This window comes from Pseudopodoces humilis, chromosome 17 (genome assembly GCF_049639895.1).
Source record: "Pseudopodoces humilis isolate 2021_Gansu_Grassland_sample_001 chromosome 17, ASM4963989v1, whole genome shotgun sequence".
NCBI lineage: Eukaryota > Metazoa > Chordata > Aves > Passeriformes > Paridae > Pseudopodoces > Pseudopodoces humilis.
The window spans coordinates 6,328,172-6,459,719 of record NC_142216.1 but is presented as its reverse complement, the minus strand read 5'-3'; the positions used below and the strand labels follow the sequence as shown (position 1 = coordinate 6,459,719).

At 55.7% G+C, this 131,548-nt stretch overlaps 10 protein-coding genes across 21 annotated transcripts; 5 read left to right on the top strand and 5 right to left on the bottom strand.

The window, feature by feature from the left end:
* Positions 1–15,407: 15,407 nt before the first annotated feature.
* SYNPO (synaptopodin) lies at positions 15,408–31,438 on the top strand. The gene is made up of 4 exons (XM_088063618.1): positions 15,408–15,442; positions 17,436–18,202; positions 26,708–28,629; positions 29,887–31,438. Exons 2-4 carry the CDS (start codon positions 17,728–17,730, stop codon positions 30,661–30,663), a joined length of 3,174 nt encoding a protein of 1,057 aa, XP_087919744.1. The 5' UTR covers positions 15,408–15,442; positions 17,436–17,727; the 3' UTR covers positions 30,664–31,438.
* Positions 31,439–32,237: 799 nt separating this feature from the next.
* Positions 32,238–38,831, top strand: MYOZ3 (myozenin 3). 4 transcript variants are annotated; one of them, XM_088063619.1, is made up of 7 exons: positions 32,238–32,405; positions 33,327–33,409; positions 33,694–33,857; positions 34,095–34,169; positions 34,269–34,416; positions 34,678–34,849; positions 37,352–38,831. In XM_088063619.1, exons 2-7 carry the CDS (start codon positions 33,379–33,381, stop codon positions 37,512–37,514), a joined length of 753 nt encoding a protein of 250 aa, XP_087919745.1. In that variant the 5' UTR covers positions 32,238–32,405; positions 33,327–33,378; the 3' UTR covers positions 37,515–38,831. The 4 variants fall into 4 exon arrangements, with proteins under 4 accessions (XP_087919745.1, XP_014108456.2, XP_087919746.1 ...); XM_014252981.2 differs by having other exon boundaries at positions 33,323–33,409; XM_088063620.1 differs by having other exon boundaries at positions 32,238–32,414.
* Positions 38,832–40,226: 1,395 nt separating this feature from the next.
* On the bottom strand, positions 40,227–47,921 carry RBM22 (RNA binding motif protein 22). Of its 2 annotated transcripts, none has more exons than XM_005523580.3 (11): positions 47,799–47,921; positions 47,030–47,083; positions 46,058–46,087; positions 44,444–44,576; positions 44,075–44,175; positions 43,739–43,911; positions 43,023–43,223; positions 42,383–42,547; positions 41,878–41,966; positions 41,235–41,366; positions 40,227–40,555 (listed from the first exon to the last, which is right to left on the bottom strand). In XM_005523580.3, the coding sequence occupies exons 1-11, from the start codon at positions 47,850–47,852 to the stop codon at positions 40,425–40,427; spliced, it is 1,263 nt and encodes a 420-aa protein (XP_005523637.1). In that variant the 5' UTR covers positions 47,853–47,921; the 3' UTR covers positions 40,227–40,424. The 2 variants fall into 2 exon arrangements, with proteins under 2 accessions (XP_005523637.1, XP_014108479.1); XM_014253004.2 differs by lacking the exon at positions 47,799–47,921 and adding an exon at positions 47,328–47,735 and having other exon boundaries at positions 40,228–40,555.
* A 196-nt stretch (positions 47,922–48,117) lies between these two features.
* DCTN4 (dynactin subunit 4) lies at positions 48,118–60,304 on the bottom strand. 2 transcript variants are annotated; one of them, XM_088063679.1, is made up of 14 exons: positions 60,128–60,304; positions 58,791–58,861; positions 58,224–58,402; positions 57,271–57,314; positions 56,419–56,526; positions 55,826–55,846; positions 54,845–54,918; positions 54,402–54,514; positions 52,995–53,104; positions 51,903–51,976; positions 51,498–51,552; positions 50,913–51,020; positions 50,410–50,507; positions 48,118–50,250 (listed from the first exon to the last, which is right to left on the bottom strand). In XM_088063679.1, exons 1-14 carry the CDS (start codon positions 60,260–60,262, stop codon positions 50,037–50,039), a joined length of 1,404 nt encoding a protein of 467 aa, XP_087919805.1. In that variant the 5' UTR covers positions 60,263–60,304; the 3' UTR covers positions 48,118–50,036. The 2 variants fall into 2 exon arrangements, with proteins under 2 accessions (XP_087919805.1, XP_005523639.1); XM_005523582.3 differs by lacking the exon at positions 55,826–55,846.
* A 2,309-nt stretch (positions 60,305–62,613) lies between these two features.
* On the top strand, positions 62,614–64,363 carry SMIM3 (small integral membrane protein 3). The gene is made up of 2 exons (XM_014253055.2): positions 62,614–62,762; positions 63,392–64,363. The coding sequence occupies exon 2, from the start codon at positions 63,393–63,395 to the stop codon at positions 63,570–63,572; it is 180 nt and encodes a 59-aa protein (XP_014108530.1). The 5' UTR covers positions 62,614–62,762; position 63,392; the 3' UTR covers positions 63,573–64,363.
* Positions 64,364–68,781: 4,418 nt separating this feature from the next.
* Positions 68,782–71,580, top strand: GPX3 (glutathione peroxidase 3). The gene is made up of 5 exons (XM_005523584.3): positions 68,782–68,973; positions 70,002–70,155; positions 70,377–70,494; positions 70,643–70,742; positions 70,834–71,580. Exons 1-5 carry the CDS (start codon positions 68,887–68,889, stop codon positions 71,062–71,064), a joined length of 690 nt encoding a protein of 229 aa, XP_005523641.2. The 5' UTR covers positions 68,782–68,886; the 3' UTR covers positions 71,065–71,580.
* Positions 71,581–72,241: 661 nt separating this feature from the next.
* On the bottom strand, positions 72,242–87,712 carry TNIP1 (TNFAIP3 interacting protein 1). Of its 5 annotated transcripts, none has more exons than XM_088063499.1 (17): positions 87,657–87,712; positions 80,275–80,445; positions 79,144–79,266; positions 78,745–78,827; positions 76,563–76,754; positions 76,299–76,393; positions 76,145–76,220; positions 75,817–75,909; positions 75,506–75,571; positions 75,220–75,351; positions 75,006–75,134; positions 74,552–74,668; positions 74,125–74,250; positions 73,718–73,798; positions 73,407–73,601; positions 73,089–73,179; positions 72,242–72,728 (listed from the first exon to the last, which is right to left on the bottom strand). In XM_088063499.1, the coding sequence occupies exons 2-17, from the start codon at positions 80,405–80,407 to the stop codon at positions 72,703–72,705; spliced, it is 1,758 nt and encodes a 585-aa protein (XP_087919625.1). In that variant the 5' UTR covers positions 80,408–80,445; positions 87,657–87,712; the 3' UTR covers positions 72,242–72,702. The 5 variants fall into 5 exon arrangements, with proteins under 5 accessions (XP_087919625.1, XP_014108661.1, XP_087919626.1 ...); XM_014253186.2 differs by lacking the exon at positions 87,657–87,712 and adding an exon at positions 86,154–86,283; XM_088063500.1 differs by lacking the exon at positions 87,657–87,712 and adding an exon at positions 86,154–86,283 and having other exon boundaries at positions 72,242–72,723.
* Positions 87,713–92,651: 4,939 nt separating this feature from the next.
* Positions 92,652–108,749, bottom strand: ANXA6 (annexin A6). 3 transcript variants are annotated; one of them, XM_005523586.3, is made up of 26 exons: positions 108,609–108,749; positions 106,225–106,285; positions 103,496–103,580; positions 103,251–103,345; positions 102,979–103,092; positions 102,803–102,893; positions 102,616–102,695; positions 102,483–102,539; positions 102,243–102,336; positions 102,065–102,160; positions 101,759–101,817; positions 101,362–101,484; positions 101,136–101,194; positions 100,635–100,710; positions 99,664–99,745; positions 99,351–99,445; positions 98,806–98,919; positions 98,301–98,391; positions 97,800–97,879; positions 97,550–97,603; positions 95,791–95,808; positions 94,876–94,972; positions 94,481–94,576; positions 94,145–94,203; positions 93,293–93,415; positions 92,652–93,010 (listed from the first exon to the last, which is right to left on the bottom strand). In XM_005523586.3, exons 2-26 carry the CDS (start codon positions 106,240–106,242, stop codon positions 92,951–92,953), a joined length of 2,016 nt encoding a protein of 671 aa, XP_005523643.1. In that variant the 5' UTR covers positions 106,243–106,285; positions 108,609–108,749; the 3' UTR covers positions 92,652–92,950. The 3 variants fall into 3 exon arrangements, with proteins under 3 accessions (XP_005523643.1, XP_014108713.1, XP_014108714.1); XM_014253238.2 differs by having other exon boundaries at positions 108,508–108,652; XM_014253239.2 differs by lacking the exon at positions 95,791–95,808.
* Positions 108,750–111,068: 2,319 nt separating this feature from the next.
* Positions 111,069–118,705, top strand: LOC102113313 (cationic amino acid transporter 2-like). The gene is made up of 12 exons (XM_088063548.1): positions 111,069–111,082; positions 112,222–112,594; positions 112,707–112,862; positions 113,109–113,277; positions 113,510–113,646; positions 114,033–114,255; positions 114,717–114,853; positions 115,201–115,303; positions 115,425–115,567; positions 115,910–116,076; positions 116,633–116,741; positions 116,998–118,705. Exons 1-12 carry the CDS (start codon positions 111,074–111,076, stop codon positions 117,150–117,152), a joined length of 1,881 nt encoding a protein of 626 aa, XP_087919674.1. The 5' UTR covers positions 111,069–111,073; the 3' UTR covers positions 117,153–118,705.
* Positions 118,706–119,042: 337 nt separating this feature from the next.
* Positions 119,043–127,643, bottom strand: CCDC69 (coiled-coil domain containing 69). The gene is made up of 9 exons (XM_005523757.3): positions 127,433–127,643; positions 122,429–122,498; positions 121,860–122,023; positions 121,587–121,662; positions 121,327–121,400; positions 120,994–121,095; positions 120,688–120,807; positions 120,354–120,451; positions 119,043–120,229 (listed from the first exon to the last, which is right to left on the bottom strand). Exons 1-9 carry the CDS (start codon positions 127,478–127,480, stop codon positions 120,061–120,063), a joined length of 921 nt encoding a protein of 306 aa, XP_005523814.1. The 5' UTR covers positions 127,481–127,643; the 3' UTR covers positions 119,043–120,060.
* Between the last annotated feature and the right edge of the window lie 3,905 nt (positions 127,644–131,548).

The window sequence follows — 131,548 nt, the reverse complement described above, 5'->3', positions numbered from 1 at the left end:
ACGGTGGCCATGGTGAGGGCTGGCTTTCCAGCCCACAAGCAGCTGTGGGGTTGGGTCCATCCCTGATGTCTGCTTTCTGCACCTTGATTAATCCTGCAGCGTGCCCTGACACGTCCTGTATCCTTGTCCTGACACATCCCACCTCCATGCCCCAACGTGTCCTGTATCCTCCTGGCTGTTGGGGATGTGCCAGTGAATCCCTGCTGGAAATGTCTGCAGGAGGGATATGGAGCACAGCTGTTCCTGGGCTGCTCTTCCTATGGGGTCTGGCAATGCTGGTTGTGCCCACCCAGCTGCCAGGAGGATGCAGGCAGGGAGAGATGTGGGCAGGAGGAATGCAGGGAAGGAGAGATGCTGGCAGCAGGGTGCAGGGCTCACCTGGCTGGGCACAGGGCTGGAGGGTGCTGGCCACAGGCAGCAGAGTAACTCATGGGGATGTGCCACTGAATGCAGGCACTGAATGGAGGGACCTGTGGTCCCCTAACCCTTCCCTTGTCCCCAGCACAGCTGTACAGAACAGGCCTAGATCCTACCCCTAGGTGCCTCCCTTGATTTAAGACCCCCAGCCCTGGGAAGGAGGGATTGGAGAGGGTTTTGCCAGGGAATGAGGTGGCAGTGCCAGCAGTTGGGGGTGCACGTACACCCCAGCAAGCTCCTCCTGCCCTGCTTCCAGCAGTGCCCTGACTCCATGTGATTGTTGGGATGCAAACCCCTGCAGATGGATATTGTGCCTTTCATCATCTGGTAAGCAGAGTGGGTGGGGGGACAAGAGAGAAAACTCTTGGATGACTTGGAAGCCATCTCCCGTGTTGGCTCCCCAAAGCAGATGGAGATGGGGGTGCTCAGCAGTTATGGGTGGGATGGGTTCCTCCTCCAAGCACTCTGTGCTGTCCCCAGCCTTCACAGCCTGCTGAGCCTCGACATTTAAATCAAGCTTTACAATGAGACTTAGTAGGAAAGAGAATTATTTAAATCAAAGGATGTCTACGCCATGGATTTAGGTTGAAGGAATCTCACTGTCACACCCCCCATCTCTGTAACCACCTCCCATCTCTGCTCCCCCAAAGAGGCACACAGGAGGGCCAAGCACTGACCTGTCTGAGACCTTGGCTCTGAAATCCATGGAGGAGTCAGGACACACCGTGGAAACTGCTCTCTCACAGGGAGAAGCAGGCTGTGTTTGCACCCTATAAATAACAGAGATCCCTGGCCATGGAGGAGCCCCCTCCTCCCCTGAGAAAGGTGTCCCCAGCCCAGATGAGGGTAAAAGTAGATATTGCAATTATTTCATAGTGGACCAGGACTGTGAACACAGCAATTGCTTCACCTTCTTCCACAGCCCTTGGCTCTAAGCTCCAAGCTCCAAGCATGGATAGGGAGGGGACAGAGGTGCTGCTGGTGAAGCTCTGGCTGCGGCCGTGCTCCTGCTGGGATGATGGGACCTCATGGAAAGTCAGATTTGGGGCAGTCAAAAGCCTCCAGAGGCCCCAGCTGGTGTCACACAGTGCTGGGAGGGGACTGTGGCCATGCCAGGCCCCTCTGGAGAGCTGTGTCTCTTTGTATGCCCCCCACAGCTGCTGGGATGTGACCTTGGTTCTGCAGCCCTGACACTGCTGCATCCTTGTCATGGGACCTGTGACTGGAGGGGGGAGACAGTGCAAGTCAGCAAGTCCTTGAATAAATGCCATGAAAAGTATTTCTTTTAATGCCTCTCATGATTATGAAGTGACATATTTACACTTTGTGATAATACTAAATCCCAGTGTCTGAAAAAGTCAATGTATTTCTGTTACATGTTCATCTACCCTGTGACTACAAAGCTGATACAAATGTTTCTGTAGCTCTACATTTTCCTGTAAAGATTTATATCTCTTGTTTCAAAGATACAAATGTATAGGATGTCTCCTATACATGCAAAGACATTTCTATATAAGATATTTACAACGCCTAAGACTGTAAACACAAATTCCCCATTTAAATGTCACAGCCCAAATCAGAAAATGCTGGGGATGCAAAATAGACTTGAAATGTCAAAGGACAGATGACGAAAAGATGTTTCTTCCATCTGGGAAAATTCTTATAACCAATTCCCATTAATCCCAACCTTCCAGCGCCTGCAGTTAACCCCATTCTGTGAGTGCTGTTTTTTCAGAGATGTGGAGCTGGGCCCCTCCAGCCCCGCAGAGCTCTTGGGCCGGTGCCCCCCTCAGCATGCTCCTCATCCCAGCCCTGCAGGCCCCCTCCTTCCCCACCTGCCAGCCCCTCATCCTGCATCCCGCTGCCCTCCTGCAAGGCGCCTTTGTCCCTTCCCGCGCCGGTTCTTATTGAAACCAGGTGTCGGAGCAGCTCCGAGCCCGGGGGGAGCAGGGCTGCTTCCCGGGGCTCTGCGGGCAGGGAAGGGAAGGGAAGCAGTGGGTTGTGTCCCCCAGAGGGGTAGCAGGGGATGAACGGAGGGGCAGCACCAAAGGAGTGTCCCAATGTGCTCTGGCTCCTGCTGGAAGTACCAATGGCTGCCAAAGCTAGAACCAGGCAGGTTTTGCATGAGTGGAAAAAGATAAAGGCTGATAAGGAGGATCTGGTTTAATAATGCAGGGGCCAGCTGGGAGGCAGGCTGGGGTGTCCTGTCACATCAGGAGGCTGAGCATGAGGAAAGGCTGATGTGAATCCCTAGAGAAAAGTGAAGGCAGACACTAAACAAGGCTCCAGGCTCTGAGAGGGGCAAAGGGTGACAAGATGTGTGTGATTCTGGATGTCCTGGCAACATTTCCCTGAGCAAATCCAGCTTCTGGCCATGTCAATGCAGATGAAACTTATCTGAGCCCATGGAGATACAAATCCCATGCTGGTACCAGCACATTCCCACTGCTAAGGGGCTGACACTGCTGTGGGGGTGGAACTCAGCCCACACAATCTGTAGTTTTCAATCGTTTTAATATTTCTCCTTGTCATTTTAAGCCCCGTAGGGACTCGGTGCTGTTTGTTTGCTGGTGCTTTCAGGTTGCTGCCTTCCCCAGTGATCCCGGCACTGCCCAGAGCTGCTGGAGCATCCCCCGTGGGTCCCTGCCCTTGTTCTTCCCTGGGACATCCGCAGCTCCTTTTCAGGGCACACTTGGGGAGTTAGAGAGGAGAAACACGGGAGCCAGAGCTGTTGGAGGGGTTTTCCAGCTCCAGGCACAGAGCAGGGAAATGTTAAAGGGTTCCCGCTATTGCACATCTGGGTTGAGTTTCATCTCTGGAGCCTCTCCGCTCATCGTGGGGGTCGCCGCTGCCAGAGCCCCCGGGGCTCGGAGAGCCGTGACGCGGATCCCAGCGCCGGGGCAGGCAGGGAAAGGTGCCCCGGGGTGTCCTCTCCCCTCGCCCTGGGGGTTTAGCGGGGCACAGAGCCCATCTCAGCTCCCATCTTCCCAGCCCATCCTCCGCAGCCAGGCGCGAGCAGCCCAGCCCTGCCGACCACCCAGGCGTGCTGGGATCGCCACCGGCACCCCGGGACCCTCCTCTCCTCCCCCTCGTTCCTTCCTTCCACCTCCATCCACCTGCCCTCACCGCGGCTGGCCAGGGTGCTTTCCCCCCACATCCCCTCCATGCAGGACATCACCTCCACCCTCCCCTGCCGCATGTCCCGCGGGGCTGGCCTTCCTGGGATTGCAGTAGGAGGGGGTGAGGAGCCGCACGGCGAGCTGGACCCCCAGTCCTGGCGGCCACCAGAGTCTCTTCCCTGGGCCACACACATCCATATGGATATTTATACAGGATGGGAGCGAGCATCCAGCCCTGCACGGCCGCGTGGCTCCCCATGCACACACACCCCACCCCCCCCTCAAGCCGTACGGACCCAACACGAATCAAACACCTTGGAATGAGCCAGAATAAATATTTTACGGTAAATTACCAAGGTTAATAATTATAAAAATCTGTTCATATAACCCGGAGCCAGGGAAATGTTTCCAAGCAGCTGGTGACCACATGGGTGACGGTCCCCCAGCTCCCCAGCTGGGCTGACGGACCCCCCCGCTCATGGGGAGCAGCCCAGGGGTAGGGATGGGGTGGGTCTGGGGTGGGTGTTCTCCCTGGCTCTGGTGCTGGGGTTGCTGGGGGGTCTGTGAAGCCCCATGGAAGGGCTTGAGGGAGGATTTCTTGCAACAGCGACTGCTGCTGGGGTTTGAGGAGGTGACTGCGTGGGGAGGGGAGGTTCAGCTGCCCATGGGACGGGCTTGTTTTACTCATTTGATCACTCAGAGATGACTTTTGATGTTCAGCCATCCCTCCCAGCCAGCAGGATCCAGATCTGCCCTTGGCCCCCAGCCCTTCTGGGATGGGACTGTCCCTGGGGGTTGTCTCAGGTTTGGCTGCGTGCTCGGAGCTGGACCAGGCACATGCCGGGCGAGCATCCCCATTCCCTCCCAGCGGGAGGAGGGGACCTGGCAGAGGGGGTGGAAAGCTCTTTCTGTTTTTTTTCCCTCCTTCCTCTTCCTCCAAGGATTAGTTGGGATGAGCCCAGTGAAAACACGGACACACATACGCCTGGCATCTCCCAGCCCCTTCCTTTTTTGCACACTGTCATCTCCTTGTGTCTGTCCCCATCGTGACTCTCTGCAGCCTCCCTCCATCCTTCTGGCACTGCCTCGGCCCCATCTCTCTCTGGAGCAGCTGGAAAAAGGGGAGATTTGAACAGCCAAAACCCACTCATTTGCTCTCCCCTTCCCCCAGCCTTTTTCCCTTCCTCCCTGCCCTGATTCAGAGAAAAGAATCGGCTGCATTTCAGGTCAGCACCCGGCTCTGCCTTGCTCAGCTCCTGCGGGCTGATGACTCAGTGAAGAGCGGCAGGATCTGCAGCTCCGGCTCCGTCCCAGCCTGGCTCCGCTCCCACCCGGCACGGCTTCACCAACAATGGTGCTGGCCTTGAGCGAGCGGACACGGAGCAGCAGCTCCCTCCACACCCGCAGCGGGGTCACAGGAGCAGGAAGGGAGTGAAGGTGGGGACCCAGCACTGGTCCCCAGACCGGGGGTTTCTGTGTGGTTGGGGACACTGAGGGCTGAAGGGGTCTTTGCTGGAAAGGGGTGGACATTGCCAGCCCTGGATCTCCGCGGGTGGATGTGAGCATCCCACCCGCACACCCTCGATCCTGAGTAGCCTGAGGAAGAATTCCCAAGTCGTCCATGCCCAAGGGTGCCAGAAGGGCTGGGGTTGCTCTGTCCCAGCAGAGAGCTTTGCTGAGCTCCCAGGGGATGCTCCTTACCCCTCTCCCCGGAGCTCATGAGCTGCCCTGCGCTCAGCCCCTTCCCCTGTCTCACAGAGACGTGCGCGGGCGGCGGCAGCCCTTGGCTGAGGGACCTTGGCTCCCAGCGATCAACAGGAAACGGGAGATGGATTTCTCGGCAAACTGGGCTTTCCATAAACAGTCTGAGGGGCCGACCCGCGACGGCGGGAGCAGCACAGAGCCAGGGCTGGGCTTTACAGCTGTTTATCACATTTTTCTGCACTCGTTTCCTCTCTGGCTCAGAAGCTCAGGGTTCCTCTTCTCCTGCATGCAAATCAGGGATGAGTTGAGAGCTGTTGGATGGGCTGCTGCCATTCCCAAGTGGGATGCTCCTGCTGGAGCAGGATCAGGGCAGGCATCATCCCTTGGGTCCTGTCCCCTGCTCAGCCAGGATGCAAAGTGCCAGAAACAGCCTCCAGCCATTCCCAAACCTACACCCATGTTCCTGTCAGTTTCCCTTTGTTTTGGAGTGCACCAGAACCCACTGGCACACAAGCGTCCAATTTCTCTGCAATCAGGACTTAAGAAAATACAGGCTGACCCCGAGGGCTGAGAGAAGACTGGGGGGGCAATGCCGGGCTCTCCACCTGCTTCTCATTAGCAACAGCTTGTTCAGCTCCAGCCCCGCTCCCCATCCCACTCTGGAGAGCTTGGCAGCTCCACTATTTCCCAGTGATTTCTGCCCATCTCAAAAAGAGATCAGAGGTTTGGCTGTAGAGCATCACTCCATCCCTCCATCCCTCCATCCCTCCATCCCTCCATCCCTCCATCTCTCCCTGCAGGACAGAGCTGCTCCATACCCTTGCACCCTCTGTGACCCATGCCCATGTCCCTGGGCACTGTCCCTGACCCGAGGAGGGGTGCTGGGGGCTGACCCTGTCGCTGTCCTCATGCCTGCTAACCCATGGGACAGCAGGGACTGTGTTTTTGGGTGGTGGAGGTCAGTGGGGTCAGCTGGCGCACGGGCCCCGCTTGCCGAGCCGAACAAAGGGGCTTTCTTTTGGCTGGGGCTCGGGGCGAGCACGACCCGTCTGGAAGCGAAGCCGCCTGCGTCAGAGGCAGACAGCGGAGGGATGGGGGGGTCTTCCAGAGGGCAGGAAAAGCAGCAGCAGTGGGGCTGCCCTGGACTCCAAGGGGAGCTGCCAATGGGCACTTTGGAGATGAGAGCCTGACACCCTCATGCCCACATCCCCTGGCAGGAGGATGCTGAGTGCCCGGGGCCCATGCACGGTCACTGTCCTCATCCCATGATGCCATCGTGATGCCAGTGGTGCTGCCAGGCTGCTGAGCGCCCATCAGCTTTACAAAGTACATCCAGTTTTGCCTCTGAACGGCACAGAAATGCCCCAGAGCAAGGCAAGAGTGGGCACACAGATGTCCAAGCAAAGAGTGAGACACTTGGCACCACACCAGCTTCAGCAGGTCAGTGTAGATGGCAAGTGCCAGCTCCTGGCTCCTCCCCACCATTCCAGGCACAGCCAAAACCATCCCACAAAAGCCAACTGCGATCCACCGGCACAGCAGCAGCTCTGTGCGGCCGAGCAGGCGCTGCTGGCGCAGCCGGCCGTGCGTGTTCTGGCACCAGAATGCACATCCTACTTCCACGTGATGGATGTGGAAGAAAATGTGTTTGCCTGTGGAGAGGGGATGTGGATGGCAGGATGGGGCTGGGAGTGGGGCTGGCAGGGGAGGCAGGATGCTGGGATATGGGCCTGGCCAAGGGGGAATGCTGCCTGGAAACGGGCTCCCCTGGGCCAGGGCTGTGCCTGGGAGAAAAGCTGGTATGTAGGTGTGTTGGTGCATGAGGACATTGAGCTAGGGAGTGTGTTGAAACAGAAGGGTTTGATTTTTTTAATTTTAAATGGCATTTCTGCTCTCTTGGAGTATAAAATGAAACACTACCAAAAGGAGAAAAAAATGGGGAGGAAAAGTCATCACTAACAGTTCCTTCCCACCCTGAAAAATCCCCTTTGCAGTCACATTTTTGCTGCCTGGTTTGTTTTCAAGCCCCGACATGAAGCTACAGCTCAGAGGCTCATGTGTCCCTGTGCCATGGTTCTGCTGGGTGGGATGGCCTTCAGAGATCCACACGGTGGGGATGCTCCCAGTCAGGGGTGCATCAGCATGTGATTTGCCAGCAGTCGCATCATCCAGTGTTTGGAGGAAGGAAGAAGCCTCAGGGATACAACTCAGTGCCCACATGTCATGGGAAGTGCCACCAGGCACTACTTGATCCTGCAGAGAGGGATGCTTGTGACCCCTGTGCCTCCAGCCCTGCATTGCAGTCCTCAGCAGGAGCAAGACCACAGTCAGTAAGGGCCAGGAGATTTGTTCCAAGGAGGACTCATGCAGGATTTGCTTTTGCATCTGTAAATCCAAACAGCAGCTGGTCTGTGGGCCAGCTTTCTTGAGAAGAATGCTTCCAGCCACATGGGGCTCTGGGGCTTCCCCCTGGCCTCCCCACGGGTGCAGCCACAGGCAAGGGATGCAGATCCTGGAGGTGCAAAGACACGTGGGGACAGCCTAGCACAGCCCATGCTCCTGCCTGGCCCTGGGAGGCAGTCAAGAAGGGTTTGGATCCATATCTTTTCTCTCATAGAATTTGCACCTCATGTTCCCACTTTTTATTCTCTCTGGCAGCATTTGGTTTAATTTATGTTGAAGCCTGCAGGGTGAGGTGGCTGGAGCTATCCCAGCCACAGCCACTGCTATCCTGCACTGGGCACAACGTCCCCTGTGTAGGTCTGGACCCTTTCTTAGTGCAAGGGGCACCCAGGGGTGCAGGTGCCAACTCCTCCCCAGACCTGGGAGGGTGCTGGGAGAGTCTGCTCCAAGCATTGCCCAGTCTCCACTCTGGCAGCTCCAGGAGCACTCTGAGCCCCAGACCCTGCTGATTAGAGACATTTAACATTCCTCCCAATGCCAAAGGGATCTTTTATCAGCGGGTTTTTTTTCCTGCAGACTATTTTCTTTTCATGAAAACATTAAATGGCCTGAGAGATAAGGAACAAATTTATAGCAGTTCACACCGAATCAGCCAGGACACTGGCAAGGAAAAAATGCCTTCCCTCCTGCTACCCGCCTTCCCTCGCACGCTCCCCACCCCGGCCGCTTCCTCTCATTCTCTCCAAATTCTACAGACTCCCACGACAAGCTTGGCCAGCCCATCCCAGCTCTTCCTGCCCCACGGCAGGGCATGGTGCAAGGTCACCCATCGAGCCAGGGGATTTGGCACAAGGAGGTGCTGGCACAGTCCCATACATCATCTCCCTGGGATGCTGCTGGGGCTGTCTTCATCCCAGGGTGATGGAGCCTTGTGTCCAGCAGCCCTGGATGTGAGGATAGGATCCTGGACACACACTCCTTCCTGGCATGAGGATGGATTCGGTGTGTGCAAAGACTTGCCTTAAAAACGAGCCAGTCTAAATCTGGGTGGGTGTTAACTGTGGGTCTGGGTGAGACCTGTCAGCCCCCCCTTCCCTTCCCCAATAAAGCATCCCTTGTTCCATCCCTGCTGCTGGGAGCTGCTCAGCAAACCAGTCCTGGGGCTCACAGAACTGTAATGTTTAAGTTACCAAAATCTGCAATAAATTTTCCTAGCAGCCCCCAATCATCTGGCCCCCGTCCGCCAGCGCTGCCGGTTTATGAGCTCTGAAGAGCTATAAAGGCCTTTTACTGGCTGAGTTTTTTATTTCAAATTAGAGTGTGACTGGATAAACACTGGACAAAGTAAGGATTTACAGGGCATCCTGCACAGTGCAGGGCTGGGGGCTCAGGGACAAGTGGAGCTCCATGGGATGGACAACATGTCCCTTCACCCTGGGTGAGTGGGCTCATGCCTTCCTTCCCCTGACTGCCCAAAACCATGAGGGCTGGTGAAGGGGAACCCACTTTGGGAGCCCTCATGGGTGCCAGTCAGGGGGTGGGCACCACTGAAAAGCCCAGTGATGAGGAATCCACCCAACCTGGTGAAAACAGAGTACAGATGTGGCCCCCTCCATCTCAGACCTTGCTTGGAGTTTTGCCACCAGTTGATGTCCTCTCCTGCCCAGAAGGTCAAAGCCAACATCTCTCCAAGGGAATAAGGGAAAGATGCAGTGCCAAGGCCCGCAGATGTCCCCATCCCACACTGAGGTGGCTGGTGGGGGCTGCAGGGGGCAGCCACTGTCTGTGCTCAGGGACTGGAGATGTCCCTTCCTTACTTGTGAAGCTGGTGTCACCCATTTTACCGGCACCATGGTCTGTCCCCAGGCACCACAAGGGGAGACAGAAGGGAGAAAATGGGTAAACAGCAGAAGGATATTCCATGTGGATATTTCCCAGCCCTTCCCTGTCAGCACCTTGCCTGCTTGCTGCTCCAGGGATGCTCTTGTGTCCTTGGGATTCGGGCAGAGAGGGGACGTGCCACCAGCCCTCCTCAGCCTCTCTCTGCCACTGTTAGTCACCGTTCCATGGGACTTCAAGGCTCTGCCATGTCCCAGGACAGGAGGGACGTTTGGGGTCTCAGACCCCCAGGAATGGTGGGGTTACTTTCCCCCACTTCACAGCATGTCCAAAAAACAGTGAAAGGGACACCCCTTTCTTGGACTTGAGTTTGGGGGTTTGGTTGCTCTTTTGGGGGGACAAAACCATGCAGGGTGTGATCCTGGGTGAAGCAGAGCAGTTTTACAGGCTGTAATTTAAGGTGTCCCTGCTTCCAGAGAGGGGTGCCAGGGCAAAGGGGTGTCTTGCTGCAGCCTGCAGCCCCCCAGGACAAGCACTGTGCCCCGAGCTGAGCGCAGGGCTGTGCTCCCAGCTGCCGCGAGCGCTTGAAGAATATAGGTGGTTAATGCCTTCAGCATGTATGAAATATCCCATATGCTGGGAAACAAAAGGGGCTCTGTGCTATTAAAGTTTCATTTCCCCCCTCCCCTCCTCCCTCCCCTCTCCCCCGTTCTCTCTTCCCTGCGCGCTGGAGCAGAGCAGGCGAGGAGCCCCGGGCGCTGCCGGCCGCAGCTCCGGGCTGGGACCCCGGGGTCCGGGCACAGCAGGGGCAGCGAGGACGTGACCTCCTCCGGGCTTAGCTGGAGCACATGGAAAGCAGCCAGCTTTACTTCCCCACGGCAGAGAAGGGGAAGGGAAAGAGGTGAGCGTGGCGAGTGCGAGCATCCCTGGGCTCACCAGAGGTGCCCTGCGCTCCGTGGCCATGCCAGCGGGATGCTGGCTGGGCACGGCTCTCGGTGACCGTGGGGACTGAACGGTGTCACAGGAGACGAACACGGTAACCTCCAGGGTGGAGAGGGCTCCCGGCAGAGCAGAGGGTGGAGGTGGGCTTCCCTGGAGAGCTTTCCTCACGATGGGTGTCTGCCGGCTCCTCTGTCCTGCCCAGAATGAGGTGCCCCCTGCCAGCATCCAGCCTGTGCTTGGTTGGGTGAGCTGGGCGCTGAAGGGGGAGCAGCCCTTTCCCTCAGGACCCTCCGGAGCTGTTGGGGAAAGGATGAGCTCTGGAGTGGGGAAAGGAGGCGGGGGAAGAAGAGGAACGAGAGCCAGGCGACTTGAAGGCAACAAAACCAGCCCTGCGTCCTGGAGGGACTCTGGAACCTCATTGGTGTCCCAGCCCTTCCTTGTGGTCAGACTCCCAGGGTTTCATGGGGTTTGGCTCCAGCAGCCCCTAGGGCTGCCGGCACAGGTCCCCCGGGCTCCTGAAGGGGTTAAGAGAGGAGAGGAAAAGCAGAGAAAGAAAAACAGAGTGTTGGGAGAGAGCAGCTCGGTCAGGGGCTGTTTGCACTGGCTTGGATGTGTCCTCGGCATGTTTATTCCTACTGCACAAGCGGTTCTGCCAGGAGGAGAGTCAGACTGCTGAGCACACACACACACACACAGCCCCATCCCAAAAGGCTTGGGGACCCCTCTGAGTAGTGAGGTGGTGGTTGTGCCCTGGCCTCAGAGACCCCCGGAAGCCCAGCAAGCAGCAGGGCTGCTCTTCTGCCTCGCCAGGACCGGCTGGGGTCTCAACTTGGGGAGCTACATGGGAAAGGACCTCATGTCCCAAGGCCACCAGCCTGCTGTGTCGCTGGGGCCAAGGCCTGGGAATGGGCATGTGCTGGGGTTTGGCTGCTTTCCTGGTCTGGAAAGAAAACACTCCCTTCCCCGGGATGCTCTTTGTTTCCCATGGACAGACCCGAGCGCTGCCCATGGGGCTCAGAAGGGCCAAATCCTGATCTTGTGTGCACTCCGTCACTGAGCTGTTAAAATGTCCTTTATCCTGGTCCTGGCAGTTCCCAGGCTGTGTGCATCCATCTCTACTCTCAGTTCCCATCCTGCCTCCCTGGGATCAGAGCTGGGGGCGAAGGCACTGGCCAGGGCTGCGGGTCTGAGAGGCAGCAGGGAGCTTCTCCCTGTTTCTTAGCAGCGCAGTTCTGCTCTTCAGGGAGCTTTAGGGATTCAGGGATGCCTGGAGGTGATGGGGGGCGGGAGGGGGTCACAGTGGGGAGGACAAAGCTGCTGGGCTCAGCAAACCTTGGCTGAGCTGTCAGGTCTGCTACTGACCTTGGATCTTTGTGCCGGCAGGTCCCGTGCCCTGATCCTGACAGCCCCAGGTCATGGCCCCTCATTTGTCTGTTCAGGAGGACCTGGGCAGGGCTGTGACAATGTGACAATGGCTGTGAAATCCAGCAGTGGCTGGGCCAGCCCCCAGGATTACCTGGGAAGTTTTAAGCCTGATTTGGACCCGAGGGGGTTGAGATGCTCAGACTGTCAGTTGTCCCAGCTCGGGCAGCCCTGAATGCTCAGAGGTTGTTTAAACTGGATTTTCAAGCCCCTGTGGGGTGTTCTGTTTAGTTGCTGTCTTGTGCTTTATATCTGCAGAGACTGAGCTCCCTGGGGCCAGCGAGGCTGCAGGATTAGCCGTAACTCCACTGCCAGAAAGTTCATCCCACTCATCTCATGGCTGTGGGATGAGTTCCAACCCCGCTGCAGGGTGAACCACAACACCACTGCAGATGCTGCCCTGTCCTCCCCACCCAACACAGCTTTTGGCACAACCACCAGCAGGCATCTGACATCCAGGGGTGACTCCATCCCCACAGTGCTCGCCTCCAGGAGTAGGATTTTGTTTAGTGAGAGTTCCTTCATTCCTCTCCCAGGAAATGTGCACTGGTATTGCTTGGGAAATGCGTGAAGGCGCCACTGTGCCAGCCCGCCCTCCCTTCTCCCTCTGGCAGCTGCTGCTGGAGCTCTGAGGGGAAATTTGGGTGTGGGACCTGCTGTGCCAGAGAGCCGGTGGCTGCACAGCCGGGACGTTCCTGCAGCATGGGTGATGAAGGTGAGCTGCCCTGGGCAGACAGGGATGTGTGGAGCCCAAAGCTGCCAGAACCTGCCTTGCCAATCCAGCTCACTTTGCAGCCATGGTGGTGCCAGTCCTGGGGACAGCCGTGCCACACTGACAAGAGCTTGATTTTTCAGTTCGTCTTATGTCTTAGACTTCTCTGGTTTTTATATTTCATTTGAGCCTTGAAAAGGCTGAACTGCAGTTTCATCCCTGGCTTCCTGCAGTGACCTGCTGAGGCTCCAGCTGATCACCCTCTGTCCCACAGCAGGAGGGGCCAGAGGTCCCTGAGGAAGGTCACCCCACGATGACACCTTGGGCTTGCATCAGGCTGCAAGTGGGACGTGGCAAACCTGGCACTTTGCTCCCCAAAACTGCACTGAGAAGAAGGGCTTGAGGCAGCTGTAAGAGCCAGACTGGGGTTGTCATTCCCTGGAATGCAGCAGCTGGAGCTGGGGTCAGGGTTCAGGCTGAGCAAAGGGCAGGACAGGCTGGGACCTGCCCTGCGTGAGGCTGTCATGCACTCAGGGCATGGGCAGCTGCCAGGATTGTCTGGTTGGGACCCCCAGGTCAGATGGGCCCCTTAGGGAAGGGGTAGATTCACTTCTGAGCCCAGCCAGGAGGGCAGAGCAGGAGCAGCGCTGCCTGGCTGGAGTGCACAGTCCGATGTTTGATGGACACAAATCCCTGTGGAACATCGGGGTTTCTTGGAGACTGGGGCTGGGATGTGGGCTGAGCAGTGAGAGGAGGGGAGTGGGTGTGCTGAGCACCAAAACCTGACCAAAACCCCCATGGGAATGGGGGTGGTGGAGTGGAACGGGGCTGGGTTGGAACAGCTGTGCCAGGGTACGAAATCCAGCCCAGCCTGCACTGTGCTGCCCTCCAAGGAGCCAGCATCCCTTTCCTCAGCTCCCCATCCTGCTTCCCAGCCCTCCTCAGTGCCTGGGAGCCTCAGCTCCCAAGGGAGCTGCCCAGGGAGAGCTCCTTGCTCCCTGAGCCCGGAGGGACAAGCCCAAAGCTGGCGTGAGGAGCCATGCACCAGTTCAGGGGGATACGATCAGCCCACATCCAGCCCTTCCTCCCAGCGTGGGGTGGAGAGGGAGGGGACACGGTCCAGCTGGCCGGGATGCCACTGTCATCCTCCTCCTCCCTTGTTTCGCTCACTGCTTAATCACGACCGCTCCCCTGGTGCCCCGCAGCCCCCGTGGTCATCCCCAGCATTCCTTCTGCTGCCTCTCCCCAGCGGCTGTGGGCAGGGAATGAGGGCACAGGGCACCCACCTGCCGGGACCAGCTGCCCGTGTGTCCGCAGGCGGGCTGGGCTGCTGGGGACCGCAGGGGTTGCACGGGGACAGGCATTCGGGAATGTTGTTTTTTCCATCCCGGTTTCCGTCAAGGTAGTAAATCAGCGCTGCAAAAGGCTTTTGTTTTCCCCAGCACGCTGCAGACTGCTGTGCCTGCCAGCCCTGGCCTCGCCTGCAGGAGCCAGGACATAGCCATGCCTGTCCACACTCCCAGTCTTGCTCCTCAGGGAGCCGGCATCCTTGTCATGGCAAGGGAATCAATCACATCCATCCCACGTCCCTTGTGCCCCTTCCCTGGGCACTGGTCCCTGTCAGAGAAGGCTTCCCTCCGTCCATCCTGCACATCCCAGCTGTGCCCCTCCTGCTGCCATCCCCGTGTGGCTGTCAGCAGCCCTGCTGTCCCGTGGGAGGCTATGGGGGTGGCACAGGTGACACCACGCTGGCCCCAGCCGTGCAGGCCTTTGGGGTTTAGCAGGGTCCTTGTGCAGGGGAGATCAGCCCACAGGCAGCTCCCCAGCACAGCTCAGCCTCACGGCCAGGTACCCAGGGAGCTGGGAGGGGTATTGGATTGCAGCAGACGGGAGAGTGTCTGTGCACAGGGCAGCCAAATGCTGCTGGGTGACACCCGAGGTGTCTCCGGTGTCAGCTGGGAGGGCAGCGCTCCCTTACAGAAACACAGGGAGGGAAAGCGCCACGGGAAGAAGGCTCCACGTGGGGAAGGAAGGTGCCCGGGTCCCCCGAGGGGACATTCAGCTGCTGGCACAGGGGAGGTGTAAAGCTCCCCAGATGTATACATTGCGGCTGGGCTATTTTGGAAAGGGACTGGGCCGATCTTGTGACTGGAGCTGGGGACTGCAAGTCTGGGCAGCAGGGTCCTGCCTGAGTGACAGCGACCCGCTGCCTGACCCGGGGAAACCCGAGAGCCCCGCTGTGCTGGGGACAGCTTTCGCACCCTTCCCGGCTCGTTTCATGGTGATGAAAACGCAGCGTGGGGCAAGGATGTGGCTGAGAACAACACGGGAAAGCAGGGACAGAGCCAAAGTTTGGGTGTGAATCTGCCCCCCCCCCTTCATGGCACTCCCATGACTGGGCCACTCACAGTCCCCAGGGCTGTCCTGGAGGTGCCCCCCATTTTTTACAGCCCTGTCACCTCCTGCCCCTGCGCTGTGTCTGGGACAGACCAGCCCAGGCACTGCAGACCCCCAGCCGGGAGCAGATGGAGACGAAGACTTTCTGCAGACCCTGTCTCCCCCGGGCTCAGCAGCCTGAATGCCAGCAACGCCTGCCAAAAATATTTGTGTGGGACGTGGAAAGTTAACTTTAGTTTTCCTTTTTTCAATAGCGGGAGGGGAGGGTGACAGGGTGTGAGAAAGGCAGGTGGGGGGGCTGTGCATCACTCGCCAGCGAGTGGGCAGGAAGAGAAGCTGAGCAAAAGGTCTCCTTGCTGCCAGATTTCAGCACTTTGTGAATTGAAGGATTTTTTGTTGTTGTTATTCCCTCCCCAGCACCATTCTGCTGCTTCCCGTAGGGAGTTGTTGCCATCAGGAAGCATGAGGAGCCTCTCAGATGGGCACGGTGAGCAGCTGCTTCTCAGGACTGTGAGTTGGGCACTGGTGCCCAGTTTGGGTGTCCTCCAGAGCTGCACCCCTGAAATGGTGCCTGAAACGACCCTCACCCCTCTTTACAGCCTTTGTTTGCAGGTGGGGGCTATCTCAGCCTGGTTTTGTGGCTATGGCTGGTGCTGCTGTTTGTTTTTGACAGTGAAGTGATGCACCTGAGGCATATACACACATCCTATGTGGCTGGTATTCCAACAGACAGGCTCAGCCTAACAGCTTTTGCTAGAGATCCACGGTTCTCATAAATATTCCCCTCCTGTGCTGCTGGTAGAGCCCAGGAGCTGTGTCCCGGGGGGAAGGAGGCCGCTCTCTGCCACGCCCCAAGCGAGGCAGCAGATCCTGACTCAGGATTTCGGTGCTGTGGGTGGCCCTGTCCCAGCAGTGTGTCCTTGGGGAACGCCACTGCCTGGCTCTCAGCACGGCTGGGTTTGCCTGGGGAGCACCGGGGCCGTGGGCGTCGCTCCCAGGAGATGCCCGTGTGTGGAAAGCGCTCCCGAATGGAAGGGGGCGGCTCTGGAAGAGTTTTCAGGGAGGCGCCAGCTCCCCCAGCAAATTGTCAAGGCGGCTCCGGTGTAGGATGGACATGAGTTGTGCTGTCCCAGAAACCGGCTCCCTAGGGATAGGGGGAGGGAATGGGAGTGGGGCGATGCAGACCCACCCTGGGAGCTTCTCTGCCGACCCAGGCTGGGCTGGGGCTATTTTTGGCAACTTTCTCTTTGTCCTCAGTTGAGATAAGCCCACTCTTTCCAGCTCCAACAACTTGCCATGTTTCTAAGGAAAGATGTGGGTGGCTTCCTGCAACTATTGAGCCCCCAAATTATGTAAAGAGGAGGGTGAACTTTATTTTTCAGAGAGAAACATTGACATTTTCTCCTCAGGTTCTCTTTGCAAATCTGTGCTGAATAATTGCAGCAGAGAGAGACAGGAGGAAGGATTTCAGAAAGGGCAGAAGATTTCTGTTGGGTGTTCTCCAAAAAATGCAGCCTTGTGTTTGGGAAATGCCCGAGTGCCTGCTTTCTAATCTGCCTTATTTTCCAAAAAACCTTGCTAAGGACAGGAAAAATGTTGCACAGAAGCTGTGAGCCTCGAGGAAGCTGCAGGGTGTATTCCTGCCAGAGCTTACCCTGCGATGTTGACCCGGTGCTTTTTCTCATTTGACTGAAAAACCTTGCAATAACTCAGGGAGGGGTTTGGGATGAGCAGAAACCCCTTTTCCTCAGGTTGGGAAATCCATCAGGGTCCATGTGCCGTGGGTGCTGTGGATGTCTGAGGAGGCTCTTCCCCAGGACCAGCCTTGCTGTGAGCAGGGCTGGGTGATGCTGTGCGAGCGAAGGACTCACAGGAATTTCCGTACACTATAACCCATATCCTGTCCTGGGAGCGATGACATCCCCCTCTCCCAGCTGATAACTCGTCTGTGTTGGTGCGTGGGTTTGTCATCCCAGCAGGATTTATGCTTGCAGGAGGGAAGTGGGTCTGTCTGTGCTTGTCCTGACGCCGCGTGAGTCACTCAATGGTTAAACACAGTTCAGCTGGATGCTGGAAATTTTCCTTTTTTGTTCCTGATAACCCTGAGCAACATCCTCAGGGATTTGCTTCTTCACTGAACACTCCCAGCTCCAGAGCAGTGGTGCCCCAGTGCTGAGCACTAACAGGGGTGCCCACAGCCTCATCTGGCAAAGCCAGGGGAGCCAGGGCCATGGCTGCTGTCCCCAGGGTGCTGTCCCCAGGGTGAGGACAGACGGACGAGGGTGCTGGGGTGGTGAGCACGGTGCTGGGGTTGGGGCATTTCCAAATGGGCTTTGAATCTCAGGGGGTCCTTCCTCATGGGAATTGTTGCTGGAGCTGGAGTTCAGGCTGGGGTTGCTGGGAGCTGCTCCGATGTCTGTAGCCATCGGAAATCAGTGCAAGCACAAGCATCCTCAATGTTCCTCCTTCCCCTTACACAGGTCCTTGGATGCCTGTCCTCTGCCTGGGAAAGGGATCTTCCTGCAAAATCCTCCTGGCTGGCCTGTCTGCTCTGGACACATCCCTCCATCTGGGTCTCCAGAACCTGCCTGCTCCAGGGGCATCCTGCCTGCTCTTCCTGCCTGCAAGAGTAGTAAAGCTGAGCTCGTGCCTGGCACGTGGCTGTCCTCCCTCTCGTGCTGCCCATGCTCTGAGGGAGGATCCATCACCCTGGCCATGTGGAGCTGTTTGGAAAGGCCATGGAGTGCTAGTGAAGGCAATCAGTGAAGGAAGATGCTGAGGACAAGGCTCCAGCAGTTCTGTCTCCACGCCCAGCCCAGCTGCCCCATGCCTGGCGAGGCTGAGCAGCCCCCCTGTGTCAGTGGGACAGCCAAGGGGGACAGTGAGTGGGACAGTGGCTGCTGGCAGGAGAGGAGGAGCAGAGGGGGGCAGAGCTGCCATCAGCTCTGGGATGCTCCAGCCTCCGAGCCAGATGAGCAGGAGGCACAGATGGGACTGCTGGGAGAGAGACAGAGTGGGAGCTGCCAGAAGGACCCCAGGGGGCTCAGTGGGGATGCACCACAACCCCCATTGAATGGCAGCAGCCTGGTCTTGGTGGAGCAGCCTGCAGCCCCTCCCAAGTGCCCTGGCTCTGCCCCAGAGCTGCCCCCCACAGCAGACAGCCCCACGGACAACCCCAGCCAGGAGTGGAAAGTGGTGAAGATCCAACGGGTCCTCATCAACCCTGACTTTGAGCCAAGGAAAACAGGTAAGAGAAACCCCCTTTGGCCACTGACCCCCCCACACCCAGAAAGACACCACTGTGCTCCTGGTGAGAACACCCAGCTCTTCCCAGGGCAGGACTTCCCCTGGGTTAGAGGTCCCAGGCTTCCAGCAGAGATGCTGGGATTCATTTAGCTTGAGTTGATCTCTCTGGCCTTAAAAATAAGGAGGAATCTGTGGCTTTTCTCGGGAGGGGGGTGGGAAGGCAGCAGGCGGGTTCCCACTGTTTCCAGGAACTCAACCCATCCCTAAGTTGGGCATAAACAGGATGGAGTTCCCAGCCCTTACCCTGGCCATGGGGCCTGGTGGGATCCTGCCCAATAGTGATCAGGACCAGCTCCTGTGGCACTGTCTGGGACAGGGACACCTCTCCTCCATTGATTGGGGTTGGCCAAGACTCCCTCACGTGGCTTTGGGCCATTTTTGTCAGCCCCTGGTTTAAAAACTAAGCACTTTATTTCAGTCTGGTTGCTTGCTACAATGCTCTCTGCCACTGCCTCCCTTCATGGCCCCGTGCCACAGCTATTCCTCTCCGCCCATGACTGTCCCTTCAGCCATAGTGACACAAACACAGGTCCATATTTAGGGTTACTGGGGCTGCTGCCATGCTTGGACTGCCCCACCTCCCTGTGGGAGATGCTCCCACAGAACCCATCCTCTTACTGGCATTGCACCCATTTTTAAACCCCGCTTCCACGCTCCTTTCTATTTTTCTCCTGCCCAGCTGTTATCTCAGCTGCCACACAGGGCCAAGGCAGGTGTGTCCCTGTCCCCACAGGATGGCATTATCAGATGCTGCTGCCCAGCTCAGAGCCTGGTTTTTCCAAGGCAGCCCCCAGGACTGAGTGGGATGGGGTGGGACCGACTGGGGATGCTTGACATGAACCCTGCCTTTTTGCAGTGTCAGACATCCTCAAAACCAGCGGCTCCTGGATGGGACACAGGCTGGGAAGCTCAGCCAAGCCCTTTGGCTCACAGCTGCCCCAGCAGCATCGTGTTTCAGGGCTCAGCACACAAACCAGATGGACCCAAATAGTCTTCCCATTTCTCACTGCTCCGGGATGGCAGATCTGCGGTGGGGAAAGGTCAGGCCTGACTCTGTCCGGGCTCAGCATTTTCCTAATCCCCGCCGCCATCCAGCACTTTTGCTGCCAGCCTGGAATTTTAAAGTAACTCAACAGGTTTGTTGGAAAGAGTTTGTCTGTCCCGTTTCCTCCCCCTCCAAGTGAGATCACCACCAGCCACTGCCTGCAGGACCCATCAGACTTTCCAGAGCCTCCAGGCAGGATGTCACTGAGGGTCCTGAGAGCTGGGAGCAGCTCTGGAACCTTGCAAAGAGCCTGCAGGTTTGGGAAACAGAGGATTGCTTCAGCGCAGGTGAGAGGAAAGGGCAGGTGCCCTCACAGGTGGCACTCGGGCTGTTCCTGCAGCAGGCTGCTTTAGGAGCATCCCTGGGAGATGTCAGGGATTTGCTCCTCTTGTCTTTAGCTGCTATGGGGTACAGGAACCCCCACCTCTTCCAGCTTCTTCAGGAGAACAGGGTGCATCCATCCACACCCAGAGAGGTGCAGGGCTGGCCCTGGGAGTCGGGAGCCAAACCCATGTCCCACTTTGAGCTGTGTGGACCCACCCAGGCGGGTCCCAGGTGCCCCTTTGGTCCCCATCCAGCAGCCCAAGGCCAGGCTGGCTGCTCTCGATATCTGGCACGGCGGCCCGGGCTGGTTGGCACCTCTCGGGGCAGGCTGGGGAGCGCAGGAGCCCCGGGTAGAGGCAGTGGCTGGGAGATGCAGGAGGCAGGACTGGTTTCTCTGTCTGGTGTGCAAATAAATGGAAGGTTTCGCTCCCTGGGGGCTGCAGAGCCAGCGCCAGGTTCCCTCAAAAACCAGGAAAGCACAAAAAAGCACAGAAGGGCAGGAAGAAAGGAAATTAGAAAGGCAAAAATCAAGCCAAGAGCTCATCCTGAGGTGTGGACGGGCATGGGAAGGGGGTGAGGCTGGTCTCACCTGCAGCCAGGGAGCTCTGCAGCCCCAGCCGGGTGGTGGAGATGGGAGGTGATGGTGGCTCCCCAGGGATCATCAGTTTGCCCAGGACTGCGGTTCCCTTGTGACTGGGAGCAGACCAGCCCTGGCAGAAGGGATTCAGTGCTGTTTCCAAGAGGTCTCCAGAGCAGTGACATCCGTGCTGGATTTTTGTCTCTGGGTTTTTGCCTCTGGATTTTTGCCTCCCCCCAAGTGCCTGAGAACTTTAGGCACTGGGGAACTGCGGAAAGGGGAGGCCCCACACCCCCAGCAGTGTCTGAAACGTAAGGTGCTGCGAGGGGGAGGAGCGAAACAGAGTGAAGGGCTGGGTAATGGGGTGTCCCGGGATGGGTAAGAGGATGCTCAGGACTGTTAAGGGGAACGTGCAGGGCTGGGAGACAGAGATGCCCCTGAATGGGATAAGGGGATGCCCTGGACTGGGAAAGGGGATGCGGGGAGCTGGGTAAGGGGATGCCCCGGGCTGGGTAAGGAGATGCCCCGGGCTGGGTAAGGGGATGTCCAGGCTTCTCCCGTCCCGCAGCGGGCTCAGGGCTGACCCAGCCGGGACGAGAAGCGGCGGAGCAGAAACGTCGGGGTCGGCGGGGCGGCTGCCAGAGTGGCCGGGGGGGGAGGGACCCGTTCCGTCCGCTCGGTCGGTCTGTCGGGGCGAGCAGGGGCAGTGCCGGCAGGACCCGCCACCCCCCGGCCCCGGCCCCCGCCCGCCGCCCCCCCGGGCCCGCTCCGAGGGCGGAGCCGCCGCAACTTTCCTGCCCGCCGCCTCCTCCCCGGTGCAGTCGGGCTGCGCGGGGAGGCGGCACCGGCACCCGGCACCGCGGGTACGGTCGGGCTGGAGGGGTACGGGGCGCAGGGAGCGGGGGGCTCCGGGGGGTGCCAGTGCAGAATGACGGGGGAAGGAGGCTGTGTGGGCACGCAGAGGGGAGTGCAGCCGGCTGTTGGGGTGTCCGGGGTGCCGGGGGCTGGCGGTGCGGGGGGTGCACAGGGGTCCGGGGTGCAGCGCGGCGGGGCCGGGAGTGCATGCCCAGAAGTGCCGTGGGTGCGATGGTGGGCGAGGGGTGGGCGATGGGGCGCACACAGCCGGGGCTGAGCGGGGTTTGGCTCCAGGAACGAGCGGGGCAGGTGTCGGTTCCCTCTGCCGGCACCCGGGTGTCCGATGTGGGGCGTGGGAGGCGCAGCGAGGACACACGGTGGGGACGTGGAGGGACGCCGGGGTCCTCGGGGCTCGCAGGGTCGCACCTCCCAGCCCCGCAGAACGTCCTCCCAGGCCATGTCCCCTTCGTCAGGGACATGACCTCCCCTGGCCACGCCACTCATGCTGGGGACACGAGGTCTGTCCCTCGGCTTGGCAGCCAGCAGGATGGATCCTTTACGGATTGTGCAAGGGACAGGCAAAGGCCCCGTTTCGTTCCGCTGCCCTCCCCGCTCTGCCCACCCCACAGGGACAGTCGGAGCCATTTGACCTTCTCTGGCCAGGCCAGCGCCGCTGGCTCGGGGCACCAGCCCGGCGGGGCTGTCCCTTGCATGGGTCGCCGAGAGTTCCAGCAGCTTTGGGCAGAGCGGGGCTGGGACGCGCTTTCCAGGCAGGATGGAATCCCCGTGGTACCCGGCCGTGGGACGGGCTGGTTCCGCCGCACTCGGGGTGGATGGGCGAGGTCTGCCCGGCTCCAGCCGCCTTTTCCAAACATAAAAGCTTGATTTTAGCCAGCTGGGGAAGGTGCTACCTCCACCTGTGTGGTGGCAACAGCTTGCCCACTGTGGACGCATGTGGGGCTGGGGCTGCTCACTGCATCCCCCGGGAACTGGGCAGGGACAGACAGCTCCCGTTCCAACTTAATCCCCACCGCCCCCTTCTCTCCCCGCTGTGGGAGCTGGGTGCCCCAGAACTTGCTGCCTGGAGACTGTGGGGCCATTTCAGCAGGATTTGGGTGCTGAGTGCTGAGCATGGCTGTGAGACAGGAGGAGTGTGGGGAGGCAAAACAGCTCGAAATCCAGCAAAGCCCCTGCAAACAGAGCACAGGGAAAACTTGCAAGCGCAATGAATTTTCTTGCTGTGCCACATTTTGTCACTGGCAAAGGCGCCAGTGTGGAGAGGCCCAGCACAGAGCGTCTGCCAGGCAGGCAAGGTTGATCCCGCCACAGCACCCAGCACTTGAGCTGGATCTTTTTGGGGCTGCAGGGCCAGCATGGATAAGAACTTCATGAAGGTTTTGTATCTGGGGCATAGGAGGGTTGGAAGCTGGGAATGAGGCAGAAAATTGTCATCTTTCTACCCATATGTTTGAATCATATCCGTTTCTAGATAGCTCAGCTGCCTGTCTATGCTACCCTCTGTGTTTTCCTAGCTGCAGATTATTTGGGATAACTGGGAGCTGGAGGGAAATGTGTGCACAGACTTAAATGTGTGTGACTTGGTACGGGCTGCAAAAAATCCTGCACAGCTGTAGCTGGGGCAAGGGGCCAGCTTGCTGCTCTGCCAAAAAACCTGCTTACATTTCCTCAGTGTCCAAAGTCCTCAGTGTTTGGGTGAAAACACTGGATCTCCTCTCCCCAGCATTGCCTTGCTGTGGATGTGCGCTGGGGTTCGTGTCAGGTGGCACAGAGCGTGTCCCTCTGGAAATGGGGTTTGTCTTGGTTTCACTCTTGGTTTTGCCAGTGGGATTTTGCCAGCAAGAGGCACCATCTGTGTTGACCACAGAAGTCCAAGAAATGTTTGGAAATGGGGAGAAGTGCCTGCTGGTTATGGATGGTGGATGCTCTGTCAGGGGTGGTCTGGTAGGACACCCTGAGCATGGCCAAGCTGCACTGCAGCACCGGGATGGCCGAGCATCCAGACTCGGAGCAGGCCAGGGACAGAGCCCACAGTGAAGACTGGAGTCACCTGCCAGCTCTGACTCCAAGATTTCACATGACCTGTTGCACCCTGCAGGTCCCATAAGGAGTTGGGTACCTCTCGCCCTCTGCATACAAGGACTTCTCACCAGGCACAGCTTCCAAGTCACTGTTGTCCTTCCTGTGACACCCCATCCAGATCAAGACCATCAGCTTTCAGTGAATTTGTCAGTTCAGTGAAACTGCAATTTAAGGCCAAATCTTCATCCCTTGTCAGCTCTAGGAGTCCATCTTAGGACAGGATGGGTCATAAGCTATGTCTGATACATCTTTCACCTTCATTTGGGGTCAGATGGTGATTCCAGCCTTCCCTGGCTGGACTTCAAACATCCTGCTTTAGCACTCTTCAGGGGGATCCATCCTTTGCATGGAAAGCTGAGATGGAAGGAATTTTTTTCCCCCATCTGTCCAGGAAGTGAGAGCAACAAAAATGCCTTTCATCACCTTCGTCATCCTCGCTCTGGAGGAGACAGCACTGTACATGCCGTGGGAAGGATGACTGACAGCTCGGCAAGAAGCTGTTAAGCCCTGCACTTGAGGGATGTTCAGGAAGTCACCCCTGGAGCAACGGAAAACCTACAGAGCTAGTGCCTATATAAATCTATAGATAGAGATCTATAGGCTTCTGTGGCCAGAGCTGAAATGTGTTAAACCAGAATAGCATTTGGAGCTTCTCCTGTGTGCCAGGACTCTGGCAGTTCCGTGGGCACAGGAAGCACAGGGAGCAGCTCCTTCCCCAGCAACCCTGGCTCACGGGAGGGCCCAGTGAGGGCACCTGGCAGCGAAGAGGGCTGGGGGGGTTTGGTGTCTTGGAAGAATTTGGGACATTTGGAGAGGGGAGATGTTTCCTTCCTGAGGGACAGTGTCATGGCAAGCCAGTGTATGGTGTGGGGAGGGAGGGAAGGAGGGAAGGAGGGAAGGAGGGAAGGAGGGAAGGAAGGAAGGACGGACTGACTTTACCCACTGGATTTTGGACTTGGCTCAGGGTATTGGGTGGAAACCAGTTCCCAAGGCCCTTGGACACACGTAGTTTTACTTTTGCCTCTTTCCTGCGCTGCTTTCAGCCCCACACCCCTTTTCCTCCTTCTCCTCAGCACCTGGGCATTCTCAGTGCATTCAGTTCCTCCTGCCTGCCTGGGGCTGGGGAAAAGGACCAACCAGAGCCCACCCCGGGCTGCCAGCTTGCAGGAGATGGCACAGAAGGATGATGGAATGTTCCCTGTGGCTGGGATGAGAGTGAGTGGTGAAGAAACTGCCCCAGGTGGCAGAATCCCTCCAGACACCATGGCAGACAGATAAAGGCCCTTGCACTGGGTGAATAACCTCATCCCATGGCTCAGGCTGCAGCAATTTCCTCTGGACTGCCACAGGCTTCAATGCTCTTCATCTGTGTCATAAAAATCGGATGTGAAGAGCAATTCTTACCCTTAGCATCCCAAGTAATATCCTGAGGGATTCATTTCCAGTGGACCCTGGTGGGCCAGCCCGGGAACGCTGGGTGCTGGGCAGGCAGGGGCAGAGGGGCTGCTGGAAGACTGAAGGGGATGGATATGGATGGAAGTGGATTCCAGACAGGAGATTTTAGGTGAGGGAGTCCACCCTACAGCAAACCCTGGCCTGGAGTGATGCCTGCGGCGGCAGCAAGGGGTGGAGACACCCAGGGGCAAAATCCCGGTGGGCAAATCCCAGCATTGGTGCCGGCTACGTGGGAGTGTATCTGGTGGCTTGTCCAAGCAGGAACGGGCTGGCCAAGAGCTGAGTCATCCCTCCAGCACGGAGGAGATCCCCCAGGGCCCCTCGTTTGCTGTTAAAAGGCAGTAGCAAGAGCAAGAGGCTGCGAAATGGCTCCGCCGAGAGCTCGGCTTCTTAGGCAGCCCTGGCCTCGGAGGAAGCGGGGATGCTCCGCTCGGAGCACGAAACCCGCAGACATCTGGAGCCTGTGGCTTGTTTCTCAACGGCTCCTTGGCCGCGTTTCTCCTCCGTTTCGGAGATAAAGGCAGCGAGGGTGACCCGGCGGAGCGGGAGCCGCGGTGCTGGCCGCTCTCCAGGCAGCCCGGCCGGAGGAAGCAGCGGCCCCGCTCTGTGCCGCCGCCAAAGCAAATAGGAGCGGGGCCTTAAACAATGCTGGCTGCGAACCGGGGGGGCCCGGCCGCCGGCGTCGCCGCTGCCGACGGGCTCCTGGTCTCCGGGAAAGTTTCCACTGGCATCTCTGCCCCTTGCCCAGGCAAAACCCTCCTGCCGGGCAGCCTGAAGGCTTCATCCGGGGCATCCCGCACACCTCAGCTGTGTGCAAGGACTTGCGGGGTGCTTGGGGAGGCAGGAGGGATGAAGGGCGAGGAAAAGGAGTTGCCCAGCTTCCAGCAGCCCTCCTGCTTGCCGTGGGCTTGCTGGAAGGATTTGGCTTAGTCATCCATCCCTTTCCCTCGCTGGTAGGCTGAGCCACTGCTGAAAATATCCTGGAAGACTCCCAAGCAGCACAGAAGGCAAGAAAATGAGGAACACATGAAGGAAGGGAAGACGGGAAGGGATGGGATGGGAAGGAAAGAGGAGCAGGGCTGGGAGCAGGCGGTCTTGGCCACCCACCTCCCTGCTGGGGCCAGAGCAGAGCCAGCCACCAGAGCCATCCTGGCAGTGCCTTTGGAAAGGGGCTGCGCCCTTGCTGGGTGCGGCGGTGATGCTGATGGTCGTCGCTGGTGTCTGTGCCCAAGAGTGGCCTCGGCAGGGTGGGGGACACTGCCCTTCCCACGGGTGCTTTCGGGGGGGCAAGCTCATAGGAAATTGCTCACCCTGAGAAAATGCATTCCCGGCAGCTCCACATCCTTTCGATCTCAGGGAAGGGCTGGTGCCCTGACCTTTGTCCGGCACAGGAGAAGCCCAGAGGCACCGGGCTGCTCGCCGCGGGGCCCGCGCCAGGCTTTTAGCACTTTGCTTTTAGCACTTGAGTCCCGAGGCGTGAGGGTGGCTCCTCGCTGTGTCCAGCTGGGCAGCAGCTGCACAGCTTCTGTCGGCTGCTGCCATCTCGTGTTGCTCCATACATGAGTCCCCCGCCAGGGCTGCCCACCGGCCTTGCTGTGAGGTCGGGGTGGATTGTCATCTTCCCTCTGTGCCCGGGTTTATGTCGGGGCTGAACGTGCCGGGATTCGGGGTGCGGGGCTGGGGGACACACGCTGGCCCATCCACTGCCTCTTTGAGCCGGGGACCGAAGCCATGTGAGCTGCAGCCGGAGACATGCGAGGCGAAATTCCTTTCCCATGTGGTTCTGCGCGGTGGGTGCGCAGAACCCAGCTGAAATACGGGCCGGGATGGTGGAAACGTCCTGAGTGTCACTAGGTGTCCCCTGGGCTTTCCCATGTGTCCCAAAATCTTCGTGATGCCCGTGCTGGGTCCCCGTTGCCCCCGAACCGTGTACCCCAGCCCCGGTGCATCTCTCCTGCCTTTCCCCGCCTGCCAGGGAAAGAGCTGGGTTGCCGGGGGATACCTGGAGGAAGGGCTGCCAATCCTGTGCGGGGAGGACTGACACCCCACATTCCCACTGAAGCCCCAATCCCCCTCTCTCCTCTTCCCAGGTCTCTCCCGCAGCGCCAGCCTCTCGGAGAAGGAGCTGAAGGAGGCGAAGGCGCGGAGCCAGAGGATCGCAGCTCAGCTCACCACGGCTCCTGGCCCCAGCTCCAAGGGTGTCCTGCTGTTCCACCGGCGCAGGCAGCGTGTTGAGGGGCTCTCGGGGGCCGGGCATGGCGGGGGGCTGCCGCTGAACCCCGCGGCCCAGCCTCGCCAAGGGGCCATGGAGCAGAGCCAGGGACAGGGGATGAAGCCGGAGCCTGCCCAGCCTGGCAATCCAGGAGAAGGGATGCTGGCGAACGCCTCCCCGTGCCAGGAGCTTCCTGCTGAAGCCCAGCAGGTCCCACTCAGCGTTTACCTGAAGGAGAACATGGCATCGGCCGCCACCAACGGCGTGCAGGAGCGCTCGGCCAGCGGGATGGAGAGAGGGGTGGAGGGGCTCGGAAATGCAGGAGCCCCTGCGGGGCCAAACACGGCGGCGCTTGTGGTGGCACAGAGCCCCGGGGAAGGAAAGAACGTCAGCGTGCCCAGTGAGGTGCCCGGTGAGGTGCCTAGCGAGGTGCCCAGTGCTCCAGCAGGGACAGCCACAGCCACGGCATCGCCAGCCGGGCAGCAGCAGAACGGGACGCAGGGCCGGCAGTACTACGAGGTCCATCTCACCCTGGCCAAGCCCAAGCCTGTGAAGAACCGGACGGCCAGACCCTTCGGCACCCAGGCATCCCCCACCAGTGCCCAGCCGGCCGGGGAGCCCCCTGCCCCCGAGCTGCCCCCACCTCCAACCTACGCAGAGACCCTCAGCAGCCCCCCACCCCTCACCCGTGTTCGCTCCCCCCCTGCCTACTCGGCCCTGTACCCCACCCAGGAGCAGAAGATGCTGCCAGATCCCCTCCTGGGCTGCGGGGTGAGCGGACCAAACCCCTTGCCCAAAACAGGGATCCTGGAGGAGTCGGCTGCCCGCAGAGCCAGCAGAAAGTCCATGTTCACCTTCGTGGAGAAGCCGAAGCTGGGCCCCAACCCCGACCTGCTGGACCTGGTTCAGAGTGCAGACAGCAGGAAGAAGCAGAAGGAGCAGAGGGAGCCCAGTGCTGAGGATGAGCCCTTTGCCCTGGGGGCTGAAGCTTCGAACTTTGTCCCCAACAGTGCAGCCAGGGGTGTGCAGCACCTGCCACCAGCTGAGGATGCTCCGGCATGGTCCTCCTGCCTGAAGTCTCCCACCATCCAGCCCAAGAAGAAGCCACAGCCCAGCCACATCCTCACTGAAGCGAGAGGGAAGGGAGCTGAGCTCTTTGCCCGCCGACAATCCAGGATGGAGAAGTTCATCATTGAGTCCCCCTCCCAGCCTGAGCTGCTGCGGTCCCCATCGCCCACCATGTCCCTGCCTCCCTCCTGGAAGTATGACAACAATGCTTACCTGTCACCCATGGTCTCCAGACGCCCCTCCAAGAGTCCCTGCAGGCCCTCCAAAACCCCTCCTGCATCACTGTATGGCAGCAACCTAATGGAGAACGAGGTGTCCCAGAAGGAGCTGGAGATCTCCAAGCACCAGCCTTACCAGCTCCAGTCTTCTCTCTTCATCCTCTCCCCATCCAAGAGGCCAACAAGGTCCATGCCCCAGGAGGTGCCTCCACCCAGACCCTCTCTTCCCGACTCCTACCCCTATCCCCAGCAAGCCTCCTGCCCGACCTCTCCGTTGCCTCCTTCCCCGGTTTGGCATCCCCCCGTGGTGCCCAGCGCCAGCCAGACCACTGCCAGCCCCTTCCCCAGTGCTGCCGGGGCTCTGCCCCTGACTCCCGACAGCCGTGCCAGTCCTGGAGCCCCGGCTGAGGTGCTGCTGGCCTCCCCGTGCCGCCTGCTGCCACCCCGGGCAAAGGCAGGCTTCCAGGCACCCCGGCCCTCCTACTCCACCAGGAATGCCGGCATCGAGCCGCAGGTGTGGAAACCTTCTTTTTACTACAAGTAATGGTGGCAGAGAGAAAAACACAGGGGTGCTAGGCTGAGTCCTCCCTAACTGCTCAGGGGTGTGCCAAAAGCCAAACCAACCACAAAAAAAGGAGGGGGGAAAGAAAAGAAAATAGAAAAAAGAAGTGGTTGTGAGGCTGCAGTGCTGGGACAGCGGGTGACAGGCGCTGCTGAGCCCCCGGTGCAACAGGAGCTGAGGAGTCCCGGGGAGGCAGCAGGAACTGGGCACAGAGCCTACAGGATTCCCAAAGAGTCAGTAGGAGGCTGCCAGGCCCACAAGGCTGATCTTGCTCTTCTCTCACCTGGAAACTGTATGGAGCATCGTACCTCTGGCTCCCTCCTTTCCTCACCTCCAGCTTTTCCAGCTCTCAGAGCTCTGTCTGCTCCTCCACATCCCCTCTGTCCTGTGGCGCTTCTCAGCCTCCTACCAAAGCAAACCTGGAGGGGACATGCTGCCTTTCTGCCTCACCGTGCCTGCTCCTGGCTCTTCTGTTGCTCCTTCAGGATCTGTCCTCGTTTGCTTCCTCACTGTGGAGGAAGAACTGCATCCCTTGGGGAATGGCAGAGTCCAGTGCTGCTGGGCCCGGTGACACCGCGGGGTCCCTGTCCCTGCGTGGGCTCAGTGCTAGAGCTGGGGTGGGCAGTGCTGTGTGGCACAGCTGGAAGCAAGGGATGTGCTGGGATGAGGAGGGTGCCAGGGCTGCTGGGTGATGTCCAGCCCAAGGCTTCATCCAGCTGTGCCTCTGCCCATGCCCTCTCACCACTTTCCCCATGGTGCCAAGTTGCCTTTTGACTGTGCTTTATTTCTCCTGCATTTTTATTTTCCCCCCTCTTTCTGAATACACTCTCTGCGCTGTCACACGTGGCTCTTCTCTTTCCTGTGGTCTGGGGAGCAGTGCTAGCTGAGGGGTCCTGGGGCAGTGCAACGGGGGCTCCGAGCAGCCCCCAGAGGGAGACTTTAGAAAGCTGCAGGTTGTCAGAGGTCCTGGGACATATTCTGGGCAGGGATTATTACCGGCAGGCTCAGCTTGCCCCGATCTCCTTGGTGGGCGAGGGCGTGCAGGGTCAAATGCATTTTGGGGACCCCTTGCAGGGGTGCAATGCACGAGGAGACACCCCCAGCTCCTGTGGGGCTGTGCCAGCATGAATCTTACCTTGGCACCCTCCTGCCGCTGTCCCTTCGTCCCCCCGAGTGGGGGTCACTGACCCGCTCTCTGTCCCTCTCCAGGACAGGCGCTCGTCCCTCCCTGCATCGCCCACCTGGACGCCCCGGCTGGCGCGGCGCCCGGGCAGCCTGGACGGCTGGGCCAGCCCGGCCTCGGTGCCCGAGCTGGATGAGGGACTCCCCACGTCCCCTCCTTGGAGCGAGAGGTCCCTGTCCCCGCTGCGGCAGGACGCGGACCCCCGGGCCAGCCGGCAGATGCAAGCGCGGCTCGCCAGGAACATCATCAACGCTGCCCGCAGGAAGAGCTCCTCTCCCAAAGCCGTGGGGCTGGAGAGCTCCCGGCCCTTCACCCCCATCTCTGCCGGCCCCCCCAGCCTGCCCCAGTCGCCCCGGCTGGGGCCGAGAGCGCCGGCACTGCAGGCTGCCAGCAGCGTGCTGGGGAGCCTGGGCAGCCTGGGCAGCCCCTCGCCCACCCACAAAAGCCCCCTGCGATCCCCCCGGGCAGGCAGCCCCCAGTTCTGTGCCTCCCCCGGGATGCCCCGAGCCTCCTGGGCGGAGGGTCGCCGGCTCCTGCTGTCTTCCAGCGCATCTTCCTGCCCCGTGCCCAGGCTGTCCCCCATCCCCAAGAGCCCCCTGCCATCCCCCGTGGTGGGCGGGCGCTCCCCGGCCAAGCGCTGCACCTCCCGGTCCCCGACGGACTCGGACGTCTCCCTCGACTCCGAAGACTCGGGGACCAAGAGCCCGGGAATCCACAGCTTCAACCTCTGTCCCCGGGGCTGGACCAGCAGCCTGCGGCTGAAGACGGGGGGTCTGCCCTCAGGGGCTCCCTGCACCTCCTAGACAAACCAGCCCCCGCCAAAAAACCCTCTCCCTCGACCCGCCAGCCCGGGTGATGCCACCCACTCACCCCCACCGGGAACACACCACCCCAAAAAACTGTCCCTTCGGAGCTGCCACGGCCCCTCTGTGTGCCAGAGGGGTCAGGTGCCTCCCGCCCGCCCGCCATCCCGTGGCCCCGCTCTATTTTTACCTCCCTAACCTTTCGGGGCAGGACTGCGTGCTCAGCAGGCAGAGCGGGGGAGCCGATCCCCCTCCCTCGGCAGTCCCTGCCTGCCCCATCCCGCACAGCCAGGATGGGATGGGTTTGTGGTCCCCCGTGTCCCCGGCTCCCAGGTGTTATCCCGGGGTGTCACTGCAGCTTTGCTTCCCTGGGGTGGCACATCTGCTGCGGGTGGGCTGCATCGACTGGATGCCATGACCAGGTTCCCTCTCCCAGCCTCTCCCAGCCTCTCCCAGCCTCTCCCAGCCTCTCCCAGCCTCTCCCAGCCTCTCCCAGCCTCTAGATTTGGCCAGTGTCAATTGAAACAAGATTTTGGAGAGGAAAATTTAATTTTTAATTCTAGTCTTCCAGTTCTTCACTGCCTTTTTTTTCAATTTGAAACTTTTGACTCCTTCTCAAAGAAATTCTCCCAAATCCTTCTTTCCCTGGAGACAAAAAAGAGCCAAAGTTATTTATTGCCATGTTAAGGGGACTGTTTACAGGTGCCCTCCCACACTGCCCAGACCATGAGGGACAGCCCCATCTTGTACCTTTCACTGTCTACGTACCCAAGTTCACCACATCCCCATCCCCACTCCGTTGGGATGCAGGCACACACAGGAACCGATGGGCGCTGTGACACCCAGGGCAGGTGGGGAACTGTAGGGGCTGAAGGAAATGGTAGAAGTTGCAGAGGGTTTGTAGGAGGTGTTGGCACAGAAGGTGATTCTGAGAATGTTGGTGTCCCCACACCTTGGGGCCAGTGAGACCAGCCCTGGAAAAGAGGTTGTGTTTGGGCTGCCAGGGCATATCGCCATTCACGGAGCCCGTCACCCCTTCCCTTTCCCCAGGACACGCTGTTGAAGCCAGCCCACCCCTGTTCCCTGGAGCACCTCCACACTGCAGGCTGCCCCTCCTGGAACACAGCCCCCCATTCCCAGGACACATCTCCCACCCTCGCTCCGGCAGCCACCACAGCCTGCCTTCACCTCACCGCTGTATACCCCGTTCAGAAATAAACCGCCGTTATTCCACCCAGGCCGGCTCTGATCTGTCCCCGAGGTGGCCTGGGCACACATGGCACATGGCCACCTCCTGCTGCTGCTACATGTCCCCAGGGCTCAGCCCTGCTCCATGCCAAGTGACAGCTCCTGCATCTGTGTGGGTCAGCCCTGCTCTGTGCTGGGTTGATGGTGTCCTGGTCCCCAAGGGTCAGAGCCCTGCTCCCTGCCAGGATTATGGCATCCTCATCCCTGTGAGTCAGACCTGCTCCGTGCTGGGGTGACGGCATCCCGGTCCCCAAGGGTCACAGCCCTGCTCCGCCCCCTTTCTCAGCCAGAAATAACTTCTGTCCCGTGGCTGGACCTTGGCATCTGGGCTGGAGCCCAGGGCGGGTTGGGGCGAGCAGCAGGAGCCCAAGGGTGCCGTGAAGGGCCAGCAGAGGCCACCGAGTGCTGGTGGCTGCAGCTTGGCTTCATCCTCATCCCCAGTGCAGCAGGAGAAGCATCTTCAGTTCCCAGCATCTGGGGTATCCCCTGGCCAGGTAGGGAAGGTGAGGTCCCACGTGGGGGTCAGCAGGTGGGTGGGTGGACAGGGCTTGGGGATGTCCTTGGAAAAGGGGACACCACCACTGTGGGGGTCAGGGTACAGTGTCCCTGGAGTGGGCAGAGGGAAGGATGGGGTGCAGGTCCCCAGCTTGTTGTGTGGATGGTTAATGCTGAACTCAGAGCTGGCAGGGAGCTGTGCACCAGGCACCCCAGCCCCATGGGAGCCCCAGCACTGCAGGGCCCTTAGGGGAAGCTGCCCAGCATCAGCCAGAGCTGACGGATGCCAGATGCACCTAAGAGGGTCAAACAGCCCTTGTGGAGCCGAGTGTCCCGGCAGCACAGGAGGGCTCTGCTGTAGGTGGGCAGCTCAGGGGGCTCTGCCTGGGGCTGGTTTCCAGCTGCCTCTCCACAATGGAGCAACCCAGCTGAGTGGTCCCATGACCCTTCTTGCCGCTGGCTGGGCTCACCAGGTCCCGGCAGGTTCAGGGCTGCAGCTCCTGCAACCCTTGGAGCCAGCAGCTGAAAATAGCTCTGCTAAGGCGGAGGTGCTGGGGGGCGGGAGCCAGGGCCCCCCCTTGTCCAGCAGCTGCTGCTCCGAGGGCGCTTGGGGCACAAGGCTCACTCTGGGCAAAGACAGAGGCAAGGACAGGTTTTGCCCTAAAGAAAGGCAGAGAGGAAGAATGACAGGCAGGGGCTGAGGGGCAGCGTGATTTGAGCATTCCCTATGTCTGTTGAAGGGGACAGAGAGCGGTGCAAGGAGATGCTTAGGGATGATGCTGAACAGGGCTGATGCTTGGGGGGTGATGCTGACCAGGAGAGATGCTCAGCTGAATCCTAGCATCTCTCTGGGGCATGCCTGGGGCTGACATGTTCCCATGTTTGGTGTCACTCCTGGAGTGCCTCTCTCTTCCAGCCAGCCAGGATCCATCCCCCTCCCACAGAGAAGCCCCAAGAGCATAGCAGGAAGTGATGGCCATCATGAGACCGGGCCCTGGAGATGGTAAGGGGGTGCAGGTGTGTCACCAGACTGCTGCCTGGGGGCAGACCCAGCTCTGGTTAAGACCACTTGCCCTACTTTTGCTGGAACAGTCCATGCACAAGGGTGGGAGAGGCTTCTTGAACCTCTGGAGCTCCCTGACAATTCCTCACATTGAGGAAACTCCAGCCCCTGGCGTGTGCAAATGGCCCAGCCACAAAACAGAGATCCCAATGAGGGGATAATGGTCTGTGCTGGTTGGGGTCCCCAACACTGCAGCATCCTCAGCTGTGGCTGTGCTCTCCCAGCCTCCTCAGAGCCCCAGCTGGACCTGGGGAAGAAGATGAGCACAGCACAGGACCTGATGATCGAGGAGCTCTCCCTGCAGAACAACCGCGGCTCCCGGCTCTTCCAGCAGCGCCAGAAGCGAGTGCAGCGCTTTGTCTTTGAGCATCCCCGCGGCTCCAGGCAGGTGGGTCTGAGGACAGCCCTTCCCTGGCTCTTGCAGCCTTGCCAGAGAAGGAATTCCTGCCGGGGTCAGTGGTTTCTCTGCAGGGCAGCCATGGTTGGCTGACTGCTATGCAGAGGTGAAGGGAGAGATGTCTTGGTGGGCTGGGCATGGAGATGGGCAAACCTGGGGTTCAATATCCACCAAAGAGGAGGGAGATGGTGCTGATCCCCCTCTGCACCCACCCATTGTCTCCTGCAGCTCCCAGGGCAAGGGGCAGGTGGCTCACACCACACTGGGAAAGGTGATCCAGAAGGAACAGTGAATGAACAGATGGTGAGTAAATGGAGGAAGCTCTGAGGTGCTTTCAACCACCCCAAGTCCCAAATGGGCAGGGGGAGCTCCCCCTGTTCCTGCTAACTCTCCCCTCCACAGGCAGTGGAGAATGCTGAGGGCCAGGAGAATTACCACTCCGAGCTCCACGTAGCAGCATCCCCCCAAGGTGGCCCTCCAGAAGTACCCAAGAAGTCAGAGAAGGTTTTGCACATGAGCAAAGTCCTGAACCCCAGTGCCCTGGCCCCAGGTAAGTGAATGCTTCCTGCACCTGAACCCAGCACTGCTGTGATCTCAGCAACACGGGGCTGGAGGCAGTGAGCTGCTGAGGGGTCTGCCCAACCCTCCCCCAGAGATTTTATATGTACAAATATGTATCTATATCTATTTGTTATAATACACATTCCCAGTAACATGTCTTCCATGGCCACACAGAGGCTGAGCTGTTCCCAGCCCCCTGCCTCAGCCTGGCTGTGGCCCCAGCAGCCCACACTGTCTCTCCCTTGTGCAGGGTACTCGAGCCCCCTTAAAGAAATCCCTCATGAGAAGTTCAATGTCACTGCCATCCCCAAGGGCTACCGGTCCCCATGGCAGGAGCTCTTTGGTGACAGTGACAGTGCCACGTACGGCAAGAACCCGCCGCCCATGAGACCCCCTGCGTGGGACTTCAGGAGCTTCAACAGGTAACAGGGCAGACACCGCCAGCCACACCAGCCCTTGGCCAAACCCTTCAGCCTCCAGGAGCACCCACCATCCTGCCAGGGAAATTCCACCATTCATGCCCACTTTATACCCCACAGGGGCACAGCGTGGGCTCAGAATGCTCTTTTCCTACTCAGGAGCGCCTCTGTGGTTCCCTGCAAAGGCTCTTGCCTCCAGCAGCTCTCCCCCAGATCTCCTCTCAGCTCCACTACTGGGCTTGTACAGCCTTAAGCAGCTTGATCTCACTGGGTAACCTCAGGGATGAAATTTGGGAGGACCAGTTCTTACACAGATGGTCCTGGAGAAGGAATCGCTCCTGTTCCCAGCTGGGCTCAGCTCTGGGCTGGGTGGAGGAATGACAGAGTGCCAAGTCTCTTTCCTAATTTCAATAAGGTATTCAAGCAGCTGCTGGAAGCAGTGGGGGTATAAGGTTAATCTTCCCACAGAGTACTAAGAGGTCACCAGATTCCATCCAAACACCTGCTTGAGCCCAAAGCCTCCGTGCCAGGGGGTTTCTGGTGGCTCAGCCTGGCAAACTCCGTGCCCTGTGGGTGCTTCTGATGGAGCACAGCTGGTGCCTCCTCAGACCTCCAAATTACACTGGGGTCAAAGGTGGGACCCTGCAGCAAAGACTGCCAAGACAGATCTCCTTTATGGAAAGGTGCTTGGTGGGGATCCAGGAGATGGAGATCTGGTGGTAGCAAATCACCAACAGCACACGGCAGAATAATGAGAACTGAACTTTTAAGCTGAACTTCATCCCAGGGTATCAGCAAAAGGAGTCCTGTCTGTCCTCCTTCCTGAAATCCTCTGTCATGAGGATGGAATTATATTGGCTTTGGTGGCCTGGCCAAAGTCACCTTCCAGTAGGCAAGTTCCCACTGGAGTTTCCCCCCGGGACACAGCACTGCTCCCCATCAGACTGTGCCAACAGCAGCTCCCTGCGCCCACCCCAGGGCTGGGTTTGTGGTGTGGGGGACACAACTGCTGTGCCAGCACTTGGCAGAAGGGGCTGTGGGGGGCCACAACCCCTCCTTGTGGGAAAAGCCATCCTAAAGGGCAGAGATGAGCCTGGCCACCACAGTCCCTTTGCTGCTCTCCTCCCCCTCAGCCCTGGGGCTTTGCCATGCGGCTCTCCTTGAGTTAGAGCCAAGGAGGTGCTGCAGGGGGAGAACAAGAAGCTGCTGCAGACACTTGGCTCTTTTCTTTCAACATTTAACCATGTTCCTGCCTCAGGATTTATTTATGGACAGGGACTGAAGCAAGGACATGTTTCTGAATAATACTCTACCCTGTACCATTTCTCCCCTCTCACACGCTGCCTTTCTATTTAAAGTCTTCAACTGTAATTTAATACAGATGGATGTTAATTTAACTCCAAGCCTCTTGCCACCTCCTCTAATTCTTCAGTGAAGCAGGAAGATTCAGAAAGCCAATCTGCTTTTAACTGGGCTTGTCATGATCTTCCAAGCTGCTGGCTTTTGAATCACTTCTCAGTTCAAATACCAAACCACAGAAAAACAAACGTTTGGGAACAAACTGGCTATCGAAAAGCCAGTGGTCTTGCCTAAGGCTAGCTAGCTGAATCCCAGCACAGCTCCCATGGTCACAGGGCAAGGGCAAGTCCACCATCTCCATGGCAACTGCGTTAAAGCAGGCTGATTTATCCCCAATTTTAAACACTCAGATTGTGATGCAAAAACCTGGGCCACCTTGCTAAGGTGTGCTGCCTTAAGAGAGTGAAAACCAAGCTTTGACAAAGACTCTCTTTCCCCCAAAAAAAGTTCCTAGAACAAACCTCTCATTTGCCTTTCCCCCTCTTATTTCTCTTCTGCTGCAAAACAGTGCCACGTTATTCATGTTCTAACAGTGCTTCCCAAAGCAAACATTCCCACTTTTGCCTCACTGATAGCTCAGCCCCCATGTGCTGCTCCAAAACCAACATTCTTGGCTTTTTGGGGGCTGGCACACTCTACCCCAGTGTCCCTTTCCACATTTCTCCAGAAAGAGATGACAGCTCTTGCCCCCACACTGCTCCTCCTGTTAGTCATTGTTCACGAGGAGCCGTCCCAAAAGACAGGATGGAGCCAGGGCCAATAGAGCTGTACGTGCCAGAGTGATCCGGAGCAGCGCTGTCAGCCTCAGCCCTCTGCAGGACACAGGAGCTCAAGACCAGGGGATTGTCACTGTTACTGGTCTCTGAATCTAAGCCCTTCCATGTGCAGAACACTTCCACCAACACCCAGGCACCAAACCCCATTCTCCAGGCTTGCCAAAGTTTGAGTTGAGGTGTACCAGAGAACCACCTTGCTGGGCTGGCAGGGCTCTAGCAGTGTCCTGAGGGGGGAAGAGGAGGGTTGTAATTTCTAACAGGCATTGCTACATTGTGCTGGACTCAGTAAATCCAGGCTTATTTTTTCTAATACCTTCACAATGTGCCCAGCCTCTCCTTGTGACTAAGTGTGCTTCTCCTTGTGCTGCAGGACTCCAGCCCCGTTTGACAGGGCGTTGGTTGGTGAGCCGTTCTCTTTGCCCACCATAGAGCTGGATAACCTGAGTGTGCTGGAGCTGATTTCCCACAGGCCCAACTTCAACAGGGTGGCCCAAGGCTGGGTGCGGATCCTGCCAGAGAGTGAAGAGCTGTAGGACGTGCGCTCCCTTCCCCACGGCCACGGATGGTTCCCTCACTGGACTCGGACACACTCGCAGGGGAGGGGGGGCAGGAAAGCTCAGCTGGTGGGCTTGGGTTGTCATCTTTGAATGGAGTTTGACTGAGCTCGAGTGTGGGACCATTCTGAATTCCCCCTGCAGTCAGTACCAAGCCAACCAGCCAAGTCCTTGCTGTTAATCCAGCAGATCCCCGCAAGCTCCCGTACAAAACATCCCGTACAGCCTGTCCTCTTCCCTGCCTCATGGAAAACAGCAGCACTGCCAGCTGCAACACACCAAGCTGCCTCACTGCATCCTCACTGACACACGAGACCTGCTCGGACAGCTGGTGCTTTTGCAGAGAAATTCCATCTTCAGGACAACCCTGCACCTGTCATTCCAGGCAGGACACAGAGAGGAGGTGATAATGGAAGAGCACTAGCAAAACAAGTTACTTGAGGCATTGGCATGTTTAAAGCAGCTACCTTGAGCTTGGCTGGACAACAAAAACAAACAAAGGAATGGGAATCTACCTGTTTACCAACACAGCACAGCCACAATAGAGGGGAGAGGAACACTGGGAGTTGGAAACTTGTACCATTTTCCGCGAGCTACAGGCTAGCACTTGGCAGCTATCTTCCCCTTCCTACCGCTCTTTGTGTGTCTCGCTTGAAATGTAATCTAGGCTCTTGGAGTGACTTAGACCAGACTTGCTTCATGCAGTTGGTCAAGGATCAGGCCCTGCCTGGACCCAGTGCCCTGCAGAACCACACCATGTGAGGATGCTGCCAGCACATTCTGGTAAGTTCAGTGGGAAGGAAAAGCAGCACAGCTGTGCCTCCAGAGCAAGCATGGGCTTCCCTGGGAACATGAAAATCAGCAGTGAGGATCCAACCACACCAACGTTTTCAGCAGTGACACACAGTGGGACATGCAGCTAACAACAGCCTACAGTCACCAGAACATCTGGGGAAGCCCACTCACAAAATCTGACTCAGCACAGGCCTCCTTCAATTGCTTTTGTCAGGTTCTTAATGTTACCCTTTCTTATAATCCCAAAAGCACCAGGATAAAAGTTCCTTTTTCCACCACTGTGGTTAAATGGGGCAAGTAAATGTGGTAAAAATGCAGTTAGCAGCTGCCTCATATGTGAGGTTTGTATCGCTGTGCAGAGCAAACCCCACGCAGGGACTCTGCTGCCACAACATACTATTCAGGTGGGAAGATCTCATTACTCTGCTTCCCACAGAAGCAGGAGGGGGCAAGTAAATGGAAAGAAAAATGGTTTGTTCCTTAGAAACAATAAATCTGATGCTTAACTGCTGCCCTGTTCCAATTTCGTTTCCCTGCTCTTTGTCCATCATCTGCAGAACCTAGGCACCCTGGGTAACTGGCTGGAAATAATAGATAAATTGGGATGATGTGAAGCCTCCTGCATTTCAGATCTGTCACAGCACTCACAGGTCCTGGCTTTGGACACTCTGGGCCAGAGCAGGGGCAAATGCCACAGCCCTCTCCTGTCCAGCAGCAGCCTCTGCTGTCCACCACCCTGGGACAGCTCTCCCCTGACAAAAGCTGAACTAATTACCCACACCAAAGCCCAGCTCTTTCTCCAGAGAAAGCCAGCCTTGTGGTGCCACAAGTGCTACACCTCCTCTGACAGCTTGGCAGGGCTGGCACCAGGATGGGACCCAGTGGCACTGTACAGGACAGCACATGAAACTAAAAGTCGACATGCCTGTCCTTGCCCATGTAGGGTGTTGGCAGTGGCAGCAGTCACATAAAAACCAGACCAAGTCCTCAGATGCTGCACTCCAGGAAGCTGGGTCAAAGGATGGTGTTGAAAAATTCAAATATTCTTATGTACTTTAAAAAAACCAAGCAAATGAAGCTTCAGAACAGGCCCCATGCTGTTATGAAGACATCCACAAATCCACTGCATGAAAGCAGCTAATATGGAGATAAACCTAAAATCCTTCAGCTACAGACCTTGCTCAGCTGCAGGCTCCAGGCAGGATGCTGTTGCTCCGAGGCAACCACTACACTTGGAGCACAGAAAGCAAAGTTTCACGTCTTATCAAAGCAAGATAAAGTGGGACCCATGTCAGCTTGAGGGGATGCTGTTTCACAGGCCTTGAGAGCCTCAAATCTCCCCAAGAGCAGTTGCAATTGCATCCTGCCCTGCTGCTGCAGGCAGCACAAGTCTGGGCTCTGGGGCCAAGGGGGCTGTCCCCTGGCTAAATCAACAACCGCTGAACTGTCCCTCCATGTCATGCCCACACTGCCTGGCGGCTGCTCGCTTCACACAGAACTTGTCCTGCTCAGGATGTGCAGGATTAGAAGTGATGCACTTACAGATGTGTCTTTTTTTAATCAAGAAGTCAGGAAAAAGGAGGGAGGAAAATTCTGTGCGGTGGTAAGGCCAAGCCATGGGTTTGGCAGGTCTGATGAACTCGTTTTTCAACTCTTATTTAGTCCTGTTTAATACCTCATTAGGACAATCCCTCATTAGCTACCTGACAGAGAAGACTCTATGGTTACATTTTAACAGTCCATAGCGTTCCAACTAAGGATATCAAAAGAGCTTGAAAAGGGTTTGGTTTTGTTTTTCCAGAAGTTTATTTCAAAAGTGTGCCAATGGGATACACAGATAGCACTTTAATTCTGGTACCCCAGACCCACAGACCCCTGCCAGCCCTTCTCTGTCCCCCACCCACCCCCCACACTAATAGAAAGACCTGGGACGTATCAAGAACCCGATTATAAGTGGAGACACGGAGCTCAGCTTGCCCTGTGGCTGCAAGCAGGGAAATAAGGCGTCTCTAGCTCACCCACAGCTCAACATATGGTGCTACCATGGTAACTAGAAAATAACATTTACTTCGAGGATGAGGGTGGCAGGACGTGCTAGGGGGTGCTGTGCTTTCCTGCGTGGGCACCCATCCTCTGGGGATCCTGGGACGGGTAGTGGATGGGGCCTGGGGCTCTCATGAAGGGAGGTGGGGGCCCCATGGTGTGGAACATGTGTGGTCCAAAACCTGCAGAAACAAAAATTGGCAGCTTTAAGCAAAGCAACAGAAAACCTGATGTGTGTGTACTGCTGCTTCAAAGTATTGACACCACAGCTGGCTGACAGCTGTGCCTCACAGATGTGCACATCTCCCATCTCCCCGAACTCCTGCCCCTCTTTTCAGTACAACTAGGGCCAATTCCTACCCAACACATCCTTACAAATAAAAGCTGGTGGGGGGACCAGACAGGTGTTGTAACACCCATCTAAATGTTTTCTATTCAACCACAGAGCAAATACATCTACAAGAGTCCAAAATTCCATTAAAAAAACAAAATCCATCTCTGGATAGATATTTAGAGAGCCAAGGACATGCTGGCATTCAACCAGCTGCAAAATTACCCTTTGAAGTTCGGGTTAATGTGGCATTTACACAGCCAGCAAAAGCACTGAGTAGGTCTCAGTACCAGTAACAGGGATCTCCAAAATGCCTGGGAATTTGCAAGCAAATACCAACCACAACAGGCAGCTCAGTTTAATCAAACTGTGCTGACAGCTGAGTTTAGATCATCCGTTTACACTGTGTGATCAGGGATGAGGAAAATCAGCTCAGGGCATGCATCAGTGCTGCAGCAGTGCCTGGCAAGGAGGAAGAGACTGTCTACCACTGAACTTCACACCCCCACTTGAGGGGGAAACACAGGTACCTGGAGGCGGCGGTGGAGCGATGCCAGGAGGAGGTGGCAGGGCAATGTTCACCACGGCTGAAGGGCCACTTGGAGGTAGATTGAAGTAATTTGCAGAAGCCTCCTCTTCTGCAGCTGGAGGAGGGGGGAGGGCTGTAGAAAAAGTACATATGGTTATGGAAAATCTCTCAGGCAAGACAAGCAGAGGTGTCTGCCCTCAGAGCTGGAGTACAACCAATGTTTTCACAAGGGCAAACTGTTTCTACTGTTGCATGTATGAATTGGACTGAGAAGCAGAACTGCCCTGAAACCTCAGTCACCAATTTCCTTCATCTGAAACCAGCTTTGCTTTGTCCACCATACAACACTCAGTGGACTAAGAAAACATTAAAAGTGTGGGTTGCCAGTATCCCTGACCTAAGTAAGTTGAATTCAGCTTTAACTTTTCACTCATCACATAAAGAACTCTCTTTTCATCAAGGACTTGCTCCTAGACAAAGCTCATCTCCCATCCAGCTGGATCAGCTGCAAACCTACTGTAACTGCTCTGGGCTCACCACTGCCTCTACCATCCTCAACAGTCACTGCTTCCAGAAGTTTAACAACAGCCTCACTCATGCTCACTCAGCATTAAGTGTTTCAGAGATGAATACAACTCCCTCACCCCCAGGAAGTCCTGGAACTGGCTCCAGCTTTATCCCCGATTCTGTAGTGCCTTCCTTGTCCTTTTCTTTCCCTCTTGCCGCCTGGGACCTGAAAAACAGACAAAAGTTTGAGAACAAGGATGAGAAAAGCAGGATAAGGAGATATTTACATTGCAGTGCCTTCACATTATCTATTTCAGATCCATTTCTTCAGGCCAAAGATGAAAAATTCACAGAACATCAGACAGATGGTACCAAGTTTGCAAACAGTGTTTACAGGAGATGGACCAGGAGCAAAGCACCAAAACTCAACCGTAATCCTCAGCCAAAAAATCCCTTATGCTACTCGTGTCATCTCCAAGCCAGATCCCACAGTAAAAAGAAAACTAAAATGCAAGAGGACTCCAACTATTTACCAAACAAGTATCTACTTCAGCATAATGCATAATCCATTGCTGCTGGTCAGGACTGTAAAGTGAGAGAAGAACCTTGCAGATCCTCCAGGCTTCCTCCCCCCACACTTACCTTCCCCATTTGACGTTGAGCCTGCGGCCATTGACAATGAGTTTGTTGAAGGATTTCTCAGCAGCCACCTCTGCAGCCTGTCTGGTGGCAAACTGGATGAAAGCACATTGCTGCCTCTGCACCACCGTTATCGTCCGGATCTCCCCAAACTGGTAGAAGTGATTTCTGAATGGGACAAAAAAATTATTATGATAGCCCACTCCTCCTAGTCACAGGGTATAGGGCAGGTGAAATAGGTATGCTCAGAAACTTTCTCTTCTCCATCCCTTAATCATTAGAAATTAATCATCTATCAGTTAATCATAATTAGCCCTCTGTGCAATTATGGAGCAACGAAAGCTCTGCAGCAGCTTATTGGAGTAGCTAGCTAAAGGATACAGGACTTCCTTGTAAAAAGGGTTACACAGTATCCCAAACAGCTCAAAGGGATGACTTATCTTTAAAGAGATAAATTTTAATCAAAGCATTTGAAATGTGCCTGTTTGTTCTCCAAGAAGCTGGCACTCCTCTGCGCTTTCCCACCAACCAGTTCCCTATTAAAAAAAACCTGAAAGCCAGATTTATTTTTGTTCCTCACTTGAAGAGCTGTTATCAAAGTGTCAAACAAAAAGGCAAGGGCAATACAAATTCACCAACACACCTGAGATCTGATTCAGTGATGGTATCTCCTAGCCCTCCAACATACAGTGTAGTAATAGTCTTGTCTTCAGGAGGATCTAGACGAGGCATGGTTGATGCTCGTTTCAGAAGTTTGTCAGCCACGGGATCATTAATTCCATAGTAACGATCTTTGATGTTCTGGTCAGCCAGAGGATCATCTGGATCTGTAGGTTTCTCATGTCTAAGGTTCAGCAAACAAAGTGTTTCATAACATCAGGAATGACTGATTGGATTAAAATGACTGCCAGTTTCCCTTCTCAAGCCCTCATGTCAATTATATCCTTAACTCTAGCCACATAAACACGCCAAGATGGAACAAAGCCCTGCAAATTTCAACTGCAGCCAGGACTGCGTCAAGTTCTGAATGAATGGCACTTCTGACAGCTCAACACAGCACTACAAAACACAAGATCTGGGTTTGAAACAGCCTCTTGTTCAAATACAAAGATCTCTGCTTGAGGGGACTGACACCACGAAGGGGAAAAATTGACTAGACAAGAGGAGAGCTGCAGTCACTGCTTTGGCAAATGGCATAGCCAACTTCTCACAAACCAACTTGCCACCACAGAGATTCATTTTCTGGCACTGGATGCAAGTTCTGCCCTCACCCAAACCACTGTAGTGTCTCCTGCCCACTGCAGCATCTCCAAGGGAAGCTTCATTTGACCATGGTGAACAGATTGACTGTGTCTGTACCTGTAGGGACACTCCTCTCCTCTCTTGCACTCTCCTTTTACCCAGAAGGAACAGATGTGAGGACGGTTGCGTTTGTAGTATGGAGTGGTTCGGGCCAGCTTCAGCAGCATGTCACTGGTAGATGTAGCTTTTCCTAGTGCACCAACTGGTCTAGTGCCATCAGAATTGGCTATCTGAAAGCAGGCAGAACACAAATAATTATGTGCATATCAACACTGAACACTAATGCACAGAATCAGAGCAAGGAAGTGGCTTTAAGAGAAGCTAGGTCATTGCTGCCCTTTCCTCCCCACACACAGCCCCCCAAAAAGCATGATCATGGCTGGCTACACTTACCTCTCGCTCCATGTTCTGGGTATAGTACTCTTTGTTGACGTCAGATTTAGGCATTTCATCCTTAAGAGAGAGTCCTGCATCCCGGACTTGGATAGGCAAACCTAAAATGAAACAAAAACCCCCAACCAATCCATATGAAGAACAAGCTGAAAGAGCAGAAATAGTGATTTCTGAAACCTGCAGTGACCAGAGGTAAATCATCTGCTACTCAGAGAAACCATTCTGCCCTTGCAACTCTGAAGGGACATGACCACCAAGACCTCTTAAAGACTGTCCAGTGCCAATTACATGCACACATTTAAAGTGATTTCACCAACTCCATTTCAGAGGGCAGCTCTTTGTCTTGGATCAGGTATTTTGGGTACACACCATATTCCAGGTCGAGCAGGCAGGTCTGACAGACGTTCTTCAGCTTGCTGCAGGTCTGGCACACTTCTGTCTTCTTGAAGCGCATCCGCACCCCAGGGCACCAGCGGAACACTGTGAATGGCCTGGCACAAATCTGGGACAGAAAGGTGGCACTTGGTTCACTCTGCACAGAGCTACCACACTGCTTCTTGCATGGAAACAAACCCCAAACTCATCTAGCTTCTTCAAACCATAAATATAACTTCTTTGTCCTAAAGCTGACTCAGAGCTCAGGAAATATTTGTTTCTATTTGGGGCTTTACTTTGACAGGATGAAGTTTTGGGCAAGATTTTTCCCCCCTTGTAGTTTTTCTTTTTATTTATGACAATAATCAGAGTGCAGATCTACTCAAAGATATAGAAATTCTCTTTGATTCCAGATGATGTCAGTGTGGAGCTTCTAGAGATGAATTACAATGATGGGTACATCAGGCACCAGCACAGCAGCAACCCAGGAGAGGTTATGAGTAATGCTTTAAGTTTCAGCTTTCGTATTTTTCAGATTCTGTGCTGCCCAGGTGTGTAGCTCTGAGTTTCATACTAAGTGTTAGTAAGCTCTCTTCACAGAGTAGGTAGACAAAACAATTCCTTTTCCAGCCTGAGACTAAGGAAAACTGTTACAAGTTTCAGACCCAAAAAGAGAAACAATGGTGGACTGAAGAGAGAAAACAAGCATGATGGGACTTCATAATCCAAAGCTGTAACTGGACAATTAACCTTGATATGCAGATGTACCAAAACTTATAAAAGTGTGGAAACTCATGACCAGTCATCCATTTTTGTGACCATTTTGGGTTCATCTTGGGTGTGGCCCTGGCCAGGCTCCTGTACTGCCCAAGGTGTATCCTTAAGGCCTTTCAATAAATACCTACTTTATCCTTTAACTGTCTAGTCTCTGTTCTAGGTCAAGCCTCTCATGAAAGCTTTGGTGCAGAAGAGTGAAGATCCCTCTTATCTCATGGATTGATGCATTTGCTTCCTCTGCATGTACAGCTCGAGTACATAATAAAATCTCAATCTGTACAGACCCCAAATTTTACCTTCTTCTGTACCTCAGATGAAAACTGACAAAAGGGCTAAGACCTCCTTTAATTCTCCTCTGTCCAGGCAACATTGATTATTTCTTCCTCTTGGAAATAATTGTGCCTTTTTTCTTGGACAGCCAACACAAATCACCAAATAGCCATGAATAACATACACAGTAAAACCCAAACTCCAGGTATTTTGCACTTCTCAGTAAAAACAACAAACTCACACAAGAAAACATGGATCATTTAAACTGCTGTAATAACTTCAAATATTGTACAACAGTATTTGCAAAACCTCATTCTGATAAACATGAAGATTTGTTTAGACAGACTCAGGATTTGCTCAGTAATTTTACTATTTTAGGACCAACTGACTTTGTCTAACAAGCACAGCAGACTGACCTAAAAATTTATGTAGTTACATAAACATTTTAAGTTAACCTACATAAGCACTCTTCTGAAGCTGACAGGTATTTAATCATTAAAATGTATTATTCCTAGACCTGCACCTATTTCGACAATCTTTCTTCAAAATACACAAACATACCTTGCATTCTTTTCCATATTTTTCTTTGGTCTGAAATATCAAAAAAAAAAAAAAAAAAAGAAATCATGAAATATCATAAATTCAATATAAAACATGAAACATATCACTGATGTTATAACACAGTAGGTTTTTTCATAATTATACTCCGTTTAGACTCACTCACCCCTGTGTATTTGGCTTATACTTTGAAAAGTCAACAAGAAAAAAAAATATAAATCCTGAATACTCTCAATACACTTTTGGTTTAGAAACTTTCCTAAAAACAGTACTTTAAGTCCCACCTCCTGTACTGATGAAAGGTGAGAATGAAAAGGAGCATTAACAGCTCTTCTTAAGGAAAGATGATGTTACATGAAATAAGCCATGGAAACAAACAGGTTTTGAAATAGACTCCATGCTATCATTAGGGTTATGTTTCATGAGAACGACCAAATCTCTCTCAGCAAACTCTGTGGAACACAAATGTGAAGGAGATAATGTCAATGTTGGTCACAGGCAACCAGGCCAGGCAGAGAAAAGCAACATAACATGGACTGACTCACCCTGCACAGAGAAAACCAAGGAAAACAAACAGGAACTTAAAACTACCTTCATAAATCACCTTTAACTTAGTTTTAGAGATGCATGTTTGTCACATTTTAGAAATTGTGCTAATTAGAATTTAAGCAGCTCACAGCTCTCCATACTGAAGTTTTCCAGTACTAAAACTTCATTTTCTACTATTTGCTGTACTCCAGACACTGGACTGTGTCATCTTCCTCTCCTTTTTGATTGATTTGTTCTTAAATCACACCCCTAACTGTGACACCAACAACAGCTGGAACCAGATCCTGTTGTGCAGAACCAGCTGTTCAGGAGTGTGTGTTCACTTCAGCATTTCTGCTGTACCCAGTCCTATTTCAGTCCCCAAACCCACAGTTTTAGGGCCACCAGAGAGACAGGGAAGGACAGTGGGGTCCAACAGGAACATACCATCCGAATATAGGGATTTTCTCCAAGACATGTCTGGCAGAGGATAGGGAAGTCCTGAATTAAGAAAAAAGTCGGGAATTTGTAACAAGCTCTGCCATCACAACATTATTCAAGTCACACTCTGAAAAATTATCTAGTTTAACTCATAAAACAGATTAAAATATGCAAATGGCATCGGGAGAGCCACAAGCCACAACCCAAACCCAATTTATTACAGAATGATAATCTGCTGGTTATTGTAGTTTCGAGTAAAACTTAAAGAGTAACCAAATAAAAAGCGTATCCTTGAGATCTGAACCTGTCAGCGTCTGGACTGCCGGAGGTGACACCGCCCCCGTTATCCCTCAGCAGCGATTGCCTGCACCAGGCTCACTCGGGAGAGGCCTCAGCTCGAAGGGACGCGGCCACGGGCACGCGAGGGGCGCAGCTCAGCCCCCACAGCGCCGGGAGGAGCTCCCAGCCGCTACAGCCGCTGAACCGCGCCGCTGGGGAAGGAGCAGCGGAGCAGCTCGTTCCCTCTGCGCCGTAAGGAGGGCCGGGAAACCGCGGCAGAGCCCTCCCGGGCGGCTCAACCGCAGCTGGCGGGTCCCCAGGGCAGGTGACGGGTCCCCGGGGCAGGCCCAACCCTGGGGCCGCCTTCCCGCACTCCCCTCGCCTCGCGGCCTTGCCGCCCCACATGCTCCCGTGGCGGAGCAGGGCTCCGCCGGCCCAGGCCCGCTCTTCCCGGCTCTCCCGGTTGTCCCGGTCCTTGGCGGCCGCTCCCGCTCACCGCATCCTCCCAGTTCTGCCGGTTGTAGGTGTTGGAGCCCAGCGATGTGGACATGGCGGCTCCGCTCCGCTGCCGGCAGGCGGCGGCCGGAAGTGACGCCACTTCCACCGGCGCAGTGACGGAAAGGCGGGCTGCGGAACGGTGACGTCACAGCGCCGCGGCCGCCGGGGGCGCTCCGGGCACAGCTCAACGGGCGAGACCACGGGCAACGAGAGAGGGGGGGAACTCGGGGACGAGACCATTGGGAAAAGACGGGGGAGCTCCGCTTTTTGTTTTGTTTAAATAACGATTGTTTTGGAATAAGAGCCAGCGCAAAGAATCCGAGAGCCACGTGTGTTTTATTGAAGGTCACTACACGACGTCAAGCATAAGGCAACAGGCGCCTGTCGGGGAGCGGGGACAGAGGCAGGGACATGCCAATACCTTTCCTATCGCCTACAGCACCTACAGGGAGGGGAGAAAAGAGCTCTCCGAGCTCATCAGAGCGCTCAGAACGCCACAGCCCAATGCACCTTTTGTTTTCAGTGAGAAGTGCACAGGTCACGTTCCCTGCAGCAAACCCCAGCCCCAGGCACAGCTCAAAGCCTGGATCCTGGAAGGTTTCTGTGGTCGTGTTACAAATCAGCAGCTGTTTTGGCTACTGAACAGAAGTTGTGGCCAGAGGTGAAGTGCTTTGTTATCTGGACAGGGAAAGCCGCAGCAGGCATTAGCACTACACATTAACTACAAGTCTCAAACTCATGCTGTATATCTGTGTGTCACCTACACAGAGTTGTAAACGTGATGCCTCGCCGCTTTGAAACCCGCTGCAGGACCAGGGCTGTGAGGTGTGCGCCCCTCCAGCACACCATGGCAGGTTCCTTGCGCTAAGGGAGATGTTCTGGGATGTTCTGGGGTGCTGCACCACACTCCCAGAGAACAGGCAGCCTCATCCTACCCCTCCATGCAGAGGATTCGCAGATCCAGGCTGCCAGAGCCGTGGCACAAGCATCATGACGGCCACGGCTGGCTGGTATTCAAGCCTTTCCCAGCACAGCAGCATGTCAAAGCCCCTCAGAAATGTTTAACAAAGGTCAACATCTGAAGAGGGAATGCTCTGCAGGAAGAGCCATCTCACCTGCCTGCACTAGCCATGCACTTATTGGTAATTCAGTCTCCTGGATACACAGCTCTTAATCAGCCATTTTAGCTTGGACTGCAGCCAAATTACACCCAGCGTAAATGACCTTCTGGTAGTGTGTGTAGTTAACATATAATGAGTTTCCACCTTTACACCTCCCACCCACCCTAACTGGAAAAACAAAGATTATGAACCCAAATCACCGCTGTAGCTTTATAATTACCAGAACTAATCTCAACTCTCCAGGTTTCATACCCTCATTGCTACAACCCCTAGCAACACAACACTTACTGAGCTGAAGTCTGCCAGGGAGCCTCTCTGGAGCATTCCTACCTCACTCAAGAGCTGCAGCAGAACCTGAATTCCCAGCTTACAGCACATCCTGCTGCCACATCCAGCTGAGATGCAGCGGGCTGATGGCGGGCTTGGTTGCCAGTCAGATCCATAAACACTACAGTACACTATGTTTAAAATTTAAAGGCAAACTGATCAACTCCTTTGTGAAAACACATCTGCCACCTTGGCTAAGCAAGCTACATATGCCAGAGGGGTAGGGCTCTACTGCCCAGCCCCCACAGTTGAGGTATCCTATGAGGAAGCAGAAGACCAAAAGAAAAGATCGTGCCACTGGCAGTAACTTGCCAGAATTCAGAAGGCAGGGACACTCCTTAAAATGTTTGTCTGGGAAGGGCATTGCTCTGTGTGAAAGAGAAGTTGTTTATTATTGGGTATGGAACATCAGGTTTGTGGGCTGACATGGAGAAAAAAACAGTATGGGTGCTTTTCTACTTATAAACCCAAATTCAGCCCTAATTATCTCTTGATAAAGCCGAATTCAGTGCAAACCTGGAGGGAGATCTTTTCCTGTGCTCTAACACGTGCTACAAGTTACTCTAGCCTGTGGCAGTCAGGGGAAGAGGAGTGGTGGTTAGTGGGCACTACGACAAGGGGAGAGAGAACAAACCAGCCCAAACCACGGCAGCCTCAGCCCCCTCCTGGCGGCGGGCCTGGCCCGTGGCACACCCACACATCACAAAGGAGCTCTGGCAGAACCTTTCACCAAGTGCTTTCTTAGGGTGCCAGTCCATCCAGCCATCGGGAGCAAGCGCTGGGAGCCGCTACGGGAGCACGGGGCCGAGGCTGAGCTCCACGTGGTGGGTGAGCCAGATCACCTCAGAGGTGTGGTCGCCATCCTCGTTGGGCCGGATGGGAGCAGTGAGGTTTTTGAACTCATGCTTCATCTTGAAACTCACGATCACTTCACCCTCTTCCTTCTGTGGGGTGACCTTGATGAAAACTCCCACCTTATTGGCTTTTCTAAAAGCAATGACACTGCAAGGCAGAACACAAAGGAACATTGGGTCAGCCAAGTTCTCAAAGCATTGTTCCAAGTGGAACAATGCTCCAGAGGAACTCACGCCACACTGAAGACAGACAGGAGAGTGAGTTATTCAAAAAGCCAGGTTTTCAAGGGAGAGAATCCCCACTCACTCAGGGTCATCCTGGAAGTCTTGAGGCTCTGCCAGCTCATCGTATTCTGCTGCAGCATCTTTGCCAGCCAGAATAAGCTCCTTGGGAGGAACTGCCACCTGAAACAAAGCATGGAGAGAAAGAAGCCTTTCAGCACTGATCACCAGCTACACTGCAAGCAGGAGAGGGCTCTCCTCTTCTGAAGTCTGCTTCACTGCAGTTTAACAGAAAACAAATTCATCCTCAGCTCTTCTCTGCTCCAGGAGAGTCTGATTAGCACCCTGCCAGTGAAATGATAAATCTCTTCCTTAGGTTTTGGGTATCAGTGAACAGATACAATTTCAAAATACTTTGTGGGCTGCTGTTTACATTGGTGACAGTCATTTAAGCTCCAAGGAGGGAAAAGCAGCACAGTTGGCAGGGGTTGAAGGACATATGAAAAGTGTGGCCTGGGGAAGGACAAATGGGAGTGGTAAACTCTGGAAGAGGCTTGGGCTTACACAGCAGGAGAGTACAATCAATACCTTGGCAGTGCTGTTGATGTTATCAGGGTCTCCCTCCTCACACTCCAGCAATGTGACATGTGTGACGTTCTCCACAGGATTAGTCAGAGTCAGAAGGACTTGGCTCTCCTGGGGAGATTCAGAAATCACAGTTCAAGAAGCAACTGTGCCAAAATTAATTGTTACTGTAACTATCTCCATCTTCTCAGACTGATCAACACATTCAAAAATTGCATCACATCCTCTCAAGGGATGGACAGTGACCACCCCTCATCCATAAGAAAGGCACCAACGCTATGCAAAACTCTTAATATAAGAAATATGTATTTTGGGAGTCTAGCTGAGATCTCAATTCCGCACCTTTTATTCTTCAGACATTGGCAAGTGCTTGTGATGTCAGATGTCACATTGCATAGCAACCTACTGCTGCAGTGACAAGTACATGCAGTGTTATTCTGGCCACTCCCTTAACCCCTGCACCCTCTGCATGGAATGAATGGAGCCCTCAGGGAACAACCATCACACCGCATCATCTTCCAAAAAGATCTCACATTCACAGCTCCTGGCTATGTCTCAGCCTGAGACATTTCTGGAAAAGCTACTGACCTTCATGTAGCGCAGGTTTGGAATAGACATGATTCTCACTTCAGGGATGTAGTTACTACAAAATAACAGAGCAAATGACTGTGAGGGACTGTGTCGCTGTCTGTAAAGCTATTAGAGCTTTCCTAAAAGGAAAAATAAAGTGTCCTTTTGCTGCATAACCCAAATCCTACAAATCCTGCTACAGTCTGGGGCTGGCACAGCATGCAGTGTTTTTGTCAAACTGCTGAAATCTTTAGTAGATCAGCAAGCAAACCTATTACAGATAAGCTAAATATATTTAAAAAGGTGATTTCACCATCCTAAGGGATGACACAATCCCACAAGACGTCAAAGGAAATTAAAATAGAAGGCATTAACTAAGCATGGACAGGGAGCTGCTGTCCCCAGTCCCTGTTTCATACTTACACAGCAACCAGCTGGATCTTGAATTTGATAGACGTTGGATTAAATTCTGGTTTGCTCAGGTTATGTTCACATTTCTAGAGAGAAAGGTATTTAAGTCAGCACCAAAAAACAGTGTGCAGTCACACAATGAAGAATCAGAGCCACAAGTACTGTGTCACCAGCCATGACATTACAGCCTCCAGCACAGCACATAAAAACTATCTGGGGTGCATGTAGCCATCAATGTGCTCAGCTATTGATAACTCCAAAATGTCATATCCAGCACTACTAGTGCAATCTCAGAAACACAGGACTTGGAACCAGTCTTCAAAACACCTGGACACTTGACTGCAGCACAAGTAACTGTAAGCCCTCTGACCTATGCTCCAGAATCCATTAAAAAATGAAGCAGCTGTAAGTCCTGATCTCCTCATATGCTACTCTTCAAATAAAGAATCAGCTTGACATTACTTATTTCTGAAAAACTATTCTGCATTTGCAAAGCATTCTGTGTCTTAAATACTTACAAGAATATTGCTCTATTACTTTAGGAACTAGATAAATAAACACCCTTGTATGACTGAGAAAACAAATCATAGTAGTAAAGGCCATGCAGAAAGCCAACAGTAGAACTTGGATTTAACTCTTGCCTGTCTTCACTTCCCAGATCTTTGCTTTGCTTCTCTGAAATACTTTCGTCCTACCTTCCTACCACTCTAGTGGCATCTTCAGTATTCTGCACTGCCTCTCCCTCATATTTTGTTTGTTGACTTTTATCTTTAGTAACGGCAATTTTTTTTTTTTTATTTCAACTATACTGGCAGTTTTCTTTGACTCCTTGGCTAGCAGGGCACTAGCTACACCTAGTAGTAAACCACCTTTGTATCTTTATGCATCTTTGACAATGTTGTCCCCCTTTCACAACTGTCACCACACCAGAGATGTGACAGTCTCCCTCACCCCCTTAGTGCTGTTACCACTAACTTGGCTGAGAACTTTCAGCAACCAGAAGCATTTGAGTCATTTCTTTTAAAAGAGAAACACACAGCCCATTTCCCAGCACCCACGTCCTGAGAGCCTGGAAAAGGCACTTCTCTGGATTGAATTCCCTACCCGGCAGCGCAGTGAGCGTTTGATCAGGAGGTGCTTGTGACGTGGGTAGAGCTGGGAAGCGCAGATGGGCTGGAAGTCAGGCTGCAGCAGGCGCTGGCGCAGAGTCGTCACTGGGAGCACAACAGAAAGCAAAACAAAGAAATGTCTCAGGAACTGAAACTCCAGCTGGATTCTACATATGCACCTGACACTGTGTGGAGACCTGCCACACCTCCAAGACACCTAATTTCACCTGCACCCTGTAATTCAGAAGCCACTGGCAACTATCACATTTCTAGAAATAGAAAGGCAAAAGTTGAATATAGGGCTGCCCTGACTGGACACAGTAACACCAGAGCAACATTAGTGCTAGCCCAGCACTGGTGAGAAATAAGGGACCCACATCTTTCTTCAAAGCTGAGCTTGGATGGAAACAAAAGTTTTGTAATAACTAGAACATAGTTCTTTCCCTCACCACAGCAAGTGAGTTTCACAGCTTTGTTACCTTCACAGCTGGGTGCTGCATGACTACAATACACAGATTTTTAGCAAGGAGTTTGAGTAACTCACACTCACATGTAGAATTAGAGAAAATGTAGTTCCCAAAGCAAGAAACTCCCAGCAGCCAAAACCTCCCATGGGTTTCTCTCAAAATGCAGGCTCCTCACTGTTCCAGTGCTGGAGAGGCAAATGTGCCACCTGGCACCTTTCCCTCCCTCACTGTGGGGAACCAGGAACGTTGTCTTCTGCACCAGCATCAAACTCACAATGGCAACAGCTTCATGAGAGAAGGAGACAAGGATGACCTACCCCTTCTGAAAACCTTACATGAATTAATTGATACTGGCTGACTTTGTAGGCCTGCAGAACTACATCATCCATTGCACTTGGGACCACCTCAGCTGGAAGCCCACATCACTCTGTGCCTGCTGGTTTATCCTGTTCGCACGGAATCTTACGGATCAATTTACAGTATTTGTGGATTAAATTAATGAGTCAGCCAAAGAACTGGCAAGTGTACACAGGCTGTTCCAAGCTGATGTCAAACTAATGCGCAATTGTTACTCAACAGCCCACTTTTGATTCCGGCTCCCCAGTAGCTGCTATTTCCTTATTTCCTGCTATTATGTGAACAAGGACATCAGCCTTTTTCTCCATCCAAAAGTTGATGCTTCACACACACAAAAATTAAGGCCAGCAAGAAAATTAAATAACCCTTCAGGCATTCTGTCTCTTGAGCTTTCCATGTACAACATGAAGCTGAGGCTGCATTCAAAGTTACCATGTAAGAAGTCATGTATTTCCCAATATTTCAATCCCAGCATGAAAATGACCAAAAACTTGGATCATGAGGAATGTCACAAGCTTTTAGGCAATGCCCATGTTACAAAATGTAAGGCAAAAAGTCACAGAATACTAAGGTTTTACCTTCTGTCAGATTGATAGGTCTTGTGTAGTAATCCTCAGGAAGAGGCTCCACTTCTTCCACTGCATCAGCTGGCTCGATCTTGATCTCCTTCTGGTCTTCTCCTTCTTTCAGGCTAAAGCAAAATAAGGGGCAACTCAGTCATTAAATAGGGCATGTGTGTTCTGACAGTAACAGCAGTAATTGCATTATAGCACAGAAGGCAGAGAGATCTGAGATTGCACAACAGTAATTGCAACAAGAGTGAGTGGTCACTCGTTCCTCTTGGGAGAAAGCAGAACATCTGGAGCTGCAGCTGAGAGATGCCCGAGGACCTCTGCAGTGCTTGAATGAAGAAATCTTCTCTCACTGCTATCTGCTAATTATCCTTCTAGAGTTGCTTTACTCCTCTCTTGCTTACACCTTCAATCCTCCCTCCAAAGGTAACCCCAACCCTGAGACTCACCAGAGTCCAGCAAGGGCACTGATGGGAGCTCCAGGCCTCTGGCGTTGAAGCCTTGTTCCAAGGCTGTACTTATCCTACAAGGGCAAAAGGAACTGTCACCTTCAGGTCTGCCTCCTGATGGGACAAAAAGTTACCTGCTGCAAACTCATCCTTTGAGCTGCATGACAAGCATGGGGATACAAGCAAAGGAAAGCAAAAAGGAAAAGGTATTCAACGCTTCCTAAGATACATTTTTCTGCTTAAACTGTTAGCAAAGAGAAACAATTCCCACTGCACTGCAGATGGGGAAAGACAGATGTGTGTGGCTACTGCTTATAAAGCTTTTTGCTCCTTCCTCAAATCACCAGCCTGCACTACTGACACATTTACCCTGGATATTCTTTTCAGAGCAACTCCATGTCAAGTAGTGTAGAATGAGAGCTCAGCTGCCAAAAAAAAGTGGGTTATGTGGTTATACATCCATCAGGAAGGCTCTGTAGCACTACTTGAAGCAGCTGAAAGGTTCAAACTCCTACAAGCCTCGTTACTTACAAGTCTGTCTCACCAGAAATAGCTGAGCTCCTCAGCTTTCTACAGCTGAGCTGTACACAGGGTGCTTGGAGGAAGACATCTTCCTTCTGGGCAGGGCTGAAAAACTGAATTCTCATCAAATGAGAAATGTGAGCGTCAGCCTACTCTGGCGATTTTTCAAGGATGAGATGATTAATGTTAGTGGCACTTGCCTTGGCCAAACAGACAGCTGTGTCTCAAGCCAAGCTTGCTGAAGGCCTGCTTTTCAGGTGTACATTACTTACTCAAAGACACTGCCCTGTTTCTAAACTAACATAAAATATGTTTTGTAAAAAATGTTACCCTATGAAGAGTTAGACTTCACCTAACTCTTAAGCACACCCACAGCCTGAGGCAGGGTGTAGGATCTGTTATTCCCCTTCAGTTGGTACCATGAGAGCTTTAACACCAGCAGAAACTGAAAAGACTTACCACTACGTGTATAGTGTGTTGCTGTGGAGAGCCCCCAAAATAGCAGCAGGTAGCAATGGAGACAAAAAATGCAGCCATAAGACACAAGCAAGGGCACAGAGCAAGCACAATTCATAGAAGTAGCAAGCATATGCAGTCACAAGTGAGCATTTACCTGCCAGGTACAATAAACAAGTCATTCAAGCCACAACCAATTTTTAAGGTTAATTTCAGTAGTGATTTCATGCCGAGAAGTGTCAGACAATGCTGATCTATCTGTCACCGAGCTGTGGGATGAACTGTCCTGAGAAAGAGCTGCTGCTGACACTGTGGCTGCAGTTGCACTGTACTTCACTGCTGGAGAACATATTCTTTGACATGGCAAGTGTAAGCCCTTCTGGCAGTGATGGGGAGGACTATCAGAGAGAGTGGCAATGTAATACACGGTAATGAGTGTAAAAGTATTCATCCCTTAAGAAAGCTTCATTCTCTTCATATTGTCCTCAATTAGCCAAAGCTGGGCAGCCCTATTGTGCTACCAACTACCTATTTTCCAGGCTGAGGCTGTTGTGGATGACTTTCCCTGCTCTGAGAGGATGGCACAACCAGCTCACCGAGTAGGCATGGGGAACGTAGTTGCGGCGTCGTGCCAGCTTCTTCCTGTCCCGCTCGATCTTCTCCTTCTGAGCCAGCTGCTGGTAGTACTCCACCAGTTTGTTAATCTGGAGGGAGGAATAGGGAGCACTGTCACCTAAGCTGCAGCATTTGCTTGTGAACTAGCTGGGGTTCCTGCTACTTGTTTCACTCTGTTCCTAGTACCAGCTGTACTGTGCAGGATGTACTTCAAGAAGCCTGTGTACCTTAGCATGTCTTAACCACACTGTGGGTGACAAACTGACCTTCCCTTGGGATTGATGTGAGTTGGAGGTCAGTGTCCAATTCTCACTTGGCAATTCAGCAACTGAGACTTTGTTCACAAATTTGCCATGACTGCATAGAGTAATGTCACGTGGCCAACTCTGAGCAATTTGGATTGGCAGAGCAAACAGCATCTTTAGCATCTTTTCCCCCCTCCCCGAGGCTGGTCACATTTAAAGTGGAGCCCTAACGGGTAACAGGGAAGGGTGTTAAAGGTGCAGTTGTGTTTTCCAGATCCTAGACACATTTTTGATTGGAAAACAGCTTTTTGTCACATACATACGCAGCACATTCACCTTAATAGCACCATTAGATAAGTTGGTTTCAACTGAGCTTCTTCTCAAAAGGAGATTTTATACTGCGATATCCTCAGGGGAGCCTCTAAAAGGCATTCCCTCCATTGAATTCAGTCAAGGTGCAGATTAGGAACTGGAACTGGTATCTGAAGGATTATATAGATGCAGAAAAAGTGATTGAGAGGGCCTGACACTAACAGTTCTTTCTGGCTGATGCATTTCAGCCCAAGCACAGCTTTCCCACTCACTCACCCTCTGTGTGTGAGGATTCTCCGGCTCCTGCCAGCCACCACTTGCTGTACAAGAGAAGAGAAAAAGCCAAGTCCACAGAGGTTTCCAGATGCCACAGAGAAATCACACCAAACATTCAACTATTTTGGTGTTATTTAAAAAATATGATATTCCCATTTTTGCTACACCTACCATTGCAATTGTTTAAGTTCATGTCTGTACAAATATACACCTCTGAAAGCAGTGCACAGGCAGGTTTAGAATGAAGGAGCTCTGACAGCTTTCATATTGTGTTTTTAAACAAATGTTGCCTGAGAGATACTCAGGATAGCACCCAGGAATCACATCAACAGCAGGTACATGGGCTTTTATGTGAGTCTCTCATTACTGGCTGCTGCTGTCTCTGTATCCTCGGCTCCATTTTTAGTCACATCAACACTGGAAGTCAGAAGATCTACTTTCCTACTCAACCCCATTTTTGGAGCCTGACAGGTACTTTCTATACATCTCACATACCAAAAAAACAGATGAAAGATTTGTTCTAGTGCTCTTGTGAAGAGAAAAGCCAAATTCAAACACTGACTAGCAACCCAGGAATAAGTCTAAATCAACAAAAGTGATGGAAAATAAATTACATGTTTATGCTGTCAGACTGAGCAGCTTCAAAGACAGTGAAAGCACACAAACAAGATCTCAGCTGTGGGGAGAGTGCACTGACTAAATCAGTTTGACAGTTTTCTCACTACTCAGGTAACACAGGCATAAAAGTAGGTCACATATTCCACCAACTCAGCTCAGCTCTTCAGAGGAGTCTTCAACAACAGTTTTCCTGTGAATTTCCAACTACAACTCCAGTCCCAGACAGATATCAAGTCTGTAGTACAGTGGGGAGCTAATTGGATTATCTGTTACCTTCAAAACACGAACTGGGCTCGTGCTGTAACTCAGTTTTCTGTCTTTTAACTGTCCCTTACCGACAGACTTGTCTGCCATGCCCACGTCCCGGGAAGTCCAGCGGCAGAAGCCACAGGCCAGGTAATAGGCTTTCTTCATGGTGGTCTTGGCCGGGTCGTCGGGCAGCGGGGCAGGGATGCTCGTGGCCCGTGTGGAAAGGGTGTGCATGCAGCAGGGGCAGTCAAAGCAGTTGGCACACCTGCAGACAACAAGGCAGGGCTCTCAGAAGGGTCCCAGGCTGAGAGAAATGCTCCCAACAGCCACATCAGATCATTAACTCCTAGGCAAGAGCACTAGGGATAAAGGGCAGCAGAGTCATCACAGGAACATGGGGGATTCAGAGCCAGCATAAGAGCAGCAACAGTGAGAAACATAATGTGATACTAAAAAACCTCTGTATTATGAGCCCAGATCATTAAAAAAATGATACAACACATGATACATCATGGAAAGACACATATTCCCCAAAACAGACTCAAACATAACAAGCAGCCATGTAATTTTTTGAAGAGTTTCACACAGACTTGGGAAGGGACTGTTTTAAATAGGGAGCCTTGACCAAAAAAAAAATACCAAAGCAACTTCACCTGTTCTTTTTCAGCTTGGCTTCAGCTGAAGGCATGTTTTCCAGGCAGCTGGGGCAGTAGTGAGAGTCCACCTGAAGAAGACACAGTCACATCACACACATTACCTGGCACACTTTTGTCCAAAAAGTCCCAAACTGCCACATGATCCAACAAGAATTCATGTCTTGCAACAGCAGGGTGAAGCCAGGGAAGGCTCGAGACGTTTTTTGGTATGCAAAACTTTAGCCCATCTCAGACAGATTTTGATCTTTAATAACACAAATTGTAAGGTTTCTTATGTCAGAAGGGATTAAACTGCTCCACCTTGCAAATGGGAAAAGATCAGCTGGGTGTTGACCTTTAGCAGTTACCAGAATCTCAATATTCAGCTTGAACAACAGTTTTAATATTTTCTTTTCTACTTAAGACCTAAATTTATTCTGTCCCCGCAGTTACACTGGTCAGATACATGAATATTTCAGAAGATGCTTTGTATCTCTCTGCTGTCACAGTGAATATTGTCAATTAAAACAAGAGCAGGAAGACTGGAGGCCCCTTCTTGAAGAGGAATTCAAACTAATTATTAAGCATGGCCACACACACTGACTACACTGCTCACACCACAGTGAATTCATGACCAATACAGCCAGATCACAAATCCACTCTTCAGAGGCCTCAACATTTCCTTAAAGATGTCTCTTCTGAGATCTGGGCTGCACAGTCATTCCTTCAAGGCTTTCCAATCTATCAAAATTTCTAAATTCAACCAGGCTTACACAAAACCAGGCTCAGCGATTTTAATACGACAATTTATGAAGCCAACCCCCTCCCCACAGCAAAAATGATAGCGTATAATGAGGAGGGGTTAGTGTCTGGGGGGGGTGGTCCTTGCCCCTCCACGGCTGGGCCCGATGGGGATGGGGGTGGAGGGTCTTGACCCAACGGTGGGGTCCCGCCGAGGGGTGAGGGGTCCCCGCGGCCGAGGTCGGACCCCATCGAGGTTTGGGGGGGGGTCCCCGCTCTCCCAGCCGGGGCTGTTTAGGGGGGCACATCCCCTATGAGGGGAACACGCCCCCGTGCGCTCGCCCAGCCAATCACAGCCCGAGTTCTGCCGACGGACAGGTGCGCACAGCCAATCCAAGGCGCAGCACCGCCCCATCCGTCACTCGGGACCAATCCCCGCGCTTCGTGCAGCGCTGCGCCCACCCGCCAGATGCGGCAACAACCAATAGCAATGCAAAAAGAGAGTGAGTGGCGGGAGAGCGACCCAATCGCTGTGCACAGAGAGAGCACCGTCCCACCCTGTCCCGCCCGGTCCCGCCCGGTGTGCGGGTGCGGCGCGGCCCGTTCGCCGTTACCTCGTGCGAGACGCACTCGAGCGAGCGGAGCTCGCTGCAGTAGCGGCAGAAGTACAGCTGCGGCAGCGGCGCCCGCAGCTCCTTCTCGCCGCGCACCAGGTACAGCACCCGCTCCGACTGCAGCAGCGACGCCATCTTGGGAGCGGGCGGGCTCCGCCGCGCCGCGCCGACTGACGTCACCGCGCCGCCGTCTGATGTCACCACGCCGGCCTGACCACGTGATCCCGCGGGGCATGCAAGGGGGCCTGGTCGGCGCTTCAGTCCCACCCAGGGCCCCCCAGTGTCCCCCAGGGCCACGGGCAGGGACACTCAACTTGCATCCTGGAGCTGCCGGGCCCGTCCAGCCTGGTCTTGGACACCGCCAGGGGTGCGGCAGCCACAGCTGATCTGTGCCAGCGCCTCACCACCCTTGCAGAGAAGGATTTCTTCCCAATGTCCCATCTATCCCTGTCCTCTGGCAGTGGGAAGCAGTTCCATCTTGTCCTGTCACTCTGAGCACTTGTCTGAAGTCCCTCTCCAGCTCTCTTAGAGGCACTTTAGGCACTGGAAGGGGTTCTGAGGTCTCCTGGAGCCATGCTTTCTCCAGGTGAACATTCCCAGTTTTCCCAGCCCGGCTCCAGGGCAGAGGGGCTCTGCCCTCGAAACAGCTCCATGCCTTCCTCTGGAGTCACCCCAGCAGCTCCATGTCCTCCTTGTGCTGGGAACCCCGAGCTGGACACAGCTCCAGGTGGGTCTCACCAGAGCAGAGCAGAAGGGATGATCTTTTCACACCCCAAAGGTGGTTCCTCTTCCGTCCCATGTCCACTTAGATAGGATCTTTACAAGAACGAACGTTCCCGTGCTGTGGGATCAGCAGGGAAGCATGAGATCTGTGGATGCTCTGCTGTGTGCCTGGAGGGCAGAGCTCACATCAGCAAGCCACCCCCGTTTGCTGCTGGATACTCCAAACAAGCACCAGTGCCAGCCTGGCCTGTGGCATGAATCCGCCATCCTCATCCCAGTATCCATCCCCACAAAGTGCCTGGAGTCAGTCCGTGCCCTCTGCCCGCCGCTTGCAGCTCCACAGGAAACCCCTGTCCGTGAGGATCTGCTGCTGCTCACGATAAAAACCCCGCATGCTTTTTATCCGCCTGCAGCAGCTGGAGTGGAGCACTGCTGGGAAGGCAGGGAGGAGGCTGCCCATGCACTGCTCCCAGCAGAGCTGCGTGTCCAGGCCGTGCCTGGAGGCCAGGGGCATCTTGAGAGCATGTGGTAGGGCTTTCCACCACCTGAAATCCAACAGGTTTCCCTGGGAAAAGGCAGGAGTGAGAGGTGCAGTGTGTGGCTCCCACGGTGACTGACTCTGAGCTTATGTCACAGAAGGAAAGTCGGAGCATCCCATCTTGCTTTTGCCATTCAGCATTGCCAGTGGAGTGGAATATTCCACTGGGCAGCAGAAACACGGTTCCCAGCCAGCAGGCTGAGGTCTGTCCCCTCCCTGGCGATGCTCTCTGTGAAAAACGAGGTTCACATATTTTTTTTAAAGAATTTAAAAGTTTAATAAAAAGACAATTAGGAGGTAAAAATAAAGTATACAGATATGGCCAGGTGTCTCTGCATTCAGCCAAGAGAGCACACCTTACTAACAAAGGATTGTCCCTTAAAAACAGAACCCTACTACATATCCATAAATTCTTATACATATTCATACATTCTTCTTGGGATTTTTGGTGTTCTTCTGTTTAGTTTTCTCTTGCCCCCTTTCCAATAGATCAATCTTCTTGGTGCCATCGAGTTTTACATTCCCTGATAACAGAAATGCAGTAAATTCCTCCCCCAGAACTCTGGTCAGGCGGTCTTCATCTGGATAAGATAGTTTACGAACGCAGGGGGTCTCTAGCTATCTTTTTCAGTCTTTGAGTTATACAAACAAAAGTAGTTTTTGTTTTAATACTATACCATAGCTTAACATATATGTATTATAACACTATTTCTAAGTTTCATCAATAGCAGAAATAAAGGAAACTATATTAATACAGCTAAATTTTCTAATCTTATACATATAACACTCATTATAATATTTGCGAAAAGCCAAAAATATGATATGCATTTATAACACCTCTGCCCGTGTCTCTGTAAAGCCCCCTGCCCGAATCCCTGGGGAGCGCGGGCACCTCGCTGCGGGCGGCTATGGAGGCTCTGGGTGGTCTTGCCCTGGCCTCGGGGGCAAGTGGGTGCCTGTGAGCCCTGAACTGAGCACAGGCAGGAGGGGGATGGAGTAGGGAAGACCCTTTGTTAAGGACTAAGAAGTGAAATGTCCCCACGGTTCTTCCCTGAGACCTTCGGGTTCAGCTCCGCGGGCTCTCCCCCAGTGGAGGTTCTGGGGTGGGATGAGATGGGCTGTATTCTTATTTTATTCTGCTGTAGAAAAAACCTCTTGCCGTACCTTGCCTTTCATTTCCTTCCTTCCTCCCCCTTCCTTCTATCCCCTTCCCCTTCTTCTCCCCCCCTGTCGTCCCCCGCGGGCCGGGCCGGGCCGGGCGGGGCCAGGCGGAGTCTTCCTTTCCCGGCGGGATCTGCTGCTGCTGGAGCTTCTCGCAGCAGCTGGAGCAGGAGCCGGGTTCCGAGTGGGTGCCGCAGCCTGGCAGCGCCGCGGGTAAGGGGATGCGGGCAGGTAGGACGGGAAGGGCACGGGCAGGGCACAGAGGGCACGGGCAGGGCACAGAGGGCACGGGCAGGGCACAGGCAGCTGCCGCCTCTCCCCCAGGGCATCGTGTCCCCCACCCCCGAGGTGCCGGGGCAGGACGGGGGCACAGCCGCGGTCCCCGTGGAGAGGGGTCCCCGCTCCCCGGCCCCTCCGTCCCCTTCAGCTGATGGATAACTCCATGACTCAGCACGAGGTGCGGGTGGGGGACACACACAAGGCTCCCCAGAAACGAGGGGGCTCCTGGCTGACCTGACCCCACCGCTTCCCCACGTGAAATACACCGCTGAGTGACCAGCCGGACACACGGTTGTGGCTTTCCTTTATCAACTCCTGTAACAAACAGTAGAAATTAATAGAGAAGTTTTTCCCCTGGGCTTTTATCCAGTGCCTTCGAAGCATGCTATAAATCTTGGGGGTAATTGAAGGAGCTTTTAGCAGAGGCTCTCCAGAGCCCAAGGTGAAAGCTGGACCTGGCCACAGGGGTGTCCCTGGAGAGAGCAGCAGGGGATTGGAGGGGACTCTGGCTATGGGAGGGATGGAGGGGGCTGTCCCACCACCTCTCTGCCTTTTCCTGGAAGGATGGACCTCCCTCACCTCACGAGTCCTACCGACCTCCCCAAGCACATCCTGGATATCTGGGTCATCGTCTTGATCATCCTGGCCACCATCCTCATCATGACAGCGCTCGTGCTGTGCCCAGCCACTGCCGTCATCATTTACCGAGTACGAACGCACCCCACGCGCAACGGCATCGTGTGAGGCACGGGCAGTGGGGGACGCTGGGCTGGGGACTGCATGGGACCCTGTGCCAGGGACCTTGACAGGGCATCCTGAGAGCTGGAGCCTGAGCAGGAGCTGGCGTGGGCCAGCACCTGAACCTGCTCCTGTACCTGGCTCTCACTGGGTACCCCCTGCTCATTTTGCCCACCGAGCTCACGGGGACTGTGGGGGAAATGACAACACGGGCAGCATGGGGAGAGGTGTGACTTTGCAGACGTGTCCAGCTGGAAATATCTCACTCCTGTGACGGAGGCAGGCTGATCTTGCTTTCACTGTCTGCTCCCAGGCAAGCAGTAAGGAGTGGAAATGCCTGACAAAGTTATTTCTTCTTTGGAGTCCCAGCTGTCAAGGTGGTTGGGGAAAAAAGAGTCAAGATGGATGTGGCTTCTGGCTGTGCATTTAGCACTTGGCTAAAAGCATCGATGACAGAGCTTGTGCTGGCTGCGCAGCAGACGTGCAGCTGGCACTGGCTTCTCTATCCATTATCTGCTGAAATGGCAGGAAAATCCTGCAGGGCTCTTGGTTCCTCTGGGTCTTGTGGGGCAGAGGAGTGTGTGGTTCCTGCCAGTCTGCACACTGGCTGCACTCCCCACTTCCGATAGTGAGAGCTCCCACTGTTTGCCCAGCACACCAGCCCTGCTGGGGAGTCTGTGCACGCCTCACCTGGGCAGGTAAAGCGGGAGGAGCGGGTTTGTGCCCAGCCACTGGCAAGGGATCATGTAAGCTCTTGTACTGCCCTTTGTTATGAAATAAATGGACTTTATCCTTCATGTGAATGTGTCATGCAGCTCTGTCCATACTATGGGTGGTGTCTGGCTCTGCAGGATCTGGAATACTTCGCAGCCTCTCCAGAAACCCTCCCTGCTCTGACCTCCTGCACTGCCTTGCCTCAGGGTCCCTGCGGTTCTGTCTGGCTGTGGAGCCCAGCAGGAAACTCACTGCCAGCCCAGCCCCACGCTCCAGGAGGGCAAACCTCAGTCTGGACACAGTGGGTGGGAAGGATCCCTCAGGACTTTCTGACAGTGGTTGTGGCTGTTTTCCTCCCACTCGGGTGACTGGCACCACTTCCCTCACACCAGCCTCGTGCCGGGTCACTGTGTCAGGAGCCCTGGGGCTGAAACTGCATCTTGGTGACTCACAGCAAGAAAGGTCACAAAACTGACAGAATGAATCAGGCAAGGATGTGGGGAAACACTACAGTGATGCTGGTGGGAATTGTTTAAATCCTATTTTCTGTGCTGAAAAGAGCAACCGGCCCTGCAGTGTTGTAAACCCTGTGTGGCTTGATCCACAACAGCCAGATGTGGGTTTGCATTGGGTGGTGGGACCAGAGGGGCAGGATGTTCCCAGGGAAGCAGAACCTTGGGCAAACACCTCCCACCTTGGGGAGGGAGGCTAGCAGAGGGATGCAGACCCTGGGGAGCAACTGGAGCCACTGGCTGTGGTTGTGCTGGGAGGGAGCAGACACTTATTCCTTGCCCAGCCAAAAAACATATTTCTGTTTTGAGCTATCAACTCTTCCCCTTTCGAGTTACAGAGTTTGAGGCAAATAACCAGAGTTATTTTGCTGTTTTTCTTCCTCACTCCCTCCCTTGCTGGCACGGTGCACTGCAGCTGGAGGACATTACAGATGTGCAGGGTGGGAGCAGGCCTGGCTTTGCTTTCCCCCATGCTCCACCCCAGCATTGCTTCCCTGGGGGCACTGTGGGGATAGCCAGCAGCACCAGGAAGAAGAGCTGAGCAGCTTTGCTATGAGAGGAATAGAGGAGAAGCCACAAACATGGGAGTGGTTTGGGAAGGAAGCCTGGTTTGGAGCAAAACATGAAGGAAAGCATGGAACACCTCCCCCCCTGTCCATGCAACCACACATGATGGCTGTTCCCACCTCTGCATTCCCCTTGTCAAGAGCAGCAGAGGGAAGTCAGAGATTTCCTTTCTTGGTATGAATTTTCTGGGAAGTTTCAAACCCGTGGCAAACATTTCCAGGAAAGTGCTTGGAAAGACAGGTTTCCTCATAACAACAACAAACACGGAGCTAAATGGCAGCAGAGGTAAAGCGGGGAGAAGCCAAGACATTTTTTAATGCATTAAGATGGCGGAGAAGGGATTTAAACTGGATTTCCAACACTGTCAAGCTGGAAATTCCTCCTCCAGGATGGAGTGAGATAACCAAATCCCCCTGTGGCCCTGGCTTCAGTGCCTGAAGAATGATGGAGCTTGAAGGCAGGATTTGCATGGAGTTTTGCCAAGGAAAAATGCCTTTCTGTTGAGAAGCGGGTCCTGCTCTGGTGACACTGTAGCAGCCAGGGTGATGTGGGCACTGAAGTGATTCAGCACCCACTGGGATGCTTCCCTGGAGGTGCTGGCCTGTGGCAGGAGCTGGCTGCTGGCCCGTGGGGGCTGCTGCTGGTGGAGGCACATGGGGCAGTCCCAAAAGGGAGAAGGGGGTGCAGGATGCTGGCTCTCACCTTGCCTCTGGGCAGCCTCCCTTCGCAGGGGGAAGGAGGGACAATGGGCAGGGGCATTTCTATGGGCTGGGGCAGAGCAGTGAGGGCTGGGTGAGCTGCGGGCTGGCAGCCTGGGGAAGCCTGGTGCTCAAAGAGCTGGGGCCTCTCGCCTGGCAGAGCTTGCTTTGTGTTCGCTTCCCGTCCCACACTTAGAACAAAGCGTCAGAGGTTGCCCTGGGATTGATGCCAGGCCAGGCTGCCAGAGGGAAGCTGCACTGCTTCTAGCCAGGGCTATGCTGTCTGCTGCTGCCCAAGTTCCCTGCCACTGTCCTGCCATGCTGCTGGCACCACCCCTGTCCCTCTGCATGAAAATACTCCTTGGTCAGCTCCAGGACAAGCCAAGCAGGCAGCACTAGATGGTCCCCACCTCTGCTTTCACATTTGCTGTGCTCAGTTGGGCCCATGCAGCCTGGCACAAGGTCTCTGCAGCCCCGGCACGCGGCTCAGGGAACAGCCAGGGAGGCTGGTGGCAGCGGCAGCATGGTGGCTGGGGAGCTGGAAGTGCCTGGCCTCCCGCCCCAGACTCCTGCCAAACATCTGCAGCAGGCGGGAGCTGGCTCCTGCCCGGCTCTGGTGGAAAAACAACTCATCAGAAAGGTTCATGCGAGGGTCAGCCCGCCCTGCACGGCTTTTTGGGGTGGGGGACCCCAATCCTGCAGGATGGAGCAGCACAGTCTTGATGGAGCCCCTGGCCCCCTTGGCTCTCCCGTGCAGCCTCCAGAATGGCATGCACACTGTGCAGCACGCTGGGGACACTGGGTGACATGCCTGGGGTGCCACGAAAGCTCAGTGGCAGAGAGGGAATCCATCGGCTGTGTCTCATTAACTCCTTCCCCATTCCCAAACTCCACCGAGGCTGATTTGGCACTGGGACACAAGGAGACAGGACTTGGATAAACAGGTCCCTTATTTTTATTTTGGTTTTAGGAAACTGAGCTCAGGAGTGACTCAGACTTTCACTGCTCATGGCAGGGATCAGGGACACGTGGAAGGGACATAACCACACTGTGCCATACACCACTATAACCAGATGTGGGTGGCTGTTCCTGTGGTGGGAAATAGCGGGGCAGGGAGCCCCCCAGCTCTGTCCTAGCTCTGTTGTAGGAGGTGGCTCTGGTCAGGACCAGAAGTGTGAGCTGTTCTGGGGAGCACAGCACTGGTCCATGTTGACTGCAGGATGCAGAGATGTGCAGACAGCATGCAGGCCAGGAGCTGCAGCCTCATGCCTCAAATCTCCCTAGAGGCTGGGAAGTAGGTGGGTAGGGCCAAACCTTGGATATTTGCTCCTACAGGTTTTGGCAAGGAGCCACCTCACTCCACTCAGAGCCGTATCAGTGAGAGTTGACCAGAGCACCCCTGTGGCTTGCCTGGCCCTTGGCATGTTGTGATGGGCTCTGTGCAGTCCCCAGGCAGTGGCTGAGCATCCTGAGGGTTTGCCTGGACCTGAGTGAACACCCCACACTGCTTAGGGTCCAGGCAGGGCTAAGCCATTCCCCCAGTAGCAGTGCAGGTTTAAAGCTTTGGGAAATGCTGCCTGTGCAGAGACCCCCAGCTCCCCTGCTCCGTGGCTTCTCTGTGTGCCTGGGAGATGTACCCAACGCCCAGCCCTCCCACGCCAGCTGAGGCTGCAGTTGGAGCCTCACAGCATCAGCCTTTCCCAGGACATGGTGTTCCTTCTGGGGAAGAACACAGATTGGGAGATTGCTCCCAGCTTCCTCTTAACCCATGGCCACACTCCCCTTCCTTGGTAGCATCTCCAGCAGCTGGCTCAGTGACATTGCGCAGGGCTGACCCTGCTTTCTAGTAAAGCCAAACCTCATGCTGGCACTCATGGTCCCTCCAGGGCTGACCCACTGCCACCCTGTACTGTCTTCCACCGCAGGCCAGCCTCCCCCCAAAACCACAACTCCCCCAGCTCCCCTCCAGCCAGTTAATTCTCCCACTGAATAATTTTGTTGGGGAATTTCAGGGAATTTACACCTCACCACGGATATTTTCCTTGGAGACAGCCCAGGGTAAATGTTCACATTCCTTGGCTAAGCAAACAGGACCCTGGAAACTCCTGCCCCTGGGGACACCAAAGGCTAAGGGACAGCAGTGCCCTGGCCTTGACCCCAGCAGGGTCAGGGAGCCACAGCTCAGCAGCTGCAGAACAGCCCCTGTCAGGAAGGATCCTCCTCCAGAGCTGCCTCTAGCAGCACCTTCATTTACCGGGCACAAAGGAGGGGCTCAGCCTTCCCCAGCCCAGCCCGAGCAGCCATTGGGGGAGGCACCCACCGAACCCCGAGGCTGCTGCTGGGGGGGGATTTGGTCCCTGCTCCTCCTCGGGTGCCAACACCCCCCTTGGGGGGGAAATGTCACCCTGGCTGGGTGGCCTGCAAGATGGGGCACCTCTCCCACCCTGCCCCCTCTCCATCCCCCGTCACCTCTTTCCCCCCTTCCCCCGCTATCTCTCCCCCCACCTTGCGGGTTTAATCCCGGCTCGGGTAACACGTTGCATAAACCCTCGGCACATGCCGCTGCCCCGTGTCCCCGTGGGTGCCCCGGGTCCCCGCCAGGCCGTGCTGCCACCCGCGGGCGGTGTCCGTCCGTGTGTCCGTCCCAGAGCCCACACGGTTAACGCGGCCCCGGCCCGGCCCCCCCCGGCCATTGGCTCCCCCCTCGCAGCCCCGCAGCTATTTCTCGGCCGCCGGGCTCGGAGGTGACAGCGGCGACAGCGGCGCTTGTCCCGGCCGCTCGCCCCGGGCTGTCAGGGGGTGCCGGCACCCCGCACCCCGCTCCCAGCCATGGGGGGCTGCTCCCGCAGCAACTGGATTTTGCCCCTTTTCTTGGCTGGGCTCGTCCAGTTGGGGCGAAGTGAGGAGAGGGAGAAGGTAAGAGGAGGGGGACACCCTCACGGGGCGTTCAGGGGGGTTCAGGGGGTGTGTGACACCCTGGGGACGCGCCTGTTCCCAAGGCTCTCTGCAGGGCTCCCCGGGGCAGGGGTGAGGCACGGTGGCCCCGTGACCCCCCCCTCCTTCCCCCTACAATCCCGGTGCCTGGATCACGGGGGGATTTTCTGAGTTCTTGCCAAGGGCCAAGAATCGCTGTCCTGGGGTTGGGGACAGAGGGGGACAGAGCCACGTGTGTTCCCCAAGTGACCTCCCCGGGGGTAGAGCACGGGGACTTTTTTCCATGCAATGTCCGGGAGGGTTCCCCCATGTTTGGAAGGTGTGGAACCCACGGTGTCCCCACAGCCCAGCAGGCAGGGGCATTGTCACCCCCCCAGCCAGGCTCCCCACCTTGCCACCGGGACCCCACAGTCCCACGGAGCCTTCACTTCTCGAGCACAGCCCCTGTGACTTCACCTCTCACCAGCTCCCAAAATAGCCCCTCGGTGGCACTTGGCTGAGCCTGGATACCCTGGTGGGGGCAGGAGATGGGCTCCTCTGGGTTAACCCCTGTGGCCCCGGATGCAGGGGCTGCTCCAGCCAGACCCTTCCCGGCCCGTTCCGCATCCCACCCGGAGCCCCCTGCACCGCCCCTGTCCCCCAGGGCTTCCGGGGCTGGTGGGTCCTGCTCACTTGCCCACAGCCTCGGGATTCTGGTGCTGGCCTCCCCCTGTGCTCCGGCTGTTTTGCAGCCGCTCGCCTTCCTGCTGTTCCCTGTTCGGTAAACATTCCCGCAGCTGCAGCCAGACCCATGTGCATCCGCATGCCCCAGTCAGCCTGTCCCACCACCGCGACCTTGGCATGCCGGAGCCTGGCTGCTGCCAGCGGCACTCGGGGCAGGGGACACAAGGCTGGCAGCTGTCCCCGCAGCCAGCAGCAGGGCTGGCCCCATTGCTCTGCTGGCCGTGGGGATGGGGAGTGGTACTGGCAGCCCCCAGCCTGCTCCCACAGGATGCTCCTTTGCCCCACAGGTGGACTGCTACCACTCGGTGAAGGACACCATCTACAGCTACGGGGCCCTGACCCTCGATGGGGACGAGTACATTCCCTTTGAGAGGTACAAGGGGAAGACAGTGCTCTTCGTCAACGTAGCCACATACTGAGGCCTGACGCTGCAGTATGTTGGTAAGGGTCCTGCAGGGCACGGGCACCTTGGGCTCAGAGCAGGGCCCAGGACTGCAGCCTCTGGCACATCCCCATGGTCCATTCTGCTTCAGGGAGCTAGGGAAAGTGTTAATGCCTGCTCTCCAGGGCCAAGCCTGACTGGGATGGTCCCAGGGGTAAGTGCAGGTGTGGAGGTGTGCTCTGTCCTCTGCTAACCCACTTCTTGCTCTCCTTGCATGCAGAACTGAATGCACTACAAGATGAGCTGAGAAACCAGGGAGTTGTGGTCCTTGGCTTCCCTTCCAACCAATTTGGGAAGCAGGAACCCGGCCAGAACTCAGAGATCCTCCCTGCGCTTAAGTGAGTAGTGTGGTGGGGGCTGTGGGAGCAGAGGCTGTAGCTGCTGCTGGCTGTGGCCCCCAAACAAGGGGTTTGGGGTCCTGTCACCAGGCCTGTGCAAGCACCCAGAGCTGTCTATTGCACAATGTCCTGTTGCCCCGCCTTGTAGGTATGTCCGGCCAGGAGGTGGCTTTGTTCCCAACTTCCAGCTGTTCCAGAAAGGGGATGTGAACGGGGCCAAGGAGCAGAAGATCTTCACCTTCCTGAAGGTGGGTGCTATGGCAGGGGGAGGAGGAGTGGGACACACCCAGCTCGCTTTTTGGAGGGGCAAGGCTGTGATGCACTGGCTCTCCATTGCAGAACGCCTGTCCCCCGGTAGCGGAGGAGTTTGGGAACCCCAACAAGCTCTTCTGGGAGCCTCTGCGGAACCATGACATCAAGTGGAACTTTGAGAAGTTCCTGGTGAGCCCTGAGGGAGTGCCCATCATGCGCTGGTACCATCGCACCAACATCGCCGTGGTGAAAAATGACATCATTTCCTACCTGAGGCGGCGGCAGCAGGAAAACCATGATGAAGAGCCAGAGCAGTAGAGCCTCAGGCTGCTGGCATGAGGGCCAGCATCTCCCCAGCTGCTTCCCTCTCCACTCCCTCCCCAGATGTTCCCCAGCAGCAGGAATTATGTGCTGTCCCCTCCATTGCTCCTGTCTCTGGCACCCCCCAGTCAGGGTGCTGGGCTGGGCAACCTCGTGGCAGAGACCTCAGCAATGGCAGTGGGATCCTTCCAATATCCCTGTGTCCCACCTCCACCCCTGGTGGTGACATCTCCTGGCTTCCAGCTTGCCCCCTCCTCTCCACCATCCCGGGCAGTGGGAGGATGCAGGAGCTGGCTGTCCCTGGAGCAGGAGACCACATCTCCATGAAGGCTTGGCCTGAAAGCCCCCGGCTGGGGCGGGCCTGGCCTGACCGTGCCGAGTGCGGAGCAGCTCTTCAGTGCATTCAGGCTGCCCGTGGTCCTGGCACACAGACGTGCTGCTCTCCTGGTTGGGGGTGGCCAGCCCCTCACCACCCAACATAGAAACACCAAATAAAGGCTCTGCAAATGTGCAGCCCCACTGGTTTGGTATGGGGTAGGGAGTATAGAGCTGGGGGCACAGTGGCCAGCCTGGGGGTAACAGTGCCTGACTGGAGAAACTCAATTTTTTCCACAGTAACTGCAAACATGGACTTATCATCACAGCCCAGCATTTGGGGACAAGATAGGGAATGAGTGAAGAGGACAGGTGGGCAAAAAGGGCTGGAGGCGGGACCAGGGACAACCCTCAGTGAGGGGCATCCAGAGAATCCTGTGCCTCCTGCTGTCACACCTCTGACAACCATGCTTACAGAAACTGGGATGTGTTTGTCTTTTCCCCTGCAGACCTATTTCGTGGAGCAAGATTTGCTGTATGCACTGTCCCAAAGACCATTACTGTATGAAAAGGCAGAGGGGGCAGCAGGGGCTTCTCTGCCCTGGCAGAGGTGGGAGGCAGAAGAGGGGAGGGTGAGGGGCTGATCTCAGCACAGAGAGGGAGGTGGGGGGCGCCTACTTGGGGAAACAGATCCTGGGGTGCCCAAGCAAGGGCTGGGCCCCCCTTGCACACACTGTCTCTATGGCTATACCCCAGCACATGGGGACCCAACAGCCCTGGTATCCCTCCCTCTCCCACTCCCCACGCAGGGGCTGCCCCACAGGAAGCAGCTTTCAGGACAAAACCAGAGAGACTCAGCCACACTTCAGTCCTTAAATAAATACAAAGACACCAACCACCCTCAGGCCGGGCCATGGCTGCGGCCAGCACCTGCCTGCGAGTGTGGGGTCTCCCACCACTGGGAGAGTCCCTGCTGTTACCCGCTCCTCCAGGGGCTCTGGATTGGGGCAGCTCCTGGGAAACACTGGCTCCTCTTCCCTGAAGACTTGGCTTGGGTCTACAGCAATGCCAGGCCCGGCTCCTCATGGGGAAGGAGATGGCTGCAGGGGACTGACCCCATGCTGGCTGCCACCACGATGGCACCTTTAGTCCCTCCTTCAGGATTTCCTTGGGGGAAGGTGCTGCTGAGCCCCCCATATGCAGCACATGTCCTTGCACAGGCATTGGCAGCTGGAGGAAGCTCCTGGACACACACACACGGGTACACACACACACCCTACTCATCTTCCACTGGTGTCGGAGCGTGGCTGGTCCTTGGCATTAGGGCAATCCGGGACCTGCCTGTTCTGAGACACAAGAGAGGGGTGGCACAGGGTAAGCACAGTTCTTCATTTTCACACAAGCCTCACAGGAGGGATGCCAGCCATGGCAGGGTTGTTATCCCTGAGCACCAACTGCCCTAACTCCCTAACTGCCCTAAGCTGTTTGGGCTCTGCCTGACTTTAGGTGCTGTAGGGATGCTGGCAGGCATGCAGCAAGGACCAACCACATGGCAAAATCATCCCCTCAGCTGATGAGAAGTGGGGGCTAAGGGAAAATGGCCACTGCCTGGAAAGTTGTGCCCCCATCCCTCCCCCATTTAGCCAAGTGCCCCAAGTCTCAGGGTGAAGGACAGGCATCTCTGTCAGGGAGGGTCTGAGCCTTACCCAAGTCCTTGGGGACTGGTTTCACCCCAGCCACTGGTTGGGTGTTCTGGCTGCGAGCCATGGCACAGGGAGGGCGCCAAGGGTACTCGGGCTGTGGGAGGAGGTGGAACAGAGACAGGGAATTACTGGGGATGAATCATGAGGTTGCACTCTGTTATTGATTGACAGTGTGGGAAGGAAAAGGAAGGGGAGGAAAGGGATTGAGCAGTGACATGCCAACAGGACACGTGTGCTCAGTTCCCTGTTCTGGGATTTGGTGGCCCTGGAGGGCAGCAAGTCCCAGGCCCACCCACATGTCACCCTCAGGTAGAATCTCACCGGGGGAAAATGGTGGAAGTTCTGTCCTTGCGTGTGCTCGCCTGGCACGGCCGGCGGGTATCGGATCTGCTGCCACTCGTCGTAGCCATGGTACACGGGGTGAGCCATGGGGGGACTGTACTGGTACTGGTACATGGGGCAGGCTGGGGCCAGTGGCCCTGGCCCTGGCTCGGTGTGCAGCCTCTCTCCAGAAGCCTGCAAGGAGCCAGGACAGATGCTGGAGAGATCCCACAGGCAGCCCACCCCCACCACCACTCATCACCTGCAGCCCCCAGCCCCTCTGCCCAAGGAGGGTTTCCTCCCAGCCCTACCTGTTTGTGCTGTTTCAGCAGCTTCTTCAGCTTCTCCTTCTCCTCCTTCTCCCTCTGGCAGTCGTCCTTGGAGGCTCGCAGCTGGGAGGAAGAACAGTTAGTGCAGAGCCCACCCTGCCACCCCCTATCTCCATAGGGTGAGGGTTGCTGAGGGAATGCCCACACCAATCTCCCCCATCAGACCCCCAAGAGAGGTGCAGAAAGAGGAGATAAATGAAAGATGATGCTCTGTCAGTGACAAACAAAAGGAAAGACACCCCTCTGGTCTTCCTGTGCTCCTTCAGCCCCTACTCTTAGGGGATGGATGTATGTACAGGGACTGTGGCGCTGGGGACGGGCATTTCCAAGACACGTGGGGTTGAAACAGGGCTCACAGAGCACTGCTAGTAGCACCCAGCGCTACTCACCTGGTTGTTGGAGAGCACCAACTGCTTCTGCAGCTTTTCCAGCTGCTGCTTCAGCTCTTCCTTCTCCTCATTCATCCTCTCCCTGTCACTCCGTTCCCGTTGGAAGTCTTCCTCAAAAATTTTCACCTGGCAGGAAGAACGTGGGTGCACCTGACTGAGGTAGCTTCCCTAAGCACCCACAGCATTGTGCTGCCATCCTTGACTCCATCAGCCATGTCCCAGGCATGTGGGCTGGCTTGATGGCCCATGGCTGTGGTCCCTCCAGGTGAATGCCTGGAGGATGCTGAGTTGGGTCCCCAACCCCACCACCCCAGCATTGACACCTGCCCGGCTGCTGGGCTGCAGCTGGCACACAGGGCTCTTTGCTGTGGAGGTTCAGGATATGTATTTCCTTGCCCATCCCCAGTGGCTCCGTGTTCTGCCCTACCTGCTGCTTGAGTAGCTCGTTCTGGGTCAGCAGCTCCTGCTGTGGCAGCTTCCCTGCCGGCTCCATGGCAAAGATGGGTGGTGGAGAGGCTTGGACATTCAGGGCCTCTTCTAGTGCCTAGAGAAGAAGAGGAGGGAGCAGGGTCAGAGCAAGTTCAGTGCCCAAGATGTCTCTGGAGGACCCCAGGCATGTGCCCAGTGTGGGAAGTGGGTATAACTGGGCAGAGGCAAGAACGACAACTTGAACCCCTCTTCCTCAGAACCCAGAGGGATGTGGTGAGCCTCATACAAGTGTTGGGTCTGACACATGTCTCTGCCTGGGCAAGAGCAGGTTATCAGGGTCAGGTTTGGATTTGAAAGAGGTGAAGAGACTGGAGAATATTAAAGACATTTTGCAGTGAGGGCAAAATGTAGTAATGGCAAATGGTGGCAAAAAGTAGTGCCCTGGTCTCTACCTTGTTCAGCCTCTGGATCTCCTTTTCCTGGTATTCCCGCTGCCTGGTGACGGGAGCCAGCTGTTCCTGCAGGAACCGCATCCTCTGCTGCAGGTCCCTCACCTCCATGGCCAGCCTCTCCTTCTCTGCCTGCAGGACCCAGGGTTGGGGGAGGATCAGGCAGGGCAGGGCAACAGGGCTGGCTGCTCCCTGTCACCCTTCCCAAGGGACTCACCTCCTCTGTTTCAATCCGGGACTTGGCCAGGAGCAGCTTGCGGTCAAAATCCCGTTGCTTTTGCTCCCGCTCCGACTCCAGCTCGGTCACTGCCCTGCGTGCCTCAGCCAGCTCCTGGTGTAGGTCTGTGACCTGCCAGGAGGGAGTGGAGGCGTTGGCCTGGAAGGACCCACACTGGGGGAAGGAGGAACAGGCTGCTCCCAAACCTCCCTACACCGTTTCCTCCAAGTCCTCACCCAGCAGGAATGTGCCCCCCAAGCACCCAGCCCTGAGCACCCAGCCCTACCTTCTGCTCGTACTTCTGCTTCATGGAGCGGAAATGCTGATCCCATTGTTTATTCACCTCCAGCAGCTGCAGGGAGAGAGGGATGGCTGAACAGGAGCCCAAACCCTGCTACGAACCAGCTCTGGTGGTCCCCAGCAGACTCCTGTCATGAAAGCACTTTGGGGACCAGCTGGATTGAGATGCCAGCTCTGGCAGTGCTTCCCTGCAGCTCTGAAGCCCTACCCCAGTCTCTCAGTGCCATCCCAGCCTTGTGCCCCCTCTGCCCACTCCCCGCCTCCTTAGTGGTGCCTCCCTCCCAGCCTGGTCCTCACCTCCCTGCGCTGGTGCTCCAGGATCTTCACCTTCTTTTCCTTGGCCTCCAGCTCTTCTCTGCCCGCCGCCTTCTCCACCATGGCCCCGCTCTGCTGGACGCGCACGGGGGGACCCTCAGGGCTTTTGTGGAGGCTGTGCCCAAGGCCGGCTAAACTTGAGCCAGTTCCCCTCCCTCTGCCTCCCCCATCCCCTTGAGACCCTGAGAAGTCCTGCTGGTCATACTGGGACAAACTGGGGGCTTGATTAAAATGAGGCCTTCTTTGCTGATGTGTCAGCAGGCTCCCTGCCTCCTTCCCAGCCCTCTCCAAGAAGATGCTGTCTCCTCACCTGCTCAGTGGCTTCCCTCTTCCCACTGTCCTGGCTGTTCAACGTCACCATCCTCCGGAGCTCCTGGTTCTCACACCTGTGGGCAGGAAGAGATGGCTCAGCAGGAAGAAGCTTCCAGGGCAGCCCTGTTCCCATCCACATAGTCCACCCTCACCTGAGCTTCTCCAGAGCCTGGTTTCTCTGCTCCAGGTCATGTTCCAGCTTGGTGCGCAGCTCCTTGTTCTCACTGTGCAGCGTCTCACACAGCGTCTGGAGGTGAACACTGGTAGTGTGAGGACCATGGCCAGCCCTGGGCCACCCACACCTCCCACCAAGCCATGCTACAGAGGTGAGTGTCCACCTCAGGATGGGCAGGAGGGGTTTGGTAGGAAAAAAGAGAAGGGGGAAAATCTCCATGAAGTTCCAGGCCAGCCCTCACCTGCAGGAACGATGTTCTCTGCTCATTCTTGTGCACCTTGGAGGCCAAGCGCTTGAGCTCGGAGGCCATGTAGCCCATGCGCACAAAGACCTGGTCCTTGCTGGCCTCCTTGGCACAGCCACTCAGTGTGTTCTCCAGCTGCTGCAGCTGGGGCAGCAGGTTGGCATCCTCGTTCGGTGGCTGCTCCAAATCCTGGGAATGGGGAGGGGATCAAGTGTGGTCAGACCAGTTAAAGCATTGCAAAGTTCCTCTTGGGGCAGATCAACTTCACGTCCCATCCAGGGCTGGGGTTGGGAGCTGGGCCAGCACCAAGACACTCTGCAGCACCTCTCAGTAAGCTGAAAAACTGTCAGCTTTGTAAAGGCCTGATTCCCAGCTGCTGGATATGGCACACTGAGTCCCCGGGTGGAGGAGGACATGGCAGCAGCTCACGGATTCCCTGTGCCCCTTGGCAGTCTGAGCTGAACACACCCTCAAATCGCTGACAGCAATGAAGGCATCTCCACCCTTGGTCTCTTCTCCATCTGAGCTCTTCCCATCTGCACTGAGACTGAAAATCCCAGCTTCTGAGACTGTCCTCTCTACGTACACCCTGGTCTGTGCTGGAAGGGGTAGTGGTCTTACCCCAAATCCCATGTTTTCCTTCCACTTGTCCTACTTCTGTGCTCCCTGCTGCTGTGGCACACCAGGCACCAGGAACCCAAGCCCTTTAGCAGGTGACAGCCGAGCGGGTGATGCACGGGATTTAAAATGATGGCTGGGAAAGCCCAGGTCAGGGCACACCCACCAGTCTCAGGGTGTACCCTGCCCATGGGGAGTATCTCCAGGAGGTTTATGCTCCTCTGGTGTGGTTGGTTAACTCCTCCATAGCCCAAGAGGAGCCGCTGGCACAACAGCTGGCACACGTGGCACTGCTGGGAGGAGTTGGGAATGTCCTGGTACACCTACACCCACTCCACTCCCTGCCCCACTGATTCACCTGCTGCCTGTGAGAATGCCCCAGATTGCACCACAGGGCAGCTCAGTGTGTCCCCAGCACCCTGACCCCGGAATTTACAGCCTCAAACCTGCTGTGGGAGGGTGTGTGTGGGGCGTAGCACAGCCAGCTCCTCCCACCCATGTCCACTGGGGGACAGTGAGGACCTAAGTTGGGAGATTACAGCTGTGAGCACAAGACTTGGATTCGGCTCAGGAACCAGCAGGTGGCCAAGCAGATCCCATTCTGTTCTCCATCACCTCATAGCTGCACCCCAGGAGTGTCCCATAAGACTCAACCCCTCCAAGAATCTCTCTGATCAATGTGAACAGGGATGTGCAATGAGAGCATATCCTCTTACTGGTACCATGTGGGGCCAACTGATGTTCATACCCCTTGGGCTCCCCATCCTTTCTCCCCTCCATTCCAGCACACAAAAAACAGAGCAGGACAGGATGGGGCAATGACAGTCAGGAGGACATTCAGGTGGCAGTAAATGGAGCACACAGAGGTGTTTTGGCTAGGGCAGACCCCACCAGCAATGACAGGGCTTGGAGGCCTGGTCCTCCCACCCAGTGTGGGCACCAGCTGAACATCAGAGCATCACTGACAGCTACTTGGGTTTGTCACAGCTCTTCCTGTCACTGTCGTGTGGCATCTGCAGACACTGGCACCCCCATCTGGGTGGGGCTGCTTCACTGGCCCCTCGCCCAGGCCCAGTCAGGCCAGTTGTGTTTGGGGGAGGACCCTTGCCCAGTTTATCCCTCTGTGGTTTGCCTAAGGGTTGCTTTGACATGGGTCAGCCAGCCCTGCTGGTGCCTGCCTGGGCACAGAACTGCAGCCCTGCACACCCCCAAACCCCTGACACTGCTCCACTCCCCACCTGCCAACACCAAATCGTGCAGGAACCAGGGCCACTCACTGCTCTCCTGGGGAAATCCCTGCACTTCAATGGCAACAATCTCAAACTCTGAGGAGGATGCCTGCAAGGGGAGGCAGCCAGGTCAGAGCTCCTCAGGGAATGGCAGCCCAAGATGCCCACCACACAAAGAGAGGGACCACCAGGAGTACAGCAGGGGAGCTGACTCCTTTCAGGTTCATTCCTGTTCCTAGAGGCTAAAGGCTGCCTCCTTTTATTTTCATTAGATGGACAGTGCCTCCCTCTCCAGTCATGCCAGCACCAGCTTCCACATTCAGCAGACTCACACTTGGAGGTGATTTCCGTGCTTCCACGTCCAGCTGGGCACTGCCTGGGGCTGCCCGAGCAAAGCTGGGATCAGGGCCGACGGCTGCGGAGAGGGGAGAGGATGCAGCCATGAGCCTTTTGGAGAGCAGGGCCTCTCTCCACCTGGCACAGGGATGCACACAGCAGACCCCTGCAGGGTCAGGCACTGATGGATGACTTCTACCTCACCTATGGGGATGGGACAGAAACCTCCTTTTAGAAGGGAGGATTGCAGTGGTTTGATACACTCCAGATGTATCAGAGATGACACAGCTGCAAGGGACCTTCATTAAAGTCTCTTGCACAGCCCTTCCCTTCCCCCAAGCTCAGGATTCCGAGCCATCAGGTTATTCTTCCCCCATGAGCTTCACATCTCCTACCTCCGGTTTCCACCAACTCCTCTAAGGAAGGTGATCCAATCAGCATTTTGTTGTCCTTCACAAGGTCCTCTGCCTTCTGCCGCAGCTTGGATGCCTCGACCTGGGACTCCTCCAGAAGCTCCCCTGTTGTGGGCAACAGAAGGATGTTCAGCCTCCTTCCCCAAGTGCCTGTCCTGCAGTAGCCCCATTCACCAGCACCAAAAATCCTGTCTGGCTGGAGCAATGCCCAGAATAGTCCTTCTTCATCTGGAAACAACTATTCTGGGATAAATCCAATGACAAAGCTGAATCAGCGGCTCACTGATTTCAGAGATCCTCATGCTGACACACAGAGGACTGGTTACAGGAGGCAGAAGCACTACTGTGGCTCTCAGAGGTCTCCTCTGCTTCCCAGAAGAGACAAATTTAAGCCTGGGTGGTGGACTTAAAGGTCCAACCTCCCCACTTCGTGGTCTGGCATGAACAATGCAACCCCCCCGCGATGAGGGGGGGGCTGCTGTCACACCAGTGAGCCCCTGTCCCAGGTAAGGGCATGGTGACACAACAGGAATCACGAGGCAGGTGGAAATTCGGCTGCAGAAGCAGGACTCAAAGGAGGAAGCTGGCTCACGAGACAGAAAGCAAAACTGGGGGTAGGAGCAGGGGAAGGCTGACAAGGAGAAGAAAGAGGGTGGCACAACTCAGCTGGAACATTTCAACACTGGCATGTTCCTGCTGCCACAGGAGCAGTCAACATCACGTTCCTTGAGAAACACCTGGGAAAAGCCCCTTGCCCAACAAGGCTTGCAGGAGGTGCAGATTTTCATCAAAAGCAGAACAGATACCAGCACCTATGAACTCTGTGGGGCTGTCCTTACTCCAGCACTTGTTTTTTTCTTTCCAGCCATTTATTCCACCATAAAACACCCCAGAAGTTCAGCAAAATCTTGCTCCCTCTGCATCACCATGTGAAAAAGCTCAGACATCCTGCCTAACCCTCCAGGACAGAGAGAGTTTTGCTGCTACCCCAGTGCCAAGACCCCCAGCTTCTACCAGCACCCTTCCTCAATCAAGCAAGAAACCCCTGGCTTTGTGGGCACAGGCTAGGCTGCTCCAAAGGCAAATCTCATCCCCCTGGCAGGCAGCAGTTACCGATAGACTTGATCCCTTGCATCTTCTCCTTCAGCCGGGCGTTCTCTTCCACCAGCCGCTCCAAGGCCGTGGATCCATTCTCCTCTGAGCCCCCACCGGGGTCATAGATATGATAGGGTCCTCTCCCTTCCATGCCTGCTGTTCAGTCGCCTACCTCCCAGCCAGGCATCCCTGCAAGGCAATGGAGCACCGTGTCACCTTCCTCTGGATCCAGATGGTGCCACAGTCCCCTGGTCCCAACCTTATGGGGGTCCAGGGTGCTGTGCTGGTGCCTCACTGCTTGCCAGCCAGCCAACAAGTGACCCAGGTGAAGGCACTTCCCCCTCCAGCCCTGCTTGGGGCGAATGTGTTGGGGTGACTCACGGCCATGAGAACTGTCACACGAGGAGATATCACCAGCAGCCCCACTTGGGGCTGGCTCTCACCCATGAAGGGCACTGGAGTCACAGAGAAGGCTGCAACCCCTGGTTGCTGTATCCCTGGAGAGGTGGAGATGCAGCCCAGGAGCATCCACCTACACCAGGGCAAACCTAGGCACTGTCATCAGGGCATCCTGCTCAACACATGGTATTTCTGGGCTCCATAAAGGCTTGTGAGGGGCTGTTTGGGGAGGGGTAGTGTCTGCAACTCCAAATTAACCAGCAGCTGAGCGGAAGTTTGGGCTGTATTGGGGGATTAGCCCCAGGAGCCAGGCAGGGACCCACTCTGTCCTGCTCAGCCAGAAAAACTGGCTGCCAGAAGCACGGGTTCCTGAATTGGGCACAGGAAACATCTGGGCATGTGCTGGGCTGGGAGCAAAGCCCAAGGGGAAAAAACACCCACAAGCAGTATGCTAACTGCTTTTCCAATTCCTTGCACTTGTGGGTGGCCTAAGGCCTCCTCCTTGCTGAAGTCTGGCCTGGGGGACAGCTGGGCAGGATCCTGGCTCCAGGTCTCACCCATCTCCTGGGGCAATAAAGCAGCAGCTGTGAATCACAGTACAGCTTATAAGAACTATCCCCCCTGATGCCAGCTTGTTACAACATGGAGCAGAGCAGCAGCTGAGAAGGTCCTGGTGCCAGCTGAAGCTGGGATGCTGCCTGGGGGCACAACAAGAGCACCCAAAGTCCTCTTCTCCTAGCCAAGACAGCTGCTGAGCAGGAGGGGGCTGAGAGGAAGCATTTAGAAAGGGGGAGGGGGTAGCCTGTACCCAAAACTGTCTCAACCTCAGACTAATGCTCATGCCATGAGCGATGCAGGCAGATCTTCGGTTTGGATGACCTGCCTGTCAGGGAGCAGCAGGGACTTTCCAAATGACAGCTGCCACCTGGCAGAATCCACAACTGGAGCAGCAATTAATGCCTGCCTGAGTGACAGGGAATTAGGCCTGGCCTCAACAGCACTCGGCTTCTGGGAGACGCATTGGTGCATCTCATCATCCTCCTGCTCTGTGGGTGCTGCCAAGCCTCCCAAAGCCTCTGCCCCCCCATGGGGAGCTAGTGACCTTGTCCCAAGCAGCTGGACTGTCCAGCTGTGGTGGTGTGGGGTGAGCTGAGGAGAGGCTATTCCTGGAGCCCAGAGCAGCTGACAGGAGGCTGTGGAAGAACCAGGGCCATTTCAGAGCTGTGGGTCCCAGCAATGGCAGCATTGACACAGCCAGTCTTAAACAGAGGGCAGGTTTGGATTAGGTATTAGGGAGAGATTATTTACTGTGAGGGTGTAAAGCACCAGAACAGGCTGTCCAGAGCAGCTGTGGATGCCCCATCCCTGGAAGTGATCAAGGCCAGGTTGGAAGAGCCCAGCATGTAGCCCAGTGGGACTCTTGTGGCTGGGAAATGCCATCACCTGTGGCCATGCTACCTGCCTGGGCAGCCTGGCAGAGAATGGGGATGGCATCACAGGCTGGCTGGGGACCTGAGCCTGCTTCTCACTGCTGTCCAGGCACCACGTGCTGCTCCACACCTGGGGCTCTCGGAGGAGCTGGGTACCAAACCCACCCTGCAGTGATGATCTTGTGCGGCATCTGCATCCTGCACCAGGATGAGCCCAGGTGTGTTTCAGGGAAGGTAAGGAGAGGAGGAAGAAGAGGGAAGAGCTGCCCTCTCCTGTGGTACCATCTCCTCATGTGGCTTGGAAGTAGCATGAAATACCAGTCCTCGTTCTTCTTAATGCCAGACCCCAAACCTGGAGGTTTTCTGCCTTATCCCATAGCACATGGGAGGTACCTGTCCCCTGTGCACCCCTGCAGGAATCCCTCAGGGTCCAGCTGCACTGACCTGCAAACAGCAGAGCTCACTCACAGCGATCCCGTATTATCCCAGATGGGTGGAGCCACTGCAAGCCTCTGATATTCCCTATTCTCGAGATTCTATCAACAACTTTTCTACTCAAGCTCTGTACCCCACCAGGGAGATTGTGTAGCAAGGGGACCACAGGAGCTGTTTTCAAATAACAGCTGGGGAGAGGAACTGGAACTATCTCCAGCTGATGGAAGCACAGACCAGCCGCAAATTCACCAGCAAACAATTGCTAGCAAGAGGGAGGGGTTTCCACAGCATTCCAGGCCATCACTGGGGACAGGGTGGGTTTTCCTGGAGTGGAGGCCCAGTCCAATTTCTGCAAGGCGCAGCTGGAATAGAGAGGTCACCCTGGGGACCAGAGACCAAGTAAATGATCCCAGTCTTGGATTGTTGTGTTTTTTTCCTTAAGAGTCCTGGCAGGTGAGATTTACAGTGAAAAATCTTATTTCAATGAAAATACAAGGGGAGGAGAGAGGGGGCCATACACCAGCACCTAATGGTGGTTAGATACACAAAGAAAACACCACTACCACAGACTCCAGCAGAAACCACCAAACCACCAGAAAACACTTCCCTCTTTGTCAGTCAACAGTTCCTAAGGTGATCTGACAGTATTTCACAGCCCTGGGGCCTGTGAGGACCAGGCTCGGACTGTGGCTGCCTGGCTTCAGCTCACTGGCTCCATGCCCAGCTGCTGTCAGAGATTGCCACAGGGGCACCATGCAGACCACCCAAGACCTTTAGGTAGCAAATTTTTATGGCAACTCAGCAAAAGTAGAGAGCGAGAGTGGGCAGGGAAGATTCACGGGCAAAGATGAAAGCAGAGTGGTGTTTAAATAGCTGTGCTGTGGCTTGGGAGTGAGCTGGAGCTGTCACCTAGAACAATATGCACCGCTGCCACAGCCATCACTGTACCAGCCATGCAAAAGTGGCAGAAGGATGTGATTCCTACTTTAAAATTACTGAACACTGAAGGTACCAAGGCTTAGGATGTGAAGCCTGTACAGGAGGGGGCCAGCACTGCTGGGGGTTTGCTTTGGGCAGTGACCCCAGGGTGGGGAGCAGCCTCCCAGAGCTGCAGGCTTGGCAGCCCTTCAATTCCCATCCTGTGATGGCCCAGCCCTAAGGAGAAGGGGGTTTTCCTCACTCCAGTGCACAACATTCGCAGGAAGCCTCCTCCGCACCAGGATCACAGGAGGTGAAAGCAAATCCCTGCAGGCTGCCAGCGTAATTTTCCCATGACTGGGGCTGCTGGGTCTCCAGCATGCCTCCTCAGAGGGAAAGCAAAAGCCACTCAGACATCATGGAACGATTTGTTTCTTTGTTTATCATTTTACTGGAAAACATTGTAGCTCCCACACTGGTTTTCTTCTACAGGGCTCCAGCAGCTTTTCAGACAAGGGACAACCGTTCCCGGACTGCTGGACTGGTCTCATTTGCAGGAAAGCAAAAGTAGAGATGGTTTTAGGAGGCAGCAATAGTGACACTTTTTGGGCACTGCAGTCCACAGAGCTGGGAGTAATAAAAGAAGAGGAAAGCAGGCACTGCAAGGCTCAGGTCTCATAGGGAAAGATCTGAACCTTCACTTGCAGTGTGTTCCTTTCCAGCCAGTTTAGCCACAAAGAGAGAGTGGGAAAGGCAAGAGCCTTACCCAAAACACAGCAGGTATTAAAGACATCTCCCAGCAAGAAAGCCCACTCTCGCCTCAAAAACCCACCTCCTGAAGAGGCTTCACAAAACAACCTGCTTCTGATGAGGCTGCTCACAAAGAAAATGAAGCGTTTCCCTGTGTCTGCCAGGTTTACAAACACAGGTAACCACACAGAGCTGCAGAACTCCTTGGGATGGGCCCATGCTTCAATGCAGGCAGGAGATGCAGCCAAGCAGGACATGCAGCCAGGCATGGTGGTGCTCTGTTGGCAGCATGGGGGCAGGATTTATGCAAGACCCTGTCTTCTGCTGCAAAGACATCTGGCTCATCCTGCCTGCTCCACTTCTCCCTGCAGAGCTCAGCAGCATCATGTCTGCTTGTCACAGCACTCCAAAGCAGAACAAGGCACAGCCACCCCTTTCCTAGTAGCCTTTTTCTTGTTTCCAGGCTACTCCTGTCCAACTTGGTGTGCTTCAGCCAGCAACAACCAAGTGAGTAGCAGATAGTGGCACCACAAAGCTACACCAAAGTGTACATGAAGTGCCACCCAAAGTGTAAGAACTGCTGCTTTAAAACAAAACCTGCAATGCCACAAGAGTAGATGGTTCAGTTTCCTCCACCCATGAGAGTTTTGTATCAGCTGCTGGCAAGCAACAACTCACGGCCCTGTGCTAAATAGGTCTGCCTGGCGTAGGTCGGGCCGAAAGGGCGTTGTGGGATTTCTTGCAGAACCAGGAACAATGCCAAAGGCAGCAAAAAGCCTCTCCTGTTTTCTTCTTGCTTACTTCACCTCACCACAGAGACAGCTTTCAAGGATGTGCCTGGTTGGAGCCTTCCTGTCTCCAGAACTCATCCCAGTGCCCAAAGTCCAGCCTCCAGAACACTTCAGCTGACAGCGCTCTCCATCAAATGTGCACTCCAAAAGAGCTTGTGGCAGCAGAACAGCTCCCATTCCCCCAAGTGGTGAGAATAACCCACCCAAGTGATGGGAATAATCAGCTCAAGGGAAAAGGCTGCATTTGACCTCTTCATACAGGATTGTCTTGTGTACCAGGGACACAGGAACAAGATAGCCAGATCTCTGAGAGGATGCAGATCCCCATGAGTCCCATCTGGAGCTATTGTCACCTAAAAGCAGCAGTGACAGGCAGCATCTTTTGTATTTTATTCTCTCTGCCCTCCCTGATGGTCTTAGCATGGAACCGAGGGAGGGGAAAGGGGGAGACAAGCTGTGCCTCCCTCCCAAAAGAGGAGGATGCTGCCATCCCCGCTCCAGCTATTCCAGCTTCTGCATCAGCATCCGATGCGGACACACACGGTTGGACCAGAGGGAAAAAGTCAAAGGGAAAGGAAAACAGCACGACCAGGAGGGTCCTTGAGGCCATGACCGCCACAGCCAGCCCGGAGGGGCCCAGGACCCGGCCCTGCCCGGGGGGGACCGCACGCCAGGGACAGTCGGGAGGCAGATGCGTGGGCCCGGTGGAACGCCGGCGTTGTGCAAGGCGGGGCGAGGGCGGAGTGGGGCCGCCCCGGGGCATCAGCACCGCCCGGGGGGCCGGGGGACCCCCACCCGCACCCCGCCCAGCCTGCTCCTCTCCCCCCGGGCACGGCCGGGAACACAGACACCCAGCCTGGCCCCCGCGGGGGGCGGCGGCGGCCCCCGCCCTGGCCGCAAGAGGGGAAACTGAGGCACGGCGCGATTAACGCGACAGCTCGCGACACCGGGCGGCTCCGGGACAAATCCCCGGGGACGACGCGGCCACCCGACCACCCGAGCGGTCCGAGAGCCGACCAGATACGGTCAACGCGCAGCCCCGATCCCGGCGGTTCCCTCCGGCCCGGGCCCCTTGGCTGGGGCGGCGCGACCCCGGCGCCCGGCGCGACCCCGGTGCCCCGGGCAGGGCTCCTGTCCGCGAGGGCGGCAGGGCCCCGCAGCGCTCCGAGCTCACCTGCCGTGCGCCCCACGGCGGGGCCGCCGCCGAGGATCGGGGTCGGGGCCGGGATCGGGGCCGGGGTCTCGGTGCGGGTCCCTCCGCTCCGCCACCAGCACCGGGGCTGGTTCCGCCCCCGGGAAATTCCCAGCCTGACGGACAGGCGGCGCAGCCAATCGGCGCGCGGCGGGGGCTATAAAGGGGAGGGCGGGGAGGGAGCAGGGAATGTGCCCGTCATGGCGGAGCAGTCATCGCTCTCTGAACGTTTGGCTTCCCGAGGGCTGCGCGGGGGTCCCGCCCGGCTTAGGAGGCTTTTGAGGGGCGGCATCAGCCGGCCTGCGCCTCATTCCTGCGGGAGGGTGCGCTCGTAGGGGAGCGGGGAGGCCGAGCCCTGCAGCGGCTCCCCCGGCTTGTGCAGACACAAAATGGCGGGCTCGAGGGGGGCTCCTCATGTACCCCCGAGGAGGAGCAGTGGCTGAGGGGAGGCTGTGCTGAAGCGCTCTGGTGGCCTCGGCCCCGGGAAGGAGGAGGGAGGGTGGTGCTGCCGGCCGGCCGAGGCTGACGTTCCTCTGAGGCAGGGAGAATTCCCCACCGAGCCTCCAAGTTAATGTTAAATGAGGAAATTCCACCCTCTAACCGGAACGTGTATTCCAGGGATCTTTTTCCTCTGTGCTGCTGCTGGAATTGTGCCGTGATGAACCACTGAAATCAGCCAGAGGAGCAAAGCACAGGAGCATCTGGGTTCATTCACTCTGCTCTTCGGGACTCGCTCAACAGCTACCGGATTTTCTTTCTTCTGTCAGTTTTGCCACAAAGAGAAGGTGGTGGGCTTTTATTAAACAAATGTGCAAATAAAAACAATAAATCAGGAGTGAAGAAATCTCACTCTAAGCATCAGTGCTGTTCTTTGGCTGTACTCCAGAAATGTCCTCCTTAGGTGACCTGGTGCTGGTTCATCAAGGTCCTTCACTGGAGATTGAGCTGTTTCCAGCTGCCTCAGTTCTGGCTTCTTTCTCAGCTGTATTCACACAGCTCCACCACTTCTTGGGAATTTCATGTTTTGGGTCGTAAAAATTAACACCCCAGAAACTCCTTTTCCTGACTGCCCTTCACTGGCAGCAGGACATCACCCTGGCAGCTTGGCTGGGTTTGAGAGCTCAGCACTGGTGGGACTCGGATGTGTTGTTTGTGCGCATGTCTGAAGTCTCAGCTGGGGATGAGAGAGCAGGACCCCACACATGCCCAATGTCTTCCCTTTTGTTCCCTGAAAGTCTAATTTTACCCCAATAAGAGGCCCAGTGCTGTAATGTAAACCCTCAGAAAACCTTCAAAGCTAAATGCAGTCCCACAGAACCAGAAAACACCTTGTTTATAAATTAATGCCTCAGCCTTCATGAAATAACAAATCCTGCTTACTTCTGTGATGAGCAAAAGGGGTGGTTTGGTTTTGCAGCACCCCAAAAGCTTCCTGCCTTCCCATCCCGGGCTCTCTTGCACCGAAAAAATCATTGCGCTACTCACCAGGCTGGGTCCTGGAGGGGCTGGGGGGGAGTGAGAGCCCTTCAGAGCAGGAGCTTTGTGCCTGCAATCCCCAAATACAGGAAGGCTGGCCCAGCTGAGCTTACTTTTAGGCATGGAGAAGGGGAATTCCCCATGATGGAGGTCCCAGACAGCCTCTGTGTGGTTTTGATAGGGAGCCAGGCACCACTTAAAGGGCTCTCCTGTGCCGTTCCTCCCAGGGGCCCATCGTGTCAGGTATTAGTCAGCAAAAAAGGGTGGGGGGGAGCTATCGTGGAGGCTGTGATTCACTTTTGGACAACTGGAGAGCCTTGTTACATCATTTTCCTTGCCTGGTTTCTGGGCACCTTCTCTGGGATTGCAAACATCTGCTTTTCCTCAGAAAAACTGCTGCATCTGGCAAGAGGCGTCGTTGTTTCATGTGTATTTCCATCTCAGATAGGGATCTGGAGTCAGAACAGGATGCATCTTCCTAGGGGAGCAGGGAAGAGCTGGGTCTGTTCAGGGAGGTGCACAGGTGTCAGTTTTCCTGGGTTGCTGAGAATCCCTGGAAACCATCCACCAGGAGAACTGGTGGTCAGAAGCAAGGCTGGAGCTAGCTGGTGCTGGAATAAACACCAAGGCTTTAAATGTTTCTGTTTTCTAGAGGTTGATTCCAGCTCCCCAGCTCCTTGCCAGCAGGTACAGTTGTACCTGGCAGGGCGTTTGGTCTACACTTGCCAGGTGTGAACTGCCAGGCCTGAAGAGGACCCGGCTTTAGTCCATCTGGTTTGGATGGCAGGAGTGTGAGTGCTGGGCAGGAGGATGAAGAGCTGTGGGTCTGGGGTCTGCCCACACCTGGGAACCTGTGGATGGCATGCCCTCACTCGGTGCCTGTCCATCTCTCTAACCAGGTGCTCTTTGTGTTTTTACCTGAGCTCAGGCTGGCCCAAACACCAGCATGAATTTCACCATGAAAATGAAAGGCTTTTGGTCCTGCTGGTCCTTCCTCATTCCTTTGATCCCACCATGCTCCCAGGGGAGAAAACTCCCCTGATGGCAGCTATGGTTTATGAGCACGCCTGTGTGGCTGTGAGGATGTGTTCACAGCTGACATGCTGACACACTAGGGTTTTTTTTTGGCATAGAGAGTTGGGTTCAGCACCTTCAGTTGCAGCTGACTTATGTGAACACACCCTGATTGCTCCTGTGCTGTGGGAGACGGGTTGACAAGGAGCACAGGCTGCAGATGGAGGGTGGTGGCACTCCCCTGTCCTCAGGTCCTGCTTGTCTCAGATCAGGTCTGGCTTTGATCGAGTTGATCCCACTCTGGAGTGAGCAGGGTGTGAATTCAAAGTGGCATTGGCCCAACAGCTCTTATTGCCCAAAAAATCCCCCTGCCCTCTGTGCTGCTGGGAAAATGGAGCTCACTTGAAGCCTGATGGGGCGAAGGGGCCAGCCAGGACCTGGCTGTCATGGGTGGCTGTGCCTGGAGCTGGCCCCGGAGCAAGGTGGGAGCAGAGCAGGCAGCAGATGCTGCTGGTTTGGCAGCACATTCCAGGGCCACTCGTGGGCTCAGCATTGCAGGGGGCTGCCAATGGATCCCTCTTGGCATCAGCAGCTGGGACCTGCTGTTTGTGCTGTGCCGGTCGGTCGGATGCATCCCGGTGCTTTGGCAGCGAGAGGAAGCAGAAGGCCAACAGTGACGCTGTGAGAGTGGGGAGGAAGCTCCGGCTGCAGGAGGGGATTTCCAGAACATTGTGATCTGCTGCTTATGCAAATCAGAAACTCAAATTAACCTGGCAGGATGGGAGGGCTCTGGGATGGAGGGCAAAGGAGAGGCAGGGGAGGGAGCCTAGGATAAACTGCTGGGAGGGCAGAATGGAGCGTGGAAGGAGAAGGGAGGTATTGGGGAGCATTCCCACTCCACCAAGCCTCTGCAGTACCCTGCTTTCAGGGTACTGGATCATCCCCTTCAGGGCATTGGATCACACCCTGGCTTTCCAGGGATGCTGGGCTGTGTTCACTTTGCTGAGTTTACCCTCTCCCTGAATGAGGGCTTCCTTCTTCCTCTGCCTCTGGCATGTGAGGCTGGACTCAGTGCACCTGTTTCACAGGAGACCACCACCTCCTGCCACCCTCTCCTTCCTCCACAGTCAGCAGGAGATGGGTTGTCGTGGGACCTGATGCAGTCCCATAGTGGGACCAAAAAATGTGGGAACCAGGCCTGGGATTGCTCAGAGGATTTCCTTGCATGCCTTAAGCTTTGAATCATTTGGAGTCTCAGTGTACAAAACCAGCAATAGGCACAGAGGGATTTTCCCCTCTTCCTCTCTCCCCAAGCCATCTCATTCAATTGTAATGCCTGAGAACAGGGCTCAGCAGCAGTCATCGTGTCCCGGAGAGCTGCTCCAGAGATATGGGAACAGTCCTGGAGAGCTCAGTTGTTTCCCCAGCTCCAGCTCGCCACCTCCCAAGACTGAAGGCTAGGTTTCTCCCCTCAGAAGAAGGGGAGGAAGGCAGGTGGGATGAAAGTGCCTTTCATTGTGTTAGGGATTAAAGACAATACCCCATCTGCCTCTGTGGCTCCTCCTCTCCAGGTGCTGGGAGCAAAGAGGATGTGCAGTGGCTGAGTCAGAGCAGAGGTTTGGCCCTCTCTGCGCAGCAAACATGGGCTCCTGGGGTTTTCTGGATGTTGCAACCTGTGAAATCTGGCCTTGCCTTTGCCTGGAAGCAAGCCCTTGCCCCCAACATTGGTGGTCAATGTGCAAAGTGTAAATCCCAGACTCTTCCCTGCAGTAGCCCTGAAAGCTAAAGTGTGGATGGCCAGCATGGACTTGCCTCCAGCCCTTACCCTGCTCACAGCCTTGCTAATTTTTCTCCTTTCCTTTCCACCTCCTTGTTGATCACAGAAGTTAGGCAGGAGATTTTTCACCGATTGCTCTTGGATTGGGTGGGTTGGAGCCAGTGGAGGGAGCAGAGGTCTTCGTGGACAGTGGTGCTATGAAGTGTATTTTCTCTGGAGACTGGGATGCTACAGGGATAGGGATGAAGCTGCTTTTTGAGTGAGTCCCAGAGGCCATGCTAGTGCTTCCCAAGATGCCATCACCCTCCTGGCATTGCCGTAGGATAGCTAGCTCTGCTGAGCTCAGGCCAGTTTGTGGTTCTTTGTAGGGCAAAAACCCCAGCATGGGGCAGGTGCTGAAATAACCTGTGCTCAAATGGGGTACTGAGAGTGCCGAGTGTTTGCAGCAATTAAAACACCACCGGTTGTTTTGTGCTCCAGCTGAAAGAGCAACTGCTGCAGGAGATGGATTACTATGGCACTGGGGCAAGACAGAGGCTTTTTGGCAGGACTTTTCCAGAAGAGGGAGTTGCTCAAGGAGGAAATCCCATCTCACTCTCCCTTCCTATCCCTAAACATTGTGTGACTCTGCTATCTTGTCTGCATTGTAGGAGCAGCCTGCAGCAGGCGCCAGGGGAATTCCTGACCTTGGGACCAGTGCTCTCTGGTCAGCCAGTCCTCCTGGTGGTGGCATCACCCTGAGCTAGGCTGGGGACTTGCCCTGAGGGGCTGACTTGTGGTCCTGTGCCACTCCAAGACATCCAGGCTGTGGGTGGTGAAATCCCTGGCCATTGGCATATAGCAATTGTGGTACAGCCAGAAAGTTCACTGGAGTGTTTACATCTGTGCCCAGGGAACACCCCCCACCCCGGTACAAACCCCTGAGCGTCTGTTTGGCAACAAGAATGAAGCAGATGATGGCTCACATGTTGTGGCCCTGTGCTAGCACCGAGCAGGGTTTCCCCCTGCTCTGGAGGAACAAGACTCTGCTGCCCCAAATCTCTCTCTCCCAGGAGTGATGGGCTCACCCATGCCTTAAAACTTCCTTGAGCCTTCCTCACCCCTGAGCCCTGTTCCCAGCTGTGGGAAGGTGGCCAGCTCTGCTCCCCAGTCTCTGTGCCACCCTCATCTCCAGAAGCCTCTGCTGCAAAGCTTGGAGCTGCAGTGTGAAACCGCAGGAAGAGACTGGCAGATGAAGACTGGGGTTACATCCTCCCTTCAAAACAACTTCTGCAGCTGCTCAGAGTCTTTGAAGCAGGTTCTTGGCCAAGCAGGTGACCCATAGGCTGCTGCAGGCATGGGGTGTGTTAAGCCCCCCCAGATGCCCAATCCTACTTACACACAGGGGCTAGACAGAGCTAGACAGATCTCTATGGGGGAGTATAGGGAGGGTAAAAAAGCTTCAACCAGACTGTTTTGCCCCAATAAAGGTTATTTTCTTACAAGGGGATGTTTTACAGGAAGGTATCAAGGGAATTTTTAGTGGGATAATACCCAGCTGAGTTGTTTCAGCTTCCCTGGTTTGTCTCTACATGTTGCTGCTTCTTGACCTCAGCTGGTTTTGAAGTGTTGTAATAATACTGTGTTATTATTCCTAACACTGCTTTGATATTTTGAAGGTGAAGCTTTCCTCACCCAGCTGTTCTGAGGAAGACTAGGGTATTCACAACTTTTTGTTCTGACTTGGAAACAACTGAAAGTGCTGGAATTTCCCGCTTTTGGAAATTCCAGTTCTTTTCTCCCGAGTGTTGGGGGAAGTGCAAACAAGCTGTTTGGGGGTGTAGCCTCTATGGCATGTGCCTTTCGACTGCTTCTTCAGCAGCTTGAAAGCACAGGAAACCGCGTGCGAGGACGGGTGGATGCCATCAAGTCTGATCTGTATCTCTGGTTTATGAAAGCATCATCCACACAACAGCATGAACCCTGCCGGGGATTTTCAGAGGCATGAAGTGAAGCTCTTGGTGAAGTCCCTGCACTGCTGCCAGCCCCACATGCATTTTCAACCCCTTTCTCAGTAAAAGCGTTGCTCAGGGAGATTTTGTGGTGTCTTCAGGGCCCTCCCTGGAGCTGGGGCTGGGCTCTTACCAGAGTTTGCCTATGGGAGCAAGGAGACACCAAGGCTTCTCAGTCCCAGCCAAACCTGCCCCAGTAAGTCAAATGTTCTCGCCCCAGGGTCAGCAACAGTGAGGTTTTATTTATCAGATTTAAAATTGTCTTTTCCATCTGGGTAAATTCCTTGGTTTAGTGACATGTTCGGGTATGAATTATTTTGCTTCAAGACAGACAATCTCCCTACCCAGACCCCTCTGCTCCCCTCCCCGAGACTGCCCCGCTTGCAATGTGGTGCTGCTTTCCAGCGCAAAGTGAGTTGTTCTCTGGAGGGGACTGAGCGTCCCCTGAAGCCCCCGAAGCTGCGGTGACATCAAGGCAGTGGCTGTGTGCTGGCTCAGACACAAATGGCCCCAGCTGGCACCTAGTCCTCCCCGCCACACAGGGCCAGCAGAGCCTTTCGGTAGTCGCCAGAGGTGTCCTTCTGCAAGAGGGAGAGCCATGTCAGAGAACCAGCCCTGGGGAAGCCTGGTCCAAGGTGCTGGGCGCAGGGAAGGCACAGCTCCATGCCCTGAACACTCTGCAGGAGCAGTGGAAGATGCCAGCACATCCTCTCTAAAGCCAGACCAGCCAGCACTGGGGCTGATGGGGGCAGGTTCCCCCTCCCCAGGTGATGCTCAGCCCTTGTGTCGCTCATGGCTCAGGTCCCCTCAGGACTCAGCCAGACAAGGTGAAGAGCCAGGAAGGGATGTCCCTGTCCCCTCACCTCAATCATGTGGTGCAGCGATTTGTCAAACAGGTCTATGAACTCGCCCCGGATGTTGAGTAGGTCGATCTCGCTCCGAGAAATCATGATCCGGGTCAGGGTCCTCTCATCTGTGCCAGCACCCTGCAAGGGGGAGTTTGAACAAAAAGCCCTGCAGGGACTGGGGCTCACAGATGCTCCTGGCATCTCCAGCACAGACCAAGCTGGGGACCAGGCCCACAGGAGGGCCACAAAAATGAGGCTGGAACACCTGTCCTGTGAGAAAGGGCTGAGGGAACTGGTTGTTCAGCCTGAAGAAGAGAATGCTCTGGAGAGACATTATTGTAGTCTTTTAATACTTAAAAGGGGCTTTAGAAAGATGGGGACAAACTTTTTAGCAGGGTCTGTAGTGATAAGACAAGGGGTGATGGTTTTAAGTTAAAAGAGAAGATTCAGACTAGTTACAAGAACGAAATTGTTTACTATAAGGGTGGTGAAACTGACCCAAGTTTCCCAGAAAGGTGGTGGATCTCCCCTCTGTGGAAACATTCACGGCCAGTTGGATGGGGCCTTAAGCTGTCTTGAAGATATCCCTGCCTATTGCAGGGAGTTGGACTACATGACCTTTAAAGGTCCCTTCCAACCCTAACTGTTCTATGATCTCTCCTTGGACATATGCTGGACTTGCTGTGAACAAGACATCAGCCTGACACTTCTGATAAACCCAGGTGTTGCTTTGAGCTCAGCCCTCCCTACTCCCTAAGGGACAGCCAGAGGACAAACTCCATCCCTTTCAGGGAGTTAAAGCACAGTCCCAGGAAATCCCAGTACAACCCTCTCCCATAGCCCAGCCCCAGGAGGGTCTGTCCTCACCTTCATGGACTTGTAGAGCTTGTCAGCAAAGAAAGCCGGCTTGTTCTTCACACTCCGGACTGCAACACACAGAGGGGACAGAAAGTGGGTTCATGGCACCCAGGGGACACACCACAGCAAGGAGCTGTGGCACCACTGCCTCAGTCACAACCCCTCCTTGGTACAAGGGTGCAGGCCTGGCCCTCTCTGGGGACTCTCTAAGTGCCCCAACCCCATGCCCCACTGGGAGTCTCCATGGCCCAATGGCAGCGGGAATCTGCTGCCTCACTGCCTTGGCAGTGACAGCTAAAGGGGCTGCCTGCCCTGTGGGGAGCCCTGTCCAGAGGGAGCACTGACCGATGGCCACGAAGGCGTCCCTCACATCTCCCGACATCCGCTTCTTGATGGCGTGCTCCACATCGTGGTTGGTCATTTTGATGAACTCCTGGAACACTGGGGATGGGGAAGAGGAAAGGGTCACTGCTGAGCTGTTCCATCCCAGCCCTGGGCACCTGGGAGACTTGAGCCTCAGCCGTGGAGACTTCTGGACCAGGTGGGACCAGAGCAGGCTTGGGTGACTTCAACAAGCCACCTCAAATGCCAGGCCATACCATCTCCTCCCACTGACTGCCTCATCCCCAGCACAGCTGGGGAGACAGGGCTCAGCCTTGAGGGGACCCCCGTCTCCCCATCTCCCACCCAGCCCAAATCCAAGCACTTGTGTTGCAGCTGATGGAGAACTGTGATCCTACCTCTGCAGAGGTGGGGGTAGCTGCGGGTGCAGAGGATGCTGAGGAATCGGGTCTCCAGGGAATCACTGGAGTCATTGCTGGAGACATCCGCAAGTTTCTGGGAGAGAACAGAGTGATGAGGGAAGCAGAGAGATGAACATAGCAGACAGGGACACAGGTGTCAAACAGTTCTTCCTGGGACAGCCAGGAAACCCTTTTGTAAAGAGGGTCACCATTTATGAGCAGGAAAATAGCTGGGGAGTTTTTGCCCCTAAAAAAGGCATTTCCTCTGCACATATGTGAAGCTGCACCCTCACAGATTATCTCTAAGAAAGTATGTTTTCCAGTTTTTTTGGAAAAAGCTCTGCAATGCTCCTGGTTAAGACCATTTTTGTCCTTTGTGGAGGATGTTTCAGGGGTGACCAACACCACCTGAAGAGGAAATTCAGGGCTGCCAGACACAGAAGGCACCCTGGGCCACAACAGTGCTGCCCATGAATGAAACAGCTGCCGTTCCTCTGTGGGCATCAGTGGGAGGCTGTGCTCATCTCATCCATTAGGCTATTGCAGGAGAGTCACCCCTTCCCCAGTTCCCACTTTTGGGGAGCCAGGGAAGCCAGCCCCAAGTCCCACACTACCTGGAACACGGGTCCCACATGCAGGCAGCGGGCAGGCTTGGTCCCCAGGGGAAGGGCAGGCGGCTTCCCCCCTCTCCTGCCCCATGCTGCAGGGAAATGCCCTCATTGCAGGTCCCATCTGTCCCCTTGTCCCCTGTCCTGATACAAGGACACCAGAGTCCCAAGCCAGTGAGCATAGCCCATGTGGTCAGAAAGGCCTGGCTGGTGGGGCTGCAATTCCAGCCCCAGCCCTGTACCCCAGGACTGCAGCATCCCTTCAAACATGCAGAAGGGTGAGGAGCAAAAGGCAGGCACTCACCAGGGTCTCAGCAACAACCTGGTGGAGAGAGAGAGACAGGAAGACAACAGGGTCAGAAGGTGCTGCTCAACTTTTATCTTTCCCTGACAAAGCAAGGGAAGTCTAGCAAAATCCCTTAAAACTACCTGTCCCCAGGTCCCCTGCTTCCCCATGAGCAGGACCTGTGTCCTCCTCCAGTTTGGTCTCTACACCAGAACCTTCAGAGGGTGGTCTTTGGCCAAACAAAGTGAGTCCCCCAGCCCTGGAGCTTGGATGCCATCCTTGCTTGGCTCTAGACTGGTTTCCACCAGCCTGCCCACCTCTGCCAGTGGGATGAGGGGAAGGGCAGCTTTGCTGACAAAACACAGCGTGGTGCCAGGTCAGGTGCCAACCGGCTGGCTCGTCCCTGTGCATGTCATGCCTGGCTCTCTCTGTGCAGCAGGGTGAGGTGGGCAGCAGCACATGCAGCAGGGGTGCAGGCAGTGAAAGAGCAGTGATGCCTTAGGATTTTAGCTTTTATATCTTTCATATATTTGTTATCCTGCAATTTTTAATATATAACTCTAAACTCCATACAGAGTGCTAGCTACTGCTTTCCCATTTTAGTCAGACAAAACAATTCCTCTCTAGGCCTGGGAATCAAGGACACCTTACTGCCTCAGGCCACAAAGAATGTAAACAAAAGTGAGTTTGGGGGGAGCAAACTTGGGGTGAATGTCTTCATTACCTGAAGTTGTAATTGGAAGATTAACCCCCAAATGAAAATGGACCAAACTTATAAAAGTATGAAAACCCGTGACCCATTGTCCATTTTTGGGTGTAGCCCCTGGGGGGCTACATGTGCCCTAAATGTATCTGAAGGCACTTCAATAACTGCTTTTTAACTGCTTTTTATTCCCTTAATTTTGTCTGGCCTGTTTTTAGGTAGTCCTGAAAAGGCATCAGCAGCAGTACAGGCAGAGAGCGTGGCAGGGTGCAGGCAGTGCCTGGGCAGAGGACAGGCAGAGAGTGTGACAGGTACAAGCAGTGCACACACAGGGACACAGGCAGCACAGCATCCACTCCCTCTGCTGGCAGCAGCCCTGCTGGGAATGCTGTGGTGCTCTCCCATGCGTTGGAACATCCAGCGCTGGCACAGGGCAGCCAAGTAAGAGCTCTGGTTTGACCCTGCACAGATCTTCCCAGCCCCTAATAGAAAAGATGCAGCCCTGAGGAACAGGAGGTCAAGGAACACAGCCCATGGGTCACAGGTCTCCTGGGAGCAGGAGCTGAGCTAGGGAATCGCCCCCACACCCCCCTGCACTGCTTCTGGCTGCTCAGCCTTCTCCCTCCAGTTGTGTCTCACCACAGCCCAGGAGAGGTTTGGAGCATGCCAGCGTGTCAGGGCTGCCCCCTGCACAAAACACGGAGGTGGGTGGCTCCTGTAGAACAGCCCAAAGCTGCGTTTGCAGCTCAAGAGCCAAATTTCAGCATCAATGTGTGTTGCTGAACCCCAGAGGGGCAGCTCTGCACAAAAAAGGCTGTAGCCTACTGGTTGGGAACTCCCTAGGACGGCTCTCCCCATGCATGAAGCAGCAGTGTCAAGGGCTTCAGGAATCAGGCATGGGAGCTTTACTTCCAAGAGTGTCATTTCACCTGGTATCTCCCCCTGCAGTTTACAGAGACCTAGCCCAGCAGCATTTGCTTCCCTGAGAATGTCAATTCCAGACCAGGGCATGCAACATCCTCTTCTATTTTTTTAATGCAAAGTCCACAAGAGCACTGCCAATATGGGTCTTACCTTGGCATCTTCATGTGCCTGTGCGGGGTTGTCTGGTCCTTCATCACGGTTGCCCTGTAGTTGGATACAAAAGTCATGAAGATGGAGAGGGGACATCTCCTGGGAGAGCCCCAAGTGTGGGAGTGGCAGACAGACTCCAGCAGCACTGCCCAGCCAGGGAGTGATGCTCTGTCTTCTCCAGCCACTATCCTTCCAGACCCCCAGCACTGCCTGTGGCAGGGAGAGGAGACCCAATGAAAGCTGCTCTTACCAGAGCCAGGGAGACGAGAATCCTCTTGAAATGCCCCGATGTATCAGAGCTCAGGTCATCTTCCAGGCTCTTGTGGTAGGCTGTGGAGAAGGGATGGCTGAGCCCTGCACCTCAGCTTCCCACCCACCAGTGCCTGTTGTGCCCGTGATCCCCATGGAAAGTGTGGCTGAAGCAGATGCCTCCATCTACCCAGGGTAGAGGGGATCACCCCAGCAGTTCTAATGCCCTGAGCACAAGGAGAGCCTCTTGCTCCAGGTACTCTGGAGGAAATAGGATCATTGTGAAAGAGCCCTCAGGGAAGGAAACACTGATGGCAGAGCTGGGGCATGTCACGAGATGGAGAGAGGCAAGGACCAGTGCTCTGCTGGAGGGACTAACATCACAGCACCAAGCCATGGAACCCAACCCAGAGACAAAACTTTATCTGACTCTGGAAAGGCCTTGTACAGTGTGATCTGTGCCCAGAACCTGTGTGCTCCCCCCATCCCTCCTGTGTCCTACCTTCCTGATACGCCTCGTTGATAGCCCTGATCTCCTGGTTGTTCCGCGTGGCCATGATTTCGATGAGGACGCTCTCATCTGTGCCAGCCCCCTGGAAGAGAGTGGCATGGTGGGTGCTGCAGGTGCCAACACCAGATGGGGACATGATGGCACTGCCCTGCAGTGCCAGGCAAGGAGGGGTCCAGGTCTATGTCCATCAAATGGCCCCAAGGGCTGGTAGGAACCAACACAGAAGTGTCCAAGTATGCTGCTAGTGGGCTCCCAACTGGTGTGACTGGTGGATAATAGTGCATGTCACTGGTTTGCCCCTACCCTGGCTCCCCTGTGGCTACCAGCTGGCTGAGCATGCTGGGCTGCAAAGAGGCATGCAAGTCTTGAGTGCAAAACAGGTCTTTGTCCTGGTGCTTTCTGATATTTTTTTCACTTCTCCATAGGAGACGAGACCCTGGGGCATGTGAAACTGTGGGTATTAACAGCCCTGGGCCACCAGCAGTGTGACAATTACCTCCACAGCCTTCCTCAGCTGCTTGGCATCATACTGCGCCGGTGTCAGCATCAGCCCAAGGATCAGTTTGGCCAAGCTGCCAGACAGCTCAGATTTCAGGTCTGCCATCAGGTCCTGCAAAAAGCATTTGAGGGTTCAGCCCCCAGCTGCTTCTGCAGGGATGGACCAGTTGAGGCAACATGAGACAAAAAAAAGGAGAGGAGAGCATAGGGCTTGGAGACATCTGTGAAGACCCTTGGAGCAGTTTAAAGTCACATATTCGGGTGGCTCTGGGGAGATTCTGGCTCTGGAGTCCTCTGTTTGGAGCTGAGGATGGGGCAAGTGAAGGGGAAGGCACACCCTCGCTCGGGCTGGTGGGGCACCCAGAGTGGGAGGCTGCTATGACAACTCTGTCTCCCTTGGGGGAGTCATGCCAGGGCATGTGAGTGTGCCCCAGCTGCCCACTGCTCCCTGGGCAGGATTCCTTTCAGTGAGGGGCTGATCTCCAAGTGGAAGGGAACAGGATGTGGGCAGGAGGAAGCAGGGTGGGATGGAGGCTGCAGTACCCTGCCATAATGAGCTTTGTAAGCCTTTAGGATCTGTTGTCTCTGGGCGTTGCTCCTCTTGGTCACCACGTCTATGATGGCCCCTTCGTCTGTGCCTGCAATGACAGCAGAGCCACACTGTGTCACCGTGTCACCTCTGATCATGGCCACACCGCCACACAAACAGGATAGGCAGGGAAGGGAAAGCTCCTCCAGCTCCATCTCTATTCCCCCTGGGGTTTCCATGCAGCCCTGTGTGGGCCAGGATGGAATTTCTGCCCCAAGAGCTGGTGAGGAGCAGCAGGAAGGGATGAAACTCACAGTCCCCACTTACCCAGGCCCTTCATCGCCTTCCTCAGCACCTGCGCATCCCCATCATCGTTGAAGTCTCCTGCCGGCTGCACTGTTCCTCGCAGCTGTGGATGCAGAGAGGGGTTTATGTTCTCCAGCCCCCTCGAGATGAGAGGGAGGGAGGAAGGGATGAAGGGATGGAGAGAGGGAGGGATGGAGAGGAGATGGAGAGGAGGGAAGGTGCCACCCAGCAAGCTGAGGCCAAAGCAGGTTCTGTGTTAGTGCAAGCACCTGGGGATCAGTGAGGATCCCCCCACCACTTCCATTAAGGGGCAAACCATAGCCAGACCAGCACAGAGCAGGAAGAAGACAGCAACAGACAGTTCCTGGAGTCTCGGTGTCCTGCCCAGTGTCACACCTGCCTGCCCTAGCCTGGAACATCTCAGCCTAGGCTGGTCATGTCACTGAGAGACAGAAGAGGAGTCGCTGAAAGGATGCCCACTCCTACCCCACAGTTCTATCCTCCTGTGTCCTTACAGCTCCAAACACATCTCCATCCTCACAGTGTTGTGTAGGGCTCAGGGTGTATTTTCTGCACATCCCAAAGCACCCCATTGTGGGAGCTTCAGCTGCATGCAGGCTGCTTCTCCCCATACTGCAGCCATGCCCTGGCCAGCTCTGGGCTGCCCCAGGGGGCAGGAGTTCTTTGGTAGGCACTGGAGCCAGGGCTGCATGTGATGCATTGCAGAGACATGCAGGACCCACTGCCACAAGGCAGGAAGGCCTCAGAGAGAGGAGGGGGTTAGTGGAGGCCACGGGGGGCAGCCAGCCCTGCCATGGTTACATCCTGCCAACCTCGTACCCCAAAACCAGAGAATGGCATCAAGAGAAGCTGGGGAGCGAGAGTCAGAGCAAAGGTGCGGGGCTGGCTGTGCCCCATGGCAGAGAGGAGCAGCCAGGGGTCCCAAGCTGGCAGGCAGCACAGAGGGGGTGCAGGGGGCTGGGGGTGCTGACCTCTACTTTGACCGCACTAAGCTCCCACATCCGATAGGCCACCTGCGCCGCCTCGGGGAAGAACTCACCTGCAGCACTGCAATGGGAGGGCAAGGACAGGGGACAGTGAGCCATGGGGCCCTGCACCTGCAAACAGCCCCCCTCACCCTGTCTTGCTCCTCCACAAGGGGTGTTTTGTATCCACTGGGCACAGGGGCAGGACCCAGGTGCTTGCTGTGGGGCTGGATGGGTGAGAATGGGAGGAAATGTGTGGTGAATCCCAACCTTCCCCACCAGAGCATCCTCCCTCCAGGGGTTTGGCCCTGCCCTGCAGGGCTCCCACAAGCCAAGAAGGAACCACGACAGTGTGGCTGGCCATGCAGAGGGGCCACAGGGCCCCCTGTACCCAACCAGTCACTGTGGGTGCTGCTGGTGCAGGTGCTCCACCAGGCTTTGACCCAGATGTTGTACCCAGCACCAAGGGGATGAAGAGGGACAAAGGGGGGTCACTAGTGGTCTTACTCATCATCCCCTCCACACAGCTTCAGCAGAGCCTTCTTGTACTCCCCAGACGTGTCCTCCTGGAAAGGCAGATGGAGACAGAGAACCATGCAGTAGGTAGAGTCAAGGCAGTGAACTGTGTCCTCAGAGATGGACACCCAGCACAGCCCTCCCAGGGGCACAGGCATCATCAGGGAGGCAGCACCAGCAGCTGCCTGGAGGGTGAGTGGGGAACCCCAGCAGCTACCTTGATCATGTTGTAGAGAGATTTCTCATACTTGGTCCTGAACACCTCCCGGATGTCCAGCATATCGATCTCGCTGCGGGACACCATGATGCGGATCAGCGTGTTGTCTCTCGTGCCCAGGCCCTGCAGTGGAGCAACCCCCACATCAAGCCTGGGATGGCCAAGCAACTCAGACCATCACATGTAAGACCCTCCATCTGATTTCTACCCAGCCCTGATTCTGAAGGAGTAACTCCTTTGGAGGGAAGGGCAGAGACCCCAGGTCACTTAAGTCCTGCCTTCATGGAGACCTGTGTCACCCTGCTCTCCAGCAGCACCCCATGGCAAGGGGACCCCTCCTCTGGCCAGATCCCTGCAGTGCTGGGGAGACCCTGCAGAGAAGGGAAAATCCACTCACCTTCATGGCTTTGTAGAGCCTTTCAGCAAAATACTCTGCTGTGCTTCTGATGCATTTCACTGCAGGGAAATTGAGGTGTGGTGAGGGATGCCAGCACCCAGCTTCACCAGTGCCCCCAGTCTCTGAGCACCCACACCCCATGGGAACCACAGCCAGCATCCCCACCCATCCTGAAGGAGCCTCCCTGAGCTCCCTGATACCAGGTACAGCCACAGCCCTGACCCTGCTGGCCCCAGTGCTGAGCCCTCCCAGTCCAGGAAGGGCAGTGGTGTGTTTTTGCAGGATCCCCATGCAGGGCTGGCTTACCCACAGCCAACATCAGCTTCTCAAAGTCACCAGAGAGCTCTCCCCGGATGCTCCTCTCAATGGGCTTCCCAGCAATCTTCAGATATTCATCAAAGACTGTGGGATGAGAGCAAGGAGATGCCTGCAGAAGCTGCCAAGATATGTTCAGGCCCACCCTGAGCCTGCAGGTGATGCTCACCCAGGCGGAGATGCTGCCTGCTCCTCCGGCCAAGGATGTAGATGAACTGGGCCTCATCCGTGCCCCATTTCAGCTCGCCAGCTTCCAGCAGGTCCTTGTGGGATGGAGAAGGTAGCACAGCCTGACTCAGGGTGCTGCCCTTGGCACCCACCCACCTGCAGCCTAAATCCAGATGTCCCAGTGCCACCAGCTCCATCCTTGCCCAGATACCACCTATCACAGTGACCCGCCAAGCCTCACCTTGGCATCCTGCTCCACCAAGTCCTCGCTCACCACATCATCCTCTTCCCTGGCACCCTGTGGGAGAGAGATGGGCTCAGCCCTGCAGGGCACAGGCACCCATCACCTGCAGATGCTGGACAGATGGACATACCTGAAGCAGAACAACGAGCATCTTCTTGAAGTGACCCGATGTATCTCCAACGATGTCAGCTTCCAGGTCTCTCTCATAGGCTGGGGAAGAGGAAGAGGTCAGGCCTAGAAAGCTGGATCCCTTCACCTGTGCCCTTTTTGTGGCCCAAGGGGACACAGGGCAGTCCCTGCCCTTTCTCAGCCCTCACCATCTTTGTAGGCAGCCACCAGGTCATGGATCTGCTGGTTGGTGCGGGAGGCGAGGATCTCAATGAGGCACTTCTCATCTGTGCCAACACCCTGCGGGCAGAGACACAGCCCCATGAGCCGTGGGGCTGGCTGGGGTGTCCTCAGAGGGGCCCTGGGGGGCGTGCCCACCCCTTACCGAGATGGCATCTTTGATCTCTTTGGCATCTCCATAAGCTGGGGGCCGCATCAAGCTCACAATCAGCCGCTCAAACTTCCCGGTCAGCTCGTACTTCAGGTCTGCAATGAGGTCCTGGTGGAGGGGGAGAAAGGGGCTGGGGGATCCTTTGCTCCACAGCATCTCCAAGTGGGTCCAGGGAGTGGTGGGTCCCTGCGTGGGCTGGGTGGTGGCAGCCAGGACCACTTGTGTTTGCAGTGGGGGCATGGGCCAGGGAGTGTTCCTGGCTTTACCTTCCCATAGAGGGATTTGTAGGCTTGGCAGATCTCCACCCGCTGCTTGTTGCTTCTGGATGTGATCAGGTCGAGGATGGCCTCCTTGTCACTGCCTGTGGGGAGAGCCAGGAGTCACCACAGCCACCCTGCTGTGCCCAAAGCTGCTCTGGAGGTGGGGCTGGGAGGAAAAAACAGAGCCAAGCTGGCTCCAGGGAGGAAAGGAAACCAGGAGAGCTTGGGGCAGTCTGGAGGAGCATCCATACCAAATCCTTTCATGGCATTGTACAAGGCCTCTGCATCCTGGTTGGCGTCAAAGCCCTGGAAATCCTTCACCGAGCCCCTGTAGACCTATGGGAAAGGAGGGGAGAAGGTACAAGAGGAAGGAGCAGCCCCAGTGCAATTGGGGAAGGAGAAGTTGAAGCAGAGCAGGGTTGAGGTGACATCTGTTGTGGCTCAGGTTGCCCAAGGCAAAGCTCAACCTCAGACATAAACAGTTGTTCTCCTCTGCAGTTGTTTCCTTTCCCATTTGCTCTCCCTACAGAGGGAATTAATTTTCCAGTGCCTGTTGCAAGCAAGGAACCACTCTGGATGCTGAGGATGCCCGGGCTCTGCATGGCCTCCAAGCAATGACACAAATTTACAGGCACAAATGGGCTGCTAAGTGGAAAACACTGAGAAGCACCAGAGCTGCCAACAGTTTGTCCTGCTCCAGCATGAACTCCCATGGGACCCAGACTGATCCAATGGGTTGGAGAAGAGGTCCTAGATATTGGGAAAGACTTTCCTGAGAGCCCGAAAAATCCTGAGGATTGATAAAATCCACCTCTATCTGCTCTTCTGCCACTTCCAGACTGCACAACAGGGACCCCAGGAATGACACCTTCAGAAGAGACCTCAGGAAAAAGGAGGGACCAAAATCCCCCTTCCCAGGTCAGCTTTGTCCAGGGGAATTCACCCCATGGGAGCCTGGAGCTGGACTCTGAATGAGATCAGCACCACTCTGAGTGGAAGCAGATGTGAAACCATCCTGGCCCCACATAAAGAACAGGGATACGTCCCCACCAGAAGCACAGAGTGGGAAGAAGTGAGCAGCAGCATTTCCTTTGCAGTCTTGCTGAGAAACAGGAGGGAGCTGAGAGCTGAGCTGGGGCTGTCAGCTGTGTCAGAACCCTGGGAAACTGAGCATCCTCCTTTGGCTCTGCTTGTACCATGTGCCAGCTGAATATGTGCACCTCCCTGGGCTCATCTGCTCAGGATCTGCTGCACAGCTTCTTTAAGATCCTCAGGAGCTGTAGAAGAGCCCAGGCCTACTGCCAGCATGGACATCTAAAGCCAGCACATCCTTGGAGAAGACCAACATCAATGTCCCTGACCCAGGAAGTGCCTCCAGGAATGAACCCAAGGAGACGGACTCAGGGCAGTTCCACACTCACCACCCTCCTGGGTCCCATCCCAATGTCACAGCACAACAGCTCTGCTGCACATCCCACCCAGCACCTTCAGAAACAAACCAGCCTCTCCTCCTGTTTGCCAGAGAGAAACTGGGCACATCCCACAGGCCCTCTTGGGAGGAGCTGCCGGCACTGGTGCTCCGTGTGGCAGGGACCAAGAGGAGATGCTGCCCTTCCAGGGAACCAGGCAGGCACGGAACAGATCGTATTGCAGGTGATTCATCAGGAGAGCTGGATTTAGCCCCACTTCCTGGCAGCTCCCAGACCCTCCTGGCTTGGCACAAGCTGCTCCCACACACATGCCTTGCAGAGATGGAAATAAATTGCAAGGCAAAGGAGGTGCCTGGAGGCAGCAGGAGTGAACAGGGGAGGCTGGAGGGTACAGGGAAGTCAAGATGTTGGCTGTGGTTAAATGGAGAGGAAGAGAAGGGCTGTGTTCCTGCCTGCTGAGCTACTGAAGCATGAACTGCCTGCCTTACTGGGGCAAGGGAAACTGAGGCAGGAGCTCAGTGTTCTGCATTCCCACACTCCCTGCATTCTCTGTGGGAATGAGCCCCAGGGAAGTGGGGGAACATCAGTTAGGATGGAAACAGCATCTACCCACTGCATACTCTTCGTACCCCCATCCCACTTTCCATCCTGTTTCAGCTCCCAGGGGCCTCCCGCCTCCCCTCCTCCAGCCTCTGAGTCATCCCGGCCTGTCCGGGACCTCTCAGCTAAAAATAAGCCACACTGGGGCCAGGAGGGCGGAAGCAAAATTCCCAGTGTGCCTTCACTCTCTTCTACCCCATGGCTGCTTGTGGTCCTGGAAACCATTTACTGCAGGAAAATGCTCACCTGCACTGTGCCTCAGTTTCTCTACCTACAGCAACCACTGCCTTAGCTGGGCAGGAAGCTTTGGGTAGTAAGGCTGGAGGAGATAATTGTTTGATTTCTCCAGGGAATGGAAAGCAGAGCCTGTTCCCAGCAGTGGAGAAGGGGGGCTCTGGGCTGGGACTCCTCCCCTGCCTGCAGGCAGGCTGTACTGAGCCAGCCACGGCCGCCCACCGAGGCAGGGCTTTCGACCCACACTGAGATGTTTTCCTGGCTGCAGGGGAGCACCTGCTCACCCAGCTGCCACACTGCACCTGCCCCAGTCTGGAGCGGGAAGTAATCCAGGCTGGGGAGAGGGGAAAGGCCCAAACAGGGCTGCATGCCTTGCAACATGATCAGGAGGGTGTTTTCTCCATCAAATGCCCAAATCCCCAGTGCAGCGTCTCTTCTCCTCCCCTTCTCATGGCCCTGCTTCTCTTCCCCATCCCTCTGTGGTCCCAAAGGACTTTTTCTCCTTGCTGTCCCTGCTCCCCAGCCCAACACTTTCCCCATCTGTATCACATCCAGACAGCACTGGCTGGAGAGGCAGGAATGTAAACAGGCTCAGGGCAGCATGGTGTCCGTGCATGTCACCACGTCCTTGCTGCTGCTGGAGATCCTGCCCCAGCTCTGGGGTCTGCCCTGCGGCAGCCCAGGAGCCAACCCTGCCGTGTGGAGGTCACCCTTACCTTTCCTTGGGGTGCCATGGCTTCCCAAGCTGGAAATTACTGGAATGAGGGCAAGGAGGAGCTGTGGAAGGGAACAGAAAGGGCAGTGTGAGCCAAGGCTCCTGTCTGCAAGTGGTGTTAGAGAAGGGAGGGTTTGCTCCCTCCTGGGGTGTGGCTGTGCTGCCCATGGGAGAGCAATACCAGGTGCTGCAGGATGGATCAGGGACAGGGGCTTTGCCAGCCACCCTGTGCTTACTGAGCCTTTGATATCTGGCTCTGAGGGGACCCCACAGGCCAGGGGCAGTGCACAGCTGCACAGCTTCCTGCCAGCACCAAGAGAAACCAGAGGGTAAAAATGTGCTGAATACATGGAAACAGGCTGAGCATCCTCTGCAGGGCTGGGCCTTCTCGCTGCGCCCCTCAATGTCACTTCTGCTCCCCTGCAGCCCCAAGCCCTGGGGCCACCCCAGCTTTAGCAGCTGCTGGGGACATTTCCTTGTCACATGGTGCTGGGCAGCCCCCACAATATCCCCACTATCTGAGTTTCTGTGCAGCGATCAAGGCCACCATCAGTCCCACACATCCTTGGAGACCAGCAAACACAGCTGGGTTTCCAGGGTAACTCGCAGGTTGTTTTCGAACATCAGCACCATTTATAACTGCAACCCACTGCGGTATGGGCTCTCAAAAAAAGTCCCCCAACAGCGCCATTTGCTCCGAGGAAGCTGGTAGAGGGAGAAAAACAGCTGGAAAATGGAGCCCAGCCATGAATGAACCGCTGAGCGTCAGCTGAGGCCAGCCATGAGGCACAGCCCCGCCTGGCTCCTTCACCCTCCCTCTGAGACACGTTGCAGAAAAATTCAAAGCAGACCAGGGCCACCCTGGGGGATTTTTGACCCCAAACGAGTTCGGTTTCATGCCATGGAGCAAGCAAGAGAAATCACATGAACTCCCCTGGCTTGGCTGCACATCCCTGCAGGAGCACCCATGCAAGGGGAAACCCTACCCTGGAGCCATCAGTGCAGCTGGGTCCCCCTGCTTGGGTACAGGAAGCTTTTAGCACCCACAGGCACCCTGGTTGAGGGGAGAAAGCTCTGCAAAAACCCAGAGCTGCTTTCCCCTCCCTTTCCCTCTCGAGCTGGGGAGGCTGTGAGCCTCACCCCCTTCACGTGGCTCCTGGCTGCGGGACGGTCCCCACATGCAGTGGGGCTGCACTGCGGCCGGATGCTGGATGGGTGCCAGGGATCCCACCCCAGGCACACGCAGCCTGTTAACGCCACTTCGGAGCCTGCACATGAAGCCGTGTACCCTCCTGGCAGAGGGGAAATTCGAGCATGGCACAGTCGTTCTCCCTCACTCCATGCATGTCCCATCGGGGCTGAGACCACCCAACTCATCTCGGTGGTGGTGGAGAATCGCCGAGCACACCCAGTCCCTGACCTGTCCTTGTAGTGCCCCATCCCTGTGCCCCATCCCTGTGCCCCATCCTTGTGCCCCATCCTTGTGCCCCATCCCTGTGCCCCATCCCTGTACCCCACTGCTGCTGACACCTCCGCAGGGGCCGGGAGAGCAGCCCCGGGAAAAGCCTCGGACAAACACCCCCCATCCTTTGGGCAGCAGTGGCCCAGCATGGGGGTACACCTGCCCCCCACCCAACAGCGGAGAAACGTGGGTTATGGGGATCCCGTGAGAAATCCTCAGTGATGTGCACAGCCTTTGTGGAAGCCTCTGTTCCGCCAGCAATGCACCTCCAGCCTCTCCAAAGGTCTGAGCTCAGGGGCTGCACCCCAGGAGCCCGACTGCCTTGCGGGGCTCCCCGGCACAGAGGCCACAACACCCGCTGTCCTGAAGCAAAGCAACTTCCCCGGGTTAAGAAAAATACCGGCATCCATCCTCTCGGTGGGGCTGCGGACATCCCCAAAATTCCCTGCCCCACCCTACTGCCAAAAGGCCTCCCGGGCCTTCAGGAGCTCCGAGCCCCTGGGCAGCTGCGGGGTGAGTTTACCTGCGCAAAACCTGGTGGGTACCAAACCAGGGGGGTCCGCAGCTTGGATCCCAGCTGGAAGGAAGGAGGGATGGGTGTTTCCGCAGCCGCTGCAGCACCAAAGCATGGACTAAAGCGCATCCCGGCCGGGACACACCCAGCGGGGCCCGCAGCCCCACCTCAAAAAGCACCCACCGGCAGCGCAGCCCCCCGGGGCTTGCCAAGAAGCAAAGATTTTTCATTAAAAAAAAACAACCCAGAACCCCAGGGATTCCCCCTGCAGCCACCCCTTGGAGGGAGCCTCCGCTTGCACAGCTCACCGCCCAGCCCGGCCAGGGCTTTGCACGACTTTCCTCCCCCCGGGCCGCTGCGGAAGAAAGCGGCCGGCGCCGCCCGGCCCCGTCCCGCAGCGGGCACTGACCGCAGCGCGGAGCCTCCGCTCGCAGGAGCCGCCGCCGCGCCCGGGCTGTTCCTGTGGCCGAGCGCTCGTCCTTGGCCAGCAGCTGTTTCCTCACGGCGAGACGTCACCGCCCCCGAGTCCCCGCCTGCCGTGGCCAGGGCCACATCCCACCCCCGGTGCCACGCCAGGCCTCGGGGTGCCCGCGGTGCGGCGGCGCTCAATGTCACCCGCAAAATCAGCCGAGCCTGCCCGCTGTGCGGAACCCCCGGCACAAGAGCCCCGCTGGGGTGTGCAGGGGCGCTGTGCCAGCAGCGGTGACACGCACACTGCCAGGCAATACCGGCGATTGCATTTCAGCCACGGAAATGTCGCCCCTTCTGTCCCCACAGCTGCGGTTTCCTGGTGAGCGCCGGGCGCAGGGCACCCCGCTGCCTCCCGGTCCTGCCGCCAGCCACCTCCTCCTGCACCAAATCCACCCTTCCCTGCTCATGGCTGGGAAATGTCCATCCCTGACTCTCTGCAGGAGTCTGAGGGAAGAATGGCCCGACCTTGGTCCTCCAGGGCCCACTTAAGGAGGGAGGTGCTGACCAAGGCTCTGCAGTGAGCACCCACGGGGCAGGATCCGAACTGGCACGATGGTTTTCCACCCAATCTTTTCTTCCCGTGCTGCAGACACGGATGGCATGCAGGATGAGTCTCTCCAGGATGCTCCTGGCAGGCTGTACCGTTGCTCGCAGTGCCCCGAGGCCGTTTCCTTCTGTGCCTCACCCACGTTTAACCCGGCTCCTTTGCCACCACCCTTTGCCCAGCCTGCACAGAGACCTCAGCAGGGCTGGAGGAGCTGGTGGGGCTTCCCAGGAGCCACGGGCGGTGGTGTCTGACACCAGCCAGAGCAGATAAACCCACGGAGCCCTGGAGATGCTGAAGGCTGCTGGTGTGTAACCTTTCAGGCATCCCAGCCCTGATGGTACCCAGTGGTTTGAGCATCTCTCTGAGGCTGCAGGGCAGCTGAGCTGCTCAGCCCTGCCTGAGCTGGGCAGTGTGGGCCCAGGCTGGGTGTGACATGCTGGACGGCTGGCATGCAGACATAGGGCTGTGCTCCCCTGGAGGAGCCTGGCAGGGGGAGACCCTCACGGCCTCCTAGCACTGGCTGCTCCTTCCTGCCCTGTTTTTCCCTCAGCAATGTTCCCTTGGGCTGGCATTGGTATCTGGAGACCTCCCTCGTGTGAGATGGCGTGGGTGACAAGCACGGCTTTGTTCACCCTGTGCTGCAGCGTGGGACAACAGCCCTGCTCTCCCCAGCTGGGCCATGGTGTGCTGAGCCCCCCTGCCCCAGAGGTGCTCCCAGTCCAGCAGCTCACAGGGTCTCTAGGTATGGGGCTGCCCCATAGAGCCAGGACATGAGAGCCTTGTGGTTAGTGTACATCTGTGCTTTAGATGCTCTGGATCCTTCCTTGCTTTGCTCCTGCATGGCTCCTGCTCCCTTCCTCTGCTCCTTGCCAGCTGAAAACCAGAGGATGGGCTGAGCCACAGCCTGAGAGTTTTTTGTCTCAAAATACTGTAAGCAGACTCAGCCTGAGCACTGTCTACAATAAAATCAAAGCTAGGTCTTCATCCCAGGCATGTCTACCAAAACACCTCTCTCAGCCTCCCCTCAGAGCCCAGACCTGGTCCTCTTCTCCCAGGATGCTGATGACCAACCAGGTCACCCCATCACTTCCTCCATGACCTCTCCTTGCCAGGAGCAGCCGTGCAGAACAGCCATGCTGGTGCCCAAGGACACTCATGTGCCTTACTGTCCCCAAGGAGTCTTACCTGGGACCCCCATTCACACAGCCCTGTGCCCTCATTTAAGCCCAACTCTGGACTTACCCCTGCCCCTGCTTGAACTCTGCTGCTCAGCCCCTGTGAGCTACACCCCAGAAATGCCCAAATACCAGGGAAGTGCAAGCAGCCTCAGGATTTTGCTTCGGGGAGTTACAGCTGGACATGCTGCTGCAAGCATCCCATGGAGCTGGGTCTGTGCTCCTCTGCCTTGGTGCTGCAGTCCATTCAGGGACCTGTTCACCTCCCTCTGTGTTCCTCATGGGGAGCTGGGGTCAGTCATAGATTTAGGTGCACACACCCCTAAACCCCATTCCAGCCTTGTTACTGCTCCTCTCTGCCTGAATTTCCTCCAAAACCAGCTCCACAGACTGAGATGTGGTTCTTGGTGTGAGGGACAGAGCTCCCTTCCACCTGCCCAGGGGGCTTGGAAAATTAAATTCCCTCAATAATGCCTCTGAGCCATTAGCATTGTAGGCTGTGTGTATGATTTGGAAGGCGTTGTGGGAAAAATATTTCTGCATAGATTGTGCATTGTGCAGCCCGGAGCAGTGGTCAGAGCGGGGAGGGCCAGGGTGCTCCCACAAGGGATTTAAGGGGAGAGCGTTAGGGGGGCATGCCTGGTGCTCGTTGTCCCCACCAGCTTGCCGCTGGAGCAAAGGATGGCTGGGGTGAGTGATTTGCTTGCAGGAGAAGGGAAAATCCCCGGGGCGAGGTGCCCTGGGCGGGACTGGGGCTGTGCAGAGGGTAGGCGCTGCTGGGGGGGCGGGAGGGCAGCGGCTCCTCACCCCCCAGGCACAGCATTTATCCTGGAGATTCCACCAGGAACACCTCATCCTGCGGGTCTGGGTGCCAGGCAGGGTTGTCCCTGTCCCCCTCCAGTTCCACGCCACATCAGGGATGACGTGTCCCCTGTGCCACAGGGATGTGCCACTGGACAGGGTTTCCAGCCAGCTCCTGTACGTGTAAATAGCAGATTATGGCATTTGGAGTGTGTGGCACAGCTTTTGCTTTGCTGTGGGGTAACCTGGAGGTCTGACAACACCATGGGATGTGAAGGTAGGTTCTGCAGTCCTGGAGCTCCTGGGAAAGGATGTGCAGGCTGGGGGAAAACACAAACCCCAGGCATGTCATACCAAGCACACCTTCCCCCAAGCACAGATGTCACACAATTTGGGGTTTCTGCCAGGCTGACATCCCCACTGGTGTTCCCAGCAAGCCAAAGCATTACTGCACAGGGTGATGGGCCAGGGGATCCAGCCTCCACCTGAGCTGTGCCATTGACCCACAGTTACAGGTGCTGTGCGAGCATCTCCAGCTGAGCAGGTGAGTCCTTCAAGTGCACTTCAAGGCAATTTCCAGAAGCAGAGCATCTCCCATCCTTCCTTCTCTGGCATGGGTTCTGCATTTCAAATCATTTCAGTGTCAAAGGTGGGATAATCCTGGCTGTGTGTTGCTGCTGGCGAGGCTGCTGGAGCAACAGGACTTTCTGAGCTGGCAGGGGGACAAACACATGTCCTTGTCCCCTCTCACAAATTGGACAGAACCAAACAAACCCCAGTCATGCACAGCTCCACTTGTCACGGGGGATGAGAGAGCAGCACAGCTTCTTGAGCCCCATCTTGCTCCAAAATGGGCTGGTTTTGTGGCAGAGACAGAAAACAGGCAGCACCCAGCAAGTCCATGAGCGCTGTGTGAATGGTGGGAGCTGCAAGCAAACCACTGAGGCTGGGTTTGTGTCACATCCCCAGGGTGGTCAGTGCCTGTGGGGCAGCAGTGTCCTCATGCCTGCTGCTCTCCTCTCCTGCAGATGCCGTGCTGGGGCCGCCTACGCTCCGTCCTGAAGCTGCTTTCCCGCAGGAAACAAGTCCCGGCCAGCTCAGAGGGCTCCAGCCTCCGCCGCTGCCTCTCCACCGTGGATCTGGTTGCCTTGGGAGTGGGCAGCACGCTGGGGGCCGGTGTCTACATCCTGGCAGGGGAGGTGGCCAAGACCAGCTCTGGCCCGAGCATCGTCCTTTCTTTCCTGATTGCAGCTGTGGTGTCTGCCCTGGCAGGGCTGTGCTACGCCGAGTTTGGGGCCCGTGTGCCCCTGGCCGGCTCTGCCTACCTCTACAGCTACGTGACAGTGGGCGAGCTCTGGGCCTTCCTCGCTGGGTGGAACCTGCTGCTGTCCTACGTCATCGGTACAAGGCCCTCGTGATCCCTCCCACCACTGTGTTGGTGGCTCTGCTGGGTGTCCTTTGAGACCTCCCAGGACCACCAGAACACCAGAACACAGCCATCACCTCTCCCCAGGTACAGCCAGCGTTGCCCGGGCCTGGAGCGCTACCTTTGACCAGCTCCTTGGCGAGAAGATGGGGAGGTTTTTGGGTGCTCACGCAGCCATGAGCTCTGTGGGGCTGGCAGAGCACCCAGATGCCTTTGCTGCAGGCCTGGTGGTCCTGCTGGCAGGTAGGATGCCTCCCCCTGTGCCACTCTCCATCAGGGTGATGATGAGCTCCTCACCCCACCATGGGCTCTTCAGAATGCGGCCGATCCCTCTGAGGCTTTGCCACTTCCCTGAGCAAAGAATAGGGAATTGGGGAAATCTGCAAGTTGTGCTGAATTTACCACTGCCCCCCTTTTCCACCCTCCCTGGTAATGTCTACCCTAGTGTCATCTAGGGGGCTCATCCAGTTTTGATTTTTTATTCTCCAGGGCTTCTTTCCTTTGGAGTGAAGGAGTCCACCATGGTCAACAAAGCCTTCACAGCTCTCAATGTGCTCGTCCTGCTCTTTGTCACAGTGAGTGGCTTCATCAAAGGTGACATGAGCAACTGGAGGCTCAGGGAGGACGACCTGCCACAGGCAGCTGCCCACGAGGCTGGGTATGAGGGGCTTCACTCTCCCCGTGCTGCCTTCAGAGTTGGGTGGGTGTCAACACCCCAATGCTTTATGCCAGGAGATACCACTTTCTCTGTTTCTGAATGTTGGAAATGTGTCAAAGAGACAAAGTCCTGCTGGGTTGAGTGGGTTGGATAGACTGTTCAACTTGACCCCATCCTGGAGTCCCATTGCACTGACCCCCATGCACTGCCTGACTCTTCTTCCTCCTCCCAGGAACCAGTCCATGGTGGACAACATGACCAGTGCCTTTGGGGTGGGAGGCTTCATGCCCTATGGTTTCACTGGGACCTTGGCTGCAGCCTCTACCTGTTTCTATGCCTTTGTTGGATTTGACTGCATTGCTACCACAGGTAAATGAGGTGGAGGTGCTGCTGCTGGGACCCTCTGTGCAGGCTGGGGGGCTGTGGCAGTGAGTGGCCCAACAGCTCTGGGAACTGGTGTAAGGCTGGGAAATGGGCACATTCCCAGCTCTGTGCTGCAGCCACCCCCTCCTGCCTTTTCTAAGTGTCCATGTGGAATGTCTGGGCTAATCCTGAAGCAGAGACATTCTCTATCCCAATATCCCTGGGATAGATGTTCACTAGATGTTCACTAGAACATCTAGTGGTCATTGCCAGAAGGTCTGTGTCCTCTCTTGGGGGGATATAGGATCTGCTCTCCAGCCTGAGCTGGGCTCTTAGCATGCCATGCACATTAAAGGAGCATCTGTTCCTACAGCTGAGCTTGTCCTCCCCAGGGGAAGAAGTGAGGGACCCACAGAGATCCATCCCCATGGGCATCATTCTGTCCCTCCTCATCTGCTTCCTGGCCTACTTTGGGGTGTCTGCTGCCCTCACCCTGATGATGCCCTACTACCTCCTGGACACCATGAGCCCACTGCCAGTGGCTTTTGAGCACATTGGCTGGAGCGCTGCAAAGTATGCCGTGGCTGTGGGGTCACTGTGTGCCCTGACCACCAGGTGAGGAGAGTCCTCTGATGGTGGTTCTGTGGTTCAGAGCAAGGTACTGGAGCTGTAACACATCCAAGGAGATATCCCTATCCCCTTCCTCCCGAATTCCTCCTTGCCTTTCCTGCTTGGCCAAAACCCCTTCCACACAAACCCTGGTGTTCCCACCCTGGCTCTTCCTGATTGAGAGCAGCCAAACCTGTTGGCATGCCACTGGAGGAAGTGGTCAGGTGGCACCATGTCCACAAGAGTGGGCTGAGATGTTCTGGCATGCACAGGTGACTGCAGACCCCTGTGTTCCCTGACACTGTCCCTCATCTGGTGGTGAGGAAGGTGATGATCTTGCTAGATGGTCTTGAGAAGGTTATAGGCCATACAGATGAATGGGATCTCCCTTGGAGGGGCAGAAGGCAGGATAGCACCTCCTGGAATCCTCCCCGCCTCTCCCCCATCTCCTCCCCTCTCTCATGCAGCCTCCTGGGCTCCATGCTCCCCATGCCACGGATCCTGTATGCAATGGCTCGAGATGGGCTCCTCTTCAAACCTCTGGCCAAAGTTAGTCGCCGTCAGTGCCCGGTGGTGGCAACTCTGGTGTCTGGGGGAGTGGCAGGTGGGTGAGGTAAGGGTGCCTGGGTTACCCTTACCTGTGAGCAGGGCTTGCTGGGTGTCCTCTTTCCCCTCTAGCTTGACTGCAGCTGTTTGAGCAATGTCTCTTCACCCAGACACAGATCTCCTCACGGTGGGTGAGGACACCTCGATGGTGTCCCAGACACTGGTTCAGCCTCTGCCAGGCAGGAGGTGACAGGATGTACTAGTGACCAAAGTGTCATCAGTTCATCGAGGTTCTGTTGCAGAGGGTATCAGGGGGATATGGGAGGTCAGGAGAGTATGACTGAGGTGGGCACAGCAGCACTGCCAGCTCTGCTCAGAGGCTGAAAGGGCTTCTCTTCCCCACAGCTCTCCTGGCCCTTCTCTTCGACCTGAAGGCCCTGGTAGACACCATGTCCATTGGCACACTGCTGGCCTACTCCATAGTGGCTGGCTGTGTGCTGCTGCTCAGGTGACACTGTGGGGGACAGGGGACAGGGCTTCTGGTGTGGGCCATGCCTGGGACAGGCTCTGGCCTGGGTGCACTGCAGGTGCAGGTTTATGTGCATTGACCTCCAATGTCTGCTCCTCAGGTATCGGCCTGAGCCCAGCGCTCGGGACACTCCTGCGGGGAAGGTCCCAGCTGTGCAGCTCTGGTGGGACCACCTGGTCCAGCCGCCCCCCCATGCCACCCCTCGCTCCTCTGCTGTGGTGGTCTGGGCTCTGACAGCTGTAGGTATGTCTGGGAATGATGGATGGGCTCTACAGGAGCTGGCATTGGGGAGCCATGGGGGACATCCCTGCTGTAGCAAGGGCTGGTGGTTCCTGCCCATTGAAAACCGCCCAGCAGCTGCCTGGCTCCTTCCTGCCCTCACCCCACTGCCACACAGCTGGCTGCCCCAAGGGGACCTCAGGAAATCTCCTGCTCCCTCTGCTTCCCAGACTGGAGAGAAAAGCTAAACCCACCATGAGAAGCCACCCAGGCGTGTCCCCCGGTTGTCATTTGTCACCATGGCAGCCTGGGAGAGGGATGGGCCCTGCCCAGGGAAGCTGCCCTGACACCGTGGTCCCTCTGCAGCCACCCTGGCCTGTGCCCTGAGCTGGGTGAGTGCTGCTGGACTGCCCTGCCTGTGGACTGGTGGTGCCTGGTGCATCACAGCTCTGGCCCTGCCTCTTCTGGGGATCCTGGCAGCAGCTCTTCTCATCTGGAGGCAGCCTCAGAGCCGGGACAGAGCATCCTTCATGGTGAGCACCCAGCCCAACCCTTGGGATGTACCCAGGAAGAACGACCTGGAGCACAGAGAGCAGGCAAGTGCTGCAGCCCTGTGGGGAAAGGATGCCATTGGTGTTCCCTCAGCTTTAGGTCAGGCACATCTTTGCTGCATCCACGTTAATAAGGTACTGCTGGAGACGGCATGTAGCTTGTGGGGTTTTCTATAGGGGCCATGAGGGTTCTTCACCCCATGACCTGTGGGCTGAAGGGGCATCTCCCAACTGAGCCCTGTGCCTGCTGGGGAATCAGCTACTTTTCAGTAAAGAGATACCTGGCCTTAACACCTTGGCTTAGTTTTATGAATGCTTTGCTGGCTCCCACCTCAAATTCTGCTGTACCTCCTGCCCCAGTGCAGGACCTGTCAACCAAAACACCATCCACAAACACCCCTTTCCAGCACAGGCTGCAGTTCCAGCTTGGATCTTTGAACCTCACAGCCAGGCCGGGCTTCCTCTTGCCTGTGGACAACTAGCCAAAGCAGCAAAGAGCTGTATTTAACTGTGGAATTTACCCTTGTGCTCCCTGCAGGTTCCCTGCCTGCCCTTCCTGCCTCTCCTCAGCATCTCCATCAACACTGTGCTGATGGCCCAGCTCAGCACGGCCGCCTGGCTGCGGTACCTGCTCTGGATGGCTGTGGGTAAGCACAGCCACTCACCAGGTCCCCGAGCTGGCACCAGCCCCTCTGGGTGGGGCTCTGGTGGTTTGAGAACCCGTGGCACTCATGCTGCTCTGAGTGGTGGTGGGGAGGGAGGAGATGCTGACCTTTGATGTCCAGCAGTGGTGGGAGCACCGTGTCCTCTGATAGGTGGCCTAAAGGAAGGGGTGAGCACTTAGTGGCTGGGAGGAGAAGGAAGAGAAACAGTCCATACACACCCTGTTCTGCCCTTTTCCAGGTTTCCTCATTTACTTTGGCTATGGGATCTGGCACAGCACCGAGAGCCACTGGCCTGAAGGGACAGAGCCCCAGGAGCTGCCAGGAAGCAGAGCCAGGGAGGTGGCCCTGGAGCCCTGTGGGACTGCCCTGTGCCCATCTGCTCCAGGGCAATAAAAGGGGATGGCTAGTTCCTGAGTGCCTGGCTTCCTCCATCCTGTGCCCAGGGGGCAAGGAAGCCCCTTGGGCTGTGGGTCCTGTCCCACAGAGGAGGCGAGCCCTGCCAGAGCTGCAGGAGCAGCTTCCCCGAGTCTCATGAACCTTCCTGAGCAACCCAAATCCTCACAGCAAGCCCCTGCAGAAGGAATTCTGTTTGGAGAGGATAAAGCACACAAGTGATTTTGCTGCTGTTGCTGGGCTGTAGTTTTGTGTTTGTTTTTTTTTTTTTCATTTGAAACCTTTCCCTGCAGCTCCCCACAGGCCCCCTTGCCCACCCTGTTCCTTCAGCTGCTCACAATGGGGTGGAGGCTTCTTGTGCTGTCCTGACCCTCCATTTTGCCTGGGCACCCAGCCTGAGCTGACCTGTCATTCCCCCCATGACCATCAAGGTACTGCCTGGTCCAAGCTTTTCCCTCTTCTTAGTGTGCAAGTTCTTTTCTGCACTCATTTATTCCTCCTCCTCAGTTCCCAGTGTCCCCTTTCCCAGAGTCGGGCACATTCTTCCAAGTCCCACGCAGGATCTGCCTTTGGGGCACTGGGACATGGTATCAGGTGTCCAGAGCAGGATCCCAGACCCCAGCAGCCTCATATCCCTTTGTCCAGAAATCCTGATCCCTTGATCCATAACCAGGCAGGATTTTTGGGCATCCCCTGCTTTGGTGCTACAGCACCAGGGGGAGGCACAGATGATGTGTGGAGCAGAGGGTGCCCTGGTGGGACATGGTTCTGACACAGCAGGCTCCCCATTTCCCCCTCTGGCCACCCCATGGAGGTGTGTGGGTAAGAGCTGGACCCCACATCCATCCTGGCTGCCTGTTCAGCTGCTCTATTCCTGATAAGGGTCAGCACAAAGGACGGAAGTGGCTGTTGCAGTGGCCCTGATGCTGGGAGGGTCCGAGTCTGCCCTGAGCTGGGAGCCCATTGAAATGAAGGAAAAGAGGAAAGGAGCAGGAAAATGGGGATTGGCCTTAAGGGCCTCATCTGGAGCTTCAGACTCAAAAGAGTCTTTGTGGTGCCAGCTCCCACCCTTCCCCTTCTTCCCACTGTACGGGGTGTGGAGCACACAGCCCCACTCTGGGATGCTCCTGCAGCAGTCCCCCAAACCTCTGCCATGGGATTCCTGAGGCTGCTGCTTCTTACAGATTTGTAATTGTTATAGCCAGCACACACACACACACACACACACTCACACACACACACACACTCACACACACAGACACTCACACACACTCACACATTCACACACACAGACACACACACACACACACACACACACACACACTCACACACACAGACACTCACACACACTCACACATTCACACACACAGACACACACACACACACACAGAGACACTCACACTCACACACACAGACACACACACACACTCACACATTCACACACACAGACACACACACACACACACACACACACACACACTCACACACACAGACACACACACACACTCACACATTCACACACACAGACACACACACACACACACACACAGAGACACTCACACTCACACACACACACACACACACACACACACACACACACACACACACACACAGAGACACTCACACACACACACACACACACACACAGAGACACTCACACACACACACACACACACACACACACACTCACACACACACACACACACAGAGACACTCACACACACACACACACACACACACACACACACATTCACACACACAGACACACACACACACACACACACACTCACACATACACACACACACACACACAGACACACACACACACTCACACACACACACACTCACACAGACACACACACATTCACACACACACACACACACAGACACACACACACACACACTCACACACACACACACACTCACACACACACACACACTCACACACACACACACAGACAGACACACACACACACACACACACACACACACTCACACATACACACACACACAGACACACACACACACACACACACACAGCCACTCAAACACACACACAGCCCTGGCTAAACAGCCCTGGGAGGGGGACAGGCCTGTGACAGCCCCAGAGCAGTGACTCCCACCACACTCAGGGGAAAGTGCTTGTGTGCATCCGGCCCTGACCCACAGCCATGCTGGCAGCACCTTCCCTGCTGGGGATGCATCAGCTCAAGCAGAGGGATGTGACGTGCCAAAGCCTGATACTCCTGGGAGGATGCTTTGCTCCCTGAATGTGCAGCTCCAGCCTCTGTCCAGCTTTTGGGGGAGCAGATGGGACTGGTGGTGCTGCTGATGGTCAGCAGGGACAAGTAGGGCTTGGGGTCTTCATGGCAGTGAGCTGGGACACACCTGAGCTGCAGGGGCAATACCTGGGAGACGTTTGCTGAAGGTAGAGGTGATGGGAATAGGAGGGCATGGGTGGGAGCCCTGCCTGCTGAGGTTAACACCATGTCCTCAGTGCCCTCCTCATCCTCCTGATGCTTGTTCCCATCCTGTCCTAGTGGCCTCATCGTCCTCGTGCCCTGGGGCAGCCCTGCTGCTGTCTATACTCAGAGCCAAGTGCTGGGTCGGGTCCGGCCCAGTGCAAGTCTGCGTGTCCTGGCTGACCCCTTTCACCCCCAGACAGCCCTCACCAGAGGAAGGGCTGCAGGGACTGCGTGGGTGGGGGGCCAGAGTCCCTCTGCAGCCCCACACGGGCTGGGGAAATGCAGGCGTGAGTGTCCCGTGAATCGCTCCATCACTCCGGTCCGTGAGGCTCGGCCAGCCCGGAGCCCTGCCCCGACTGGGGGGCACTCGTGGGAGCAGCCCCGGGCTCGCAGGGCTGCGGGGGAGCCCCGGCAGTCCCCGGCAGAGCGCGGTGTCCTCGGTGCTACGTGGCGATGAGGGGCACCTCGCCGGCAGCCATGGGGAAGGGGCTGCCGTCCCCCGCGTTGAGCACACGGTACAGCAGCTCCTCCTTCTCCCGGCGAGCCTGCTCCAGCAGCTGCGCCTCCTTCTCCAGCGCCCCTCGGGCGGCCTGCAGCTCCTCGGACAGCTGCCTGCGGGCAGAGGGCACGGGCTGCCGGAGCCGCCGGGCACAGCACCCGCCGGCACCGCTGTGTTCCTGCACTGCCACCCGTCCCCCATCAGAGTGCCACCTCTGCGCCTGGGACCGGCACTTACCTCGCCATGACCAAGTGGTTCTGGGTGCGAACTTGCAGGTCCTCGTTCTCCTGCTGGAGAGTTTTCACCTTCTCCTCGAGCAGAAGGTTCCTCTCCTCCTGAAAGGAGGCATGAGGGTGAGGAGAGAGCTGGGAAGCACTTCTGAGCCCCCTGCCACCCCATTTTGGTTGAAATGCTGGTCTGGTGGCATTGCTCCCACATCCCCTCTCCATGCCAAGAGAGGAAACGGGCTCTATCCACCTTTCCTCCAGCTGTGGTTTCTGGGCAGAATTTAGGTGGGTAGAGTAGCTGAAAAGAGGAAAGCCCACCTGTGACCCCCCCCCTTTCAACCCACCACGTTCTTCAGGTGCAGCAGCTTCTTGTCCAGGCCGTGGATGTGCTCGTTCTTCATCTCGATGACGAAGTGCAGGCTCTCCAGCTCCTGCTCCCAGAAGGGGCTGGGGCTCCCGTGCTCCTGCAGGGCCATCACTTGTGTCCAAGGGACCTCAGTGCCTCCCTGGCACAGGCTTTGCTCCCCCCCTTCAGCTGTCCTGTGCTCCCCCCTGGTTCCAGCCCAACCCTGCCAGGGCCCTTCAGAGAGGCCCCTTGGCTTGGGTGAGCAGCCCATAGCAGGTCCCCTCCCTGACACCCCTCCCTGCACCTGGATGTGCTTCTTGTAGTCTGTTCTCAAGAGTGACTCCTCCACCCGCTTCATCCTCTCCTGGAAGGATTGCAGCTGGGAATTCAGTACCTGAATTGTCTCCTAAGAGAACCAGGGAAAAAGCAGAATGTGGTATCTGGGATTTCTTTTGGAGCCTGGGGACTGCTGGGTTGTGGTACCAAAATAACACCAGGGCTGGAGAGCTGATGTGGTCCCTGAGCACACCAGGGACTGAGGTGACCACTGAAGAACATGGGGCACCATGGCAGAGCCAGCAGATGGTACTCAAGCCCTCCACAAGCCCCCACCCACCCAGGGATTTTCTGATGGTACCTGTAAGGCTGCCTCAGACCTGTGGTGGGACTCTGTCAGCAGCAGCTTCTCCTGCTCATATGCTCTCTGGAGCTCTGTGGGGAACAGGAGATGAGTGTCACCAGTGTGGGGACATTGGGGCAGCAGGCCCCACCTGAACCCCACAGTTCTGGAGAGCAGGGAGCAGCGTCCCCATGTCCCCCCAGGCAGCCAAAGGGACACTGGCAGTCGCGGGGAGAGGGGAGGGGAGCTGCAGGGAGCCCTACTGCCCTGGCACACACCTTGCAGGGTTTCCATGTGCTCTCTTCTCAGGGCATCAAGCTGTTCCTTCAGCTCCAGCTCTTTTCCCTTTTCCACCTGGGAAGCAGTCAGATGAGAAATCCCAGTGTAATGGATGCAGAGCTTCACTACTTTGGACTTCCTCACCCTTTCTTAGACCCATCTTTTCCCCAAAAGTGGCTGAGCCCAGCCCAGCATGTGCCAGGGAAGACCTGGCTGGTGACACACTCCAGGCCCAGCTGCTGCCTCCAGCAGCACCAGCCCTTCCAGCTGACCTGGATCTCAATGTCCTGGGAGATGCTGGAAGTGCCTGCCCGGCCAGCATCCCGCAGCCGCTCCTTCCCCTCCTCCTCCTGGCCTTGGAGGAATCTCGCGCTGTCCGTCCACTCCTCCGGCCGCGCTGCCTTCTCCCCATCCTCAGGAAGCAGGGAGGCATTGGCTGCAAAACAAACGAGGCTGGAGCAGCACTGGCTGCCTCCCACTGTCTGGGCTGCCTGCACATCCTGGGCAGCTGAACCTGCCAGTGCCATGGGCTGGCTTCAGCACTGCCCTGTTCCCACTGGAGAAACACCTCCCTCTGTCTCACTAGTCCAAATTAGCAGTGATTGGGATGGTGCTGGCAGGCTCAGAGAGGACACAGAGCTTGTCAGGTCTGTTCTGGGGATGACCTGTCTGACTGAGAGGAGGGGATGCCATTGTCTCTGGGATGCCCTGTTTGCTCCCCTGCACCAGCATGCAGCTACATCATCCCCATCCTCCCTGGTGCCATGATGGGGCCTGTCCACTGCTTCCTTAATATCACTCTGAGAAAGCAAAGCAGGGGGAAACCACAATTTTTTCTCACCATTCTCTGTCTTCAAGGCCGTGAGCTCCTGGGAAGCCGGTCCCCTCTGCTGCTGGGCTTTTAGCTGTCTCTGGCAGAGAGAGAGGGGGCTGGAGCAGAGGGGAACAGAGAGGGGCAGGTGGCTGCAGGCAGAGAACACCCTGTACTGAGCCTGCATCAGCTCTGCTCAAACACAGAGCTCAGGGAGCAGCGGTCCCTCCCCAGCCCCCTGCCCTCTCCCATTCCTGAGCACCCATGGGTGTGCATGTACTGCCCATCAGGCAGCCTCAAGCTCATGCCCATTCCTTGTATCCCAGACAGTTCACCATGTGGCATTCAGCTGGAAAACCTGGGGGATGCTCACAACATCCCACCGACATGGTGAAAAATGGGCTCCAGCAGCAAAACATTTGGTGGAGGAGAGCAGGCAGCACTTGGCAGGGCTCCAGCTTTGGCACTCCCTTGCCACCCTCCTCCTGTCCTGGGATGCTCAGGTCAGTCTAGTTGCAGCCCCCCAAACACACACCTCTGCCAGGGCCTTACACAGATGGGCTTTGACACAGCTGGAGCAGGCGTGAGAAATGAAAAATAACCATAAATCAGAGGCGATACAGCCCCTGTGCAGGGCTGGCAGCAGGCGAGAGCAGGCGGTGGCCAAGCAATGACCTCAGGAGCGCAGGAATGTGCTGCACAGCCCCGCACTCCCGCACGCTCCCACTGCTGCCACGGGGCTGAGATAACCCAGAGCCGGGAGCTGCCTCCAGCAACACAGCTCCGTGGGATGCCTTCCAGCCCTGCATGGGTTTAATTTAGTCACTTGGAGGGGAGAAGAAAAAAAAAAAAAAAGGAGTGGATATATTTTTATCAGTTGCTGAAAGATAGAAGCAAAACTCACAGGCTCTCAGCTCAGCCTCGCTGGCGCAGGGCAAATCTGATCCCTGATGCTCAGCACTGAGCTGTGCTTCTCTGGGTAGGGCACAGATGTGCCAGGGGCGAGAAAATTCACCTGAGGACACATTGCTGCTCTCCAGGCCCCTAAAAATACCAGTCCCTGAGGAAAGCAGCCCTGCTGCCTGCAGGGAGCCGGGACCTGCTGAGCGGCTGCTCCCCAGCTCGGCCCCGCGCACAGCGGCGCGGCCAAATACAGCCCGGATTAGGGAGCCTGGCTTGGGAAAAAAGCAAGGGAAAGCAAACAGACACCCCTGTCTCCGCCTCCCCTGCAGCCCCCCTTCTGGAGCTGGAGGGAGGCGCAGTTCCAGAGAGCAGGAGAGCTCCAAGCCTCTGGGAAGCCACGGCTTTATCTTCCCTTCTATGGCATGAGCAGCCACGGCGTTGAACGTGGCCCAGGCGAGGGGGCGAGGAGGCACCCGGCAGTCAGAGTACACAGGGCTTGTTCTCCTTGCCCATACAGCTCACCCTGAAAGCGTGGGGTGCCCTGGGATGCTCCTGAATCCTGGCACACCTGACTGCAAAGGGTCCCCAGGAATCCTCGCCTGTCCCCTGACACACGTCATGCCAGTGTGCATCTCCCTGGTATTTAACGTACCTATGTCCTGTGATGGGTTTTGAAGTCGGGGTACAGGGATCAAGGGGAAAGATGAATGAGACAGTCGAGGCTCTGCAGTCCTGAGAGCATCATAGGAGTCCCAAAAGGTCCCCTCCCCTAGCCCCTCACCCCATATCCCTGCTTTTCAGCAAGAAAAGGCCATGCAGGAGGATTGTCCTGACACAGCGGGTGACACAGACTTCAAGAGTTTTGGATGACCTCAGCAGAGCCAAGAGCTGGATGCTGTTACCACCTCCAGGAGGGACCCCAAACCACCTCTGCTGCATTTGTCCTGCTCACTGGCAAAAGTGATGCCTAAGGACAGAGAGCCCAGGGCTGGTCACCTCCACAGCACAGGCAATGTCCGCAGCACAGACCTGGGGAATCTTCACCTCCACACCCCAAATCCAGCAGGATGGGACCTCAGAGCCTCTCAGCCTCTAAAGGAAGATGGTTTGATACACCTGTACTGAACTCAGAAATAGTTGAAGCGAGTAACAGGCTCACCAGCATCAACAGACAAATCTAAATACTTGCCCTGAGGCTATGAGTGAGGCACCTTCCCACCTCTAGGAGCAATTAAAACAGCATCTAGAGCTAATTTTAGTCATAAGCACTCAATTGGCCTTTGGGATAAAAGCTCCACCTCTGGTGTGAACAGCAAAATTTGGCTGAAAGCTCTGAAATATGGAGGGACTTTCCACTGTCACTTCCAGAGAAGCTTTGTGGCACCCAAACCTCTGGTATCGCCTAGTGCATTTTGGAGAGCTGGAAAATCATCCTGGAATCCACCTCGTGTGGAAGGAGCAGGTTGGGAATTACTCCAGCTGGAACAGCTTTGGCCAGGGGAAGAAGCAGCCTGATACATCCTGCAGGTGGGGGCCATCCACAGCTCATCCTGTAAGGTCTTGGAAACCTCTGCCAAAAATACTTTCCAGCTATGAAAAAACCAAAAGTATCTACATTCTTAGAACTAAATATTTCTAATAGTCTGGAGCAGAACTGTTTATGGGTGGATTAAAAGGGATTTCCAACCGGACCTGAGTCATCTCCAAGGTTCTGGGGCAGGGAGCACCAGTGCAGAGCAGCTGGCACAGTGTGGGCAGCCGAGGTGGCTGCAGCCTCTGCTTCAGCCCTTAGCGTGAGGTGGGGTTTTGGACTGTATTTTTCTTCCTCTTTTCCTGTTTTACAAGTACATTAAGCAATTCAACCATGCAACCTAGCAAAGGAAATCACAAAGAGCCAGGAAATGAGTATTTAAATCCTGACTCTGCTTCTGGGGAGGAGGTTTTGCTTTGTGGCTGTGGAGAAGGGGGCCAGGATTTGGTCCATGACTGTAACACCTCCCAGGAACTACAGCAGATGCTCAGTGCTGCCAGAGCAATGCTGGCACAGGTCCGTGGGACCTGTCTTTAACCCTGCTGCTGTCTTTCCTCCAGTGACGGTGATGGTTGTGTTAGGAGGTGATTATCACCTCTCCTACAGTCAGATCTGTGCTGCAGACTGTAGGCAAACACTTCACACTGTTGACAGCCCCGAGTTTTGCATTCTGATCCTTCCCTGACTCCTGGTGCCACGTCCAGTTCCTAGCACTTCAAAATAAATTCACCCCAGCCCTGGAAGACGGCCAAGCCTCAGCCCTGACCTTTTGGGAAGGCAACTTGGCCTCTCTGATGCTCGGAGTGCGACCAAAGCGTGAGCGGTGACCGTGAGTGGCCAAGCACGGGTGGATGGAGCTGAAGGGGAAGGAAACCCCAGGGACAGCGCCCACAGCTCAGGGCTGGGCTCTCTCTGTGCCTCCCTTATCACCCTGCTGCCCGCAGACTGGTGCTAGGGAAGGATGAGGCTGCCAAGGCGCCTCCCCAGGGCACGCAGTGGCTCCTGGTATGTCATCCACCCACCAGACCCAGCCCAGCACCAGCTCCTCAAGGTCACCTCAAACCTGGCACTGGCCTCTAAAGCCTCTGCAGCCCCCAGCCCCATTAGAGTCCCCAACCCCATGACCTGCTTCTGGCTTCTGGCTGGGCTTGCCTCTGGGATTTGAAGTCTCCCCTAACGCCAAGCAAGCTCAATGGACCAACTCTGTAAGTCCACCCATCAGCAGTGGGAGGTGAAGGCCTCCCATCCTGCCTTTTGGCACTCTGGACATGAGAACATGGGCAAGAGTGGCTCCATGCCTGCCCTTATGCCTTTTAGCCATAACAGGGTTTTTAGGTGCTGCTTTCAGAATGACTTTCAGTCACAGCAGCAGGGCTGTTCTGTGGGTAATGACTGCTGGTGAGCAGTGACACGGGGCTGAGCAGAGGAGCTCGAGAGCGGGCAAGTGCAGGAAGGGAGGCGTCTGCTGGCAAACGACAAATTTCCGTGTTTCGGTAAATGTGGGGCTCTGAACACCTGGGGCCTTGGGGCTGTTGTTTCTCCCTGTCCTATGCCCACTCTTGAGAGCTCTCAGAGCCACAAACCAGCCCAGAAATATCTGATCTTATGACATAGCAAAGAGTGGCATTTTTTCCATGATGTGGAGAAGCAACCAAGCCTGCAAGTGCTGTGAATAAAGGCATTTGGCTGTGGGGCTCCATGCCTGCACCCCCTGCACATCCAGCAGTGGGTCCTGTGGCCCCAGGTGGCTGGACTCTCACAGCTGGATCTGCAAAGGGCCACCCTTGCTGGGGGTACAGCAGCACCACAGGACCTTTCTGCCTTCCCTCCTTCCCCTGCCACCCTCCAGCAATCACAACAGCCAACACCAGTAAGCACAGCACATCCAACAGCAAAAACATCTCCTGAGGTCAGTGCGGCACTGCGGCAGCATGAGCACACCAAATAATAACAACAATAATGATAATAACAATCAGAAGATAATTTCAGACCTTGCCAAAGAGCTCTTCAGTACAGAGTGATGTGCTGAGATGTGAGGGGACTTGGAGTGTTCCCCTACAGCAGTGCTCCCCTACAGGAGTGATGCCTTCAGCACAAGGGGATGAGGGAGGATGCTGTGGGAGGCTGGCAAAGGTCTAGCTGGGGGAACCCATCCCTGTCTTCTGTGGGACCAGCATTTCCAACAGGCATCACCATCCCAGATGCAGCAGCCCCTTAATTATAGAATTCCCGTGATGTCGGGGTGAGCCTGGAGGGGTGCAGGAGAGTGCAGGAGGATGCAGGAGGGCGGGTGGCTGCCAGCTTTCATTGTCCCCGCCGCCGGTGGGGTCCAAGGCAGCCGGGGACAGCCACACCGGCCGGCCCCACCGCACCCCGGGGCAGGCAGGAGCCCACGCCGGGTACCCCCAGCACCCCTCGTCCCCAGCAGTGCAAGCAGGACTCCCCGCAAACATCAGCACGGCGCGAACCCAAACTCCATCAAACCCCGACAACGTGCACCCTCTGTCCCACAAGAGCCCGACCCCACGGAGCCCCGACACCACGCCAACCCCGGCCCCGAGCGAAGCCCAGCCCAGCCCAAAAGTCCCCGCAGCCGCTACCTCGGCACCGACGGGGCAGCAGCGCAGGGCGCTGCCGGTGCAGCCCATGGAGCCCCGGCGGGACCCGCTCAGCCGCGGGGCGCGGGGCGCGGCATCCCCCGGCGAGCGGCACCGGGCACGGACGGGACGGGACGGGATGAGCCGCCCCAGCTGGCAGGCAGAAAAAAAATAATTAAAAAAAAAAAAAAAAGTAATAAAAAAGTCCGGCAGCTGCTGACAGGCAGCGCCGGGAGAGGGTGCTCTGCACCCCCGAGCCGCGGGCAGGGCCCCCGGCCGCAGCCTGCCCGCCCCCGGGGCTGGCCCTGGGCCCCCTCCACCCCAGGGTGTCCCCGCCCTGGGCCGGGGTGCTTCGGGAATGCTCTGTCCCACGGGTCCCCTGCACTGAGGATGCTCCGTTGTGGGTGTGGGGTAAGGAGAGCAGGACTTCTGCGTTGGAGGTGTCCTCTCCTGGGCGAGGAGAAAGGGGAACAGGACCCCTGCACCAGAGCTAGGGTGGGAGCAGGACCAGCTGCTCAGGGGCCTTCCACTGCTGAACCCACTCCAGCTCTCTTAGGAGTGGGGATGAGAGTGGGAAAGCAGAATCCATCAGGCTTTTGCCATCACCCCATCAAGTTTCAGCTTGTGTGGGGTATTTGTGGAAAAGTGGTGAGTTTGGGGTGCTTTTCCTGGCAGGAGCTCTGCTCTGGGGGCCCTCGTGGTGGCTGGAGAGGGCTTTCAGTGTGATCCATATTGCCTGAGGGACTGCACCCTGGCAACCCTTCTCTTGAGCATCCCAAACACCCCAAATGCAGGGCTTGGAGCCAGGGTGCCCTTTCCCAGGAGGAAATCTTTGGATTTGGGTCCTTTGGAAATGGGTCCTGAACACGTAGGGAAACACAAGGACTTGAAACTGTCCCATCTAAAAAAATAACGTGAGGAAAGGCAGGTTCTTCTAAATGTTTTAATTTTGATTATTTTTAAAATGCCTTTTAAAAATTTTATTTTTACACATTTCTGAATGACCATACATTTTGACCTGAAAACCCATTGGTGCTACCCAGAACTGCTGAAATAGGAGTGTTTGAACCTGGTCACGAGGCTGTGCCTGTATGGAAACATCGCAAGTTTTTGTCAACAAGTTTCTATTCTGACATTTTCCAAATATCCCCTGGGAGAAGTCCAAGCAGCCTGCGGCTCTGGGGATGCCAACACCTTGGCACTTCGCCTGGGCGCCGAGGGAGTGGAGGTGCCTGGTCGTCCTGTCACGTTCGACTTGGAGGTGTTTTTCTTGCCCTGGTAACCCTGGGATGGGGGAAATTGTGAAACACCACTTGGATGGGAGGGTGGGGAAGGCGAGGGGCAGGCCCATGCTGCCCCAAGTCTCCCGGGGACTGGTGGGACCAGTTGCCTGCGTCCTCTTGGGTGGGTGCTGCTTAACCTGAGTGAAGTTTTGTGAGTCACAGCAGCTCCTGGCATCAGCTCCCACTGCTCAGAAACCACCGAGAGCGTCTCACTTCTTATCTCTCCCAGCACTTCAGAGTGGGGCAAGTCTCCTTCCCTGCATGAGAGTAATTTGGGCTGAGTAGATGTTTGTGGGATAAAAGTGCAAGGTGCTGGTCTCCACCTCTCCAGGGTGAATTAAAAATCCCGGTCCAGACTTCAGAGACTGAAGGCCTACAGGGGCAAGCAACAAAGCACATGCAGATTTCCAGGCTGAGTATGCATTGCTGGGGCCGTGGCTGCAAAGAGAAGCAACTGTGTGGGCAGCTGATGAGGAGTCTGTCCAGCTGCCATCACGTCTTGCTGGTGCACAAAGGTCCAGTAGTCTGCACATGTGCTTCTGGAAATTTCTGCTTTTAACTGTGGGGTGCTGAGGGGCTGCTTGGGGATGCCCTTGTGCCACAAAGTGGGGTTCCAATTAGGATTTCTCTTGACAGTAGTGGAGAAAAAACAGCTTGGTCACATCAGGCTAAGGCATTGAGCCAGCAGGGCAGAACTGGGGCTTGGGGATGGGCCTGTTCAGCAAGGCCAGCTCCAGCACCCCAATCCTCATCCTCTGCTGCAGGCTCTGGTGTGACAACCCTGTGCTTCTAGAGATCGCTGACTTTTGGAGACACGGCTGCCCAGACCCTGTTATATCCTTCCTACAGCCTGTGGGTTCATGTGAGGCTGCCTGCCAAAAGCCCTGCCTGTGCTACCCCAAAGCTCTCTAATTCGAGCTTGATTTTAGCAATTCCTTGTTTTTTCCAGTCTCTCCTGTGGAAACTGCACGGGATGTGTGTCTGACAGATAGGTCTTTCATCTCAGCCCTGCTTTATCCTCCTCTGCCCCAATACACTGAAAACTTGTTCCCTTCTCAGGGCAGCACTTAAACAGCCAGAAACTGCTCTGCTCAGCTGCTCTTGAGCAAAGCAGGGGCTTTCCATGGCATCATAGGGGTAACCAGAGCACCCCAGGGGAGCACAAGGGCCTGGAGGCTGCACGTAGCAGCCTGGAGAAAAAGGGGACTGTGGCAGCCAGGGGATTCCTGCCCAGGCAGACAGGAAAGCAGAGGTGGTGTGGTGGCCCCACCTGAGGCAGCTTCAGCTTGTTTTGAAGTTTGCTCTAATGTCTTTTTTTGGTGTTATCTTGATCTCTCCCCAAGAATGACAGCAGCTGGAGACATCTCCAGGGTTTTGTCTAGAAAAGTGAGACGAGGAGGCTTTATCACATGCTCAGCTGAATTGCCGTAAATGGGATAACAGCTGGAAAGTCGAGTTAATTTGTACCAGTGGTCATTTAAACTGTTTGCCAAAGCTTATGGATAAGAAAAGCATCTGTGCAAACTGTTTAAGTGTCTCTTGTGGCTCTCTCTCTGGTTCCAGCTGGTAAGGACTGGGCACAACAGGATGGCAAGTGTCAGTGCCAGCCCTGCAAGGTCTGTTTGCAGAGTGGTTCTGTGAGTGCAGATGGGGTCATACCTTTTTTATATTTTGGGCCTTTTTTATTTGTATATCTTATTTTCAGAAACCCAGTCTGTGGAAAAAAAAACAAAAAAGAGAAGTGGAGGATATTTTGCTGGAAGGCTTTAGGTGATGAGCTGGCCTGTGGTGATGGCTGATGGGTCCTGGTAGAGCTGCAGCCCAAGCAGTGGACAGAAAGTGGTCATGGTTACAGCCTTCAGCCCTGCTCATCATTTGCAATGTTTGCTTTTGTAAATGAGAGGTAATGAAGTGCTGGCTGCTTTTCTTCAATGCAAATCCAAGGTGTTTAGCCAGGTCTGCTGAGACCTCCTGACTCGTGACTTGATTTTGCATGGGTGAGATAGCTGAAAAAACTGTTTGAATTGCAGTAGTTCTCATATGTGTTGGAGCCGGGGATATAGGTCACACATACTTCTGCCTTGAGGTAGTGCAATGATTTCAAGTCATTCCTGTCCCTGCCTGTGCCTTTCAAAGCAAAAAGATGTGGGTTAACCTGTTCCCGCAGTCTTTTATTCTCTTTTTTCCCCCATGGCAAAATGAAGTGGAAAAGGATGGGAATAGGGAAGTGAAACCTTCGCTCACAATGGCTGTGAGAAGCAGAAAAACATGTGATGCCAGGAGCTGAGGTGAGGGGCTCTGCTCCCCTCCCAGCCCCAAACACAATGCTCCTTCTGTGCCCGTGCCTCTCCCCATGCATCCCTATCCTTATCCCTGTCCTCCGGCTGCTCCAGGGCCTCAAAGTGAAAACTAATCCCAGGGGATAACTTTCCGCTCGGTTCCCGGTTGGGAGGAACGGGCTATTTATTCCTCACCCTTAAGCCTCGGCAGTGAATCAGCGGCGCAGTTGTCGCTGCCGGCTCGGGGTGGGCAGCAGCATCCACCACGTCCCCTGCCTGCTCCCACGCCCTGCCTGCACGCTCCCGCCCGGCCTCGCTGCTAAATAAGGACGAAAGGCTAAAAATAGAGCTGAGACGGGGGTTTGGACAAGCCAGGCAACCCTTCCCAGGGCTAGGAGCAATATGGGGAGGCCAAGCAGCGTCCGTGTGCAAGGGAGAGCAGAGCTGACTGTGGGGAAAGGTCTCACAGGTGGCTCCTGAATGTGCTGTGGCAAGGGGAGAAGGTCTGAGACCTGCCACGCTTGTGTCCTCTGTGCTCAGTAGACTCAGTCCCCTCT

Coding starts and splice junctions, on each gene's coding strand:
- SYNPO (XM_088063618.1), top strand. CDS start 17,728: ATGCTGAGGACAAGGCTCCAGCAGTTCTGTCTCCACGCCCAGCCCAGC. Junction 18,203..26,707: donor CTTTGAGCCAAGGAAAACAG/GTAAGAGAAACC, acceptor TCCTCTTCCCAG/GTCTCTCCCGCAGCGCCAGC. Junction 28,630..29,886: donor ATGCCGGCATCGAGCCGCAG/GTGTGGAAACCT, acceptor GTCCCTCTCCAG/GACAGGCGCTCGTCCCTCCC.
- MYOZ3 (XM_088063619.1), top strand. CDS start 33,379: ATGGCCATCATGAGACCGGGCCCTGGAGATG. Junction 33,410..33,693: donor GAGACCGGGCCCTGGAGATG/GTAAGGGGGTGC, acceptor GTGCTCTCCCAG/CCTCCTCAGAGCCCCAGCTG. Junction 34,170..34,268: donor GAACAGTGAATGAACAGATG/GTGAGTAAATGG, acceptor TCCCCTCCACAG/GCAGTGGAGAATGCTGAGGG.
- RBM22 (XM_005523580.3), bottom strand. CDS start 47,852: ATGTCCACATCGCTGGGCTCCAACACCTACAACCGGCAGAACTGGGAG. Junction 44,176..44,443: donor CCTGCTCGACCTGGAATATG/GTGTGTACCCAA, acceptor GTTTCATTTTAG/GTTTGCCTATCCAAGTCCGG. Junction 41,367..41,877: donor AGTTCCAGGACTTCCTGGGG/GTGAGGGAGTTG, acceptor CTTTTTCTACAG/CCCTCCCCCCTCCTCCAGCT.
- DCTN4 (XM_088063679.1), bottom strand. CDS start 60,262: ATGGCGTCGCTGCTGCAGTCGGAGCGGGTGCTGTACCTGGTGCGCGGC. Junction 51,977..52,994: donor AACGCTCACTGCGCTGCCGG/GTAGGGAATTCA, acceptor CTTTCTCTCTAG/AAATGTGAACATAACCTGAG. Junction 50,508..50,912: donor ACATCAACAGCACTGCCAAG/GTATTGATTGTA, acceptor GCTTTGTTTCAG/GTGGCAGTTCCTCCCAAGGA.
- SMIM3 (XM_014253055.2), top strand. CDS start 63,393: ATGGACCTCCCTCACCTCACGAGTCCTACCGACCTCCCCAAGCACATC.
- TNIP1 (XM_088063500.1), bottom strand. CDS start 80,407: ATGGAAGGGAGAGGACCCTATCATATCTATGACCCCGGTGGGGGCTCA. Junction 78,828..79,143: donor GGAGTTGGTGGAAACCGGAG/GTAGGAGATGTG, acceptor CCCTCTCCGCAG/CCGTCGGCCCTGATCCCAGC. Junction 76,394..76,562: donor AGAGAACATCGTTCCTGCAG/GTGAGGGCTGGC, acceptor GTTCACCTCCAG/ACGCTGTGTGAGACGCTGCA.
- ANXA6 (XM_005523586.3), bottom strand. Junction 97,604..97,799: donor TTCTCGTCTCCCTGGCTCTG/GTAAGAGCAGCT, acceptor ATCCAACTACAG/GGCAACCGTGATGAAGGACC. Junction 93,011..93,292: donor CGCTGCACCACATGATTGAG/GTGAGGGGACAG, acceptor TCCCTCTTGCAG/AAGGACACCTCTGGCGACTA.
- LOC102113313 (XM_088063548.1), top strand. Junction 113,647..114,032: donor TGACTGCATTGCTACCACAG/GTAAATGAGGTG, acceptor TGTCCTCCCCAG/GGGAAGAAGTGAGGGACCCA. Junction 114,256..114,716: donor CTGTGTGCCCTGACCACCAG/GTGAGGAGAGTC, acceptor TCTCTCATGCAG/CCTCCTGGGCTCCATGCTCC.
- CCDC69 (XM_005523757.3), bottom strand. CDS start 127,480: ATGGGCTGCACCGGCAGCGCCCTGCGCTGCTGCCCCGTCGGTGCCGAG. Junction 122,499..127,432: donor GCTGCCCCGTCGGTGCCGAG/GTAGCGGCTGCG, acceptor TCTCTCTGCCAG/AGACAGCTAAAAGCCCAGCA. Junction 120,230..120,353: donor AACCACTTGGTCATGGCGAG/GTAAGTGCCGGT, acceptor CTCTGCCCGCAG/GCAGCTGTCCGAGGAGCTGC.